General features: G+C 43.8%; 1 protein-coding gene across 1 annotated transcript; it reads left to right on the top strand.

The window, feature by feature from the left end:
* Positions 1-25,316: 25,316 nt before the first annotated feature.
* On the top strand, positions 25,317-104,684 carry KCNK9 (potassium two pore domain channel subfamily K member 9). The gene is made up of 2 exons (XM_032183054.1): positions 25,317-25,893; positions 103,790-104,684. Exons 1-2 carry the CDS (start codon positions 25,317-25,319, stop codon positions 104,629-104,631), a joined length of 1,419 nt encoding a protein of 472 aa, XP_032038945.1. The 3' UTR covers positions 104,632-104,684.
* The last annotated feature ends 39,495 nt before the right edge of the window (positions 104,685-144,179 follow it).

Genomic DNA, 144,179 nt, shown 5'->3' with positions numbered 1-144,179 from the left:
ATGTAAATAAAGTCACCTGTGCAATTCTGAGCAGACTCACTCATGCTATACAGAAGTATGTACGTACTTTATTTATTTTTGCAAGTAGAATTAAACCCCAGGCTTTGTGATACAGGGATTTTAGCTACGACTGCAGCTGAGACAGTGCAGCTGGTGAAGAGGGGTTTTCTACCAGGGAAATTCACAGGACTTGTGATGCCTGAGCCAATTTCAGACTGGTGGTTGGAACCTTTCCTTTTACATGGGTGCTGCATGGTGATCCAGGTCAGATGTTGATCTGAATGAAAGGTTACCAGATTTTTCAGCAGACCCACTGACTTCAGAAGATATTATTGTAGAGTGAAAAGAGCAGGAGTTAGCTCTTTCAGTAAGAATATAAAGATGAAAAGCAAGAATAAAAATGCACAAGCCCCAAACCACGAGCTTAAAACCCTGTGCTTGACATACACTAGAAACACTCATCTGTCAGTGTCTGCTTATTTCATAGAATCAGAGAATCACAGAATGGGTTGGGTTGGAAGGGACCTTAAAGATCACCTAATTCCAACCCCCTGCCGTGGGCAGGGACACCTCCCACCAGCCCAAGTTGCCCAAAGCCCCATCCAGCCTGGCCTTGAGCACCTCCAGGGCTGGGGCATCCACAGCTTCTCTGGGCAACCTGTGCCAGTGTCTCGCCACCCTCTGAGTGAAGAATTTCCTCCTTATATCTAATCCAAACCTAACTTGTTTTAGTTTAAAGCCATTCCCCCTTGCCCTACCACTCCACTCCCTGACAAAGAGTCCCTCCCCAGCTTTCCTGTAGGTACGGGAAGGCTGCTGTAAGGTCTCTCTGGAGCCTTCTCTTCTCCAGGCTGAACAACCCCAGCTCCCTCAGCCTGTCTTCATAGGAGAGGTGCTCCAGCCCTCTGAGCATCCTCGTGATTTGATATCAATGTTTTCCATGTTCTTGAAGTTCTACTGTGCTCATGGTCTCTGCTGCTGGAACCTGCATTGAAGCCCTCTGGGATCCAGATAAAGGTCCACTTTTCTTGACTCATGTAGGAAACAGAAGACCTGCTTTCTGATCTTCCTCCAAGGGCTGGTCACACACCGTACATTTAACAACCACAGAAACAGTGAGAGGAACCCAGGCCTCCCCTTTCCCTAGGAAGTGCTGCCAAGAGCAGACTGCGGCCTTCTTGTGCTTCTGCCCCGTGGGTCAGTGAAGGTTTTGCTCCTTTCTTCTTTTGACACAAGGAGACCACCTCCCCAACCCTCTACTGAAGCTTCTAGTTACAGCACCAGTTTTGGGAAGCAAGAGACATGGGCAAGATACCTCTTGTTTTGTGGAGGACACTGATCTGAGCACCTCTGCTAAATAAGAGAAACAACAAGTGCAAGTGCTACAGCATTGCTCTAAATTGGGAAGAAACTTTTGCTCATGTCTTTTGGAGGATGGATCTATGCTGTTTCTTCAGGGAAGGTGAAGGGGCTTCCATATTTTCAACTCTGAGAAAGAAGGGTGAAAGAAGGAATGGGTGAAGGAAGGATGAGAAAAGGATGCAGTCTCCCTAAGCATTGCTACAGGGAGTAAGCACCAAGTGCTGGGTCCTGGACCCGGGTGCCTGGCATCCTGCGTATCAGACAGATATTATGGTACCTACCTCTTCCCATGGAAGAAACTCAGGATCCACAGGTGAGCTCAGTGCAAAACAAACAGGGTAATCTAATCAGAGCGCTGTTGTTTTGTTAATTCAGCCTTGGAGAAACTTACCTCTAGGTAAACAATAGCTGCAATATCCTTTTCCATGTCAATGAGGTGTATATTCTACTACCTATTCACCTCTGTCAGCTCTTATTTCCAAACCTTGCTGGGGGACCAGAAAGTGCTTACTCTGTTAAACACAGGCAATTTAAGAAACTAACACACAATTGGAATTTGAGATGTTAATTAAAAGGTTCTTTTCATGATCTCCAGCTGCCTCTTTTTTTTTTTTTTTTTTTTTTTTCCTTCTGTTTGCATCAGGGTGGCCAGTAATTTCAGGAGGGTAAAGCTGAGGTTGGGTGAAGTGGAAAAAAGTAATGCAGAGGGAGATGGAAGCAGGACCTCTGTGCTGTTGGAAGCAAGCTAGGCACATTGCACAAAGGTGTGCATCCAACAGCTCCCTTTGCATAAACAGTCCATCTTAACAGGAATTTTCCAAGAGCTGTACCTGAGATGTGAAAATTGGGTGCAAACGCTTGATCCATGCCAAGCTTTCCATAGAGCCCTGGCCAAGGTACTTCTGGTTTCATATCGTTTTCTGTGAAAAATACACATGCACAAACATACAGCATGTAAGAGCACTTGCCCATCTCCAAGGGGCAGAATACCAATAGATGCATTAAAACTCTTTTCTTTCTGATAGTGTGACCTTGGAAGCCTTTAAAATGCTAGAGAGATCTTACGACATTTAATTCCTCTTTTTAAGAGGTGTGCTCTTTTCCATTTTGTTTGTGGGGAGACATTGGACTCAGCTGAAAATGACTTGCAGATTCAATGTGTTGTGAAAAAATAATTTTTCTTTGTGATGAGTTGCCGAGTTTCTGGAGCAGTACTGAAGTAATGCTGCTTCATTTATTATTCTTATTTTCTCTCAAAGCTGGGGTTACTGTCTGTGTCTAATAAAGCTGCTAACAAGCATCTGTGGCAATTTGTTTCCTTCTGATACCTTGTTCGCAAAGCCCTTGAAGAGTGTGGCATCACATTGGCTTTTCAACATACTAAGGAAATATTTTTGCTGCGCTTTGATCTGCTATAGGTTCCAAATACCTTTACTTGGATATTAAATGGATGTCAGTGTTCAGTTACATAATTATCAAGTACTCATTTAACCTTTTTGACACACAAAAATGTCAAATGTTTCCAAGCTGCTTTCCTATTTTCAATAAAATCTATGAAACTTGCCTTAAATTCTGAAATGTCTTTACAACTCTAGGATGCTGTTGTTTTAAATGTTATATATGACTATGAAATAAAACGACACCCTACTTATTACTAATGATATTAAGCAGGTCCTAAAGCGTACCAGCTGTATAAAATGAGATCACCTCAACAGCCTTTGATTAATATAGTCGGAAATTTCTGACTGTAGCCAACCATGGAGAGAAAAAACTGCTGTAGAAGCTTTCTGGTAAACAGCTAGAATCCCATCTTGAAAATTTACCCTCTTGTGAAGCTCAAGAAGCAGGTCCTAGATTGGGATATGAACAGATTATGGACTCTGGGTTGCTATGGGCATGGGAGATAACCTTTCCTGGTGAACAAATGGAGCAATTATGCATGTAGTTTCTGTTAACTATCTATTATTTTCTCCATCAGTGAACCTCTTTTGCAGTGCTGCACATGACATTCCCCTTTTTTAGAGGAGAGGTCCCAACACACACATAAATTTCAGTGCATAATGATATTCATTTAGTCATGTTCAGGACCATATCCCACCAGCCCAGACCTTGGATTAAGGTCACTTTGAGAAAAAAAAAATCCACATTTGAAAGACACAGTAAGATTCATCCTAAAAATGTTCTAAGTCTCAGTGGGATGCTTTCTAGTGTAGAGAGAGCAGAAGAGACTTGAACACACAGGGATGCACAAGACAGTAGATGACAATCTAGGCTTGAAGGAAAGTGTATAAAATATTATGTCAGTGTAATATGTGTGTGTGTGCATGTATAAAATTTGTTTCCACGGTACTTGGTATTTTAAACACCTGAACATACAATATATAGTACAAGGGGCCTTTGGGCCATTGATACCTGTTATGTATGAAGGTGTATAGTACTGTGATAACTGTGATACAGTGAAAAAGAACCTGGACAAGAAGAATCAGTAAGAAATCTGAATTTCCCTACAAGCTTTGTTGACATAAGTTGACCTATGGAAACATCTTTGGCAAAATCAGTGCAAATCTGTGTGCCTTAATTTTGCAGTCAATAAAATGGAGACATTGTGGAGTGCTCTGTGAATATAATGAAAGCCACAGTGACCAAAACCTTGATGACAGCATTAGGAAGCTCAGTATGGATTTGTGGCGCATGGCATGATGAATCAAGGACACGCTATGCTCTCAAAGAGTAGTAGAACCTTCTTGTGCCTCTTACTGCTCCAGCAGGACATTGTTATTGGTGAAGCCTCTGATTAAGAAGCAGTACTTGAGAGATAACAAATTTTTAGTGATTACCATGGGAACCACAAATGATCTCATAAGGGTGGAGAAATTATAAAAAGTTCTAATTGAGAGAGGATGAGGCTTGAAACAGTTTCTATGGAAACCAGAGGTAGTATCAAAAAAAAGTGGGTTTACTAATCTGATAGTCTGACTGGCAGGTAACTGGTTTGGAGTTAGAGCGGTGAAAGCCTTGGGATGTGAGATAAAGTGTCCATCACACAAATATACAAAACAGTCTTCTAAGAGGAGGTAGAGCCTCGAACTCTTTCCTTCCAACAGAGTACACTCATCACTCATCACTCAAGTGGTAATTCATTTTCATTCTTGTCTCTTTGGTGAGTGAATCTTGTTCCTTTTTTTTTTTTTTTTTTTTTTTTTTTCTCCCCCCCCTTTTTTTTTGCACTGCAAAGTGGAACAGAGGCGATGGATGGAGCTGCTCCCTCACCTTGCCTGAAGCTTGGAAGCCAAAAAGGTGCTTTTATAGATAGCAGACTTGGGCTCTAGTGCCCTTCTTAGATGCAAAAGAGAAATGAATGCAGACTTCCGGCCTTCAGTAAGCACTCTGAACAGCTGGATGAGATATTTGCTTGGACTTTCCAGGACTTCAATTTCTTCTGACTCATTGGATAGTATCCAGCTAAACTTAGTTCACAGAATCCAGAATTTCTAAAATACTTTTACTTGGAAGATCACACTGGGAATCCCAAAGACACACTGTCCAGTATGATCTGTGAAGGAGCCTTAGAGGTGCAAAATAAACCAGCTAAGTTAGTATTTATATCCACCAGAACTATTTGATTTTAAGGCAAGTGGAAGACTCTTGTCAAGATTTTTGGGGAAGACATGAGGAGCAAATCAAGTTTTTACTCTCTTTCATGGGTCCACAGTCCAAGTATATTATGATATCTTTCAGCCTGATGCCTGAAGAAAGAAAATAGCACAACACTGTTGTCAGTAAATTAGATAAATAACAGGCCTTTGGCAGCTGCAAGTTGCTGAAGTCCTCAGCAAAATCTTTGACAGCTCAGTTGTTTGTCAGACACCTACTTTCCCCCAGTATCCTCTGAACTCACCAAGTTAATTTATCCATTCAGCAGATGTAGACAGAAATGCCTAGTATTTTGAAAAAAAAAAAGTATGGATCTGAGGCGTTCTGGAAGAAGATGAGCCTCCCTGTTGAAAGGACTAGGAGGCTGCTCTGCAACCTCTCCGACACCACTTGACAGTCCTCCCATTGATATCGATAATCACGATCTAAAGAAAGTATTGCAAAAATATCTGGAGTAAAATCATCCCTTAATTTAGCAAATGTACATTTGGAGAGTTGGCTTTGCCTGTTTTCTGATCAGTGCCAGCATAAATCATCTCAGCCTAGGCTGTAGCCATCTGCAGAATGGCCACACTTGTCATGGTCTGTGGCCAACCTTTTTAGGCTAAATTGTATCCAGAATGGCTGCTATATCATGAGCTCTGTATGCTCCACCATAAACTGGATTTGAAGAATGGGACATAAAGGTGTTCCAGAAGATCAGAAAGATTTCTTGCTTCACTTCTGGTCTGTCCATTTTAGATTAATCTTGGGTCAAGCTTCACTCTGTTTTATGTATAGGACTCAGGGTAGATGAGTCTTATATGTACCACAGCTTTGGAAAACATTGAGAAGTCTGCATGGATATAAGCCTAAGCTGAAAGCTTTCAGGGGTTCTGTCCTTATAATATGATATAAATATTGTTTTCCATAGACTTCAGGGCTCACAGAAGCTGTGAAGGAGGTGGTGGCACCCATCTAAAGAAGACTACTAGAATAATGCCACATTAACAATCATCATGCAGCTGGAGAGGCTCTCAGGTGGTCACCCTGCCTTGTGGTTCAGTGAATCCATCACTGCTTATACCACACACTCTTTTTAACAGCATTTCACAAAAACAGCACAGTGAACTGAACAGAGCAGCTGAAGAAAATGACAGGAGATGTAGCTCAGTGCAAGCATACCCAGGGCTCCATCCTGCTCACTCAGTCTGCATGGTCTTATGGTTGGGTCGAGGTCACATTCTTCTCCCAAAAAGCATCCACTTTTGTATTTTCATCTATATTCTTATTCTCACTGACACCAGTGGGCGAGAACATCATCCGAGAAGCAAACTTGACCCAGACGTGCTTCTGGCTGGGTGCTTAACTTGCACATCTGCTACTTTCCTGACAAATTCGCTGATGGTGCTGGCCTGTGCTTTGTCTATTATGAACCATGCATATTTTTCCAGAGCCTGAATCACTAATCCACATTTCATTTCATTTCAGATCTTGCAATTGCACTTCTCAGAAGTGCATGTCTGTGTGTGGGAAGGTGTGTAATAACCTTATTTATATACATGTTCAATAGAAAGCAATTGTGAAAGTTTCTGCTTTACACAGGTGAACTCTTTGGTGTGGGTTTTGCAGGTGGTGCTTCATCCTTTCCAGTACAGCATGCCAGTAGGATTAAGCCCCTCTGAAGACTCTCAGATCTTTTCTATGCAAACAAAATGTTCCATTAGCTACAGAAGTATCAAATAAAGTACCAGATTTTGTAGGATCAACATGCAAGAATAACCACTGGGTCAAGATTAGTTGAGCTAAATTAAGGAACTTTTCATTCCTGAACCTTTCTGGGGCTTAGACAGGAGATGCTTAGCCTGTGGAGATTGAGATGTTTGAGCACGGGCAGAACAGTTGTTTATTATCACTTAGAAGCAAGGTTTTGAGGCTAGAATAAATGCTTCACGTTAAAATATAACTACAGTAGGGGTCAAAAATACAAATCAGATGTTGGAAAAGATGTTGACAGCGCAAGAGAGAACTTCATCATACTTGTGTAATTCCACACTGTGCCCTCATCCTGGTGAACGTAAGGAGTTGTGTCCTGTCTGTGTCTGAAAGGCGCAGCAGAACTGAAAAAGGCACAAACAGGGTGACACAACGGGGGATAACTGTGTGAGGGATGATTAAAAGACTGAGACTCTTCTCCCGCAAAAGGGAACAGCAGAGGAGGAATTTTAAAGAGGTCTTTAAAACCTGAGTGGTGTGGAGAAAGGGAAGGAGGAGAGTTTTCTTCTTGTCCTCTTTCAATGCAAGGTCAAGGGGATGACAGTAAAACTAGCAGGTGGCAGGTCACAGGTCCAGAGCAAATAGGAAGGTACAGTCCCTTGTATAGGGTATAATTTAGCTATTAAATTTCCTCCCGTGGGATGCTGTAGACGCTAAAAGTTTACATGGGTTCAGGAGGTGACTAGGCAGATTCAGAGAAGAAAATATCTGCTAAGAACTGTTAAATACAAAGACACAACACCTGGGTCAGAAATTCCTAGATGATAGTTTGCAGACACTGGGGAAATGCCAGCACATGCTGACCCCATTCTTTCTCTTTTCTAGGAATCCACCTCGAGCCAATGCCAGGGATGGCAAAATGAGCTATAGGAAACTTTCCCCACCTGGAAAAGCTGTTGCCATGTGAAAAGAAGTGGACTTGTGCAGGGATCGGGCTGTGAGAAAGAGAATCTGAACGTGGAACAGAAGAAACTAACAGAGGGTGGTGATGGTCCACTGGTAAGAAATGCAGTTCAGGAGGACCAGGTAGGGTCTCAGAGTATTATTTATTTCTGTTTGAGTTCAAAATCATAACCCCAACTGCACTGGGAGCCCTTCTGGATTCTTTTTAATGTTGTTAATACTCAGGTCAATAGATTATGCTTTACTACAATTTTTGGAGCTCAGTTTGAGACATCTTCAAGTAGACCAGTTTAGATGGTGGCTAGTCCTACCACTGTTCAATACTGTACTCAAGCCCATAAACAAATGGGATCCTGTGAGTAAATCCAATTTAAACAATTTCACAAGTAGATGTTTGTCTGGACAGTTTATTCAATGAAAAAAAGTCTCGAGTTTCGTTTTTTGTTTTCAGATCTTATATCACAGTGCGCCCTGTGTGTCCCTAAGTACAACTTCATACCCTTTGGCACTCTAAAATAAGTTTTTGGGAGGACTGAGTAATAGCATTTTTAGCACTTAAAGTCCTCATGCAATCACGACACAACTGGAATAGAAAAACAAACTTGTTTATAGTTTTGCTCTGAACTTACTTATTCTACGGGCCTTAATGTTGTAACAACACCTTTGAAGAGACTTGTTCAGATTTCAGCTAAATTAAAAGAACTTAACGTATTTAAAAAAATAAGGAACAAAAGTGATGCAAAATCAAACTTCTAAGTTTGTAAGTGCAGATATGCCAAGGGTTACATGAGAGTGAAGTCAATGTGCATGTTCCTCAAGCTTGCTTACAATGATCAGCTTGCAGAGTTTGCAAATACAGTGATTTGCTCATTTGCTGAGTGACAGTTAATATAGTTGCCTGGCTGATATATTAGCCTTCCTTCCTTCATGCTGTGAGGTAAGGTAACATTAACGGAGTACAGGGAACAGGCAGTCAGAGCTGGGAGAGTAATTTGCCATCAATAATTCCTCTGATAAATGTTGCTTTTATTTATTTATTTATTTTTACTTCTGTTCACAAACTGTTCATGAGTAGGCTATGCTTGGAATTATGTGCTGAACAATTTCTGCCACTGTGTCTCCATCTATCGTGAACTTTTTTCTCTGAATGTGTGATTGACAAAGGTCAAGAGGCTTTGGCTACACATATGTTACATGGACCATTTCTTTTCCTTTATTGGATGGCAGCAAATCTCAGAGTAAAGCCTTCTGGAAAAACAGCTGTAAAAACAAATCCTGAGTCTGCTTGCTGATTGATTCAGTTATATTTTGCTGTTCTTTTAAGCTTTTTGAAGTGCATTACATTTTCCCTTCCAAAGACTGTCATTCACCAAGAAACTGATAGCTCTTCAACTCAAAAGCTGAAGAAACTTGTGAGCTTAAGACTAGAAGCCTCCAGGTCCAACTTTCTGTCTGTGTAAAATGAAGAGCATTGCTCTTTGCCTCAGGACACCGGACAATAAAATTGTCTTACAAATATATTTGAGAATCAAAGATTACTATAGATTGGAAAGGCCCTCTGGAGGTCTCTAGTTCCACCTTCTGCTCAAAGGGCTCAGTTCAAAGGTGTGTCAGGTTGCTTGAGGTCTTGTCCAGATGATTTCAGTATCTCTAAGGGTGGAGATTCCACAGCCCCTCTGGGTAACCTGTCCCACTGCTTAGTCATCCCCAAGGTGAAAAATGTTTTCCTGCAAATAACTGAAATTTGCTTCACTGCAACCTGAGTCCATCGATTCTTGTCTTTTCACTGTGCTTCTCCAAAAAGAACCTGGCACCATCACATCTATAAGTACTTTTTAGACACTTAATGAAGTCTTCAGCTTTAGTAAGGGCAAATCTGGATCACTGGAGACAATACTTGTCTGCAGAAGGTTGTGTCCAAAGGTGAGCTACTCATAAAGCAAATAATTGTGATATTACCCTTGCTTCTAATGGCAAGATTCATGAGCACAGATGTCACTGAGATAGAACACAGGAAAACATAAAAGTAAAGAAATTAAATAGAAACATATTTAATGAATTTGTTTCTCATTACAGCAGGGCTCTGCTTGTCTCTTCCAAAACACCCAGACCTCGCCCTGACTGCCTCTTTTGTGTGTGTTTGTGTGCAGTGCTCACATAACCTGTCACAAACTGGTGTGTCTCTCTGCAATTTTCCAGTACTTTCATGGCATTAAAAGAGTCCCACATAGAACATGGCAGGAAAGGAAGAAATCCTACCACGACCCATTGGAGCTGCAGTGTATTTGTTCTGTGGGAGGTAAATCTGCTCCTCAGGTACATGCAGTGTCACGGCCGGGTGGATTCACAGTGGTTTGCACTAGTCACTGAAATGGCTGTAATTGCCAAGGAGGACTTTTCAGATCAGATCAGCATAGACATTGGGGATATACAGCTTCAGTATCGTGGCCTTTAATATTACCAGTGGCACAGAGCACCTGACTCCGTGCTTCTGATGCTGGAGCCCCGAGGTACAAGGTTTGCTAATGTGGCTTAATGTGGGTTAGGGCATACACGTGGTGGATTTCCATGCCCTGAAGGCTGTGTCAACACCATGTTTGGATTTCTAGGGGATTTCTCAGCTCTCTGTCCCAACAACCCTTTACAACAGTGGAACAACAAGACCCCAGTATGGTCATCAATATTCGGATTTGTCTGTGTAAACCTAGCTTTACTTGTTATGGGGCACACTTAGATATAAAAGGATATCAAATCCCTCAGAAAACAAGCTTTAGTTACTGATATCAGAACTGAGTGGTTCGTTTCTGAAAAGGCGAAGAATATATCGGTATCAAGCGGTTCGTTTTTGAGAAGGCAAAGAAAAACACAACAGTTAAATACCAAAACCCTTATTCTCCTGTGTGTGCTAACCCAGCCATTCAAGGAAATTTTCAGCATGTGTGTCGCTAGCCAGACCCATTCTCATTATAGCACAGCTGTTTTTAGTGCCTGTCCATAACCCTCATGTATCTCTCTGAGGCATTGAGTCAATACAGTAATTTTATACGAACTGGGCTATCCAGCTGTCCTATTAGAGGCCAGCGATAGGTCTCATGGACAAGAAGGTCAGTGCTGCTTGCTGGCTATTCGTGGCCAGCAGGATGGCTATTGATAATCTCAAGACTCTTCTAACTAACACCATGAGCAGAAGGATGAAGGGCCATTGCTAGGACCAGGAGGGTACAAAGGTAGGTTAAAGCAATCTCAATTCATAGCAGATGGCTGTTGTGCTGAATGCAGGTGTCTGGAACAGAAACAACAACAAGTTGTGTGATATTGTTGAGTGGAGGCACTAGAATACTTGCTCCAAGGTACTTAAATTACAGCAATTGGTGCAAAACTTAATTTCAGAGCTCAATTGTATCAACTCATTTCAGTTAGGTTGAGAGCTAACCAGTTTCTTTCCCAAATGATGTTGGCATAAGTTAAGTGCTGGACACCTTCATTGTATTGTATGCTGATGTTAAATTATTCTAAAGGGGGGTTCTGTTAGCAGTATGTCCATTGACTTTAATGAAATAGCTAATTTGATCATTTTAATTATAAGCTGAGGCAAAACAAGAGCATAAATGTTAAAATATCATTTTGTGCCATTAGAGAGAAAATTTGACATTTACTTAAACCAAGGACTAGATTGCTGAGAATGAAGGAGAGAGATAATGAGCAAGTGAAAAGGAAAATAGGAATGAAAAGGTGAGACAATCTGAAAGCTGACAAGACACTAGAAGGACATGACCTGGAGCCAGAGAAGGCTGGAAAAGCCTTCAGGCAGGGACAAGATGAGAAGTTTTGTGAAAAGGTTTCATGTGTTTCTTTAGTTAGGGAGGAAGAGGCTCAGTGCTGGAAAATGGAGCCTCTGTTTCCTGCAGCTCTGAATCAAAGCTTTGGATATCACACACACAATAATGTCTCTGGATTCTCTTCTGAGTGGAATTATTTCTGCATTTGTAAAGCCAAATTTGATCAGATTCCCATAGGAAGAAAAACAGGCACACAGACTCTTCCCCACTCCCCCACCCCCCCTGAAAATAAAACCATACTTTTATTGCAAGAGACTAACAGCTACAACAGGCTAACAGCGATGTTAACAGAAAACAGGTTTCTAAGACAGAAAGAAAAATGGGATTACACAATTACTTCAATACCAGAAGCAGAGCAGAATTACCGAAGCGCTGCAATTTGCAAACCATTCCAGCACCAAAGCACCTCCTGCTGCAGAGGCTGTCTTCTGCTTTTGCTTTAGCCATTGACTGGGTGTGTGGACTATGAATCATGTAACGTCCCTATGTGAACTTGTGCCATTGCTGGAATCGATGAGGATTTTATCACTGGGGGCCAAAATCCTGGTGTATAGTTTTGAGAAGGGAATGTGAGAATATTTACTGACTTGGCAGGGACTTGAGTCACCAATTGGTGCTCGTTTTGCACTTGGGTGGGCATGGTGCTATGGGAAGGCTGGCTACCTTTGAAGGTTGATCGACTCCTGCTTTATGGACATTATGCTGGAGCTAGGTTTTCCAAGCTTTTTTTGGAAATCCTTTTTGTCTTTATCAAGGAGAAAATCTATGACCTGAATAATTGCAGTTTGCTATGTCAACACCTTCGCCCAAAAGCTGGGAGATCAAAATCACCTTTGGGTCTGGTGATTTTCCCTACTGTCTTTCCCCAGCCAGACTTTACATGGGTCTGGGAAAGCTGCTGTTAAATACATCAGGAGAACCTGAACGGTAACTGATGGGAATACAGAGCCACAGGGGAAGTTGCTTCGTAAGTAATTTCTCCTGAGAACAAGTTTCTTCACACAGGAAATTCCCCATTTCTAGTAACTTTAGCAGCAATACTGTAAAAAGAGAATCCTTGTCTCACATAATTTTTTTTTCTTACCAATTCAGTAGAGAGAATTTCCCTAAGATCTTATAGGCTAGAAGCCTTCTTTGATCTTACATTAAAGATATATAATATCTGACAATTTCAGTGGTTTATCGTCTGTGTAATTAGATGCAGCGAATGGATTAGGCCAAATTCTCAGCAGATGTAAATTGACATTGTTGGCAGCTTTGCAACTGTGCATTTCCTCCAGTTTCTGTCAGCTACAGATTTCAGCCCATGTGGCTTTGAGGTTAGCACGCTGTGGTTTGAAATCTCGTTTGTGTGTCCCAGGGAAATCTGGTCCCCACAGGTAGATAGGGAGGCAGATTTGGGTCCTATTTGTAGCCTTTGTGTCTGCATCGCTTCTGATTGACATTTCTGATCTGCACTGATTTCCTCCGTGCTCCCGGTCAATGCTGTAATTTCTCTAAGATGCAGTTCTCTGTGTGTAAGATATGGGTAGTAATACAGCATTGAATTTCTCCTCACTCAAGTCATGCAAGGAGAAATCCATTAATGCAAGTCATTTAGGTAATAGAGTAATGGTGGCTATGAGCATTGCAAATACCTAGGTCTAGTCCTACAGAGGGATGCACTCATATTTATATGGAGATAAGAGCCATGTTTTTCTAACTGCTACCAAACCATTTGATGTTCTGTGTTGAAAAAGCACAAGGCGGTGAAATAAATATTCTAATTGCAGTTCCAGAGAAGAATCATGTGAAAATAAAGGATAGAAAATTGAAAAGTGCTGTTTTAACTTCGCTTGTCATTTGCTCTGCTAGGATATGGGAAGATTTTGAAAAATAAAAGTGCTGTTTTGTGGCTGCTGCTCTCCCTCTGTAATCATCCCTTCTCCTTTGCTCTAAAGCATCATGACAGCATGGCAGTTAATAGTGATCTCGTGTAGGATTAAATCGTCCCTCTCTCCTCAGGCCCCTCAGACTCAGCTCCAGGTCAGCCTGGAGTTCCCCTCCCAATCCTTAAGGACACAAGTTTTTCTAGGGCTGATTTAATGATACTGTCCTAATAAATGCTTTGCACTAAATTCTAAATGTCTTTTCATTCAGCCTCAGTCTCTGCTCACACAAACTCCCAGTGAAACCAGCCATTTCCACCAAACCCAGGCTTTTGATTTACTAGATCTCAAAACACTCAGAGAAGCAAGCATCTCCCTTATGTGAGATTTGGGTATGGCATCAGCTTATAGGTTCTTATTTTCCACCCTGTGCAGAGCCAGGAACACAGACCTAGGGCGGCATCCTACGGAGGGTGCCAGGAGATTTAGGCATGTGTCATGGCAGAAGAGATTTTTAGGGAGGACTGGCATGAGCTGGTGGCACATGGGGGTCAGCAGGCGAACTGAAGTGAACGTGAGAGGCATGGAAACAGGTACGGAGCCAGGAGAGGAAGAACAAGACAAACAGAGCACGAGGGCCAGAGTAACTGTGAGGTGGGAGTAGAAGTTGGACGATGGCGGAGGATGTGATAACAGATGAGGCTGCTATAAGAAGCTTCGACTATTAGTAGTATATCAGTCTTCTGTTTTACTTAGCAGTGTGCTGGAAAGTGCCATAGATTCAATCTTGTGTAGCTTGTGGAAATGCAGCCCTGCGTGCATTTGAAATGCAGGAGATGCCACGGTCTGGAGCGGATCTCAGCCCCTGTTTTATCTTGTACACCTGACATTTGCAGTTGAAGGAAGCCTGCAGCAGGAAATGGAGTGCAGTTTATTTCACTATATTTATATGAAAAACATTCATTCATGTGCCCTGCTGTTTGTACAGTTACTAAGAGGATGAGATTGATAGTAAGTGGTCTTATGAAGCTATCAAGCAGTTTCATATTCAGGGCTCAGCTTCCTGACTGTTCAATCTGCCCCAAACCGGCCTTTTCAGGACTTTCTAATTTTCCCAACAGGGCTTTTCAATCTGCCAAAAATTATTATCCTTGCCCAGACATGATCTTCAGGGAAAATCAAAAAAGACCCAGTCTCCTCCTTCCCCATCTCTGTCGCTGATTCAGCAGGCCAGGAACACAGTTTGCCGTTTCCTCGTAGGCTTTTGTCCTGTAACTCGTGGCTGTTATTTCATGTGGCTTTAGTCCAGGTTCAGCGAGCAAGAGCTCAGCAGCCCCTGGAGCACACGCCAGCTCCAGCCTCGCTGCCCAGCCGGAGCTAACCACGAACTTTTGCTGGCCTGGTGACATTGCCCAGGGGTGTGAGGAGGTGTGAACCCTCACTGCCTAGCCATGCTGGCACACAGTCCTAAAAATGGCACGATTATAAAGCTGAGAGCTACAGCTTGCTTTGCTAACGGGGAAAAGCTGCTAAGCTTGTGCAAAGCTCTGCTTTGTAGGCAGGAGTCTGCGTATGTATGCAAAGATGCTTTGCCACTGTGGTTTAGCAGGAGGGAAATGCATCTACTGTAGACATAAATTTAATCATGGAGAAAGTCTATTTAAGCTGCAAATTTCCCTCCTGAACAATGTGTCCTGAGCTGCCTGCTCAGGAGAAAGGAGGGTAGGGTTGTTTTGGAGATGCATTAGGGCTAATGGCCCCCAGCTATCTCAGCGCACACAAGGATTCTCCAGCTGTGCTTAGGGAGGCTGGGATCAGAAAACCAAGGAGTTGCAAGAATCCTGGCTCTTTTTTTTTTCCCCCCTCTAACAATCAGCTTGACACAGAAGCACAAGGAAAAGTCTCTGCGGTGTGACATCCATGCAAGAAAAAAGCCTTAGCAAGATATGTGCTCAGAAATCTTCAAGACTTGATGCCTCTTGGAAACACAGTTCGTGTCTGAGAGCCCACTCTACCCTGCCAGTACAGTGCTAACTTCACTGAACATAATGTGCCTTTCCCAAGAATCCCCTAGATTTTGAACACCGCTTGACTATCTGGCCCTCCGGGAGAACTGAAATTTGGGTGCTAGCTGTTTCCTCCTTTGCTTTGTTGCCTTCAAGAAAAAATGCCAAGAGTATTCAGCCAGAGTCTCCAGACAGCTGGAAAAGCTGCAGACACAGCTGAAGTGGACATTGACAAACATTTTCTGCAGTTCTGACGGCAATTTTTTGCCTGTCCAGTGCCAAATAGCTCATTGCACCAACCACTTCCCTCCAGGCCCCTTTCCCTCAGCTTCAGTATGCAGTTGCACCATTTCTCCATCCTCTGCCTTCCTCACTCTCTCACACCTTTTTTTCCTTCTGTTTTTTCCCCATCTAGGTTAGATTCCCTGCTTGATAAACGCTACAGGTCACCAACACTATCACACTCTTCACTCACGCTGCACAGCCTGTCCCTACCACTACTTTTGTGCCTTGCACATGCAGATCGTGAGCCATCAGTCTTGGCTGGTCCTTCAAAACGGACTTACTGAGCCTGATGCCAGCATCTCCAAGCCTGCTCTATGCATCCTTTTATAACTCCCAGCTCAGCGAGCTGGCTGGGGCGTGGATTGCTAAGCAGATCCATTGGTCTCAGAGTGAGGAGATGTCACACCACCCAGCACCATGAGAATGCTAAGTCATTATTTTTGGTAGCCAAAAGAGGAGAAAATGCAGAAGTCTTCAGTTATTATTGCAGCCTTATTCATGCAGTCAGACTGGCCTGTGTTGAGCAACCACGAGGAAGAAATGCTGTCCCCAAAGCACTGCTGTATGATAGTTAGGATATGGCAACCCGAATTTGGTTCACGGTCTGCCTTTGTTAGGCTTGTAACCCTATAACCATGCCCTGCTTCAGAGCAACCGTCTGCACCCTGGCTGTAATACTGAATCACAGGGATGTTGTGAGGCTTCATCAATCAACTGTGGTTTTAAAAGGAATCTCAGCTCCTGGCCCAAAAGTGTAAATCTTCGTAATTTATGTCCTTGTTAGGATTTTTTTATACAAGCCTTTATCCTTTTTTTTTTTTTTTTTTTTTTTTTTTTTTTTTTTTTCTTAAAACAAATGTACTCTGGGTCAATTCTCAGTGGGTTACTCCTGATTTAAATGTGTGTAACAGAGATGAGAATCCAACCCCTTGTCTTCAGCCAGAGGAAGGCTCTTAATACTGTAGCTACTTACACACCCTGTAAAAAGAAAGCTATTTAAAAGCCGCATTTGACTTCAACAGCAGGAAAATGTGCCCCTCACTTTTCCCCAGCATCAATCCTTTTTTAAAGCATATCGTGTATTTACAAGCTGTCTTGAGCACTGAAATTGATTTTAGAGCTGGGCAGTTATTAAAGGTTCATTTTCCCTCCCTCCTCCAGTTTCTAAATAAGTGCTAATATGAGGTGGTGGGAAATTCTCTCCATGAGACGGTGCTGCCTTTGCCCTGACTCTCTGAGTTTCTCGGGGAAGGTTTTCACTATACTGTATATCCCGCTTGATCTCTACAAGTAAAACTATAATCTTCCTTTCAAAGAAGCCGTTTAGCCTTGTGTGTATATACAGGTTGGAATTTATTTAGGAAAATAGCTGTAAGAGACTCTGGCACAGCTAAATGTAATTGAATTAGCAGAGGTTTAGGCTACTGCTATGCTCTTAGTTCCATTTCAGCACTTTCAGATATAATAATAACGATGTTTAGCATCAAATTCTTAATTATTAGTTGGTCCAGCTAGTGCCTGAGTTTGGTGCGATAAAGCTGACACTTCCAACATGTGAACGGAGAAGAGGAAAGATGCTGTTTTTCCATGTGTTCAGTGGAAAATTGGCTTGCTTGGCCCTGGTCTGTCCTAGGTGGACTCTGAAATTGCATCCACAGTCAGAATATTCAGGGATTACACAGGAATATTCAAGCCTTGGACCACTGAGACAGGTCTGCAAGAGATGCAATAGTGGAGGATGCCCATCTTCTTTTGTGAAGGATCTAGGCTGACACTTAGGCTGGACACCTTACCTGCCACAGGCTTTCTCTTTTAGTAAATCTGTCTGTTCCCTACCTAAAAAAAATGGGATATGCAGGAGGAAAATGTTGGGTGGAAAACATTTTTTTTGTTTACTAGGAGGTGGTCAGGTCCTAAATGATGGGAATAGAGGCTGGAAATAAATACCAGTAAAAAATGCACTCTAAAAAGTATGGAGGTATCTGAAGTGTGAGTGCATTCATGTATCTTCAAAATAGGAACAAAAAAAAAAATAGAACGATGTGTGGAAGAGCCCACTCAATCTCTTCTAAATAAAAAGGATGTATATACATCTACCATTTACTCAAAGGAGATAAGAGTTAGATCCTGCAGTTCGAGCAGTCAACACAGAGCAGCCAGTAAGGTAAATCAGAATTTTATTCACCCTTATTTTAAACATTTTAGGCAGTATTGGGTATTTTCTTCTGGAGAAGACTACTCCACAAAAACTATTTCTGATAATGAGTCCCAATTTTCCTTTTGCAGTGGTACAGTAATAGTTGCAGCTTATTTCACCAGCCAGGAAGCCCCCAAAGCAATTTACATCTCCTTCAGCTGTGACTTTAACGCAGTGCTCACTTCCACAAGTTCATTCAGAAGTTGCTGCATCAAATTATAGTAGCCATTGCCACGGGAAGGCTGCTGTCTCTCCTAGCACTCCAGCTCTTTGCAGGTCAGGTGTCACTGGTGGTGATGGACAAGCCCATACCAGTACAGGGATCTTTTTTTTTTTTTTCCTAGTTTTCCAGGGCTGTCCTCAAAGAGTCGTTCTTGTTCAGCAGCAGTTTCAGTATGCAAGGCAGTCATCTAAAGTATGCATCAAATACTATATTGAGGCGTCAGCTGCAGCAAATGCAAAAGTGCCAGTCACACTGCGAGCGTTCAGGAAGCTACAAATAGCTCGGGAAGTCACATTGGCTCAGGAAACGGAGTCAATTCTGCAACAAATGATCAATAATCAACACCTTTGCCGTATTAATTTCTCCGAGGCAGCCTGTTTCTCTTGCAGTGTGCCTACAAGACTGGCATACATTACTGTCAGTGAGTGATGCTGTCCCCTTAGCTGCTCATGTTTAATGAAAGCTTTGTGCCTATATATAAATTCTGTGTTTGTTTGAGTGAAACATCTTCCAAATCCTTCACAGCAGTTCTGGAAGAGACCTTTGGCTTGTGTACTGAGAAGCGAACTCACCCTTTCCGCCATGCACGAGCTCTGCAGAATAAAAATGATACATGAATATAAAAATAGAACAGAAGAGACTATTTAGGTTGGACCAGATGCTCACACTCCTGCCACCTAGGTTGATTTAGCATTAGTGAATTCACTGTAAAAAGAAGTAAGTGTGGGAAAAATACGAAGCGTAGGTCTGATCCTGTTCTTTTTTTTTCTCCCACGTGTGAACTTGCTTCACACGAGCACCCTCTCCCTAAGTCAATGAAACTCTTGGTGCATGTTTTCTGTCACCGCTGATTACTTTCAAGAGGGTTGTCATGTTGCAGACACAGAGGGATGAAGAGGAGAATTAAAGCACCAGTCCCCTGTTTTGTCTCCTTCTGCATAAACACTGCTCGGGGAAGGGAACACTGCTGAATGATCCGAGACCTGCCTGAGTGTATCCGATAGAGGCTGCGCTCCTTTTGAACATCAATGGGAAAAGGCACAAAGAATAAAAGGAGAGCTGCACAGGGAAGGTTCCCTCCTCCATCATTTTCCTGAACTGCTGCTCTAAGGACACGGGTGCGTTCACCTAGTAACCCAAGCTCGGCTTCCTCCTGCAGTCAGCCAAACAAGTCCATGGTCCACGAACACTTCAGTGGCTGTGCAAACGCACGCAGCTGGTGGGAGCACCGAACCAGAGGAGAGCTTGTGAGAGTAAAAGGAAGTGTGGCTCTTACAATCTAGCCTCTAATATTTGCCGCGATGATCCTCGCATTCCTGATAAAAGCCCGATCCAAAGGCCGCCAGATAGAAAGATTCTGCCTATGATAGGCTTTGAGTCAAGCATTGCGTTTTTAAACCGAGCCACTTCCCAGTTCTTAAAATCGCAATGTTTACCTCGGTGCTGCAGCTGCACTGTGAAGGACAGCCGCTCTCACGGTTGGAGCATTTCCTGAACTAGTTTCTTAAACTTGCAGGGAAGAATTTTTATGGGGGACCTCTGGTGAGCTATTCTTCACCGCTGAAATTGCAGAGTTTTCCTTATGCTTCCCCGCCCTCAGTGGGTGTTGAATTTGCTGCAGATCTGAAGCCCTCCTCTCAGGTAAAATGTGTGACAACAACCCCTCCTTGCATGTGCCCACCTTCCACAAATAATTGCCTACCGCCACTCAGAAGAACATTCACAGCAAATTTCAGCACCCATCAGGTGTTGATGTGTATCTCCTGCCTGATTATCTAAGCTTCCTTAGGGCATGCAGAGCTGTAGAGGACAATGCCTCCTCCAGTACCAGCACTGCAGTAATTTAAAGAAATCCCCCGAAGGGCAAGAGACACTTTCTGGGGTGAAACAGGGCTACATCTCTGCCTTGCTTGCTTGTAGGCAAAGAATAAGGCACAGAACATCTCCTTGCCATGGCAGACAGGTGGAGAAGTTACAAAGAGCTGTCATGTTACACCCTTGCATGGGGATGGTGGCTAAAATTGGGGCTACCTCACTTGAACTTCAAAATCTCTACCAAGCTGTAAGTGTCATGGAGAAAATTTATAGTAGACTCTCTCGCAGCACAGGGGCTGGGGACCACTGAAGGAAGTCTGGTTTGAACAAACAAAAGCAAGTGCTCTTCCCAGTCTGAACGACAGATCTGTCAAACACTTTCTCAGGGGATGCTGAGGATGCAAAAATTTTAGCTGGATTCAGGAAAAAGAAAGAACAAGTGCTTGGAAGAAAGATCCATTATGGGTCACTAAACAGAGCAGCTAAGTGAGGCTCAGAAAAATCTCCTGAATCAAAATAGTCTTGAGGTTGGGAGAGTACTGAAGGTGAAAAAGAATCACACATACTTGTTCTGTTTTCATTTCTCCCTACGTGTCACTGTGGGAGAGAAATTTCTGGGCTAAATGAGCCCTGGCCCTGAACAAGAACCACTGTTCTCACCATCTTCGTGCCGCCGTTTCAAGAGAAAGAAAATAACTTCCTGACAACCTGTGGAGAAAAATAAATAGCCTAGCTCTTTCCTTCATTTTGATCATGTTTTTCAGTTATTTTTCTAGTTTGGAGCTTTTTTTCCCCCTCATATCTGGTTTGTTGTGACTCCAGTGGTTTAACTGGAAGATGGCTCGTGTATTGGCAACTCTCAGCCCGTTCTTGCAGAGAGAGCCACTAGATCTCTCCCTGCTGCAGCATCTCTCTTTGGTCAACAGTAGAAACTGGAGAGGTCCACAAAAGCAACTCGATGCCAGTTCCCTTGCAACTTGCTCCTGCCTTCGCTGTAAACTCAAGGTGAAAGAGGAAAGCAGCTCTAATGCCACAGCACCCACATTTTACCTGGAAGGTGGGATTCTTCTCATACCCGCTAGCTTCTTCTCGAGGGAGTAAGTGAGGGAGCAGTTAGCAGATCTCACAGCAGCCAGTGCAACCATTTCGTAGCTTAGGGCTGTCTTCCAACCTGTTTGCTCTCTCGCAAATCAGACTAGTCTGAGAGGAGTTAAGATATATGTTGACACTTTGAGTTAGACATCCTTTTGGTGAATAACCAGGGCTTGCTCCTCCAGTAGCTGTGTTACAAGTGTCCACGTCCCCAGCCAGGCAGTTTTCCACAAATATTTTTTTTCCTTACAAAGAAAAATTTTGGCTCGGATTTTTCAGCCACCTCCATTTATATTAAAGAGAAAAAAGCTGTTCGCTCATCCCTCATCCCTCTAATCCTTTCCATGCCAGCTTTGCCAAGAGATATTTTCTAGATTCTTCATCTTTACAGCTTCCTTTTCTTTCAGCCATGCTGCACACCCCTGGGTCCCAACCCAGCACTCAGGCTGACAGTGAACTTTCTGTTCCAGGGTGTATGTGTCTGCCTCGCACTCGGGCGATGCCAGCTCCGCTTGGCACTCCAGCAGAGCCCGCGAGCTGAGCCATCGATCATCCTGTCCAACGTCACTCCTTCTCCCCGAAGTTTGCCTGACTGCTCCGCTGCAGACGGAATGCTTGAGGGACACTTTGGATGGTATTTGCACCGTCGTTCAAATGCAGAGTTTTGCTGGGGAGGCCGGATGAACAGTGCCACGGGGCTGGTCCTCAGAGAGGCTGGATGTTTTCTCGGCAACAAGGTCAGAAAACAAGGAGAAAATCCTGAATTGTTGCAGATGTAAATAGATGTGACTGTGACTTCTCTCTAAGCAATGCTGAAATGTTTGCAAGCACACAGAGCTACAAATATTTCCTGCTCCACAACCCCACCAAAATGCTAATACTCGGATATTTCTCCACTATGCACTACGCCAATCTGCAGCTTGACCCTGAAGCCCGAGAGGAGGAAGGCTGCAACCCCGTGGCTATGCCTGTACCCTCCATGACTGTCACGCTGCTCTATGACCCAAAACCTCACGGAGACCTTGGCCCTTCCCAGCTGCCCACAGGCTCCACCTCAACCCCCCGTTAGTCACCATTTCCCAGCTAAAGGTTAATTACTCTGGGGGACATTTCCACCCAAGCTGTTGCCCGCAGGTTGCAATCCCTTCGTGAGTGCTATTTTTAGACCAGCTCCTTCGTTGCTATTGATCCCAGTCACCCTCCGTTAATTAGATACACACAACACACACAGCATTTGCAACTCATTTATCAATTCCATTCAGCACCTCCATCCCCTGAGATGTAATTTGGAGCCCTCCTTGAATCATGCTATTGATCTTTCCCAGCGACTTTGCTATAGGATTCTCTGTGTTGCAAACTATTTATAGATCCTACTTCTTCTCCTGCTCTCCCTTGGGGAATCAGAAATGGGCAACGGTAATCAGGCTTCTATTTTTAAGAAGGAGTTGATCGAAACCAGATATTTCCTCTTTTCTCCTTCCCCCTGTTGCCGTTAGCACAAGCGTCTTTCAGCAGGTGAGACCTTCCCGCTCTGCGTGGCGCTTGTAATGATTTTGGTAATGCTCAGGTGACACGATCCAGGCCTTGCCCTGGAGGATGAAAATTTCATTTGCTGAATTAACAAAATGAATCCCTCACTCCTCACTGTGTCCAACGGTTTCACGAAGGGCTCTGTGACCTGTTTTGGCTGCTCAGCCTGAGGTGCTCCTTTCAGAGGGCTTCTGTCTCAGAGACTGACTTCTCAGCATGCAGATTTGATCCATTTTCAAGGCACCGGGTTCCTGTTGCACGCTAAAGGAAGGGTACCCAAAGCCCTTAAACAAGCTGTAGTCAGGACTGGGACATATAGAGATGCTTTAAGGGAGGCAGGACAAGTAAGAAGCCCAGGTGTCCCAGGATTTCAGAAAGAACTAAAATGGGACTCCAAAGAAGTCAGGAGCAACTCAGCCTTTGTTGGCTACGACTGCAAATCCCAGCTGTAGGGCAGGAGTTACCATCTAGGGGCCTGCAGTTACCACGAGCAAGGTGACACCATAAGGACAGCCTTGTCTTGAAGCTTACACAAAAATGGCCCTGGGCTTCCCCTGGTGGCACCTACTGCTGGAAAGCTGATGGTGACATGGGGGAGAGGAGCTGGGCAGGCTGCCAGGCGGTGCTGTGGCTGGAGGCCAGCTGGGGTGTTTGGGGCTAGGGTGTAGCTGTGATGTGTGGGGTTGTGGTATTTGGGGCTGTGTGTGAAGCTGGGGTGTCTGGGGCTGAGCTGTGTGGGGCTGTGTGTCTGCAGCTCGGATATTTGGGGCCATAGAGTTTAGGAGTGTGCATGTGCAGCTGTGATGTTTGGGGCTGTGGTGCCTGGGGTTGTGTGTATATTGCTGTGGTATTTGGGGCTCTGGTGTTTGGGGCTGTGGTGTTTGGGGTTGTGTGAGTGTAGCTGTGGTGCCTGGGGCTGTCTGTGTGTAGCTGTGGTGTTTGGGGATATGCATATGTAGCTGTGGTATTTGGGGCTGTGGTATTTGGGACTATGTAGCTGCATTATTCGGGGCTGTGGTGTTTGGGGCTTTGTGTGTGTAGCTGTGGTATTTGGGGCGGTGATGTTTGAGGTTGTGGTATTTGGGGCTGTGCGTGTTATTGCCGTGGTGCCTGAGGCTGTGTTATTTGGGACTGTGGTATTCAGGGCTGCATGTGTGTAGCTGTGGTGCCTGGGGCTGTGGTATTCGGGGCTGTGCGTATTGCTGTGGTGTCTGGCACTGTGTCACTGTGGTGTTTGGGGCCGTGTGTCTTCGGGGCTGTGCATTACTGCGGAGCCTGAGGCTGTGCGTGTGCAGCTGAGCTATTTGGGGCTGTAGCGTCTGGGGCTGCGGTTCTGGGGGCTGCAGCGTGCCTGTGGGGCTGCGTTCCCCACAGCTGCAGCGCCCACGGCCATGAGGCGCGGAGCTCGGCCGGCGGTGTGGGGCGGCTCCGCCCGTCCCGGCCGCCACCTCCCCACCACCACCACCACCACCACGGCCACCACCGCCCGTCCCCGCTTGTGGCGGCCGAGGCGTGGCCATGCCGGGGGGAAGGCGGGCAGCGAACGGCGGCGGGGGAGCCCCGCGGCCTCTCCCTGACAGGGCGGCGCCGACGGGGTTAAGCCGCTCCCCGCGGCGGGCCGGGGCGAGCTCCCGCCTCCCGAGCCGGCTGCGGGGCGGCCACGGACACACAGCCGGGCACACTCACACACACACACACACACACGGGCACGCTCACGCACACACACCCCTCACACTCGCTTTCACACACACACACACGCCGAGCACACACTCACACACGCGCGGGCGATGGCAGAGGGGCGCGGGCTTCATTTTCCCCGAGATGATGTCAAGAGCCTGGGAGAAGGAGGAGGAGGAGGAGGAGGACGCTTGCTCTTTTCCTTAACGGCTTTGTTCTAAAAAAACCATCCGAAATAAACCAGCCCAGGGGGAGCAGCCGCGAAAGTAGCCTTTTTTTTTTTTTTTTCTTTTTCTTCCAAATCTTTATTTATTTATTTTTGTTTGTCTGTGTGTATCTTCTGCTCCCGGGGGGTGGGAGCAAGGCTCCGCGTCCCAACCCCGGGCAGGTGCTCCAGCGGCGGCCGCCTCCCCGCCGCCCTCCCGGCCTCTTTCTCTCTCTCTCTCTCTCTCTCTCTCTTTCTCTTTTTCTCTTTCTCCCCGCCCGCCCGGGGCGGCTCCGGGGCCGCTCCTCCCGCTCGGCTCGGCTCGGCTCGGCTCGGCTCCTGCGGGGCGCTGGCTCCCCGCCGCCCCCGCCTCCTGCCGGGGATGCTGCCCCCAACTCCCCGCCCGTCGCCTGATACCACCACCACCGCTACCACCACCACCACCACCGCTACCACCACCACCGCCGCTTCTTTCTTCGCCTCCCCGGACTCCGCACCGCGGACACCTGCAGCAAGCCGGCTCCCCGCCGCCCGCCTCGCACGGCGGCCGAAGGAATAAAAGCGCCCCCAGCCCGTCCCGAGCCTCTCGGACGGAGATTTTTTCCCCCAAAATCTTCTCCCCCCCCCCTCCCCGCCTTCCTCCTCAAGCAGCCCCCGGAGCCCAGCCGCTCCTCGGCCCCTCCATCCCCGAAGAAACTTGGGACGGGGCCGGCTCCAGCCTCCCCGCCGAGCCCTGCCCGGGCTGCGGGGGGCGAATTGGCGGAGGGGGGGGCCCCTCAAAGCACCGCAGGACCCCGTCCCGGCTCCTTCCTTCCTTCCCACGCCGGGGACCCCCCCCCTCTGTAACCCCTGGCCTCGGTGCTGGGGAGGAGCGGGGTGTGTGTGTGTGGGGGGGGTTGCCCTGGATGGCCCTGCGCACTGGGACGGCTTGGTTTGGGCAGGTCCTGCGCAGAGTTTCCCGGCTCCAAGGCACCTGGTCCCGGCGCTCCAGCAGCCTCCTGTGCCTCTCGTCTGGCCAGGAGCCCGAGCACAAGCTGCCCCCCAGCAGCGGTGGCGGTGGGCGCCGCCGCCGCCTCCCCCGGCAGCTGTCCCCCTGCTGCTGCTGCTGCTGCTGCTGCTGCTGCGGCTGCCGCGGCCTGTCGGATCCCCGGGTGGCCAGGGGGGGACATGGTCCCCTCACTCGCCCCTTGCTGGCGGCCATGAAGAGGCAGAACGTGCGGACCCTGTCCCTCATCATCTGCACGTTCACCTACCTGCTGGTCGGGGCCGCCGTCTTCGACGCGCTCGAGTCCGACAACGAGATGCGGGAGGAGGAGAAACTCAAAGCCGAGGAGATCCGGCTCAAAGGAAAGTACAACATCACCAGCGAGGACTACCGGCAGCTGGAGTTGGTGATCATGCAGTCTGAGCCGCACCGGGCCGGCGTCCAGTGGAAATTCGCCGGCTCCTTCTACTTTGCCATCACGGTCATCACGACCATCGGTGAGTGGCTTCGTTTTGGGGAGGACCTTTGGGGTCGGGACAAAAGCCTTCTCCCTCCCCTCTCCCAGCTTGGAAGAAAGGGAGAGGGGCAAGGGGGCTGTGGCGTGCAAAGTGTTAAGTGCCGGATGAGTTTTTTGGCTTCCCTCCCGTGTTATGTAATTTGTGGCTCTCCACGGGCAACTTGTTGGACTCGGAGGTGTCCCGCATCTCTTTCCCCTGGAGATGGAGCCTGTTGTCCCCTGGGTGGGACTGGAGAGGAGCAGGGCTGTGCTGGTGGGGGACTGGTGGCTACCAAGTTGCTACCACTGTCCTGCGGCTTGGGTGGCGAGGAGGAGGTGGGGAAGGGGCGGGATGGCACCGCTTGGGGGGTTCCCCGCGGGAGGAGCGAGGCCCTGCCGCCACGCTTCTCCTGGGAACCCTGTGTGCACCTGCACTTCGGAGACATGGGGAAAACTTGGGCAAAAGGCAGCTGGATGAGGACAAAATGAGGCGGGCGTGTGAACAGGCTCAGCCTGGAACCCCCTCTTTGCAGCCGTGGCTGAGGGCAGCCCGGCTCTCCCAAACTTTGTCTTGGCATCGGCAAAAGGCTGTGGTGGGGTTCCCACAGCTGCGGTCTCCCGCCGTGTTCCTGAAGTTTTCTTTGCAGCTGGAGCGTCTGATGTGTCAACAGGTCACAGAGTGCATCTCCTCTCTGTGGCCGTACAGTCCAGCCGGCAGAACGATGCCCGCTGTCGTGCCGGTGTTGCCTAGCTCCCCGGGCATGCCATTCCCCAGGACAGCAGAGGGACCGCCAGCGGACGCAGCCACAGGCTGTCATTTTGTACTTCTCTGCTTCGCTCAGCTCAGACAGAGCATTTCGCATAAAGTTTGCTTCCCTGCCGTAAAAAATAAATGCCACGGTAACTAGAGGCTGCAGTGTGCACGCCAGGCTGCTGCAGCTCGGGCTTTGGCTTGGTTAGCAGGTGTGTTCTTCCTTGTTTTGCTTTCAGTAGGGTGGATTTGCTGAGGCTGTTCGACTCGTCCTTCTCTCAGCACTTCTAGATGCTCCCCTCTAATATCTGGGGAGATCTGAAAATACCCCTCTAGCTCGAAGGCTGCTTGACAGTGCCTTGTATTGAACACGAGAGAACTAGCTCTCATGCTAATACAGGAAGACTCGGTCTTTTTTTTTACCAGTTAGGGCTTGTTACGACCAATTACCACGTTGCCACCTGAAGATAGTGGCAGTTTTCAGCAGAGTACGCCGTCCGCTGTCCTTTGAGCTGTGTTTACTTACATTTGTATTTGACTATGTTATAGCTGGTGCATTAACATGTTCATTCGAAAGACTATTTGACAGCATGAAGCCTATTTGCCCTTTCAAAGATTAGATTTTAAGTGGCAATCTCCTTTTCTGTTACTATATACATACATAAATAAACATATGTAAGTAGTCTATAGAATATAAAGTAGAATGTAACTTTAGCAGATGACTTAGATTTGCTTCTCTTCATTACGGTGTCCGAACTCTCCTCCTTTGCTGACAGATTCTCTCTTCCTCGATCTGTGTCTTGTCATTTATTTGGGCGAAGTGAATACTGGACTACCGTGCCCTCCTGGTTTACAACAGGGCTTCCATGCACATGCCTGTATACTCACGGTGCCCTATACTCCTGCATGAGCTGCAATACTTTCTGTGTTCTTAAGCTCGGTTGGTGACAGGTAGAAAGGGCTGTTTTTACAGTATTTTGCTGTTTTGACCATATTTTACCTGGAAACAAGTACAACTTGTCCGGGAGGCTGTAGCATTTTCTCATGCAAAGAGCTGAGATTCATGTAGGAAGCTCGGAGCCCATCAGCGTGCAGAGGATAGTAGTGTACATTTCTGTAGGCTGAGGTGCTTTGGGATGTCAGAAATGTGTAGGTTTAAAGCATGTATAGCAACGGGGAACCACAGGAAGGGAAGGGGATAATAAAGAATGGTGCTGAAGGATGTTCTTTGACAATTGTTCATTGGGGAAGCTCTGCTCTAGGAGGATATGCGATCCCTCTTGCAAAAGTTTATTAATAGTTACTATCAGTATCTTGCCAAACTTATTTCTGTTTTGCATGTTTCTTCAGTACTAAAGTAGCTTCAGGATGTTATCAGATCTACTGGTGGTCTGTAAAAGTGAGCATGGGCGGTATTTCTTTATTTTTCATTTATCCTAAAAAAAAAAAAAAAAAAAAGGTTCACAAGAGAAAAGTATGAGTTTCTGTATTAAAGTTCTCAGGAAAATAAGAATAGATTTCTTCTCTGTTTCTTGACCTGGACAGCGATCTTGAATGTTCATCTTTTTTTGGTGGTTCTTATTTTTAATCTAACTGTGTGTGCTCTCACATACATTTCCTTCTCCCTCTGAAGCTTTCCAGACACACTTCAAGAAGCACATGCCGTGTATGCATTAGTGAGCGTGCTGTAGGCAGTAAGTGCTCTTGTAAAAGTGCCTCTAAATAACCATCTCAGGCTGTTTTTTAAAACAGAGTGAATAAAACCCTCTGTCGCCTATTCCAGAGTGGTAAATCTGTCTCCACGAACTTCTCCTCAGAGGAGTGCAAGAGATATCAGTGGACCACAAAGTCTAGCGATATGCATATGATAGCAGGCTAATTTATGTCTAACCTAATTGCTCTCCTTGATATTGCAACGTGCCTGCAGCGATTCCCTCCTCGCCGTGCTGCGTGAAACTCCGGAAGCCTTAATTTAATGCGGGAAGGTTCTCATGGGCCGTGGACCGTGGTCTAGATGTGGTCGATCTCTTCTTCCTCCGGGCTCTTCATCCTGCGAGCTCTTCATCCTCCGGGCTCTTCACCCTCCCGGCGGGACGTGGTGCTGAAGGGACAGCTCCGGCAGCCTCCACGCCTCCTCCCCGGCCTCTCCAGGGCAGCCTCCGCAGAGAGGGGCTTCGTTTGGGTGGGATTTGGGCGCTGAAGGCCAGGTTGGGTTGGCTACTGAAAGCTGAAAGCCTCCTGTGCGAGGTGAAGCGCTGAGTGTTGGCCAACTCTCACGTTTCCTCGAACCTTCAGCGTTTCGCCTGGGGTAGAGGGCGGGAGGTTGTTGCTCACTTGTCAGTCCGACTGCTAAACAATGAAACCAGGGCTGATTGAATAAATGGAAACATTTTTATTTATCTATCTATCTATTGATCTATCTATCTATCTATTTATTTATTTTCCACCTGTGGCAATATTTTTTTTTTCCTACTCCCCAGGTGCAATGATGTTTTTGTTTGTTTGTTTGTTTGTTGTCTATCTTTTGAAACAACTGCAGGTGCTACACATTTTTATGGCTCCGCTCTTAAAATTCACCAGCAGAAGGGAAATAACCACCTCTTCATGAAGTTTGGGTCCTGCTTGAATCCTGTGAAAGTTTTTAGGTGATCAGAACGAACTAATAGGCTGTTCTTGGCTGTTGCCAGTTGCTGAGTTTATTTCGGGATTGCTCTCACTTCAGAGTTAGCTAGTATAATTTCCTATCCATTTACAGTTACAGAGCCAAAACGATGACAGAGAGTGATTTAATCCAGTTCTCCATCCAGCTATTTGTCTTTTCTGAGAAACACTGCAGAATATGCCACTGAGTATCAAGAGGCTGGCTACGATGAATGAAAACACCAACTTTTGAAAATAAAAAGTAGCTCCTAGGATTCCCACTAAGTTTCGGTGCCCTTTTCCACAGGTTTATAGGAGTGGCTAAACTGCTTCTGTGTTAGCAGGTGTCGACACTGTCAAAATGTGTTGTTGGTATGGCTATCGCTCTACCATTTAGGCCTTAAAGGGTGATAGTCATACTTGATTTAACACCACTGAGCTCTAGTAAACACTGAATATTTCTGGAGGCTTGTGTAGAATGTAAAGAACTGAAAGCTGTTTGTGTCACCCTAAAATGAACTGAAACAACAAACAGATTGAGGATTTTTATTTATTTATTTTTTTTCCCCGGGAAGTGACTGTAAGGAGAACAAAATTGAAACAGTGTGTGTGCTGTGAATTGCTAGTCTCTTTTTCTAGCTTTTAGGCCTTTGTTTTCAGTCTCAAACCTACTGTAAGCAGTGAATGAAGTATCCTGGTGAACAGAGACAAAATATTTTTGGAGAATGTGGTGCAACGTCTGTAATGATGAATGGAGAAACCACCTACTGACAGCTGTTTGGCTACTGATACCTAAAGATTCAGGAGCTGTTTACATCCAGAGGAGGGGATGGCTTACTTCTGGTGGCCTCGCAGCGAATTTGAACCTGCATTAATGAACTAAGCAATCACATGCTTAAACCCAGATCAGGATAGCTGTTTTGTGCCCTCATCCTTTCTCTGCATCTCTTTACCCTTCTGTAAAATGGGTATAAAATACTCACCGTGCTGATAGTGTTGCGATGTTTCTAATTTGGGTTAGAAAAAGATATGTTTTAACGTGTGAATTGTTTTGCCAGCGGTGCTCCTCCTTTAAGGCCGGCCTCTGGTGGTTTGAGTCTGCTTTTGGTTTTTGATAGATGGCAATAGCTAAAAGCAGTCCACTGAAGAGCTGTGAGTAGGGAATCGTGTCAGATGGACAACTTGCAGTGGAAAGAAAGGAAGACAACAAGACATAGAAGGAGAAAGACCAATATTTTGTTCAGTTAACTGCTGTGCTTGTGAATTGCTGGGACCATGAAGGTCATACCTCATTGAAAAGAAAGAAAAACAACAACAACAACAAAAACACACACACACACAAACCAAACCAGAAAACAACCATGACAGAGTAGATGAAAGCCACTTTATTATTAATAAGCTCAGGTGAAAGTAGAGAGAAAGATTTTCTGGTGTTTGTAGATCCACAGAAGTAATGGATCTGTTCTGATTCACACCACATGAAGTTTCAGTGGAGATTACTGGATGATCAGAAGTTGTATTATCTGCTTGTGGCATCTCCTGGACAAAGAGGAGATCAGCTTCTGTGAACCACATGAAGATGAGTTTATGTAGAGTTTGCTCCCCTGCATAATTAAAATATTCTGCAATATCTTTTCATGCTATATCATTTGTCTCATGGAGAATTAACCAAACGATACAAAACAAAACAGAATATCCAAATAATGCTGTGCTACGGCAGAGAGGACTTGGTATGGCTTCTTTGCTCACACGCTCACAGAAACAGTTCCTGAGTTCTTGAAAACTGGTTTTGCAATGATACCTTGCATTCCTGCCAAAGGCACATTAAAAAAAGCTTTTTAAAAATCACTGATAAGCAAGGCAAAAATACAGCTCAGACTGATGCTGAACTGCAACTTCCAGCTGTATGGCTTACTTGCAGGGCGAATGCAGCACCTAGTTATAGTCTGAAAACTATTGGGGAAGCATCGAGAAACCTCTAGCCACTCTGACAGGAGATGGAGTCAGCAGATATCCTTAGCATAATCTGGGTTGAGAAATTGGATTTTTTTTTTTTTTTTTTTAATATTTGGTGCCCTTTCTTCTCTTTCTAAATATTATTCTTCATTTCTTTCTTGAACTGAAGCAAGTGAGGTTTAGATGAGGCACTAGCAAACTCTTCCCAGCTGTCAGGGTAGGTGTGTGCTGGAAGAGATTGCCTAAGGAGGCTGTGGCATCTCCATCATTGGAGGGTTTTAAAAAGAGTTTAGACAAACATCTGTCAGGAATGGTTAACTTAGAGCTGCTTTTGCCTTTGGGGTGGAAGATGGACTGGCTGACCTCTTGAAGTCTTTATCAGCCGTATGTTGTACAGTTTTCTTTTTCCACATCTCAAACCCTCGTAGTTCCTACACTGGTTGGTTTTTCTGGAAAAGGAAAAACGGAGATCTTTTACATTTCATTTTCTCCACTACATAGCCTTTGCTTATTGATGATTTTTCTATGCGGTAAAATCATTTATATGCTTTTGCAGGTGTCAGCATAGAAACATCTTTGTTTGCACCCTGACAAGGTGGTAGGTTAGAGATGTCATTGAGTCTTAAGGGGAAGAAAACGATCCCCCTGATTCAGGACGGCAAGCAGAAATTTTCCAGGCAGAACTGTGAGGGAGAGGAGGTGTAGATGAAGAGTAAAGGAAGAAGTTTATCTGTTAGCTTTGGGCTTGTGCCTGCTTCCACTAGAATGAAGTGGAATCCTGGATGCTGCTTTCTTTGGCAGTAGCATCAGAACTGTGAGGTTTGATCTATGGGACAATGGATTGATGGATGCACAACGTGTGATTTGGGGCAGACCCTGTCGGTCTGGCTCAAAGCAAGGACCAGAATGCTGTCGCCTTCTCTTGAAGGCAGCCTGAACTGAGGTGCTTAGTTCCTTTGGTGCTGGAGCACATTCCTTCATGAATGCTGAAAATGATGCTCATGGCTTCGAGCTGGAGTTACACAGCACTTTATATTCAGAATGCTGTTCTGACATTAGGTGATTCATCTTCACAACACCTCTGTGTAAAAATTATCCTCAATTTAGAGACAAGAAGATAAAATGACTTTCTGAAGATTCAGGTTGAGAACTATTTCTAATTGCCTAGCAGCTCACTTCTCCCTTTCAGACCACATGGCATTACTTTATAGCCAGATTAAACAGTGAAGATGAACCAAAGGCACAGCTCCATAATGAATTCCAGGTGATATTAGCAAACTCCTGCAGCTCAGGTCTTCTGATGTGCAATAAAAGCAGAACCTGGAGCTTTACTATGTAAAGGAGCATTTACTGTTCTGGGTAATTATTTGCATTTTAGAGTTTTTAGGTACCTGGTTCCTGTGCATTTTTCCTGACAATCCTTGACAGGATTCGGGCAACGGCTGCATGAAATATCCCCCTCCCCTGTAACAGATGCTGGCAAGGACACTTGCTGATGATGCAGAACTAATCAGTAAGAGACCTTGCTGCTTCTGAGCTGAACTACAGCTTACTGCGGGCTTGCAACAGATGTTTGCTGCATGTGGCAGGCATGGTCATCTCCTCTTGGTTTGGGGATGTTTTTGAATAAAGCCATGGGCTACTTCAGAGATTTTGTATATGTAGATTCATACGTGCAGAAGTGGTGTAGTGCAAATTAGTTTTAAACCATTGCCTTCTCTGAATGCATCCATGGGATCCACTGACTCCAAGATAAATGTATGGACAGCTGCCTTGCCAGAGGTTACCTATATCCTACCAGGTGTTTGCAGCTTGACTCCTTCCAGCTAATGTTGATGTTGACAATGCACCTGTGGCTGTTTCTTTGGTTAAAGTCAGATTAGGGAATCTACGGATTAGGGAATGTAGGAAAAACAAACAAACAAAAATCAACACGGAAATTAAGGCCTGTTCAAAGTCTGCTGTAAATAATGGAGAGACTGTCTGGACTCAGAGTAGATTTGAATCAAGCCATTACATGACATCAATTCTCCAGTGCAAGGAGCTATATTCTGTAGCAAACCATTTCCTCCCAAATAGCTGTAATAACAATTTTCAGATTTTTCTTTTAATAATGAAGCAAACAGATTTTGTGGAGTGCTGAATTTGACATTTCTACTGATTTTTAGTTTATTTAATTGAAAGTGGAAAGCTCAAGCATACAGCTCCTGAATACCTTTACCTTAGCTTTCAAAAAAGAGAAATCTTGAGGAAGAATTTTGATGGATTTTATTCTTTTTATTTGTTTTGATGGTGTCGTTTTTTCTTTTTCTTTTTTTTTTTTTTAATTTTTAAATTTTGTTTTCTTTCATTGCTGCCTGACATTAACAACCTCTTCTGATCCACTGAGACTTTTTGGTTTTGTTTCTTCTTGGAAGTGTAATGCATACTTCTTTACTGTTTCAGGGGGAAAATCTTTCAAAATTTCTTAGTTTTTATTTTTTTTTTTAGGAGTTAACTGACCTTTTTTTAATGCCTGGCCAATTGCTACAAGAGGCTCATGCAGTAGTCAGTTGAGTCAGTTGGTTAAGGGGTTCGGTATCCTTTTTAACTGCTTTCATTACAGAAATGATTCAGGCATGTCAGTGGAAGACATATCTGTATTAAGGACTCGTGTATTTGTTACTTGTTAGGACGCTTAGGAGGGAATAGACTGTCTTGTCCTTTCAGTTCCCTGCACCATCAAGAAAGAAGAGCTTCAGAGAAAAGCAGACAAATAGTGGGGTTAAAAGGTATCTGATGGGAAGCTGATTGTCTCCTGGCTCTGCTGTCACAGAAGGGGATCGCTCCCCTTGCTAACTATGAGCTATCTCCAACAGGAAAATTTCAGAGAGCTTTAGGAACTGATGAATGAGACCCACAGCAGCTCTCTAATTGTACAGTGCAGGAGATTAGCTGCAAGCAAACATTCGTAGTCTCCCAATTTAGGGATATGCTTGGTGTGCTGAAGGAAAGGTGGGAAGAAAAGGGATTTGCTCCCAAGGCAATCGGCACTGTCAGCAGTTTCCAATGTATGTTACTATTAACTCATTACAGAGATATTTGGGTGCAGATGGAATATTTTATTTCTTCCATCACCTTTTCTTTTGATGTCCTGTAGAGAGGATGTCCTCTTCCTATGTTTAAACCACCATGGGCCATTGCTATGGGAACTATATCACACATTAACTGTTGTAACACACCTGTGACCACCTGGAGGTTTGAGTTTTCCCTTTCCTACATCTCACACCCATCTGGATCTTTTCAGGACCAGGCACAGTAGGAGAAGGTGTCAAATGCTCTTGTTTCAGAGGTCTAGCCCTCTATTACTCTAACTAACGAGCAGTTGTTCTTAGCTGTTAATAGTGTGGAGTATATGGTAAAACAGGTCTGGCTCCACTCAGTAAAAACAGAGTTATTGGCAGCAATAATTTTTAAAAATCTGGAATTTGGTACTTGCATTGACCCTGCTCTGGAAGTGAGGGGACCTGCAATAATATGAACTCAGCAGCAGGAAGCACACAGAGCCCTCACTATAATCTTCTGTGTCCCAGGTATATTGTTTAAGGCACTGCATTGGAAATATTTTAAAATTCTTGATGTAATAAAGGTGATTGATTATTATCTTGCACCTCATACCTGCAGAGGTGACCGAACGTCTCAGTGCTCTTCCACAGTTGTTCTGGTCTTTGCTATTTTTTGGGGGGTTTTCAGAGGTAGACCAGGAGTTGTAGAAGAGTAGCTTTCATGACACATCTGGTATTTTCTAGAAACAGCAGAGGGATGTCGTTTCAGTATTATTCAGAATTGTTACATGTACATGTATGAGGCTGTCAAAAAATCTGAATTGCCTTGGACTCCTAAAGAGAAAAACAGCAAAAATGGAAGTCTGGCAACCAATGTTTGGGGAATGAGAGGCTGTCTGAGCGTTTGAAGGCATTTACACACCATGACTCCCCTGTGTCCTCCATCAAAGTGCCTGATCTACTGCTGGTGTGCTGCTGGACACCAAATATGAGTTATCTTTGCAGTCTTTTCTGCAATATTACTTAGGTGTGTAAGAAATGAGATGAAACTGATTCTAGTCAACTGATAGACAATGAAATGACAATGGATCTCTGTCGCTGGAAGCACCTGGAAATCCCAGAGATTTGACTGAACTCTTCAGTTGACTTTCCTACTGATACATTAAGAATTCAGTGATCTTCTCAAGCTCTCTCCTTCAGAGTTTCTCCCCTCCTTTGCTGTTTCACATGGCAGTTAATATCCCAAGACAAGGATGTAGATCATGGAATCACAGAATGGGTTGGGTTGGAAGACCATCTAATTCCACCCCTCTTGCCATGGGCTGGGATATCTCCCACCAGACCAGGTTGCTCAATGCCCCACAGATGATAGCTGTTCAGTCTGTGCTGGTGCAGTTGGGTTTTGCATCATTTTTTGGTACTTTTGCTTGACAAACAAATAAACGAGCATCCAGTCTTTTGGCAGCAAAGGCTTAAGCTCATGATTTGCTCTTAAAACACATCCTGCCTAGTAGTAAAAGGCCTGTTATTTAAAGGGCACTTTTCAAAACAATTAGGGCTTTAGTAGCAATGTGTTTGCCTTAATGAGTGCACTCTGCCAGTCAGAGGAAACAACATAAGCTGATACCTACTCGTGTAGGCCAACAGAAGCAAATTAGCAGTGTTACAAGTCAGTCCATGAATGTACTGCACATCCAAGTGGTTTGTTTTAACACTTGAGAAGCACTTGATATGATTCAGCGCGGCTTTATTTTTGTTTTCTTCCCAAATATCCACCCCCAATTATGTTTTCATTTAGAAGCCTTTGTACCAGTCCTATCCTATTAAGCGATAACCTAATCTGTATGGGCTGCGTTCGGCTCTGCTTTAACTGTTGGACTGGCACCAGAGATAATTTTCCACAAAGCCTCGCAGTCTTCCTGCATCGCTTTTGCTGCATGAAGTTTGCTGTCAGTGCCCTTACAACGTAGGCAGGCCAGCTGCTGGCACTTTGGTATTTTGGTGATGATTTTTCAGTCGTGGGTTTGACGGTGGTTTACCTCCATATTGCTGCTTCCAGAGCTAGTAAGATGAATATGTTCTGGCTTATTTATTTATTGATATATTTTTATTTCAACTAATTTTTTCTTTCCTCAAGATGAACCACAGTAAAGGCTGGTGATACCACAGAGGTAGAAGCATGGCATGTGAGCTTGGCTCTGCGTATTTAGCAATAGGTATCACGAGGGAAGTTGCTGGCTCTCGAACATTTGTGGTCCTGATTTGGATGACTAGTTGAAACCTGGCTTGCAGGTCAGGAGCTAAGCAGTTAAAAAAAATTTCCATGATCTCTTTGGAAAGAATCCAGCCTGGGCTTTTCAGATCTGACCAAAGCCACAGCCTGTTCCTGAAGAGCTTGAGGTTGGTACAGGGAATAAGAAAAAACTATTAAACAGCATCGAGGATGACTTATATTAGCTACAGAGGGAAAATCTTTTTAGCAGTGATACTAGTGAAACACCGAAATACATTGCCTGGGGAGGGTGTGGGCTCTTTTTTGCTAGGTCCTGAGGAACAGGATAGACAAGCATCTGTCAAGAATGACCTATGCATGCTGTCCTACCTCGCGGCAAAGTATGGACTAGTCTCCTCCTGCCTGATTTTCTCTGGTTCTGTACACACACAGGCTGTTTGAAGTTTGTCTCAGATCTTGCTTGGGATCTATGTAAGTTTATCCTGTCCTTTTTTTTTTTTTGCTAAAGGTTCCTGCTTCCCTGAGGGATTATTGGTGCATCCTACAATTTCACCTCCAGCTGAATATCTGGATAAGAATCAACCTCTCTTCTCTTAGCAGCAACTGCTCACTGTCAGCTCTGTCACCAGTTTTTTTTATGGCTACTGTTTGAACAGTTCTACCGGTGGCTGTTGCAGGGAAAAGCAAACACACTGCCTATCTCTGAAAAAGGGACAGGAGACAACATGGGGAGTTAATGCTCAGTCAACCTAAATTTGATACTCAGAAAGATATTTGACCAAGCCGGTAAACAATCAGTGTGAAAGTACCTAGGGGATAACAAGGGACAAGCTGGAACCAGCACAGATTTTTCTTGAGTAACTCACGTCAAAGTTATCTGGGTTGGTTTTGTTTGTTTCCTTGTTTACTTGTTTTTCAGTAGAGTAGCTGGTCTAGTTGATAATAGGGGTGCGGTAGATCTTGACTTTTATTATATATATGTATAATAACATTATAATGGCATTGTGATAACATGGAGTTCTCATAAGTACAGTAGAAAAACATGGGCTGGATTGAATTACCACAGAGGGGTGCAAGGTCTGGAAGCACACGCACGGTGGACTAGAGGTTGCAGTGTGGCAGCACTTACCCTGTGTGAGACTCCGTGCAGGTGTGGGTAAATGGGGCAGAAAATACAAACCTGGTTGGCCTTTGCTAAATCTGCCACTGGATAATTTCACAACAGGGATAAAAGAAAAAATCTACAATAATTATTGATAGTTTTTTGTCAGATTGGATGGTCATAAAATCCACGGTCTTATGAGGGTCTGTCTTGTGGTTGGTACCATTCAGTTTTCCCATTAATGGCTTGGCTGATAGAACAGAGAGTACACATACTGTTAATTGTGAGAGGGGTGGCTAGCACTCGGGAGGGCAGGAGCAGAATACAAAATGATTTTGATGAATTGGAGAAATGGTCTGAAATCAATATGATGAAATTCAATAAAGACAAGTGCAAAGTATTGCACTGCAGAAGGAAGAATCAAAAGCACCCAGAGAAAAATGATGTGAACTGACTAGATGCATGTACCGCAACCAGAACATGGTGATAAAGTGGATTGTATTCTGAATATATGTCTTTGGTGTGAGATGCACAAAACAGGCATGTGTTGGATGTAAGTCGCAGAAGCAGCTATTCTGTTTTGTTAGAATTGGCGTGGCGTCAGCTTGAAAACTGGGTCCAGTTTTGGGTGCAGTGTTTTGAGAAAGGGACAGAAAAATCAGTGTCAGGAGGGGAAGCAACCAAAATGCTAAGAGAATGACCTATCTTGAGTGTGAAATGAGTAGAGGTTGTTTAGTCTGGAAGATGAAGGGAGGAACAGTAACAGCCTTCAAATATTTATGTGGTTGTTGTAAAGAGGACGGCAGTAAGTTTCTCCACATATCTACCCACACTGTTTGCGCTACAGCATGGCAGATGTAGGTTCACTGCCAGCAGTGAAAACAGCTGTCACATCATCTGCAGGGAGCCTCCCACGTGCCAGTGGTTGGATATTTATCTGAAGAGGTTAGTTGTCCAGCAGGCATGGGCTTGCTATGCTTCAGCCTTCCTCACTGCTGAATGAACTTGGTTACCCCTTGAAGTCCCTCCAAGCCATGCGTTCCTAGGAGTGGGGAGCTGATAAATGCTATACAGGAGCTAGTGATAATTTGAACAACCCCCAAGTGATGGACTGAGATTTAAACATCCTGGAAAAGGTCAAATAGTTGAAAGTTTCCTTCTAGTTCTGGCATCCGGGCTTGTGTACTCTATGGGTGTTGCTGAGTACCACGCTAAATGCACAGCAACATTTGCTGTCTGGCTGTGGGCTTCATTGCAGTCAAGGCTGAACTTGTCTTTAAGAGAATGGTTCTGCTAGAACATGCATCAAAATGCATCTTGCAGCTCCTGCTCATTTTGCGTTTTGGGTTACAAATTGTCACGTTGAAACAAAGAGGTTTCTCCTCTTTCCCTAGATCCCATGCATACAAACCAGCAATTTCCATAACACAGACAATCACCCAATCTGTTATCTTGGCAGACACCAATGCGTTTCTACTTCGGAGGAAAGAAACCTATCCCATAATACACCTGTGCAATATATGGCGATGGTGATTTCGTTGCTAACCCCCGCAGCAATCAGTTTATGCCCTCAAGCATGGGATTTGATTATCCTTGTCATTATCTTAGCTACAAATGTTATTAGCAGCCATAAAATTGTCCATTAAAGTGAGAGGAATTACTTGCCTGTACCAAGGGGAGAACAGATAATTTACTACACAGATTTTAAGCCCAAATGTACTATTTTTCCAGAAGAACCCTCTAAGCTTTTGTACAAGCCTCCATTCTTTTTTTTTAGTATTTCACAACTTGCTTCCCCTTCCATGAGCTTAAGTTTGGGTCTTTATAAAATAATAGGTAGATACATGTTGTTCTTGAAATAATCCCAGTCATGACCATATAGTTCCTCATGTTCCATGGCTTGGGTGAATTTGTCCCTAAATCTGGAAGAGCAGATGCCCAAATGTTGTTTGGGTTCCATAATTTCTAGGCTTCAGTTTTGGCTCAAGCTTCATTTCCACACAAACGATTCTGGAGGTCTGAGACTGGCTTGGCATGCATGGACTGACTGTAACATCACTGGTTGAGTGTAGAATCAATTGATTTGCTTCTGGAAGTGTCATTTTTGTAGGTTTTCTTGATACCGCCGTAGTATGTTTTTATGAGAGGAAGAGATGAGGTATCACAGGGACCAAGAAAAGGTGCTGTGGCTGAGTGGGTGAGATCCAGTGTCTGAAAATTTTCTTTGTCTTCACTGGGACTGGCTGATTCATTCCCTTCCCACCACCTTGTTAATTCCTGTTCATGTATCAGTTCACCATAAAGCTGCTTTCTTATTCCCATGTGGTATTGTGTTCCCACCCCCTTCCATCAACAGGGAGTGGGAGAGACCACCTACGTCTTTCCCAACAGACAAAAATGGTGGGTCCTGACAGACTGGGACAGATTCTGATCACCGTTGCTCTTTGTAAATCCTGTGGAACCAGGTTGTTTCAGTGGAGTTGTTGGCTTTAAACGGAGATGAACATGTTCAGAATCTGGTCTTGAGAGCCTGTATTTTGTAGGAAGTATCCCCTCCTACTCATCCAACAAATTCACACACACACACAATGCAGCGTCAATATTAGCTCCTGTAGCAAATGGAAAATGTTGCAGCAGCCTGAAAAAAAAAAAAAAAAAAGAAATGTTCTCAAACAGGGCTTAAGAAAGTAAATAAACATCATATAACCAACAAAATCGATATGGTTCCTTATTAGCCATTACAGATATCTCTGTCGTTGTCTCCATCACCCTGTACAGATTTCAGAGCTGTGGAAAATGTATAACCCAGGAGACCTCATTTCAGAACTTAGAGCTGCTATATTAAATGCAGGGTCTTGGGCAGGAGGCCTGAAAGAGATTGATGTTTGTAACAGGTTTTCCCCTTTCTCTCCTGAAAGAGCATTAACTGAACAAAACAAGTGTAAATATATCCAAAATGGATACATATTCATGGGTGTTTCAGTGTTATTAGAAACAGCTCCTCAAAAGCTTTCCTTTCCTGAGTCATCTCCATTGACTTAAAAAATGACTTTTCAAGAACAAATGTTAGTTTCAGGACGTCCAAGAGGGGAGAGCCTTTTAGCTTTCTGCATTCTGAAAGCTTTATATTCAGCTGTGCTTCTGCTTGGAGAGTGTCCTAGACAGAGGAATGCCCTTATGCTTTCCAGTCTACGTCTCATCACCTTCTTTTACTCTTCACATCTTCCAACACACCCGGTAATATTCAAGCTATTCTTGCAGGCTTTCCTATCAAATTTGTTTAAGCCAAGCTCCTCTTGGCTGCTGAAGGTGTTTCCTCTTCTCCTCTTTGAGAACTTGATGTCCCTTTTGATCTGGGGAGTAAGAGCAAGGTCTGTGGACTAAGCAGGTGGTTAATGATCTTCCCATTCAGAAGACCATGTCATTAACAGTTTCGGTAGAAGTGATGTTAAATTTGAAAGGAAGAAATCGTGCTCTTATGACCCAGGGCCATTCTTTGGTCGCCTGCCTAATATACATAATATTGGGGGAACATCCTGTGTCCTATGGTGACTTCTGCTTCCATTCACAGTGCAGAGCTCTTTGCCAAGGAGAAGCTGGCACGTTTTCCTGCACAGCACATTGGTAGAGCCTTTGAAGAAGAGGAGGAAGCTGAAAACGTCTGTTAGGACAAAATGGACCATTGCTTGGACCATTCATTCAGGTGATTTCCTGAAACAGAAATATCTGGCTTTGTTGGTCTGCAGTTTCCTAGTGTTTTAGTTCTGCTTATCAGATAAAGTGTGCATAGAATCACAGAATGGGTTGGGTTGGAAGGGACCTTAAAGATCATCTAATTCCAGCCCCCTGCCGTGGGCAGGGACACCTCCCACCAGGCCAGGTTGCCCAAAGCCCATCCAGCCTGGCCTTGAGCACCTCCAGGGATGGGGCATCCACAGCTTCTGTGTGCCAGTGCCTCATATGGAAGAATTCTTTCCTTATATCTTATCCAAACCTAACCTATTAGTTTAAAGCCATTGCTCCATGTTCAGTTTTTCATCCACCAGTACCCCCAGGTCCTTCTCCTCAGGGCTGCTCTCAATCCGTTCTCCATCCAGCCTGTGTTTGTGCTTGGGATCGTCCCAATATGTCTGCAGGGCCTTGCATGTGCCCTTGTTGTTCACCCGGGCCTACCTCTCAAGCCCGTCAAGGTCCCTCTGGATGGCATCCCTTCCCTCCAGCGTGCCAGTGGAAAACTAACCAGGACGCACTCAATCCTGCTGTCCGTGTTACTGACAAAGGTGTTAAATAGTGGAGTTAAATAGTACAGGGTCCTGGTACAGATCCCTGAGGGACACGACGTGTGTGTGAGCGTGCTGACTGAGACTGCTGGAGAGCCCACAGGAGCTGTGTTTCACTGTTTCTTTTTCTGTATAGAATGGTAGAATTACCTGAAATTTGAATACACATATACGGGTAGGTAGAAAGACAAATTTCTTTTATACTTAACCTTTTAATGTGACATGCTCCGAACCTCTTACAAGTGTCCGTAGGCCCTTTGGGACGTCCACAGCCTTTCATCTTCAAGGGGAGGCTGAAGGCTTTTGTGTCTCCTCTGGCTTCCCCTTCACCTCCCAACTGCAGTGCTTGATGTCGGCCTTGCTTCTTGGAGTGCCTGCAGCATGAGCAAGACCTGGGGACCAGGGTTTCCTGTCGCTTTTAATGGTGAGCCTGTGCTCAGAGTGAGACAGAAAGATCAAAGGCTGTGCGAGTGCACCGTGCTTGGTTTTGCTTACACCAATATGAATCGATTGACTTCACTGAGTTATGAGGGATTTACAGCTGGGGGAGAACGGTTTCTGACCTAATGGCTCCAAAAGAGGCTTTTCTTGGATGAGCAATGTAATTAGAGCACTGGAACAGACAGATTTCGTGACTCATCTGTGGGTCTGCAGTCTTTTCTTTGCTTCTACTAGGGTGTTCACTAATGTCACCACACTTTCATTTCATCCGTGGGCTGATCTAATGAAGGATCAACCATTGCTTGAACAGAGATCCCTATTCAGCTGCAAACCGTCCTCCAATCTTTGTGTCACTGTGCAAACTTTATTAACCTCAACGCACCCTAGGAAGAGACCCAGCAAGCTCAGAGCTAGGCACTCAGGTAGTTAGGAAAATTTCCATTTTCTTCCTTTGTTGGAGTTAAAAGAAATAAAAAAAAAAAATGAGGTGGGGAGCAGGGAGAATGAATTAATGACTCGGTTCACTTACTAATCCCAACTATCTGTCTTAGCAGGGGGCAAAGTGGTGGAACACATGTGCCAACATGGACTTGCTCTGTGAATACAGCTGAAACATGGATTTTGAGATTAGAAAAGCCTTTCCTTCAGAGCTGGTTGGAGGCCTGGGGATGAAATGTTTTTGTTAAAAGATACCAGTCCACTGGAACTGCAAAGCATCAGTTTGGGAACCTTCATTGAGGATGTTCCCCAGGTTTCTGGAGGAGGAGGTAGTGGTCAGTGTAAGAGGGACTGAGCTTGTGTTTGGAATGAGTAGGGGTGGGCATAGTCACAAGGCTCTGGCTTATCTCCTCCAAGTGTCTGGAAGCCATGCTGGGCACAAGCGCCTGATGTAGAGGTGGCAGCAAGGAGGTGGACTTGGTGCTGCTCTGGCTGACAGTTCTCCTTCGGTTCCAGTGCAGTAAAAATTGGAGTCAGGGGCCTGACGTTGTAGTTTTGCTGGTGACCATAACCATGAAAACACTAGCAGGTGTATGTACGAGCTGAGTAGGCAGCAGCTCCTAACCTGTTGCATGTATGGTCCAACGTTTTCCTCACCCATCTCTTGTTTGAGCAGAGCTTGAGCTCTGGTTCCTCTTCACCTCTTCACTGTGGCAAGCAGCAATGGCCTTGCTTTGGTCCACCAAAATAACAAGAGCCACTAGTTTCAGAAGACAGTAGGGGTACGCTGGTGCGATGGATTTGGGTCCAGCATAGGATGGGAGAAGTGAGACAGACACCACATCTGGCATCATTGAGGGTTCCTCCAAAAAGGCCGGAGTCTGTGGGTATAGGGAACCCGGACAGAGGTGCCCGTTTCTGTGTGCAACCCTAACTTTTGCGCCCGTGTGTTATCTTCTGAAACCTTTGAGATGCCAGGGTGCGTCCACTCCAAAATCACAACCTACTACAGCTATACCCCTGTTAGCTTTAGCCCTACTAATTGGGGAGCTGCTGGTGCGGTGCTCTGCACAGGTTGTAGGACCCACCGAGCAAGGAGGTGAGTTGCTGTGTGCCGTCACTTGGCAGCGACAACAGCACCGCTATATCTGCAGTTGGATTTGATGTTCGTTTTCTTCTAATTTGCCACTCGCTGAAACTTAGAGCTAGTCATGATGATTGGTCCTGTCCTTGGATTCAAGCCCTGCTGCACCGGGCTCTGTACCAGCGTGAAATTCAGGGTAATTTTGAAAAAGTGTCTAGAAGACCACAGAACTAAAGCTCCATTTTCAAAAGTAGCTTTTGCACTTAGGAGGCTCGTTTTCAAGCCAAGTAAGCTCTTACCTGCCAAATACGGGTTTGGAAAACAGGTTGGATGGGGTGCGAAGTCATTGAGGAACATGTGAAAAATACGCCTTTCAGGACAACTTAAAGAAAGGGTACAGGTGCTTGGTAACTCTGAGTCCTCTGGTGAATTGCCTCCTCAGCTACATGCACACAAACTTCCCATGGAGGATTTTGCTCTCTTGTTATTCCCGAGGGAGGAGTTCACCACCTGAAGTATTAATGAAAGCTGCAGTTGGTGCTGTTCTGCTTGTATATAGAAGTTAAGACTGATTTTTTTATACTTTTTGTTTTTTGCGTGCTGACTCATGAGGTGCAAACTGCTGTTGATATTCACAGGAGTGTGGTGAATACCTGCAAAATATGGGATTAAGTAATTGCCCTAAGGAAATTTTGTCGTTTTGAAACAAGACATGAATGACGGCAACAAGTAATAGGATGAAAGGAGAAGATACCACGATAGTAAGGACAATTGTGTGGTTTTCCAGGTGTCTTTACTACCAGATACTGGATTTCTTTTGTTCAAGAGGTCAATGTGTAAAGCTGAGTTCTCCTAATAGCTGTCAGTTGTCACCATCACTGCCTAGCTGAAGAGCTTATCCCAGGAAAAATATTGGCCTCATGCTTTAGTTTGGGGACAGCTTTTGTGTCCAAGAGGCTGTGAGGAACAATGCCTGGAGACATTTTTTTGGAGAAGCCAAAAAATGCTAGTCACAGCTGGCACAAATGGCATTGCAGATGGGGAAGTGGGTGATGAGGTGAGAAACAGGAGCTGGGAAAGATGGAGCAGGGCTGCGTGGTCATGAAAAGCTGGAAGATGCTGTGGGAAAAGAAAAAGCCAGCAGAGAGGGAAGGGTGAAGTTCTTGGGGTATTGAACTGCTTTGATTAACACTTGACATTGATTTCCTTTGATGGTTTTTTTTTGAGATAGGTGAGGATATCCCACCTGAATGCAGTGGCTCACATGCACAGAGCATCACAGCTTGTGTGAGTGTCAATTAAAACAACTACAACTTGATTGACCCGCCCTGGGGTGCCAGTGGGGATCGGACTTGGCTGAGGCTTTCTTTATGCTTTGCTTGGTCATGAGGACCTGGATGCAGGACGCATTTTCCATTCTGAAAGAGTCTGAAGCTATACATTTGATTTTTTAAGCCTCTAGAGATAAGCACTACCACAACCGTTCCCTGGCTATTTGCACCGCGCAGCTAACAGTGTAATATAGTCCAGGACAACATAAGAGGTTTATGCTGCTTAAAAAGCTGCAATATAAGCAGGGCTGAAGCATGCTAGCACAGCCTTTCCTGAACCTACGGGTTCTGTGTGCTCTCTGCCCTAGGTTTAACGTCAGCCTCGTTAGTAGCACAGCTCTTTTGAACGGCTACCAACACTTCTCAGCAAACTTTGGGTTTAAGGCACTGGTGAGAGGGTTAAACTGTTCCCACTGTTCTGATCTGTGGAGGTACTTGGCTGTGGAAAGTCCTACCTCAGCAGGATGAGACGACATCAGGGTAGAAATGCTAGACATAAAGTTCATGGCACCGAAGCCAGATCATCGATCAATAAATTGCAATCCTATCTCTCTGAGCCCAAATATTGCTTTATGACTTCAGCTGGGTTTGTGGACACCTTCCAGTCTGGGGTCTTGAAAATAGACCTCCAAGGAGGGAAGCTGCTGTTGCAAATGTGTGGCACATACTCTGATGCTTCTGTTTTCAGTCTGAAAAGTGGGGGCAGAGCCCTTCCAACCTCCCCAGAGCTCTTCTCTCGGTTTAACCACACTCAGGAAGTCCTAAACGTTTCTTTCTCTTATGCGTGTGATTGAGGAGAGCAAAATCACCTCGGGAGAAAAGGAACCTCCAAATCCCCTCTCCCAGCCACACCACAACGTCACACTGAAGAAGAATTTTGACTGTGAGCACAACTCCAGGCTGCCGTGATGCTCCTCTGCCGTCATTGCAATGCCGCGGCAGGCGTGCCGCTCCCACTCCCGATTGTGTATTTTGAGCACGTTTCAGTAGTGCTCTGAGTTAACATTTTTTTTTCTTCTCTTCCTCTACAGTGCCAGTCATCGCCTTTTCTTCATTTTAGTGATTAATTGCTCTAAATACTCCTGCTCCTGGACTGCGGGAGTACAATTTCTGAGCTGTATTTCATTTGAACTTGCTATACAAGTACAAGCGAACTTGGGGGAGTGCACACACCCACGTATTGCTAGGTAGAGATGGTTGCCAAAAGGACACCAAGTAAAAGAACAGTTAGTTCTTAAACAAGGGTATAATCTAATAAGCCAAAAGAGAGAAAATTACATATTGGGATCTTCAGTGCCTTCTCCCCTCCCCACCCCCCCAGTTTCCAAATTACAGCTAGTACAACCCCTGACTAGAGCAGTGATTTAAATATATATAGGCATCTGTGCTTCTAAGAAAAGGAAGTGTGTCTGTTTGGGGAGCTGTGCGGAATGAGTTGGTGGATCTCAGTCCAACTTCTGGCAGCCAGGTTTTCACATCACTCAAAGCCACCCCCTCGCCCAGCCCCCCCCCCCCCCCCATGCTGGGGCTTGTGCCAAGCTCTTCATCTCTTCCCCATACGACGCCACCTGCCTTAGCACCTTCCTCCCAGATGGTGTGTTTCTCGTTTTTGGTTGGGGTCCTTCTGGGCTGGCGCTGAGACACGCCGATGGCCTGTCAACCCGATGTGTGCAGCCAGAGGCTTGCAGAATTGCATCTCCTCTCGCTCTCCCCCCTGCACAGCCCGTCCTTCACAAGTGGGATGCCAACTGCCGTGGGCTCTCATCCCCCCCTATCCCCATGAATTAGACACATTTAGCCAACCCCATGACCAGTTTTGCCTGGCATGTGGTTTCTTTCCAGCACGCCAGCATGATGGCACGGTGCTCTGTTGTGTTAGGTACATCACCCACCATAGGGTGGATGTGCTGGTCCCATGTGCCAGATGTCTCAGGAACATGTGTATTTTCTGGGATGTGGAAGGACAACACTTTGCCTTTTCTATACCCTGGCTCTGTTTTGCTACAGGCAAAAAGCTTCAGGACTTGCAGCGAATTTAGCAGCACAGAATTAGAAGGTTATTTCGCGCTGCCTGGAGGTTACAATTTCCTCCTCGGTTCCTAGGTGGAAAATCCATGGCTTGCTGCTGCCCTCCTTCATCTGTTCTTAGGATGCCCATTGCCAGGCCCCTCAATCTGGTCTTGTTTATGTGCTGCCTTCCAAACCTCGCTGTGCGAGTTATTTCTTACAAATCTGTCTCTGTGCCTGGGTGTATTTAGTTGTTCAGTGATCCTTCTGTGCCTCTTGAAAAGCACAACAGCCCTTTCTGATGAAAGCGGCACTCTGCAGGCTGAGTGCTTTTACCTTGACTCGAAAACTTAAAAGGAAATGTTAATTGCTTTAGTGGTGTTATTGTTGAAAAACGCACGCTGGGCAGACTAGCTCAAGAAAGATGAGTCCTGGTGCTGATAAGGGAGAGAGCTATCTCTGCAAGTCTGTGAAAAGTCAGTAGTGCCCAGGGCAAATTCAGAAATGGAATGGAAATACCTCGGTGATTTGCTTTCTTGTTGCTTTTGTCTGGAGATGGCAGAACTGACTGGCGTCTCAGGGCTGTGTTAACTTCTGTGCTGCTTTGTCACAGGCTCTGGGCTTCTTCAGCTTGCTGCTTGTGCTGCTTTTTTCTTCTGTGGCGAGTGGCCAGCTGGAATGGAAATGCAAAAGGGAGAGAGAAAAAGAGACTCTTGTGGGAATTGATTAGTTACAGGAGTCATGAAGGACATGGGAAAGGTGCGTGCTTGGTCTTCTCTAGGTGCAGAGCTGCTGTGGCTGGATCAGGACCATCAAATCCAATGTGCATCCAAGCCTGGGGGATTGAATAGGTGAGGAAAAGGTAACAGCTCTGCAGGAGCTGTCACCAGAGCCAGGGCATACGACCCTAGAAATATGAGGGTGTCCCTGCTCGTTCCTTTTTCTGAGATCCCATTTGCTGTAAAACCAAATCAACACGGTCTTGTAGATGCTTGTGATTTGAGATATAGCTGATGTATCTTCATGTCTCAGGCTTGCTCTCTTTTGTGCTCAGGTGCTCTGTTCCCAGTACTGAAACCTCTGCTTTTCTGGTACCTCTGCTGTTGTCTTTTGTTCTGCTTTGTTTTTCTTTTATTTTTGAACTCTTCCAGTTAAACAGTTCCAGTTTTGCATGTGGGCAGAACCGCCCCTCTGTTAACATCTCAACACCTAACACACGTTTAGGCATGCTTCAGATCACAAATAGAGGTTACTGTGGAGCAAGAGGAGGTAGGGAATGATCACTTTCTTCTACTCATACTGTTAAAGCTGAGCCATTTGATAGAAAAGGATCCAGCAAGGGAGAGTACAAGGGATGGAGCATGCGATACTGCTGCATGCTGATCAGATGAGGAGGAAGTCTTTGACTTTGGTTTTGGTTCCCTGCACCGATTCTGGATTTTTTATTTGAATAAAACACCGTAAGAGTCATGACAGCCCCATTTTCCAAGCCCCTGAGACAAGGTTTTGAATTCTATTCTGCGAACTAGACACATACAACATAGGCATTGCTGCACCTCTGTTGTGGGTGCCCAGGGACCTTCCTGCTTCTACCCTTTAATCTTACTGTGTCTCAGTTCCCTACAAGTGCAATAGGTGTAACAAGTGTCTCCCTCTTCCCCTCCTTGTGCAGTCAATGCCGAAAAAGAATCCTTATCTTACTGTGTTTGCACAGTATATAATATAGGTGCTTGCTTGGGGTTTCAAAAGCACAGCTCAAATCCAATAAACTAATGCATTATTTACATTTCTGTATGCACCTGTTACTGTTCTCCAAATTCTTGTTTTTTATTATTATTATTTTTTTTTTTTTTCATGTACGAATCCATACTCATTCTCCCCAAAGAGGTTTTAATGGGCTGGCAGAATTAAGGCAGGCAGCCCGTAAAAATCCAGACACTTAGGAAAGAGCGGCAACCTTAATTATCACCTCAAGTTATCGCTGAGCTGTGTTACTTCTTATCCTGCAAGGTGCTCCGAACTGTGCTGCAGCAGCTGTAAAAATGTAGTTCGTAATAGTGGAGCTGTTTTGTATCAGGTAGAATCAGAAATGCCCCGTTGCATCTTAAGTGGTGATAGTGGTCTTCTGTGTGAGAGCGTGGTGGTAGCTCTCCTATATCAGGGAAATGCCTACTGTCTTATATATATTGTCTTGTATATATCTAAAACTATACCTCTTGTTTACTCCCTTTTTTGTTCCTTACCCCACGTTGTATCTAGTTCATGGGATTTTTGCCCAGGATCAGATGCCGAGGGGTTATACAGAAGGCACCTGTTGGCAGAACTCTGGCTTGTAGGTGAACAGTGATGGCTAAAATTAAAAAGTGCCAATTAATGCTTGTTTGAACTACTCAGTAGCCTACAAAACCGGTGACTAGCCTGAGACAGTCATAATATTCCCAGAAGGACCTGGGCTCTGGGTTTCACTGGGAACTAACAATATTTAATCCTTGCACAAGATGATGTTTTTTCTTGTCCTGTGGCTTTATTTGAGGAAAGATCACAGCAGTTTGGTAACAGTGCTGTGGCAGAACGTGGTTGCTTGGGTTCAGTGCCACAGCTTTGATGGTGGCATTTGGTTTGTGAGGGTTGCCCTAGGTTTTCAAATCAATCTCTTTTGTTGGGATGGTCTTTGTTGCGTTTCTTTGTGCTTGTCATTACTCCAGAGCAAGCATTCAGGAGGTGGGTGAACTAGTCTGGTAGTAAAGATAGTCCTTTGGAACCAGGTGAGACTTGTTTGGGACTTGTTATCACTCTACTAATGGCTCAGTAAGATAGGCAGAGAAGAACAGGTCCAAGGGAGAGGGGAGGAAATGGTGTTATTGGAAACCAGGTGGTGGGAGGCCAGGATTCGGATCCTTTGTGATCCTTTCAGATCCTCCCTGAGTCTAATGATGATGCTTTTCAGCCTGAAATTTCATCCTACTCCCAAGAAACATGTGCCAAAAGTGGCGTATTCCCAAGCAAAGGGCCAAGGGTTGAATTGACACTTTTAATAAAAAAAAAATCCAGAAAATTACTGTATATTCAGTATCTGTCCTAATTGCTACAAGGGAATCCAGCTGGCTTGTGGACATTACATCTCCTGTATGTCTCCCAGGAGATGCAGCAACCCTCTCTCCAGCACCAAACTTGAGCACAATCCCAGTACAGTCACTTCTGTTCCTGAGTAAAACTTAAGGAAGCAGAGAGAAGAGCGAACATCTTGTTCATCTCAAGTGCTGGGGACAGGTCTGTCCTTGCATCTTTGCTTGATTTTGGCATTGTAGTTCGGAGACTGGCTGCTGCCCATACTCTGGAAGAGTTGTTGCTGCTAGGCAGCCCCAGAGAGAAACCTTAATGTCTGTCACAGTATTACAGCTGCCCGAGGAGGTTTGCTGTCTTGGACACTTGTGATCCAGGCAACTGCAGGAGGAGCCTGAGGAAACCTTACAATGTTTTAAAAGCTATGGATGCAGTCACAGGATCCTGGACACTGAAGAAGGCAACTGATGAGTGCTCCCCCAGACCATCCCCTGTGCTGCCGATGTAGGAAATTTGTTATGAAAAAACTTCAGGGAGCCCAGCATCGTGCTTCAGCCAATTCGAAGCCATCTAATGCATTTTCCAATATCCTGTGAGCAGGAATAAGGCAACTGTAGTGCTTTTCCTTTTATCCCTGACATTCATCACAAAGACGAAAGCAGTGTTGCTGTGACTCAGCCAACCTGAACAAGCCTGACACCTCTTCTCTCTGATGGGCTGGGACTAGGTTACAATACAGAGTCATTTACTCTTAGTTGGCTTTCAAGCAATAAGGACTTCAGAAACGTCCCCGGTGAGGTAAGGATGAGGGCACTTAGCAAAAGCTGGTTCTTATCTAACTGACAACAAACTGTAAGAAGCTGCTTCTTTGTGGTAAAAACCTAAAATCAGCACACACAAAAATAAAGACGGGGTTGCAAAAATGCCTCATTCCAAAGTGTGTTTATCCATGGTGAAGTGCTTCAACAAAAGGCGTCTTGGGACTCCCTGTTTATCCCCCCTCAATGACTTCTTGACTGGGTTTGCTTGATTTTCAAGTCAACACTTCTTTTTTGCAACGACCAGACGTGTGAACCCAGCTGGGTTCTGGAAATCAAGCAGTGCTGCCTCCCTCCTGACTGCCACCTCCAGCAATACTCTGCAGTCAGCACACGGGAACCAGCTTTATTGGCGGTGTGTGAGCCCGTTTAGGAAGCAGTTCATTCCCCATCATAGTGAACCTATGGTGTTAAGAACATTAAAAACCTGTTCCTATAAGCAAAGTAGGAAGAGCTGACTTAGGGACGTGCCACCTTGGAAAAAAAGGGGCTGCTCCTTACACTGATAAGGTGGTGACTGCAGACTTTGTTAGTTCCCACACTCATATGTAAAGTCACTGGGGTGAAAAGTTGATGCACCTGTAGTGTAGTGGGGAGGAAGAAAAGCCCACGTATGCATGTCTTCTCCCTTTTTCTGGAGGGTCATGTGGATTTCCTACTTGTACATTACAGAACCTCTAGGTTGGGGTGTGCTCAGAGAGACCCCCAAAGGGGAGCATGTAAAGGGGGTATTAGACTTCCACTTACATCTTTGGGATTTTGGGTGGATGTCTGGGCTGGTTTAGGTCTTGAACAGCATTATGGAGAGGGGAAAAAGGAGAATTGATTTCTGGGAGCTGTTTCTGATGCAGCTCTAAATCTGTCTGGTGCTTCTGGAAGCTCTTGATCCCAATCCCGCTTCCAGTTTTGGTTCTCCTTCCATGAAACCACAGAGTGGCTGAGGTTGGAAGGGACCTCTGATGGTCTTCAGTCCACGTCTCCCATTAAAGCAGGCCCTGTGTTAGGTCAGAGCTTTGTCCCGTTGTGTTTTGATCATCTCCAAGGCAGCTGGCTGTTGCACCTCCTCTCTGCTCCTATTCCAGTGTTTGTTTTGAGGATTTTTTTCCTCATACCGAACTGGAATATCTCTCTCTGCAATTTGTGACCATTTCTTCTCCTTTCATGGTGCCCCTCCAGGTGTATGGCTCTCTGTGCCAAAAAGAGAGGAATAATCTCTCTTGACCTGCTCGTTAAGCTCTTACTCATGCAACCTGGTGTGGTTGTCCCCCATTGCTTCAGGGACACACCGCTGAGTCCTGCTCAACTTGTCCTCCACCAGGATGCCCATGGCTTTTTCTGCTAAGCTGCTTGCTAACCAGTCAGGATTTTCAGGCCCCTCGTGACTGTTTCCAGCATGTGCACTTCTAGAGGCAAAAGCAATGGGGCTGGGAATCCATCTGGATAAATAATAGAAAAAAAAAAAAAAGGATGGGAGATCTCCAGCCTGAGAGCTCTCACTGAGGGGCAGAGCAGAGTTGCTTCCTTTTGTAGCTGGAGCGATGTTTTTTCCCTCTCGTAGTGCAGAGCTGCTAAAAATTTGCTCAGTATCAGTTGTAACAGTGGTGTTACGATTTGCAAACATGCTATGTTAAGCAGTTAGTGCGAGGCTGCACGCTGGAGCCTGCAGTTCCTCGACTGATTTCTGCTGAATCCTCCTAGATGACAGACGATGCTGAGAGACTACGTCTGTATTAAATAAAATCTTTCCTTTTTTTTTTTTTTTCCAGGAAAGATCACTTTCCTCGAAAGACACTTCCACTGATGTACAGGCCCAGTATTTGGCATGAGCTACTGATTTTTAGCCTTCTTCATTTTGAGTTTCATAATTTCCTTCAACCCTTGCTAGTTTTACTGCCTCAGATAAAGTGTTTACATCCTTCCAGTGTTTACTGACTGCTGTGAAGTCCTCACCGTAGGTCACGTTTGGTCAAATTGTATGTTTATTTGACTGTTTCAATTCTTCATCAGTTCTTTCCAACACTGAAATAATTCCTTATGCCTTTCCTTATCTTGTACAATTAATTATCCTCACTTTCTGGGCCTGGGAGTACTGTAGAGAAGCAATCAGGGGTGAGCTTTTCCCCGCTTGTTTTTCTTTTTTTTTTTTTCATCAGAACATTCACTTCAATTATATTTCATCAGTGATTTTAGTTTTTAATTTTGCCTTCCCTGATGAAGGTGTGAATGCAAGCATCTGTAAGTACTGCATTGAAGCTGAGACTTCTGAAAACCACATCTATGGCTTGGGTTGAAAAGAAGGAGGAACATCCTAACGGGCTGCCTTAATATTTCTCTCTTCTGGGAAGGCTTCTGGGGAAATGCCATTTCCCAAGCTAAATGTAACTAACGTCAAGGACTGTCACAGCCCGAAGACAGACTTTTGAGAGGGATGAAGAGGGCAGGGTCACAGGTTCACTTTTCCCATGGAGAGATGGGATGCTTGACAGAGCCATTTGTAACATTAATGTTGGAGAAGACCTCCAAGATCATCTGGTCCAGCCATCCCCCAACCACCAATATCACCCACTAAACCGTGTCCCTACAACTGGTAGCATCCCAAAGAGACATCACATAGGGGGATGGTGGAGTCACCACCCCTGGGGGTGTTCAAGGCAAGGTTGGATGTGGTGCTTGGGGACACGGTTTAGTGGGTGACATTGGTGGTAGGGGGATGGTTGGACCAGATGGTCTCAGAGGTCTTTTCCAACCTCTATGATTCTATGATTACTGGGAGGAACGTTTCAGGGCACGATGCTCTTTTGCTCAGCCCCTGTCGTTCTGTTTGTTCTCAGCTAGCCAACAGGCTGCTGTAAAGCAGATACCTGCCTTTCCAGCCCGAACATCCAGGGGAAGAGGATGCTTATTTTTCAAACGAGAGATAAAGGGGAGAGACGGCTGCTTTCCCCCTCCTCTCCCGATTTATCAGCACAGAAAGCGAAATGGAAACAGCCCCGTGGGGGGGCGAACTGTGGTTCCCGAGCTCCCCCCAGAGGCGCGCCTGCTCCCCGCCAGGCTCGGCAGGCTTTCCAAGCCTTTTTTTCCTTATTTTTAACCTCTTTTCTTTTTCTTCTCCCCTCTTCCTCCCCACAAGCTGTAGATAAGTGAAGCATTTCTGATCTTCAGCAAAAATGACCCTCCTCCCCTTCCCCACCCTCCCCCTTTTCCCTTCTTTACGGATGGATTTTGTTTGTTGAATAAGGCTCCCATCACCATCTGCAATGCAAAAGATCCTCAGCCCCCAAGCCCTTGGGGGTACCCTCCCAAACTGATCAGCTCAGTCATTAAGCCGGTTATGGACTCCGAGATAACGTAAAACAAAATGAAAATAATAGAAAACCCAACCAATTTTTGTTTTAAACAATTGAACTGCTGTGTTTTTTTGGCTTTAGCTTTTCAGGAGATGCTTCAGGTTAGAAGAGCTGCACAGATGGATGAGAGCGTGCAAACATTTCTCATTTAGGCTGCCTAAGGGAGAGGATAGAGGCAGAAGGGATGCTTGCACTTAGTCCTTTGAGGGATGTGGTTGTACTTGGGTTTTACTTCTTTCAGCATTTGGGCATCCTCATATTGGATAATCCTATTGACTCTGGGTTCCTGGCCAAACTGAACTCCCACTTTTTGGGAGCTCAGTCTCTAGGTAACGCTCGTTCCTGGCTGAGTCCTTAGGACTTCTGCAGGTGTGGGGGATGTGCTTGATTAAGCTTGTGTTTTTCATTCCATTTTGCTGGGGAATTTTGGATCCATTCCTCCTCCCATCCTACTCCTCTCCCCAAAATGATGGCTTACAGTTATAAAGAAAAATGAGCCACGGAGGATAGCAGCATCAGGTAGACTGCAGTGTGGGGACTGTGCGGCCAAGCACAGCGGAGAGGGAAGATATCAGCATTAAAATGATATTTTGTAGGGTGTCTTTAAATTACATGAGTTTCATGTAAGGGACTGTAGAAGGAGATGCTAATGCTTTGGCAGTACTTATCTCCCAAGCTTGTGTTACAGCGGTCGGTTAGCATTAAGGTGACATTTGGATGATCCCATTAGCCTTTCCGAGATGAAGGAGGAGAACGCAGGAGTCTTTGCATTGTCAGTGAGGCCTTGGCCAAGTCCCAGTGAATAAGTGAAATGAAGGTGAAGTGCATTTGGGGAGTTACGGGGATGTCAATCTGCTTGCAGTGAGTTCCCATGTCAGGTCGGTGGCTTTTTGATCATCCTTTCTCAGCTTGTATTTGCTTTGCCTGGCACTCCAGATACACATTCATTCACCCTTTGAAATTTATTACGTATTCAGCTGGGACATTCACAGACTCTATGGGATTTCTTTTTGGCACTTGGGCTAGATTTTTTTACAATGGGATCCTTGCTAAGGATCATTTTCTGGCATTTCCCTCTTCATTTTATGCTGTTTCACTGTATCTGTCGTGCTTGAGCATAGGCTTCAAATCAGCCAGCATGATTCAAGGCACTTAACTGCGTGTACTGGGCAGGGAGTAGAGTTTGAGGTGTTTTCTCCTTGTTCTGTGAGGAGTTTCTTCACTTGTTAGCAAATATTTTTACTCCACACTTGATGAAGAATGGAGGCAAATGGGAAATCTGAGCACAAACCCTCAGTAATCCTGCCGTTGAAAAACTCCTGAGGGTTCCCAATTTCATCTGGTACAGGGCAAGATGTTTTTTGGTAGAGACCACTCCATGCTGTAGGCATCACCCAAGGTAAACCTCTAAGCTGATGTCAGGAGGTTCTCTTTCTGCAAGAGAGAGGATTAGGTACAGTTTTAGGTGTTATGTTTTTCTAGTCAATGGGATTTATTTAGGATTTTCTTGGATGATGAAGACTGGAGCATGTTCTGCAGTGACTATGTTTGATGTCAGTACAGCTCCCTGAAGATTCTGTACCATAGGATCACTGCAGCCACTGGTTAACAGAATAAGAAGAGTGGACATCAGAGAGGCTTTGGCACCTGCTACAGTGAAATATCTGCCAGAACAGGCCAAACCTAACATTTGCTAGTCTGGCATTTCTTGCCAAGAAGCCTTCCCTTTTCTGTGTAACCATGAAACTCAGAGGGGACAGAGTTGGAAAGCCTTTGTTTGTCTTCTTTAAAGTATAATTTCAAAAGTTTTGGTAAATGATAATGAATTAACAAGTTTTAAGGCAGGAATGTGTAAACAAAAAATAAATATCTGGTGCCTAATATAATACCCTGAATGCTTCTGACCTCTGAATGCCATGAGCAATAATGGTGTGCTAGATTAAAGGGACATCAGTACCATGTAAAACCTTTTTGGCATGTGCAGGTGTCATTCATAATAAAATTTTGCTTTCCAAATGTGCTGTTTGTTAGCTGGTAACTTGTTAAATTTGACCTGCTTACTGACTATGAAACGCCTATAAAATTAAAAAAGCAAACCATTGAATGTGTTGGTCAGTAAATACAAATCATATCACAATCTGGTTAGTAGACATTTAATAAAACTCAGAAGCTAAGTAAATGCTTCTTTACTTTTCATTTAGAAGATTATGTGATTCTGTGATTATAAGAGAACACAAAACATTGTGGAAAATAGAGTTTTTTTTGGACATTCCGTGTTTTATCTCAAGAAGGTTTTAATATCAGAAGTCACTAGAAAATGTACACCGATGTATTTATTTTAAATATGTAGTCATATACAGGTTCAAGATGACCAAAGAATTCCACAGGAATGATGCAGAAATAGGTCTCTGTTGATATTTTGTTAAGGTAATGATTTTTCTTTTTTACTTTCCAGACAGTAAGATTTCAATAAAAGAAAGTGAAATTGGAGAACAACAATGACATCCACATTCTGATGGAATTGACTCAAATAATCAATTCTCTTGTCTGAATCATTCAACTTTTCATCAACAGATTCATTCCTCTTTTTTTTCCCCTTGATTTGACTATTCAGAAGTGCCACTACTTTATCATAGTCGTAAGAAACCATTTTTAGTATCAGCAAAATGATATTTGGTGGGAAGAGGAAACGAAATAGTGAATCCTAGCAAAGAAAAACAAAAAGATTTATTTTTTTTTCTACTCAAGGTGCTACTAAAGTATTAGGTGAAAATTATGAGATACTTAAAATTGAAGCAATACTTGCCATTTCTTTCAAATAGGAGCAGCAATGGCAGTCTAACTTCCACCCCACACTCTCAGCATTTCTCATCCCCGGCGCATCGTGGTTCTCCTCTAGAACTACCTCCAAGCTCTCACAACAGGATGAAGCTCTCCAACTAAAATCCACCTAACCTGCATTTAGTCCTCATTTGTTGTTCTTTCAGACTTCCATCTGCTGTAATATCTGTTGAATACCGTCTGTTGACAGTTACCCAGCGAGGAGGAGGGTGGATTTGTGTTTATGATGTTCTTAGAAGGATTTGGGTTCCTGCAGCACCTGAGAGTGTAGGACTCACTTCTGAACATGAGGAAGAAATAAATCCCTGAACCCAAATGTGCTATGAGCCAGTTACACACATGGGACCAGTAGTCCTAGAAGTACTTTGTGTTGACATCATGGCTTGAAATACAGAAATGTGAATAATTTGTTGCTGATTTATCATCTTTATTTCTTGGCATCATGTGCCTAGGTCAAGTAGTGTCCCAGGCCTTATGATTGCATCCCATTGAGTCCTCTCTCGGGACTATAGGAGCAGTGAAGGGGCACAGGGGCTTACTAAAGCTGCTCTGTGATTCAGGAAATGTTTTCCGGCATACAACGAGAGCAGCCTGTACCCACAGCCAAATTAAACTAGTGCTGAAATCGAGAAGGACAAGGTTCCTCCTGGAAGGCTCGTGAGAAATCAGAGCCACTGATGTTGCCGTACTGGTGTTGTCCTGGCTTTATCTTTCTCTCAAGAAACATTGAGACGGACAGACAGACCTCCTTGGGAATCCTTTTCTGCCCCATGGGTGGAGATGACCTTTTGAGAAGAGGGAAAAAAGCCTTCCCAAACAAGTGCATATCTATCTTTGAAAGCCTGATATAATGGGTAAATCTGGGGTAGAGACTTTGTTTTCTCCTTCTCTCCATTGTTTTATTGGGTCATTCTGAACAAGTGGCTTAAATTTGCTTCCTCTGTTTCCTCCTCTAGCTGTGACAGTTCCTACCCATTGCCTTCCTTCCTCAATCCTTGGTGAGGACTATTTACTTAACATTGGTGCAGATCTGTGGGAGGGAAGAAATACCTCTGAAACCGCTGATTGTTAACCCAAGTGATGAAACGCTGTTGTGCGCAATAATTCATTTTCTGCTGGATGAATTGGCTAGTGGCAAATTAGCTAATGTTCAAAACAATTCACTCCGGGGTCCCGCTTAGCTGGGTTTATCAACCCTTGAATTATTAGCCTAGCATATTGTTACGTATTACACGATGAAGCTATCGAATATGCATCGGCAAAGTCTCTATTAGCAAGACAGGATGGGTGTAATACTGTAAGTTGCAGCCAAGCCCAATTACCACACGAGAACGCCTCTCATGTTTGGTCGCTGCCAACCATTTCAATTGTATATTAATGGTGTTTACTCATTTTAAGTGGTTTTGCCATCCTGTCCCCACCTCCTTTTTCTCAGCCAGTGCCGCATGGCTCTAAGCAGTGGTGGGCATGTTCAGAGGTTGTTTCGGCTTTGAGGGGGGATTAATTGCTCTTTGAAGATGCTGATCTCCCTCCACTGACTCCACAGGGAACCTGTCGAAGTGCATCATTGCTGAGTCTCTACCATCAAGGTGAAAGGGGGAAATAAGAATGACAATTTGCAGTGAATGATTGACTCTGGGCAAATTAGACAGTGGCTTTGGCAGCAAAGTGGTCTTGTCATCTGTTTCCCAAGGCCTGGTGAGCCCAGGCTGCTGTCCTGCCAAGGGGTGACTTGGGTTCCTCTGGAGAATGGCTGAGGCTGGGGCTTGGCCACGGTTGGCAGCACCCTACCACCTCCGTTCTTTGGGTAAGGTTGGAGTAGCAATCCTACTCTACTCATCTCCCCAACCTTTTCTTCCACCCCAGCTCCTGCTGGGCTTCCAAGCAGAAAAATCCACACAGTCAGGTTTGTTCGTATCAGCTATTTCAGACTAGTATTAGATGACCTGTATGATGAGTCTTCCTCTGTCTTAGCCCTCTGGCTGCTGGTACAAAAGACAGATTAGGAGCACATATGATCCTCCAAGGTATTCTGGAAAGATTTTAAGGATGTTGTCACAGATACACTCACAGGCAAACAGAGCACTTTGGCTGCTGCAGGCTGTGAAGGCTTAATTGAGCTCTGAGAGAAGGCTTGAGGCTGAATTCAGTCTTTTTTTATGGTGGAAAGCAAGGTATCCTCTAAAGAAATTCTCTTGATGCTTGCTTTCCCCACGTGTTGGCTGTACAAACCCAGCTATGACCCTATCCCGAATGGAGTTTGTGCTGAGAAAGGGGCCATTTGCCCTGCTGGAGTTATCTTCCACAAGTAAATAAACTATTTCAGGCTCTTTTCAGCTCCAAAAGCACTTGGAGTAATTGAACTCCCATTTTTTAATAGCTGTTACTCTATAGCTAGAGATTGTGTTCCTTAGTAGTATAAAGATGACATACTAATTTCAGAGCAGACTGTGGAGATCTGTCATAGTAAAACCTTGTGGGTTTTACTTCTGAATTTTACTCCTGGATAAAAAAAACACTCAAACTCTACCGTGTTTTGACTCCCAGGCCAATTTCTCGGCCTCCTTACAAGCAAAGGTACCTAATTTGTCCATCCCTGTAAGGATTGTATTTGGAGATCCTAAGGGACAGATCTTATGTTGGTTACTTGGAATTAATTACTCTGGATATCTGCATGGTTAACACCTCTTAAAGTGACTTTGAAAAATACTTTCAGCCCCGTGTTCTTGTTGTTAGACTTGGCTAAAATATCCTTGGCAGCCAAGAGTCCATGGCTAGAAGATGAGTATTGGGGATCGTCTGGAGATGGACAAAGACTTTACCCCTAAGGCTCAGAGATCCTGTGAGATCTTCAGGGAAATGTCAAAAAATGCTTCCATGGAAGGGGATCTTCATGCTGAGTGTCTTTGGCTGACTTTGTTTTGCCTGTGCTTTGTGAGCAAGAGGATTTGGTTTGTTTTACAAATCATGGAATCACGGAGTCATGAAATATCTGGAGATGGAAGGGATCCACAAGAACCATCGAGTCCAACTCCTGGCTCCACACAGGATCACCCAAAAACCAGACCCTGTGTCTGAGAGCATTGTCCAAACACTTCTTGAACTCCAGGATATTGGTGCGATTGAAACTTTGGGGGATTTGTAAAGTATTGCTTTCTTGTTGCTTGCTGCAGGCAGATGGTTGCTCAGAAGATATTTTTTTTTTTTTGCAATCATAAGGTGTTTTTGCATGGATTTAACAGGAATTCAGAGAGGTCTTGTGGTATCAGATCGTTAGCATAACCCCACACTGCTAGTCTTTTAAAAAGCTTTCTCTCTGTCTTTCCCAGAGATCCTCACTATTAACATGTCTGAGAACGTTTTCATTCAGATGTAGCTGACCTGAGACCATCACTAAGGTGCCAGAAGTGTTTAAACTAGAAAAGAGTTATTACAGAATCCAACCTTGAACTACCGGGGGTTACAGGAAAGCAGAACTAGGTATGAATTATGGGGAAGTAGATGCGAGGTGAGAGATAGGTAATATTCTTGGAGGCTTTGTGATTCCAGGAAAGAGGGAAATGTGAAATGGAAGGTGAGCCAAAATTAGAGACCCTCTAGCAACCCTAATAAATCTGAGGGGTGCTGATTAGCACAAGGTTTGAGAGCAGCTTCCCATCTTTTGTGCAATCGAGGGAGAACTCTTTCTAAATCAGCGCACGCTAACCTGCTTCTCATCCTGTACCATCATTTACACACGCACAGAAGGTGATGTAAATCACAGAGGAAATCTGTTTGGGCAGCGTTTTACCAGCCCTCTGGTCGGCTGAAAGTGAAAGCAAAAGTCACGGCAGCTTTATGGAATTCTGTCCTGTGCCTGTAGGATTTCATCACACAGCTCTGGGTCTGAATTCTTTTGCATTGCTCTGACATGACAAAATGAAAGGACTCTAAAACAGCCATAGCCTCATCCATAGGAAAACTTGCACCAAATTGAGTGCAGAAATGAAAAGACTGGCCTGTGACCGAAGCTTGCAGATGCCTCACCCCCTCTTATATTAAAATGGCACTGGGAAGGGATTACCTCTCCAGTAGGAGATCAAGGGTCCCACTGGGCTGTAATTCTTCCTGAGGATTTGGACACTGCACTGAGCAGGCTCTCTGTGACCTTGGTGAGGTTAATCCTCATGTGCAAGCGTGAAAACAGAATCCAGTCCATATGTTCAGCCTTGCATGTGGCTCCAGAAGTGGCATGGAGAGGTTCAATATTAGAGTTGTATCACTGCCTCCTTGGGTAGATGGAAGCTTGCCAGGACTGGAGGGAAAAATGTTAGCTGATATTCATGAAAGCAAGGACATTTGTGATTTTTCCTTCTCCCACCTAGGTTAGACACCTGGAGAACCTGAGGAATTCTCTCTTCAGTTTTGTTTTGCTTAACGAGGAAAGAGATGGAAAGACTGATTGTGATTTAAATGTCAGGTGACAGAATTATAGCCTTGCCAATGCCTTGGGTGCCCTTTTATATAAAACATGCACCTGTGAAAGAATCGGTACCTTCAACAAAGCCAAGGTTTCAGACAGTAAAATGAAAGTGACTGTAACCAACCAGTAAACACAAAGCAGAAGCATGCCTGAGTCTGCCTCGGAAACTTCAACTTCTCTCCAAACTGAAGGACAGGGGTGACAGATTTTCCTAGTCCTCTGACTTAAATACCAAGTTGTTCTGCAAAGCCTGTAAGCCACAGGATGAATTGGTGTACCTGGGAAATGAGGAGATTCAGGAATGATTTACATTGGTAAATGATGGTGGTTTCTCAAGGGTTGGTTACTCATTTGGTTCTGCTGGGTAATCTCTTGGGGCTGGTCAGTGTCTGTTTCTGGGCTCCTGAGTACAAGATAGATGTGGAGATGCTGGAGAGAGTCCAGTGAAACCCATGAAGATGATGAAGGGACTGGAGCATCTCTGCTATGAGGAAAGGCTGAGAGACATGGGGCTTTTTTAGCCTGGAAAAGAGAACTCAGGGAGATCATATCAAGGTATATCAGCACCTGAAGAAAGGGTGAAAGGAGGACAGAGCCAAGCTCAACCATTTTGTGACCCTCTGATTCTTTTTTTTTTTTTTTTTTAAACTAAGGCTTCAATTTACTGAGAGCTGTGGCTCACCTGGGTTCATTTCTGAAATGTGAGTGGTGTCTTAAACCATTCAGCCTGCGTGCCTGTCCTGTCCTTTCTTGGGTTAGAGTTTTACTACATCAAAAAAAAGATACTGGCTATTCCAGAGTGGGAAGAAGAGCATATTTCACACCTGCCAGCCCTTGCAAGGATAGACATCACCAGCCACAGAGAAGGACATGCAACCTTGGCTTCCAACCATGGCTATACAACCACACCAATATGTTTTGTAAGACAAATATTTAGTAGAGGTTATCTGAGTTTCTGGAGGTCCCCTCGAAAATGTGAAGCCAGCCCAAATTATGTGACAAGGATTTGTGGGCTGGTGTGGGGGTAGTAGCCCTGGAAAGTGAAATTTCACTGTGCTTTTCTCCCATGTGTTGGCTTTGACAGAGGGAGTTTCTTGCAATGAGGGAACCTGGCAGCACCACAGGTTTGGGTACTGGCAGTGTCCTTAGCCAGGGGGTGAAGCAGCAAACTCTCAACCTCCATCCCAAGTGGGCTGGCTGGGAGCTTTGCAGCCTACCCAAAATAGCATCACCATTTCTGACTCACCTCATGTGCACTGAAACGCCACGCAACGTTGCGGGTGACCCAGCAGGGGTTAAATAATATCCACAAGCCCACTGATGTCACACGGAGAGCTCTGAACTTCTGGCACCATGTAGTGTGGCGGAATAATAGGAAATGAGTTTTGATGGGAGGAAGGGTAACAGTAAAGACAAAAATCCCGTCTAGATCAAGAGGTTAATACAGGTCAGACCAGTGAAGCGTTGCTGATAGAGGTGCAGATAGGCCATGAAAAATTCACAGGCTAACATCTCGAGCCCGTGTCAGGCTGCAAAACGTTGACCTCAATCCCCTGAGCCCCTGATGTCATTGCCAGGCAGTAGATGCTGAGCCTGCTTTCCCCGCAGCGTTGCTCTAAGACCTGCTGCTCGCCGCGTCTCGTTCGGTGTCACCCTGAATATGGCAGCATGTCTGATCTGTTTGCCTTGAAAATGCAGAGCCAAAGCTTCACTGGAGGGTAAGCAGAGTGTAGTGGGCTAACTGGAATCTGTGCTGGACCCCACTGCACATGGACAGTTTGACCACCGCCACCCTTACTGGAAACAGCAAGACTACATCGAATCCTAAGAGTCCCGAATATCTCCCATTCCATGCCAAACAGGGGTCTCTTTGGCACAGCAGTGGCATTATAGCTTTATTGTTGCATCATTTCTTTTTTTTTCCACTAATATTTTTTTCTTTATAAATTTGCCACTCCTGCTTCTCTTGATCTAAAAGAAGGTAAGACTCAACAGCTCTGCTTGACCAGATGAATGCTAACCAACCTAAAGTGTTCAAAAGTTGTTCTGAGGATAGAGATCTAAAATCTTGTACCTCATTATAAGCTGTGGGTGACCTGGTCGATGAAAAAAATGGGAAATGCCCCACTATCTCAGTCCCACCATCTCAGCCTTCAAGTAGAGGCACTCTGCCTTCTGGGAGTTGGAGGACCAGGCTAAAAATTAGCTGTGTCCTCTGAGTTGTGATCCCGACTTGCCATGAAGGTTGTGTAAGCACTCACCTCCCTCTCTGGAGCCGATAGCTGTCTCACTGGTGTCGGAAGGTCTGATTGCCCCATGTTTATGCAATGTTGGAAATCCTCCAGTGAAGGGCTGAGTGCTATTGCACTTTTATAACAACCCACCCTCTCGCATGAGTGGTCACCCCAGCGACAATGGCATGTCACTCATTTTAAGCCTAATCTGATTTAAACTTACTTATAGAAAAGCAGAGAGAGAGATGAGGAGAATTGGCTTCATACAAGACTACTTATATCTCCCATTTAAAGATTTCCTAATTAAAAAAATGTCTCAGGAGGGTTTTCAGAGATTGGTCCCTAGGGACCTCTTTATTCTCCCCATAAATATTCTCCCCATATTCTCCCCAGACTACCTCTAGCTGATAATTTTAGTCCCTAGCTGGTACGCAAGGCACTAGCACTGGAGTTTTTGGCCATAATTCTTGGCAGAGGAGTAAATGGATGCAAAGGGTACAGCCCGAGCTAGCTGGGGTCTTCTTGACAGTCTCCAGCCCTGGTAGTGATCAGGCATCTGTTTGTCTTGTGAAAGCTGAAGTACCTCCTTGCAGAGTACACCAACCAGATAGATGTGAGAGATCCAGCTAAAAAAAGTCTCCTAACACATGCTGATTGGGTTTTGGCTAATAAAAACATAGATTGCATGGCTTCCATCAAACTGTGTGACTGCAGACCTAAAAGATTTTACCGCTTGAAGTCAGGGGAAAACTTGGGTACATAAAGCGGTAATAAATCAGAGCCTGAAGGATTTTTGGATTTAGCAGGGCAGTGGACAGCATGGAAACAAGCCCAAGCATTTCCCCTTCTCCCATATCACTTTTCTCCCCATCTCCTTTCAGCTTTTGTGCCTTGCCATCAGGAAGTACTGAGGGAAGCTCCACAACATCACTTTTCCTAAGATAAGGTCACCAACTGATTTTATTTTTTTTCCCATTCTGCACACATAAAACTTGCTAGCACTATAAACTGATGGTTGTAATATGCTCCCCAATTTATTGGTGAATTCCTGTATTAAAACGAATGTGAGGTACCGTATTCCTACTGCTGACTTGTAGCTTAGTAGCAAGGCTGCCAGCAACCATAGGTCTTTTTCCACTGAGGTGGGGACCCCTCCTTCTGGCCTCATCCATGCGGAGGTGATTGGGCTTCTCATAAAGCTTTGTGGGCTTCCAAGTGGTTTCAGATTCATTTCCTGCTTGGGTTAATAACCAGTTGATTCATATCCTTCTTCCTAGTTACAAGCTAGTTGCAGTGACTCTAAATGCTAGACTGTCAAGGTGAAAGTGAGGTGCTCTGTTCTTATGGAATAAGGTCCTTCAGCCCAGTATGCAAGCACGTGGCTGAAGCTTAAAGATAGGAAAGTCCCTATGGATATGATGCAGTAACCTTCTGGACCTGAGCTTCTTACTGGCTCTGCTGGAAACGTGCTCTGTTTGTGGACCATATGTACCTTTCCTGTTTGCTACCCTTGATAAAAACTCAGTTGGGGATCAGTTTAATTTTCACCATTCTGCCTAAAATTAAACCTGTAATGCCATAGGGGGTCAGGATGGGCAGGACATCTTGCTGTGTTGATTCTGCTGAACACATCCAGTTTGGTGAAGCCTGCTATGAAGGAGGTGGGCCAACACCTTTGCTCAGAAGCCCTAGTTGATGGATGCATTCATTCCTTCACACCCACTGGTGACAGCACTGGTATCAGCTTGGGAAACTGTTTGGTGCTGCCTGGGATCTGTGGCAGGACAGGTGGATGAGCTCTTTATAGAAAACCACAGAGAAAAAGGTCCCCTCCTGGTCCCCAAGGCTGGGTAGAGCCCCAGAAAGATGCTGGTGGCTTGTTTCTTGGCTGATCAAGGTGGGGGTGCTCTCCAGGATGAGTTCAGTCCCACTCTGGTGTCCAGTTGGAGGGAGAGAAATTTTTAGTTCCTCATTATCCTTCCCCTTTTGCTCCCATTTAAAACAAAATCCAGTTGGGTGTTTCACTGCGGCTCTTGTTGCCCTGGCAGGCTAGGACACAAGACCAACCTTGCTTGCTTGATCTCTCCTGCTGAGGGCACAAGCCTGCTGATCAGACACACGCTGACTGCTGTTCCTGGCTTTGCTAAAGCCTTTTTAAACAAAATTTTCCCCCTTTTAGTGCTTCAGTCTCCTTCCTCTTACTCATTTCAATGCTGTTGTGTTGAGGAACATCTAACGACTCTCACCAGAGGACCCTGCTCTCAACTGAAGCTCCTAATCCCTCCGGTGAATCAAGCATATAATTTATAGAAGGGTGTACTGCAGGGCACAGAGATAAGACACCAGTAATCCAACTGAGAGTGCTGGTAGGGAAATCACTAGACCTGCACTCATGTTATACTCTACAATGCACAGTGTGTGTGTGTGTAAAGGAAATGTTTATTTCTAACTCCATTTCACATTTCTTCTCTTGAGGAGTGCTGATGTCCTATCTTTATTCCTCACTTCTTATTTGTAAGGAGTTATCAAGTTTAAGTGCTCTGTTTTTTATAAGAAGAGCCTGTTGATTAAATACATCCCTTGCTTTTCCCTGTTCAGGCACAAATTTTCAGACTCAGGCTCTGAATGTAATTTCGATTCCCCCCACACCATGAGTGTGTTGCAGAACTTTACCAAATGTGCAGTAAAAACTTTTGCAAGGTGTTAACAGTGGGTACTTCAGTTTTGACCGCTTTAGCCTTTTGAATTGGTCTAGTTTGGTTTTGTTGGTGGGGTTTTCTTTTGTTAACGAGAGATTCTAACCCTTGGAGATCTGAAGAAAAAATGGGTTGAGGCAGGGTTGCATGGGGCAGCCTCTCTCTCCGGCAAGCCAAATGGCCTGAGGGGGGGGAGCCAGCCCCAGAAAAGGCCAAAAATCCCCAGCCCTCCTCCTCGTCCGTGTGAGGGCATCTCCCAGGCCTCTCCCAACGCAGCCACCTTTGGCCTAACACGGGCTGCTCCATCACAGAACCTTACCGAGGTCACAGTGGCCACCACCGGGCCTGGCTTTGCCCCGGGCCCTATCAAAGAGTCCCCCATGCCGCTGGCCTGCCATTTGCTCAACTACTTGGTCCTCTGAGAGCCTGTGAGGCAGGAAGAAGGCTAGAGAAGGAGCAAGGCTAGTGGCAGCCCTCCTCGGTGTGAGGACAGCGAAGCTGTCTGAGGAAGCACCGAGAAGGATGGTGCTCTTCAACTATTAAAACAATCAGGAGACATTTCTTCTCACAAAGAGCGGTCAGGCATTGGAATGGGTTGCCCCAGGGAAGTGGTGGAGTCACTGGGGTGTTCAAGGAAAGGTTGGACGTGGTGCTTGGGGACATGGTTTAGTGGGTGACATTGGTGGTAGGGGGATGGTTGGACCAGATGATCGTGAAGGTCTTTTCCAACCTTAATTTTTCTATGATTCTAATCGCGGACAATAAACTGATTGCAGAGAAGTTCGATTACTTGTTTGTGTCAATCTTCACTCCAAAGCTGTGTTCATGTTGAATTGGGAAGGGTTCGGGTGGCAGGGTGAGAAGAGATGTGTGGGAGGGAATCCCTTTCCTCTCCTGGGTTTAAATTTCTGAGTACCACCAAACTATTCCCACAAGCAAAGCTCTGTGCCTGTAAGCCATAGGATTTTTGACATAAAGTCTCCCTTTAAGGGCATCATATCAAAGCAACTAAAAGACAGTCCTGACTTTGGGGTCGCAGCTAATCCGGGGCCCCATTTTGTAGCATTTTTCTTTCTTTGCTCATGCTTTGCCCACAGAAGAAGTAGTGAGGAGAGGGCAATGCAAAGCAAAGTCAAGATGGTAGTGGAAAAAATTGAGATTGTCAGGCTCCGGTCATGTCAGGAGCATGTCATGGGCACATCTCTGTTGTACCCTGCTGAAGTTGGCTGGGCACAAGGTCTTCTTCCTAAGGAGCAGCTCCCAAAAGAGAGATCTTGATAAGGGTAGTGGGGAAAATCTAGATGTCTTGAAAGAACTTTATATTGGAGGTTCATAGCCACGCTGTTTATCACCAAAAGCATCTGAAGAAATGGAAGAGTTGTGCAATTAAAATGCAGTTTTGTTGTTTTGTGACTGAGCACTTGAGGTCATTTAACTTCAATTCACTTCATTCTCTTTGTAAGTATACTGAGAGCCCCAAAAGATGTGTGAAAGCATCTTCCAGTCTCCAAAGTGCAGTAATATTCAATGTTTTTTCAATGGTAAACCATTTTATCATTGATCAATGATTTTCCAGTGCAGTGTGTGACTTCTCTTATAGATGAGTTATAAAAGATCATGGACACAAAGTACCAACCAGGAACTGACCATTAAAAGTAAACAGTCAATGAAAATTGTTTGCAAATAACTTAAAATTTATTTGCCAAGTGCTTATAAACAATCAATACATTTAAAGAAAATCAGGATGGTTCCCAAACATTCTGCTAACCAAAATGGGGCTTTATTCATAATAAATACTATTTATGATGAATAATTTGACTAGGGAGGACTGGAGAGACGCCAATGTATCCATCTATTTAATAGGAACTATGGGTGATCCAAAGAATTATAGACTTCTCAGTCTTATTCCAGCTGCTGTAAGAATAACTGAGAAATTAATTTAAAAACAGGCAATAAAACACCAGGGTAAGTGTAAGTTAAAAGCAACAAAACTCCATGGGTTTTAAATGTAAAATTCTGCATGCTTTCGTTCGCATTTTCTAGAGTAGAGGAAACAATTCCTTTTCTGGCTTTTCTGTGTTGACTAAGATTGTGAACAAACAGGGGTGAGGACTTTCCCTTGGAGTAGACAGAGCTTAGCACGATGCCACCTGATCTTTGCTGGTGTCTTTGAACACTGCAGCACTTGAATATAGATAGTGAGTTATGTCTCTAACCACCCCTCAATTACTTTAGAAAGATTAACAGCACAGTGGAGGGCTGGTAAATACAGTTAATTTAGATTTTCAAGATGTTTTTGAAAAAGCGCCATGCAAGAAGCTATTAATGGGATTTGGTGAGTGTAGAGGGAGAAGAGAGGCAGGGGCATAGCTTCAGCTGTATTTAAGAGGAGAGACGGAACGAGGAGGGTTAAGAGTTCAATTCTCAGCATGGGAAGAGGTTAATAACAAGGTCCACCCCAAATCAGGTTAGTGAAGACTACTGAGGAATAAAAGCAACTCTGTAAAGGCCTTAATAAACCTCAAAAACTGCTAGCGTGAATTTCAATATAGCAAAGCACAAGGCGATGCTGCTCAAAAGGACTGATTTAAATGCCTTGTACACAGCGATGGTTTCTGTGCTCATTTTAACCCTCCAGACCTCGGAGCATCATTGTCAACAGCTGAAAGAAGGGATTTGCTCGGGACGCAGTGGGGACTGGCAGCGGTGAAAGGACCACTCAGCTGAGTGAAGAAACGGATGGAGGAAACCATGGCTAATAATAATGGTGTGGCTAATAATAATCTGATGAACCAGTGCTTCATCTTTCCCACCTGCTGTATTCAGTCCTGGTCGCCCTTTTGTTGAGAAGGGGAATGATAGCACAAATAGGGGGAAAAAAAAGAGTGATGAGCAGCGTGTGGTTCTTCTGTACGGTGGAGAAGGGAAAGCGATGGGGTTTAATCTGTATGGAAAGAAGATGAATGAGTTAGCATTGACGTATTTAACAGGGTTAATACTCCCAGGGAACAGCTCACCTGCCACTCCCCTGTTCTGCTTTTTGTCTTTTAATCCTTTTCATGAAGCAGTGAGTACAGAGAGGTACAAAGAAAGTTAAAGGCTGTTGGTTTTGGAGGGGAGAAGCATTCAGAGGCTGCATGGCAGCAGGTTTCAGTTTGTGGGCTTGGGTGGGGACAGCATTTCTTGGAGGCAGCTGTATATTTTTGTAATGTATGCTTATATATATAAGAATACATGGATGTGTAAGTATATATTTTAGGGAAGGATCTAGTATTGTTAAAGGAAAGAAAATTTCATGGGCTGTGAATACTCAAGATGTGAACAGATGTAGAACTGGGAAGGGGAAGGGATGTGACTCTGGAAATGTCACCCTGTTCATGAGAGCTGCTATATGCAAAATCCCTCGTGCCTGGCCTCCATCGCAGCATGGATTGCATCCTTCCAAAGGGCAAATGGCTCTTGATCCTGAGGGCTGTTTTGGGCTGTTTTGTTCAGGATCTCTAGAAGTTGTCTGGACCCAGTGTGTGGTATCTTGGACCAACCTGAAATGAATTGGGCAAGGGTTGGGGGAGTTTGCCTGTGTATGACTGCAGCTGGGAAAGACCCAGCAGCCTTGATTCAGGTTCAGGCTCAGTTTTTGAGTTCGTCTGAACCCCAGGAATGAGACATGGGCAGCTCGGTTCAACCCAGCACTTGGGCACCAAAGCACCAGCTCAATTTTCCTGAAGAGGTGCGAAGTGAAACCCATCCAAAACCGAAGAGTGCTTTGAGAAACTGCCAGTGACCTGATGCTCCTGTGTGTGCTGGCTTTTCCTGGCACAGGCTGGGACACTGCCACTGTGCACACACACACTGGCATGGGAGGGACACCAGTCTATAGGCAGGATGCTTGCTGATGGGGAGCACTGATCCTGTGAGCGAGCCATCAGCCCCCTGTACAAGGGATAGGGATGGGTTGCTTGGGGAAATGAGCATGCCGGGTCTTTACTCTTCTTTTTTCTCAAGCCACTTGACATGCATGTTAAGATGTGACCACCAGAGGTATCTGACATGTCTGTTTTGCCTGTGGCTGTTTGCTGCTTCAGCATTAGCTAACTGGGCTTCTGCAGCTGCTGCTCAGAGGTCATCTGCTCTCCTCCTGCCTCACCTCCATTCCCTGCAGTGCTGCTGCTGTTGCTGTTAGCTGAAAAGATAGCAAACAGGGCAAGGAAGGAGGAAAGGCCCCCTGTGCAAAGGATGCTGTAGTCTGTTGCTGAACAAACACTTAGGACACTGATGAAATGTGACACAGGGATCACGTCTTCCCTTTGCTCATGAAGGCAGGCAAGTGCCGCATCCTTCAGTTGTCACCAGAGAGCTGAGGCATAGAAAATGCCCTGGCCAGGAAGAAATTTAATGCCAGCAACTGATTCTGGCGTCCCTGTATCCCAGCCCTGGGTGTAAAGCTTGACCTTCCATTCATCGAGGCTGCCTTCTCCCCTCCTGCCTGTCTGTTGCCGTTCATTGCATCATGTTCAGCATCAGCACCCATGTGTGCTATGGGCAGGGCAGGTCTTTCAGGGGTGAGCTGTGGGGAATAAGCCTTGCTTCAGGGCTGCTGTGCCAGTTGATAACAACAGTGATCCAGAAACAGTAATCCTTAATCATGAGTAATTTCTAAAATGAATCAAGCATAATATTTTCTTTCCAACAAATAATTTTGTTAGTGCTGAACTTTAGTAATAATAATAACTTTCTAATGTCCCTACAATACATTTTTAGAAGGCATCGGTTTCTCCTTTTAATAAATCCCCTTTGGATATGTTCTGCTTGACTTGAAAACCTTAGAAAGAAAGAAAGGTCTGGGTCAAAAACAGTCGCTGCTGTTCAACCTTAATCACATCAAGATTGTTTTCATCTGCAGACTTAATGCACGTGTGTGGATGGGTGGCTCAGACCCTTCCTTAGGTATGCACTGACTTCATAGTCCTTAATGGACATGTCAGAGATCCACAGATAGCAGGTCAGCAGGAGATGGGGCATTTTGATCCTGCACCTTTCAGTCCATGTTGCTTTGCCTTCAGGGGGTTTCTGGGGCAGCCACAGGAGCTAGCCAAGAAGCAGTGATGTTATACCCATCAGAGAGCATCCTCAGGAACACCTTGGGCGGTGACTTTCATCATACCCCTGGCCTTTGAACAGGCCTGAAAAGCGTCTCAAAACTGCAGGATGTTAAACAAAATTAGAAAGTCAGAGAAGGTACTGAACCACACTGCCCTGCAATTACATTTGTTTGCTAATTGGGAATAAAGCTGCCCTGTGCTGGGGTGGAGGGACACAGGCAGGCACACTCGTGCAACACGTGCAAATGCCCTCACTGACGGGGATGCAATGCTTTTGGCTAGTACTATCCATCCTTACTGCCCTATTCTTTCATCCTGCCAGTCCAGCTGAAAAAAGCACAGATTGTTTCCTTAGAGCCGCAACAAGGAAGGACTAAGAGAGGAGAGTTTAATGGATGCCATCAGGGCTGGAAGTGCAGAAGGGCTGTCAAGGAAAACCACAGATGCTTGTGGTCCTGGAGATGATGTGGTAACTGCATGTTCAAAAAGCCTGTGCACACCAACGTGCCAGCTGCCCTGCTGCATGGGGCATCATTTCATGATGTTCCCCACTGATGTGCCCTCAGGACAAGGTTGTGAACCATCAGTCCCAGCTCAGACAGACTTCAGGAAAGCAGGATTACACTCAGCAGTTCCTGGCACTTTTATTCATACTTCTACCATAGGATCTCCTGACCACCTGGTGCAGTAGTTGGTACACCGACTTATTTTTGATAAACCAGAAGTAATAAGGCATGGAATTAACAACAGAAAAACTCTGTTCCATTCAAAAATGTATTTCACTAGGAATGGAGAGATGCCACAAGTGGCTTATCTTGGTTTTATCTTGTTTTCAAGGTAGGTTGTCTCACAGACAGCAGTGAGATCTCGACATGGGGATGCGGCATTAGATCTGAATTCTTGCTCTGTGTCACTATACAGTTCATTCTTGCATGAAAATTATATAGATAGGGAGGATATTGCCTCCTTACAGACCCAGAAATAAGAGTTTGAGCTTCCCTTTACATCCCTGCTGAAAGTTAAGCATGTTTCAGTGTGGTGTGAAGAAAAAGTGCCTCATGTGAAGGGCTGATGACCCAGACCTTCAAAGGCAAGGTGAGCAAGGAAAGCAAACATCTAAACTAAGAGCCAAATGGGGAAACTTCTGCCCTTTCTGTCCACTGTTAGTAGAATTTGGGTTCTAGTGCTTGCATGGATCAGGTGGTCTTTGATTAATACAATGTGGGAAACTGGTAAAAAATGCTTAAAAAAAAAAGCTTATCCCTATGTTTAAAGGGATTCATGTGGGTTCTCCACCATGGTCTGCTGTTTTCCTGCTCTCACCCTGCCTATGAGGAAGACTGTGAGGAGGACTTCTAACTGTGCAAATTTAATGGGATAATTTGACTGGAAATAATAATTCACCTGAGTGTCATGCAAGACCCAAAAAGGCCCACTAGGATGGAAGAGACAGTTACCCTGTTTGTGGGGGTCGTGGCCTAAGTAAGATATGGGAGCCTAGAACTGCATGAAGCAAACATATACTGACAAATTATTCCCATCCAGTCCTCTAATGTCTGTTCTGTACATGCTGTCTTACAGAGAAACTCTTCTGCAAACATTATAGAGAGCTGTAATGTATTAAATTTAGGTTTAGATTAGCATCCTCCCACCTGGAATCCAGGTGCTTTACTTATCATAAGTTGAGCTCTCTGGAGCTTGGAGACAACCATAAAGCTTCTGTGAACAACCTTAAGTAGCTGCTCTGCACATATAAATGCTGCTCCTTTGAAATCAACTACCTAATTTGGGAGCAAGTGATACGTGCTGCTGTGCATAACTTTCCTTCCCTGGGTATGAATTGCCCTATTCTTCTGCTGCAGAGCACGGGCCAGGGCACAGAGTGGCAGTTTTGTATTACATACTTCTGTCTGGTTGAATTTTCCTTCTCCTTTTTAGAGAAGGTGCTGGTGGGCAAGGGACAAGGCATGCCATTTTGGAGAAAAAAAAAAAAAAGAAGGAAATGGTGCATGGAAGATCTTTAAACAAAAATTAGTGGTAATCGTTTGGAGGTGTCCAAATAAGATGTTTGAGGGGTAAAATCATAACGTTCCTGTAATCATCAGTGGTATCCTAACGACTTCCCAGCTCATCACAGGGAAATCATTCTCCCCAGGTGTGGAATAGATCAGTTATTTTTAAGGGCACCCTGAAATCTTCTAAACCATATCTTCAGCTGGCATGGGGTGGCATACCTGCATGAATTCTGCACAACTTATCCAGCTGAAGTTCTGGTTTATTGTCTGGTTGCAATAAAATGCTCCACACATTGGTTCAAGGTGGCAAGTACAGAATCCAGCATTCAAGGAGTATTTTAGGGGAAGCAGAAATAATACCAAACTCACTCACCACTGCTTGAATTCTTCCAGGATTCTGTGTTTAAGCCTGCTGCATGTATTGGAAGGCTCCTTGTAGAAAGTTCCCAGCTTGGGGGAAGTAATAGGAAAACAAATTGAAAACAGGCCTTTGACCTGCAGAATGCTCACTTGGCCTGGGCGATGAAGAGGTGGAATTATCTATTTTCAGGAAATAATCTGTTCAGTGGAATTGGATGGACGTGTCTAAAAAGGGATGAGGATTAAAGGCCTGGTTCTGCCTGTTGCACCCCTGACCAAACCTGGGTTTAGGAGCAATGTAAAGTAGTTCAAGGAGCAGAGGCATCAGTTTGAGTTCTACAAGGAGATGATGGGCATAATTAACCAAAAGAAAAAGGAGACTGCATAAAAGCTAACTGAAAAGATCTGTTGGATATTGTACAGGAGGGAATAAGCTTCAGTTGGCAATAAATTGAGGACAGCCAGGTTCTCTTGGGAGTCTTGAATCCTCCTGGTTGTCTGTGCACATATCAGCCATCTGCATGGGGCATCCTATAACTAAGGTAGAAAACCAGTCTGTGACACACCAAGAGTGTTGCTTTGGATATGTGCACCTGAACAAAGCCTGGTTACTCTGGTGACTATGGAAAGTGCTCATACGTATTCCTGGATTTCTTGCCAATTTGTAATCCAGCAGGGAGAGAGAGTGGTCTGAGGTGGGGGCTTTGCCAGACAGCCTCTAGTGCACATCTATATCGGGAATGGGGTGTCTTCCCTGGAGACCCAAGGGGAACGTCTTTTGTTGATAAATTGATTTTTTTTTTCTTTAAGAAAAATAAAATGAACACTAAACACAAGGGACCCTGCAGTTAGAGTGTTTTGTGGGACATAGCTAGACATCATCTCACAAGCTTACAGGCACATGTTGCAGTGGTTTGGAGATTGTCTAGTCCATCCCCCATGCTGGTCCTGCATCTGGGTCAGGGCAATCCCAAGCACAAATACAGGCTGGGTGGAGAATGGATTGAGAGCAGCTCTAAGGAGGAGGACCTGGGGGTGTTGGTGGATGAGAAGCTCAACATGAGCCAGCAATGTGTGCAGAAAAGCCAACCGTATCCTGGGTTGCATCAAAAGCAGCGTGGCCAGCAGGGCAAGAGAGGGGATTGTCCCCCTCTGCTCTGCAGAGTACTGTGTTCAGCTCTGGGACCCTCAATATAAGACTCAGACCTGTAGGAGCAGGTTCAGAGGAAGGCCATGACCAGAGGGCTGGAGCACCTCTCCTATGAAAACAGGCTGAGGGAGTTGGGGTTGTTCAGCCTGGGGAAGGGAAGGCTCCGGGGAGACTTTACAGTGGCCTGCCAATACCTAAAGGGGGATACAGGAAAGCTGGGGAGGGACTCTTTGTCAGGGAGTGCAGTGATGGGACAAGAAGTAATGGCTTTAAACTAAAAAAATAGTAGATTTAGATTAGATATTCAGAATAAATTCTTTTTAAAGAGAAGCTGTGGGTGCCCCATCCCTGGAAGTGTTCAAGGCCAGGTTGGGCTTTGGGCAACCTGGTCTGGTGGGAGGTGTCCCTGCCCATGGCAGGGGGCTGGAACTGGATGAGCTTTAAGGTCCTTTACAACCCAAACCATTCTTTCATTCTAAGCTCAAGCAGGTCCAGCTCTCTTAGCCTCTCCTCCTATGAAGGATTATGCCCTCTCTTAATGATTTTCATGGCCCTTTGCTGGACTCACTCTTTCTTGTACCGGGGAGCCCAGCACTGAGCCCCTTGGCCACAAACGCTGTCCTTCAGTGAGTCTTCACGTTGTTGGTCCAAAAATGAGCAAGGGGGGCAGGAACTATACCCAAATGTCCCCACTCCTTACTTTGACAGCGAGACGTTTTCTAGCCAGGCTGAGAGATGGTTCCCGTCCCTGGCTTCTCTTCCTCGCTGTAATGAAATCCTGGTTGGGCTGATTATCAGAAGTGGAGAATTTGATGAGTCACTGTCTTGTAGAGCAGTGCAATTTTGTGTGGAGCTGCACCAATCTGCCTACCTATCTCGGGCAAAGATTTATTTATGGCACTCTCTGAAGTGATACTGTAATATCCTTTTCTAGCCCACATTCCCTCTGGTGCCTGCTCACTACAAGATTTCTTTTCTTTTTTTTTCTTCATTGTGTTAAATAAGATTATAGCGTATTGAGGTTGAAGGGAGCAGGATATTGTTAGGATTTTTATCATCAAATTACTACTTTAAGCAAGCTGGAAGTCTCTGATCAATCATTTGGAGCACAATGTACTGGTCCTGGCCCTGACGTCCTCTCTCCTCTCAAAGCCCCGGCAAGATTCAACAAGAATCCAGAGGTTACGCGAGGTAAGGGTGGAAAACATATTGGTGTGAACAGCTGCTACTGGAGCTGGCTCTTTCACTCTTAGGGAGTGTTCGGAGGCAATAGATCTGTCTTGGTGAAACATTTCTCCTGCTTGGTACGTTGTGCTTTGCTAAAGTGCTCCTTTACGGGGTGCTTATTTCCAGTTTGTGCCCGTTCTGACAACAAGTGAAGGATCACCTCCCCCCAGACTTGTTGCTTTGTCCTGTAAAGTCTCGAGGGGCATCTGATGTTTGTAGGGAAATGTGAGCACTAGGAGCACATGCAGGAATTGTTCTCCAACCCGCGTCCATCCAGCTAGTAAGTGTGAGCACACATCCCAAGGTTTGCCTAATGCCTCACTGCGGTCCTGGTCAGAGCTGTCCACAGAATCACAGAATGGTTTGGGTTGGAAGGGACCTTAAAAATCATCTAGTTCCAGCCCCCTGCCATGGGCAGGGACACCTCGCACTAGATTAGGTTGCTTAAACCCATCGTTAATGCAGCATGAGAATAGGGATCCACTGAAGGTGCTGCTACATGTCCATGGCTAAGTGCAAGTTTAAATAAAGTGGTACTTACTTCTGAAGCACGGAAATCCAGCATCTCCCCTTTTACAGTGAATGCATGATGGTGACATTCCTCTCAACTCCTGAAACCCCAAGTTAGACTTATTTTGACACAAGGGTACACAGAAGCTAATGAGTCTAGTACCCTGACAGTTAACCCAGTGGAGGCAGCAGTGCAGTGGTTAACAAGAAGGCACCACAGAGAGACAAATGAGATGAAATGGGATTATCCAGGAGAAGTCGCTTCAGTTTTCTGCAGAGGGGCAAGTCACTGGTGATGGTGGCTGATGCATGTGTGTCTTTTAAATAGACGTATGTCTTTTCTGAGTGAGATTTAAATCAAAAATACAGTTTAAAGGTGGACTGCTGTCAAATGATGCAATGGGGACAATAAAGTGCATATGTTACACCGAACAGCTCTGTAGCAGGCCACCTGTGAAAGGCTTGATGGGTTATTTATTGCAGATTATGTGACAGGGGAAGAAATTGGGCTCATCAGGGGCTAGGGAAATTAAATGTTATTCTCCTGTCACGATAGGTGTTGAAATCAGCCTGTTACCTCCTCTTACCTCTTCTGATGATCATGCAAAGCAGCTTGTTGCTCGAAGGGTGAGGCTGGCTTTTTAGAGTTGCAGCTGACTAATTCTGAGGGCGGTGACAACGTATCTGGTTATGAATTTCAGAGCAAGAAAAATGTTTTCTGCATAGATCAAGAAAGAAGACATCCTTGCCAGGTAAAACATTGATTACCCACTAAGAAAGTATTTTTACACGAAGAGAGCTCTTCCTTGAACCATCAGCCCTGTGGCTAGTGCTGGGCAATGAGGCTCATTACATTTGGCTTATAAGCATATTTATGACACATACAGGCACAGATTAAGGACCTGAGTCTGTTCCAATTGATAGCTGCAAGGTTACCAAGCAAAGTGTTCATCATTACAAAATGATTTGATAAATCTAAGTGAGATCAGTAATCCCTACTGAGGGCAGCCTTAAGAACACCAGAAATGAGGCAATGTGAATGCAAGCTGGATGGATGGGACACGTTGCTTTATGAAAGAAACAATCTTAGGGAGTCAGCACATGGACAAAAGGCAGGCTAACCAGCTTAGGAGACAATTATGCTGTGGCTGGGTGGAAGGCTAGGCATGATTTAGCTGTTGGCAGTGCTGTTGGGTCTGGGTTCTGCTCCTAACTCTGCCGCAGGCTCGCAGCTGCCTTCGTTTGCTACTGATGCTGTCCCCAGCACAGCCTGGTTTCTGCTTCAGAGCTACTGAAGTTTTTCCCACCAGTCCCCCTCCCACAGTCACACCAGAAAAGATCTGCTGAATAAGCTGAGTAAGCTGCTTCGCTGCAAAAGCCAGTGCAATAGGCAGCAGTTCTGGCAAAGACCAAGTTTTCAGGAAATCAATTACCTAAAATTCAGCCTCTGGCTGGGTAAGGTCCTGTAGATTCCAGTACAGTGTTTGCATCGCCTGATGGATTTCTCTTGGTGGGGATTGCTTTCTCCTTGTTTTAATTGTGGCCACTTTCAACAAGTGCAGCAAGGAACGCCCTGTGAAACCAAGCCTGGCAGCTCTTCCCCATGCACCTCTTAGATATGGTCAGAGAGGCCGCTGATCCTGCCACCTCGTTACATCTAGAGATCAGAAAATGAGACTCATGCTTAAGTGGATTATGTAGTTTTGCTCAGTGGCTTCACGTGGAGAGCAGAGAGTGGGAGCCAAGATTTCTCGTTCCCTGCATTGCCTGTTGGCACTGCCTGGGCTCCTGCAGTGTGTGACGTTGCCACCTGCTCTATTATTTGGTAGAAAGCTGGGGCTTCCTTCGAATGCACCTTTCTAGGGGGTTCCCACAGAGCTGGGATCCTTCCCTGTTTATTCCCTTCTCGTTTCCTTCAGATGCTTCAGTTTTTAAAGCTGCAGCATGCCAGCACAACTGGAAAGATGTTAAGCAGACAAGCTTGGAGATTGCAGCTGGTGTGTGAATCCCACTGGACCCCTGGCATGACCTCCAGATATGCTGTAGGTGCTAGGAGATAAGTAGATGGCTTCATGCCATGGTATAAAGTGTGCAACACTTCCTCCAAGCACAAGCATGAAGGGAAGAAGCAATCACCAGTACAGCCCCTGGGAAGGAAAAGGAAGAGGCTGAAGGTGGTGTATCCTGCTGAGAAGGGGGAGTCCCCTTTCTCCTACCTTCTGGAAGGGCAGATGTTCAGACTTTGTAAGCCTGAAACCAAAAAGATATGTGCTACCAGGAAATGCATGGAAAAGCAGTGGGAAGGCAGCGTGAAATACTAGTGGAGGGTTAAATCTGGAGAGCTTGTCCAAGGGATGAGTAAAAGGGCTTTTGCTACCTAGCTACAAAAATTTAATGGATGTAAAATCCAAAGAAAGAGGGGAATGATTTGGCTTAGTCAAAGGGCATAGCACTTAGCAGTAATGGGGAGAAATTACGGAAGGTTAAAATCCAGGTTGAGTACAGTACAGATTTGCAGTCAGATGTGTTAGTTTAGAGAATAACCTCCCGTGGAGATGTGTGGTAGTTGGCTGGCATTTTGTAACTAGGTGAACACACAAAAGGGGAAAGGCGAATGGGCATCTGGAGACAGGAGTGGTGTAGAAGCAGGTCTCTTGACATATAAACACTTGTGAAGCTCTTTTATGAGGTCTCATGTCTATTTTACTTGTAAATAACATGGACAAGGGAGCCTGGGAGGAGCCAGTGGGATGGCTTCCCAAGCAGTTATCCCAAGGATGACCCTTAAATGAAAAAAAATCACAGATCAGTGGGGTTTATTAGGAATATTTTTGTGCCCAGTGCTTGCTGTTCAGGAATCTCACAGCCTTTGTCGCTTACTGATGGACGGGCACCACTACTCCCAGTTTACAGAGGCAGTAAACAGCAAACTTGACAGGCTAAGACTTTGTAGTCACTTGGTTAGCAGCTGAGCTGAAAAATGTTCTTATTTCTTATCATTTAGTTTCTCCTCTGAAGCACACCGCATATATCCTTTTTTCCCCATTTCCAATCAGTACTGGAACCTGCTGTACCAAAGTTCAGCTGCTGTTTCTTGGAGGGGGGTAATCTCCAACTGAATCGTGAGAAAGATTGTACCTGTCAGATTTCAGCACAACTTCTGAGACATTTTTAAATGCCTTTTAAAAAATATTTGAATTTATAAATGGATCTCCAGACCCAAAAGGATTCTGTGACTCCTTGATGTCTGAGGTTCTTTCAGCAGTCATGCTGGTAACGTCATCCAGGGAACAGCAACTTTCTTGACTTCTTATTGTACCTGCTGTTATACCCAGTGTGAAGGAGCTGCTGTATTCTAAATGTACAGGAAGCCACAAAGTTCACGTGTTCTTTCATGTATTTTTCATCCATGCAGTGAGCAGGAAGCAGCCAACAGCTGTTGCACCAGGATCCAGGAAGGGAGGGAACAGCAACAAATTGGGGGCTACAAATAAATCCCTCATCCAGTTAGAAATGCAGCAAAATTTCCAGGTGAGCAAGTCAGAAACAGAGACAATCTGCAATTATCTGGGAGCCAGTCTGTAACTAAGAAGTTGGTTTAGTGAAGTGTCAGTCTCAAGCTCCAAAGAAATGTCCAAAAAATAGAACTCTTTTAGGACTTTTTAGCCACAGGATCCACTTGTTCTCATTCTTCATTCTGTATTTATGTAATATGTGCAAGGAGAAGTAGTCTGATGAAACATGGAACTGAGCTGAATGAGGCTCTCACAGGAAAAAATGGGTTTATTTTTCTTCTAAATGACAATTCAGATAAGTAGTCCATCACTCCTGCAGGACTTTGCATTGAGATCATGGAGATACAGGTGGCTCTCCTTCTATAGTTCCCCTCAAATCCTCTTCTTTGGTCTTAGACTCATAGAATCAGAGAATCACTCAGGTTGGAAAAGATCATCTGGTCCAACCTTTAACCTAGCACTGACAAGTCCACCACTAAACCATGCTACTGAGTTCTACATCTCTATGTTTCCTGAAGACTTCCAGGGATGGTGACTCAACCACTGCCCTGGGCAGCCTATTCCAATGCCACACAACCCTTTCAGTATAGAAATTTTTCCTAATATCCAACCTAAACCTCCCCGGCACAACTTGAGGCTGTTTCCCCTTGTCTTATTGCTTGGCACTGACAGTGTTATGCAGTGAGGTGCATTTGGGAGTTAGGACAGAGCAGCCAGGAAGGACTTGCTATTCAGAGATCCCCTTGATAATCAGACCCACAGACGACAGTAAAAAATTACTAAGCCTACATAGAGCTATAGATCCATGTCCTTCCTCTCAGCCTGCCTTTAGTGTTGACTGATGATGAGGAAGGAGATGGCATCTCTCTTCTGTAAGGCTCGTGTTTGAGCACAGTGGCCTCCAGATTAGGATCTGGGGAGGCAGTGCCACCAAGTCCACAAGTGTCCAAGGGCATTAGAGTGATGTTGGGGTGAGGATGGGGTTTGCCATGCATACAGTTGGCAGCCCAGGTACCTGCTGCAGTGTGACGGTTGATAGATGTTGCACTGGGGGCTTAACCAGCTAAATTTGGCTAAAGAAACCAGCTTAATTAGGCCAAAGAAAGGCTGTGCAATTGTAGGACTTCCAGGATTGGCCATGGGAGAAAATGTGTAACACACAATGGTACGTCCCCAGATCTGTATGTGACTATATCTTTAAGCACCCTTTGCTGCTTAACTTACAGACTTTGCAGGAGCAAATATCCTAGGCTGCAAACAGCAAGACCTCCTTCCTGTCTGAGATGGGATTTTTTTTTTTTTTTTCTAAATTGGTTAATGCCAATTGCCTGTGCTTCTTGATAAGCTAAATAACTGCAGTTCGGAGCATCTTCATGGAAATTTCCATATGCCCCTTGCCGAGAAGCCAATAACCAGCTGTCAAGCAAGGAACCTCAGCCCAAACACTCGACCAGGATGGCAGCTAAATGGGTGTGGAGGCAGTGATGGAACCTCAGCCCAACTGAGGATGGGGAGGATGTCTTCATCACTTGGTCCCCATCCCTTTTTCAGTACAGAAGTGGAACGAGATGCTGTGATCAGCAGTGCTGGGCCAGTGTACCTCTTTCTTGGTGCCCTGCAGTCTGCAAGGGTGGTCTTGCCTCCTGCAGAGCTCCCATGGGTGTCAGCAGGGTGAGCCTGGCTTTTGTCACTTGCAAACTGTGCCATTAAGACATTTATTGCAGCTTTGTTCTTTCTTTCCTTGAGATGTCTTCCATTGCCCTTCAGCTGCTCAAGGAGTAGCAGAGATGGTGTCTTTGGAGGATTTAGAGTAGAAGTTTACAGTTGTCTAATCTGCAGCTTGAGGGAACTAATATGTGTCAGTCAGGAGTATAGAGAGTTGTTTTGTTATTATTTTATTAAAAGTGCATTTTTTGGTAAAGGGGATTCTTAGCCAATAATCAAATAAGAGAAGCTGCAGATCATTAGGAAAACAATAAAGGATCAGACTAATGACTCTTAGGGCCTCATTTGCTCTCCAGTTAATTAAACAGACAACACAGATGCTGCTGCTGTTAATAATATCATTCAATTACTGTGCTGCTAAGTATTATGGTCCCTCGGAAACCATTACCCACTGCTGATTGAGAAGGGGAACTGTGAAGGGCTACTTAGGGGACAATAAACCATGTCTCTGTTGAAAAGGGGGCTGAAAGCAGTGTTTTCTGGTGACACTGGGTGCTCCAGCACAAGCAGGGGCAAGGTTGGTTGAAGTGATGGAGGAGCTGGAGGACTAATCCGAAAAGCTATGCTCCTGCCCAAGGTGTGCAAACAAAGGTCAGAGAGGGTGGTTGGGGGTCAGTGGGAGGCATTTTGTGCAGAAGTGGCTGGGGAGGAAGGCTCTTTGCGTGTGGAGAGATGGGAGCTTGTGTGGATGGCTGCTGAGAGCTGGCTGCTGAATAAAAGGGAATTGGAAATGGAAATGAAGGTATCTCAACACCCCAGTGTATAGTAAGCACCTCTCTTTGGGGGACAGGGAATATCAAAAAAGCCTCATTGAGCAGTGCAGGTAATGGATTCGCCTGCCTAATATTTCCACTCTCCTGGTTTCAGGGTGAGTGTAGAATCCAGGGCTGGCAGTATAGATCTCATCTTGGCCCCTGGGACTTCGGTAGACTCGGCTCTCTTGTTCAGGCACTGCAGCACGGGGACTGCTGAGCTGAAGGAGCATAGCACAGAACAGTCCCAGGAGGCTCCCCATCCCCTGGCTTCTCTCTGCACCCTCACGGCCCAAACCTGCTTCCCCCAGCATCCCAGAAGTGTGATGCACAAGCACGTAAGAAGGGAGATGAGAGCTTTTGAAAGGAAACCTGGACCTTCCCCAGAGTCCTGATGCAGCCTTTTCCTCTGTCCCAATCAATCCAGTATTCCTCCTTTTCCTTACAGTGACCAAAGGAAGCTCCTTTTATTTCTTTTCCTTTCTCATTTTCTCTGGTTTGCCTGTGCAAAAAGAGCTTTTGTAGTTTTTATCTGTGCTGCGGTAGCAGCAGGAGACCCTGACGGGGGATGCAGGGGGACTTGTAGTCTGTGATGCTCAAGCTGGCAGGTAACAACAGTCCGGGGTTAATGGTCTGTGTGCCTGGTACTTTCAGCTGTTCTTTGGTCCCCAGGAAATGCCTTGGGTCATGGTCATAATAGCTTAAGTAATATGAAGAAATGTGTCGGAAAATGCTTGGCAGTAGCTCTGTGGAAGAAAACTGCTCCTGCATGGCTGCACTGACATTTTGAGCACAATGCTGATGAGTTTGCCTCTCTAGGAGGCTGTGTCTTTGCGGATGCTGAGGCTAAGCGAGCAAATACAGAGGTTTTGGGGTGCTAATACTGCATCCATAAGGAGGTCTGGCTGTGTCAGGAGCTGTACCACCGTGTGGTGACACCAAGCTGCATCATAACTGGTTTTGTTAGATGCAGGAGGAGCTGTCACTGGCCTCTCCTGGAGACCTGGGACAAGATCAGAGTCTCAGTTTGTACGTTAAAGGTTTCACCTTTTTCAGAGATGTTTATGCATGGGTTTGCATGTTATACAAAATGCTTCAACCCCAAACCTGCAAAGAGGGAATCATATTTCTGAATGATACTCTGGGAAAAGCAGTCCATTTTCTTTAAAGGTCAATCAAAAAAAAAAAAAAAAAGAAAAAAGAGAGACAAAAAAAGTTACTCAAACTTGCTTGTATTCACTATTTTAATATGCTATCCCAAAATAATTTCAAATGCCTTGAATCTCACAGCTGTGCCGCCACTGGATTAATGTCTGAACACCTCAGATGCTGTTCTGGGCTCCCAGCCTTGGAGCTGGACTTGGCAATTAGCACCTCTGCTCTCTAGCTAATAATTCCCAGGCATAGACTTGGGAACACACTGGGATCTGAGACCTGGGCATGCACCAACATCCCGCCAGCCCCTGGGCTGGAAGGGGGCCATGAAGGACTGAGGCCAACCCAGATCTTGTGGTGCTGCCACAGGGTGGACCTGTGGCTTCATCCACAAGTAGCCTTGGGCTGGGACCATCCTGGTGGCTTCGGCAGCTCCAGCTCACCAGGGCTGTGTAGAAGCACCTCGTCCTGGAGAGTGGGAGAAGGTCTCAGCAGCTGCCCCAAAATGATGGCCAAGGAAAGTTCAGTGCAAGACTGAATCTCTCAGGATGTTTCTTAGTACCGTGACAAACACAGGCAGTGAGAAATTTAAACGGGAGGATGCAGTGGAGCAGCAACAGGAAATTTGGACCCAGTTCTGCAGTTAAGCATCGTAAATTGGGAATAACTTCAATCAGTGGAATTAAATGCGAGGGAGAATAGCCGAATAGCCTAGCCCCTCGCTATAGCCACTGTTACGAAAGGAGATTTATTGTGAATGAAATCATTCTCCGGGGTGCCTTGGTGTAAGCAAAGCATCTCCTCATTTCCATACAGTTTTTCTCTGCTGGCTGTGACCTGTTGAAAGGCAGCTCTGGATCACCTCTGTGACAGCAGGACAGGAGAGGGACACGCTGCAATGCCTCCTTGGTTGGGCAGTGTGAGAGCAGGAGAGGGGCTGTAGTGGTGTGGGTGAACGGGGCAGGTCCACACCCTGTGTTTGAGGAGATGCAAGCCTTTCTAGCATCTCGTTTTCCTCGCATTTCAGCTCTTCCCCAGTCTTCAGGCTGTGTTTGGCAGCAGGAAGGGCTTCAAGAGGAAAGATGCTTGCCTCTTGTGTTGTCTGGGGCTCTTGGTACAAACCTTCTCAGTGCTCCCACTGTGGATTTTGGTGGTATGGATGCAGATGTGTCTGTGACTTGGTAGCTGGCATGTCTCATATTTAGCATCCCGCTTCTGTACCAGCAATGAAAATACGCACAAAGAGGAGACCTACCTTGAGGAGCATCCATCCCCCAAGGCTTTGGCTTTGGAGTCTGCCAGTTGCCCAGCCAGCCCCGTTCCTGCAGCCTGCTGAGATCCGTGGATGGCTGCCCCTGCATCATCTGCTCCTGCCTCTGACGTTTGTTCACTTACCCGTTGTCATACTAAAGACTTGTCTTGCTCATAAGCTGACACACAGACATCTCTTTAGCCACTGTGACAAAAGATGGCCATTAACTCTTTCTGGGCCAGCTATCTGCCTCTCCACACAATGTGTTGGCACTTCTGTTTAATCCTTTAGCTTGCTCATTTGCACCAGGAATTCCCTATGTAGGGCATATTATCCCACTGGAGTGCAATAAGAAACAGACCTGTAATTAATTAAATATTTTATCTCCTTCCCTACTCTCTCTCCTTTTCTCTTCTCTCTCCTTCCCTCCTCTCTCTTCTTCCCTCCTCACCCTCCTTCCCTCCTCTCTTAAACCTTTATCTATTTGGTTACAGTAATTCTGATACAAGGATATTCAGTTCCTACATTGGAGGATGTGGGAAGTTATTGTTATCTGTCCTCTATCCCCATTCCTGATCTCTGTTGCCCGAGTATCAAGTAACCTCCTTTTTGCTGAAAACCAAAGCAATGATCTTCCTTTTTACCCTATCTTCCTTTTTTCCTCATACATTCCCCAACCCCTTTCCTGATTGCTTTAATGTTCATTAGGCAGTTCTCAACCCTCCACATGGCAACTTAGCAGACATGGATTTGTTGGCTTCTCCTTTTCCCGTTCCTCTTGAATGCTCCTGTCAAACCTTTCCTTGCACTGAGGATTAACGTAATCTTGCAATACGTGGTGAGATTGATTGCAATAAGCATTATTGTAATCTAATCCTGGTATTTGTGCACTTGTCATGGAGAAATTTCGAGCCTCTTTTTTATAATCCCTGTGCTCTTCATACCAAGTGACTCACTCCCTAATCCCTTTAATTTTTCACTGTTGCCTTTTGGAAATTAACGACTTGGCTACCTGCTGTTGCTTATACTTTGTGATTTAAACACTACCAGTCAACACTTGAGCAAACACTTTTCCATAGTGTCCTCACTGTTCGTCTCAACCAAGTCTAAAATTGCCTCTTGCTGGCTCTGATGTTATTTCAAGGGGGAAAAAATCTATTTCCTATTACAACAAGGAAGGGCACAGCACAAGTATTTCTGGTAACAGTAATCCTCCACTGCCATCTAGAAAATTGCAAAATGACACATTTCCCAGTATTATTTATCTTTCTAATAATTTCCCAGAGATCTCTCGTCTTGTCCGAACCCAACAGCAGAGTTCTGTAAAAACTTCCCAGAAAATAAGAAAATATTCAGATGGATCCTGCAATAACCATTGTTTATTTTTTTTTTAAATCCTTGCAAGGTATCGTGTAATTCACCTGCACTGCAGTTTTGCTGTTCCAGCTTTTATTTCTCTCTGATCGTATCCCCTGGTACTGTGCTCTAGCCAGAACGCTGATCGTATCATGCTCCTGTTATCACAGAAATAACCTGTTTCAAAGCTGGCACCAGCAGTTCCAGTCCTCCCAAACATTGTCTGTCTGTCATTTTCCACAAGCAAGTTTTTCCTCATCTTTTTCTTTACTTCTCACTTTCTCTTCTTCTCTCCTTCTGCTTTTTTTGTATCCTCCTATTTCCTTTACACCTCTTCTCTCTGCTTATTTCAACTGTTTTTCAGACCCTTCCCCATCTCATTTTGCTTTTTTTTCCCCCTCTTTCTCTCTCCTCTCTCACTGTGAAACATCTCCCATGTCCTTATAAATCCACTTGTGCTTGTCTCTCTGCTTCAGGTTAGCCTGCAAGAGAGTCGCAGGGAGCTGCACTTTAAAGGCATTTAAGATGTTCTTAGTCCATAAAATATGGAGTGCACTCAAATACAGTGAATCTGTCTTTGCTAATGTCCTGGTACGTCAGTGAGAGTTAAACAATCGAGGTCAGTGCAGTTCGGGGCTTGCGTGCACACAAGATTACTCAAAACCCCTGCACACGATGACACTTGTTATCTCTGTCAGCCCTCTTTGACTGTTTTACTTGTGTTCCCTAATCCCGCTGATTTTCACACCAAACTGCCCGCTGCTAAAAGTGGAGAAGGGAGGGATGTGTCCAGTCTGGAAAATAGGGGAGAGGGTGTCAGAGGGGGAAATGAGAAGAGGCTGGGAAGTGTTGTGTGGGGAGAGGAAAATTAGACGTGTTTCAGGGGAGCTGGTACGGCCAGAGGTGGGGTGAGAAGGGCCACTTGGGCACCATTCAGCTGCTGCTGGAGGTGGTACACTGGCCCAGATGAGCTCCAGATCTGTGCTGCATTGCATTTCTGGGTGGCAGGGGAGGGAAGAAAAGGCACACGACGCAAAGGGGAGCATGAATGTGAAGGGAAGGACCTGGGAAGGGACTGAGAGCTATAAAAAGTAGAGATTAGGAAGGGAGGGTGGAAGTGGGGCACTTCTGAACCCCTCACACTTTGTCTTCATAGCAGGAAGATGCTGTTCTCCTCCCCAGTCCCTTTTGGTCTGTGCGGGATGCTAGCACCACCCTGATGTTGTCTGCCTGCACCCTACAACCACTGCCTGAGCAAGGCTTCGGCACTCGCTCCCTGCACCAGCACCAGCACTGCTGGCAACAGCAGCAAAATAACAGGGTCAGCCACTGGCAAGCTGCTATAGGTAAAATCTGAAACAACAACAAAAAATTATATACATAAGAAAAGGAAAATGAAGCAATGATGGGTCGGGCAATTAAGCTAAAAGCATTTGGGAGTGTAATCCAGCTCTCGCTATCAATAATTCAGGAGTCCGAGATCTGTCTAATTGATTGAACACCTTCCACGGTAGTCAGCCACTAATAAGACAAATGAAATGTCCTTTTTATTGTCAGATCTCCATTCCACATTCAAGCAGGCAAAATCCTGCAGGGCTTTTCATTTGAGGAGCTTGGGTATTTTTTCTCTTGATGGAGATAAATAGAGGGCCAGCATCTGTTTTTAAACAGCAGTAAATTAAGCTGGTCTGCTCCTGGGCTTTGCTCCTTTGGCTGTGGGTGGGCAGAGAGCTGTGTTGAGCAGGATTCGTGCGTAAAACTTGTGAGGGTCATCAGAGGTTGAGCCCGGTTTGCAGAGAGCGTGTTATCACTCTGTAATGATTTGAATGCCTGGGACACTTGGCCTAGACAAACTCCAAGGGACTACATATATTACCCTAAAAAAAAAATCCTCTTTACCTATCTCATAACTCCTTTCATCTAAAGGACAACTGCAGTAGGATTCCTGGTTTCCTAGTGGAGTATCTGTGCTTATCTGGGGGGGCTGGACAAATGTTGAATTTTTCCTGTTTAGAGGAGAAAACCATGCCGCAGTTTGTGTGAAAACTGGTGGGTTGAACTGCTCTGTTCCATAAACTTCTTCTAAAATCATGTCAAACTCAGTGATTTATGGGACCTCTATGATGACAAAGTAGGGCATGCTCATCAAATTTGCTTTATTTTGTTTCCTTTGAATCATATAATGGGTGGCAGCGGGAGATCACCCCAGCAGGCTGGAGCTTGTGGACACCAGCTCCAGAGCACAGTCTATGAATAAAAAGCTGATTTGGAGAAAAGGTGCAGCTTGAGTTGCTATTGATGAATATACAAGTGCCTATTCAAACAGTGAAAACCTGTGAGCAAGGCTTCTTTAAGCCCAGATACTCACCAGTTATGCTAGCACTCTCTTGCATGCACAGAGGATCAGGGACTGTTTTTTTAGCCAATGTAAATCAAAATAGCTCCTCTGGGACACTCTGCTGACTTACATGAGCTGGGGGTCCAGCCCTGGGGTGAGGGAGCAGCTCTTGTTATGAGGTGTGCGAATGTGTTTAATTAGGAAAGACCGCAAACTGTGTGCATGCTCTGGAGTCCCCATGGAGTTAACCTTTCTGCTGGCGCAGTAGAAGTTGTCTTCTAGGCAAACCCAAAGTCTGAGTATCTGGTAGTGATTTTCCTCTGAGTTATTCGCTGTTATTACATACACTTCGCCACGGCTTGCTAGGGAGGGAGGAAAGTGCCCAAAAGCAGCTTCATTTTCCCTGTATTACCTCTGAAATGTTATATAATGTGTTCGAATGCTTGAGCTAACTGAGATGTGGTTGTTTTAACTTCCTAATCTAATAACTTCATGATGTCTGTCTCCTCTTAGCTTTGCTCTAGCTTGACTGTGCAAATGCCATTTAATTGTGTTCTTGTGAAAACTAAAGGGCAGTAGCTTTGCCAAGGATGGCTAATTTTATAATACATCATGCCAGAATTAATCCTGTCTGCAAAGATAAGGCTGATGGCTTATAGTTGGCCATTACGGTCGTAGAACAACTATTGTGCAGGGCGGTTATAGGCTATGAAGTTCTCCTAACTATTGAGCATTGCCTAAGCAGACAGGTGCTTGAAGTAGTCAAGAAACGGAGTAAATGGGAATGAAAGAGAGGAGTGTGGGCAAGAGAGAGGAGGGAAACAGGAGAAGGAAAAAGAAGGGGACAACAACAGGTGAAAACAAGTAGAGGAAAGGCAGGAGAATGGCTTAACTAAGAAGAGGAATGGATATAGCCAACAAGAAGGGAAAGGATGTGGAAAAGAAGTAGAAAGAAACTGATGGGAGAAATAGGGCAGTGAATACAGAAGTATCTGAGATGCAGTGCAGCCAAAGCAGATTTTTTTTTCTTTTGAAGGGTATTTTCAGCTTCTCTGTCCTTAGGCCATGTACCACCTATCCGCATAGCAAGAAAAGCAACTTCATTACCTATCAGATGTGCTGATACTTGCTGGAGTCTTCTCCCAGAGACAGGTTCTTTCAGGCTGGTCCTCTGCAAAGATAAATAAAACACTGCCAGGTTTATAATTCTGCTGCTGCAACACAGCCAGGAGTCAGGAGATCATCAGGACTCAGAAACAGCTTCAGCCTCAGTGCGCGCACTCGAGGCTGGTGACAACAGCTCCATCACACTGCTTAGGGTTTTGCAAAGCAAATGAGACCCAGCAACAAATGAGGTCCCAAGTCTGGAAGTGCAGTTGCTACTTCCAAGACTAAAAAGCAACCAAGCAAGCAAATAAAAAATAGATATTGATTATGTATATTGATTCCAGGAAATGTGCAGCTGGGGAAACTTGACTTCCACAAAACCGTGCTCAGATCCTTACTGAGAGCCCAAACTTGAGCATGTGTCTGTAACTCCACTCACAAACAGGAATGGGAGTTGGTACCACACTGGAAATGCAAGGCATGCATGGGATGGCTGGTGCAATGAGGAGTCATTATGTATTAGGAACTCCAGTGGACCCTCAGCTGGGCTGCTCCATATTTATGCAAGCTCCAAACTTGGGTCTAAAGCTGAAACAAAACTTAAATGCCTACAAGAGTGGTACTGGAGGATACTAACCAGGCTGTTGTCCAAAACATTTTTAAAATATCCTCCTAATGTTTTTTGTTTGTTTGTTTGTTTTGGTTTGGTTTTTCCACTTGCTGAACAGTTTAATAATCCTCATTACATGACCTTTTTTTGTGGGGGGTATCAAACTCTTGGTCTGATCTCTATTCTTCATGAGCAGGCCCTCTCCCTCTCTTGTATCCCCATATTGGAAGTGCAGAGAGTAGTTCCTAGTGTCAGAGGAGAATTGTGAAGGGTCAGGGGCCATATCATGTTATTCTGTGTCGTTTATAGCTCCTGCCACTCCAGGCTCTTGGACCACAATGGAGATTCCCGGAAATAAAAGCTATTCAAATGGTGGCTGTGACTGCTCAGAAATATCATGTGAAGTACTTTTTCAGTATAATTTCTCGAGCTACATTGCATGCAGGACTTCAGGGATGAAATAAAATTAAAAATAGTTATGATACTAGAATAATGTAGTAGGAAAACTGTTTTCAACCCAGCAAAAGAGAAGTGATGAGGGGTACAGATTTGAAAAAGTTTATGGAAGTGGCTTTGCATTTTTTGCCACTCGGTTTGACTATTCCTGTTGGCTGCGAGTAGAAAACTGAGGTGATGGATTGCTCCGATCATGCTTAGTCAGGTGCATTAAATGGTGTCTCAGTCTACTGCCTCCTGTAATCTTGCTGCTCGGTGTGCTTATCGGGGCTGACATGGAAAAGGTAGATGTCTGTAAACAATAAAGAAATGAAAGGGGAGGTGAAAGATCTCTGACTGAGCTCAGCAAAAAGGTTTGCTGGGAACTGGAAATGTGTTGAGAAGGTTAAACGGAGCCACTTTTAGAATAACTAATTGCTATATGCTTGTCAGCTTCAGGACTCCGTAGCGCACATGAACCCCATCCTGCTTTTCATGGGTCATTTGTTGGAGACTTACTTGCAGTATACGGAAAGTTTCTTCTTAGCATCCGTCTGCTTAACACGAACATGGAGCTTAGCTCAAATGCTTGTCTTTAGTTAAACAAAAAACTTGTGTACTTGAGTTACAGCACTGTGAGTTCATGGTCACCAAGAAAGATTAGTCTATTTTCATCATATTATTCATATTAGTTTGTGAGACAAAATAAGATCTCATGGATTTTTAGTATTGAGATCCAAAGACAGATAGGCTCAGGATTCAGCACTTTTCAATTTTCAAATTTCAGAGTTCATGTCCGTGCTATCTCCAAGACATATCTAAAATTGTATGAAATACTATTCAAAGTCTGCACAAATGGAGCACAGAATTTCTGTGTTTTGTACTGTAGGTGTGCAAGAAAAATTGAATTAAAGTTGAATAGACTCAAAATGCTATGAAGGTGAAACTGTCTAATGCAACACACTAGCAGAGGCTGGTTTACTCATTCTAGGGGGAAAAAAGTCTGTTGTGATATGTCTACTGTTAATCTATGGGAGTAGGGAATACAAACTAGGAGAGCTATTCAAGTTAATGGCTTTATTTTTACAAGAACAAACCACGAACAAATTTGGATTGGAAATAAAGACTTTTATCTGAAAGAGCAATGAGTTTAGGGACAGCCTTACAGCTTGATTAGTGGAGTCAACACGCCTAGCTGAAGTGGAGCTCCATCTGTTTAGGAAGGAGATTTTCACTGTATGTGAAAGAAAGTTCTGGGTTTAGTATCTCTTGGTCTCAAGTTTCCAAAACACCTGATTGCTCTTACTTTCTGCTGGCTGGGACAGAATCCCATGAGAAATGCCTCTGTTTTCATCTTGGTCCAGCAGTCTACACTCCTTGTATGTGCTTGCTTAGTTGAGTTAAATGTTGCTATTAGGAAAAAAAAGGAGAAGAAAAAAAAAAGAAAAAAAAAAAAAGAAAAAAAAAGATGAAGTGACTTCATATAAAAGTGCCAACCTAGGGAGTTAGGTTAGACCAGGATAGCTGCAGCAGTGTAATTACCCTGATATTGCAATGTAGAAGATCTTCATGTAGCCAAACCCAAACAATGCTGCAAAACTTTGACGTTCACATTTTAGCTCAACCCTTCTATCTTCAAAGTACAAGGATACATGAACCTCAAAGTTAGTACTGGGTCAATGGAAAACTGAATAGGATGGTAGAGTTGGGAAGTATATTTCCATTAACTTTTTTGGTATCATATTGCAAAAATGCTTTGTCAATAAGAATTGAACTTCTTCCTTCACAGAAGTGTTTTGGTTGAATTATTGCAGTTTCTCAAAGTTGATCAAAAGAACACACTTAAAATTTGTAGAAGAAAATTGAGACATCTCTTTTCACTTGTATTCTCAAACAGAAGTCTGTTTTGGGAATAAAAGAAAAAATCAAATAACCTTATATAGGTTACAATAAACTCAATCCAAAGCATTTGAACAAAATGTTTTTGTTTGTTTGTTTGTTTGTTTTTTTTTCTTTTTTTTCATTAAGAAAAATGCATGTATCCCTTTGATGAAATCTGTTTATATATCTTGTTGAATCACTGCTTGTTTTGTATGTGATGTAATGGGGGAAATTATGATGGACTTCACTTGCTTTGGCTGTCAGATCACTGAAGTCAACTTTCAGCTACTAAAGCTGCTGGAAAATGAGAGTGTCTGCAGGGAAAATAGCCTTGGCCAAAAGTGCGGCCAGCCAGAGTCAGAATACGTGTTTGAGAGATTTTTTTTTTTTTCCAGAGAAGGGTACAATAAATGCTGTAAGTGATGTAAAGAAGTCTGTCATTCCAAAGGTCTACAAGTAAGGAAGCTTGTGTCCATCTGGCTGGTTCCTTACCATGGCCAGGAACAAAGGAACAGAAAATAAAAAGCAAAAGAGGGAAGAAGGATTGGTGGTTCCACCAAGCTCAGCTGTTCTCTTGCCAAGACAGACACTACTCTGGAAGTATTTTTGTACATGTATAACTTTGTCCAGATCAGAGGTTATATCACATTATCCGTGTTAGTAGAAGTAGTGTCTTCTAACAGATTTGTTGGCTTGTTTTTCAAGGGGGGACAGTGGGGATCTCTAACCCTTCCTTTATCTGCCTTTTTGAATGGGTGAAGCCCTGATTTCCTTCACAGCAGAAAGGACAGTCTGCTCAAAATACCGTGTGCCTATTCATATTTTCTAAAAGTTTGAAAAATAGCCCATTATTCTCCCACGTGGGAACAACCTGCAGCAGCCATGGCACAAAATAAAAACAAAACCAAAAACCAATCAAACAAAAAATGACAAAAAAAAAAACCAACAAAACAACAACAACAACAACAACAACAAAAGAAAAAACAAACAAACAAACAAAAAACAGACAAAAAAAGGCAAACTTGTGGCAGGCTGCCTGTGCTCTTCTACGTCTCTTCATTGCACAGAGGAGGGGAGAGTCATAGAGACAAAATGCGATTGCTGCAGTGAAATCACAGCCAAACTGCTTCTCTAAGAGCCACCCCGTGTCTCTCGCAGGATGCGCTGTGTTTTACCAGACCAGCTCTGACAGCTACTGATGTCATGCTGATTTGCAAACAGCTCCGTGGGCTGCAGTGGATAATGACATCACAGGTACTGGGGAGGTGATTACTATGGCAGGAATGATTTGTGTCTGATGTTTTGAGCTATTCTGCTTCTTTTTGGCCTTGGAAAGCATTTATTTAGCAGTGTTTTTTTGCTGAGATCCAGCTTCTGAAGCCCTGGCGATGTCAGACCGGGAGAGGTCTCAGGCATTCAGCAGGTCTGAAAGGAGACTTCTTTTTTAACCCCATGAAAAGGCTCAAACTTGGTATGTTTTTAGTTTGAAAAGTACTAATCCTCTAAAGAAAGACAAATCAGAAATTTCTCATGACCCTTTTTTTTGTCACCAGAAAAAAATGAAGAAGAAATCTGTTTGTTTTTGGCCTGTTCTTAAGATGCAAGCCCCTGTGCTTCTTCCTGACATATTTTTCCGAACCCTGAGTGCTGTTTGGATTATCCTGCCAAACCTGCAGGTGGTGAGTCCTTTGTCCATCTCCCCTCATGGAGAGTTCGCAGACCATTGCCAACAAACTGGGAACAACCCAAATCACCATTACAGAAAACAATTAAAATTGCTCGATAAGGTCATTTATACAGGAGGCTGAAGAAAAATGATATGTATTGCACTCACATATGTTCAATAGAAGGAGGGTTTGGGATTAAAGAAATGACAGCAGCAGGAAAAGTTTGTAGTGTTGGGTGGTCATTATGTTACAGTGACAGTGGCCAGTCTTACAAACTCAGAGGACATTTGGCAGTCCAGGGAACTGATAAATGTGCTACTGTGGTCCTGTGTCTATCAGGACTGCACACAATGCTGGCATTGAGATCTTGAAAGTTTCTGGAGAACAGGAGGAATCACAAAGAAGTGTAAAATGGCCACATAAGGAGCTGCTTCTAAAGAGATGTTCAAAATCTGAACCCAGGTGTATGTTGTAAAACATCCATTGTCTTCCTTGCTGCAGGACACTGCCCCAGACAACTCTGTTTGTAGCTAATATTGGCTAAGGGATGAAGCTGTGACTGTCTCCAAGAAGCATAAAGGAGTGAATAACGACAGGAAGAAATGGGGTGTGTTGGAATGAGGGCGATAAAAGAATGCTGTGATAAAAGATGGCATAGAAAAATACAGGCCGTATATCAAAAAACCTTAATAGCTGGATCCGTTAGACAGGGGAATAATTTCCTAAGGGAGAGAGCAGAAACCTTGTTATTTCAATCATTTAAACAAAACTGGACAAAGCCCTGGAGAACATATTGTAGGGAACAATCATATGCTGGCCCTCGGGAATGGATAACATGACCTGATAAGTCTCTTCCTAGTCGTTGCTACGATTCTGTTCAGATTGAGATCTTGTTCTGGGCATGATTTGTCTTGGGACTAGATGTGATGTGAGCCTCGGGTCAATCCTCAGACTGTTTCAGAGAACAAAATGGAGAGAAGGATGTGGAGAAAAGGCATGCAGGGGTAGTCAGAAATAGAGAACATGAGCTGAGTGGGAAAATGTTGACTCAGAAATGCTACGGGGCTTTGTGCAGTCACGTATCTCAGCACCAAACAGATATAAAACACACTCTGGTCCAGATACAAAAGTTTTATGCTGAGCTGGTGGTGTGCAAGCTCCGGAGAGCCTGATCATTTGGTACTTACCACAAAGCTCCCAAGACATATGAACCCAAAGAGTCACTGTCAACCTTCCTGTCCTTGACTTTGGAAGTTTGTTTTTCTTGCTGTTATGAGAATCCAGCATGCTGGCTGTTAAGTCTGTCTGAGTCCCTGTGATGCACGAATGCTCTCCTCCTGGTCTCTCTGGCTGCCAAAATATACTGCTGTTGATCTCCCCAGAAAACTGGCCAGGTTCAGCTGCAGTGGGAAGAACCGTCCACTGTTAACCAGATGGAAATCCAGAACAGAGTTGCTGTTGGTTTTGGAAGGAGTTGGGAAATGGTGTACCAGAAGCATGGCCCAAATCACTGCCAAATCTGTCCCAGTCTATTCTGCTCTTGTCTGAGCAGTAAAAGTTGTCCAAGTTCAGCAAGAGGAGGTTTCAGATGAAGAGGTCTTTGTGTCTACAGCCTACAGATGAGCAGGAAGATTGTTGGTGGCTTCGTGTAGCTGGTTGAAAATACCCACTTTCATTCATTTACTGAACATTTTTTTTTAGTGAAACCCTTTAAAGTATAAATTTTATGCACACGTACAAAAGGAAAAGTTTTACATGCAAAAGAAAAAGAAGAACATCAAAACCAATCAAGTGCAGAATTCTCAAGTACTTCATTGTGGTTTGTTTCTTTTTTTTTTTTTTTTCAGCAACATTTTTCAAGTTTTACCTTTTTCTGAGCACCAGAACTAGTTAAGCCTGGTTTCTTGTGAACTCTAATATAATTCCCCGGTTTTCACAGAATCACAGAATTGTAGGGATTGGAGGGGACCTCAAGAGATCATCAGGTCCAACCCCCCCAAACTTAACCCCCCTTTTCTTGAACCCTTATCTATATCCTTATCATTGCAGGCAGATAGGTATCACATCACAAGGTATCTTATAAGATGATGGAGACATATAAGCTCCTTCTTCTTTCCTCTAACTGGCCAGACAGGGAGCTGATCACATTGCAGCAGAGTTTGCATGTGTGTGTTGGGTTTTTGTACCTTTTGTGTGTATTCACAGATTGGCCAGATGGCATGCCCAACAGAACAGATTACTATCAAGTTCACATTACAGCTTCTTGTAAGTGGTGGAAATTGATGAGCAGCTTCAAAGCTATTGGGAAGGAAAGACAGATGGGCAGAGAAGTAGATATAGGTAGCTCATCATTATCAAGCAATGTGGATTAAACCAGTGCTGTTTAGAAAAATAAAAGTTTCCTATGGCTTGGTTTAAACTTGTCGGCTTGTCTGTTCTCACAGTGGATATCTGTGAGGGACAAATGTGACCAAATCTGCTTCCCCAGCAGGCAGAAGCTCTGAAAAGGGTGGAGCTGTGTTCTGTAAGGGGTGCCTTACTGAGACTGGGACACGTTATTTGCCTTGACCCTCTAAGAATCCAAGAGAATGCCTTTCAACAAGGGTACCTTCTTACAGGGCATGCCTGACTGCAAAGCGTGTGATCCCCAGCTCAACCCTGCCAACCCTGAAGTCCCAAGTCCTGCCCTGAATCCAAAATGAGCATGGCAATACGTGGCTGTGTTTCACAAAACTAGGTTGCAGCTTTTTGACTACTATAATTTAAGATAGTCTGAGAAACATTTTGTCTCCTAAGCTACACCCACAGGAGGACTACCCAGAAAGCTGTCCCAGCTGATGGCCTTAGTTGTTGCTCCATCATTTCTGCAAGAGTTCAGGGATGTTGAGGCAGTCATCTGTCCCGACTTTTGATGCACATGGGTCAGGGCTGGCCTCCCACCCACGAAAAGAACAGTTTCAGCTGCCCCCTGACCTGCCAGGCACCAGAAAACACAGCAAAAACATTTCTCCTCCTCCTCATTCCCTTCCTGGACACTGTGTGTGTGTTGTGTGCCTGCCTATCCAGTCAGAGCTGCTTTTGAAGCTGTCTTCCCTGAACATTTTGAAAGTTTGCTTCCAAGATCAACAAGAAAGAACATCTGTGCTCGTGGTGGGGAGAATAAAACAAGAGAAGCCTACTGAGTCCTTGGATACCCAGAATAGATCTTCTGTAGGTCTCAATGCAATGTAAAGTAGTGTGTGTAACTTCCAAGGTGGCATGGCCTTAGCTCTGCAGCCAGGACATGGAAACAGTCATAACACAACAGAGGTGAGCCGAGGTGAAAGGCTGTGCCAGCCTTGCTGACGGATTTCAGATTTTAGGTTGCACCTGGGGTTAGCACATCCTATCTCCTCCCACACGACGTCCATATCTTTGCAGCACAGGATGATATCATCCCATACTGGCCTGTGTACCTGTAGGGAGCCATGCATTATGCTTTGACCTGACATCAGAGACTGTCTTTTGGGTAGGATGGAAAGGGAATGCTGTGCAGCAGTGAGATTGACTGAAAAGGGAGAGAAAGAGAAAGGGGATCCTGGAGATGTTCAGGGAGAAATGCAGCAGGATTCAGGGAGAGCCCAGATATGTGGGAGAAGGAAGAGGGAGCAGGCAGTGGTGCTTATGTTCCAGGAGGATGGTGCTTGTAACACAGCAGCTTTCATGCGGGTACAACGGAATCAGTGATTTGCTCTCCATTTCCTTGCAGGAGAATGTCTTTGTCCTAGAAAAAGAGTTACTAGTAAGTACCAGTTAGTTAGATGAAATATCTCCTCAGTTCCTACCATAGCATGAAGACAGTCTTGTTTCTTCTCCCCACTGAAAGCACAAGCACCAAATCCAGCAAAAAGCCAGACTCTTTTCCGTGGTAGTTTCCCTGACGTAGACAAACTTATGAAGTGAACGTGTGACATCAGGAAGATGTTTTCATCTGAATTGTGCTTGCCCATCTGAGGAACGGGTGCCATAATCCTTTTTTTTTTTTTTTTTTGTTATCTCACGCCCAGAGTTGCTGCCAGCATGAGTAAGAAAGGATTGAGTCATGGGGATGGAGTAGTTCATTTCTTTCTGGAGGCTGTTGACAAAGACAACCAGGCCCAAATGTCTGTCATGGGGATGAATGATGCGTAGATGAACAAATGGAAAAACCTACTCCAGAAAGAAATAAAATGTCCCTCATGAAGAACACAATGTTGCTTCAAGATTCAAGACATCTAAACCTTATGGCATGGAGAGTGCCAGGAAGAGCTGAACACCTCTACAGCTTCGGAGTGGTACTTGGCTGCAGTGGTCCCTGTGTAGAGTTAACCTCCATGGGTACACAAGGCATGGGCATTGCCTGGACAGTAATGGCTAGTCCAGGCTAAAGCCATGATGTTAAATCAGGCTAAAGCCTATTTAACATCATGGATAATCATGGGTTGGTGCTGGAAAACGTCCCTTTTTCCAGTGTAGGAATCACTTTGCAGTTTTAGACATGGTTACTGTGTAAATGCAACATACTGAAAATATTCAGGATTTTTCCTGCTAATGCGTTATCTTTGTTATGTATTCACTTATTCTGGGTGGCCTGCATCATTGCAATAGCATGGCATTGCAGACCCTTTTCACTCTAGAAGCAAAGTGTTATTGAAGAGAATTTGTGTTGGAGGACAAGACAGACTTTAGGGGCCTGTCTATACCCTGCAGCTGAGCGTGGTGCAAAGATCACTGATGTAGATCTTAGCAAGCTGGTCAGCCCACATGAGGCTGTACAGTGCCAGAGATATTTGCTTAGTGCCTGAGCACAAGCTAGCAAGGCATGGCGTTTGTGTTGAGAAGTTCCATAAAATCATGAGTGGCACAAAGAAGGTTAGGAGGGAATGACTGTTCCTGCTCTCTTCCATAGGGGAGATCAGGCTTCAAGGGATAGTAGTGGGAGAGAAGTTACAAAAATAACTACAGCTACATGAGAGAAATCAAGAAGTGATGGTGATTTTTAAAAAGATGATATGGTTTATCTATGGACTTTCTTGCTACAGGGTGCTGCAGGTGCTGAAAGTTTATATAGGTTCAAGGGGGAAAGCCCAAGCTCATGGGAGAGAAATACATTATGCATTACTAAAACCAGTGAAATCATATCATGCTCTTATCCTTTGACTCTCTTGCCCACACCTTCCTGCAGTTCTGTGTCTGTAGCACAGCTCTCCTATAACTGTGGTGGATTGGTGCTCTGTACTCCAGAATTGGAATAACACTCTGAGGCATGACATTTCTTCATGCCAAACGATTCGTCTTCATGCCAAACCAGATGAGTTCTGTCTTGAAAGTCAAAGCAACTGAGAGGGATTATAAAAGAGAAAGAGACTACTCATGACATCATTTCCGATCAAGGTGAAAGTTATTTAGACTGTCATTGACCATTCAAATGATATCTCATTGAATATAGGACAAATCTGCCTGCTGTGGTCATAATATTGTATCGTGGGACCTGAGCAAACTGGATAGAGCACTAGAGTAGTATAGGTAGTGTTTACCTAGGGGTGACTCAATTTAAAGCTCTACATATACACTTCTTCCTGTTATTTCAATCTCTTGGCTTGCTAGGGGATGCATTTGCTTTACCTACTTTTAAAGGACTTCTGTTTGGTCTTTCTTCTTAGTCACCAAAGAGTGAGAAATACCAATGTCATGTTTAACCTCTGTATTTCTCTTTATGTCTCCCACCTGTTACGGTTCATATGGAGCTGTCTTTTTATACTCAGGCAAAGGGCAGTGACATTCGTGCAGAGGAAGTTAGGTTGAAGTTTGGAGGCTGAAGTCTGCTAACAAAGCAGTTACTTTTGCTTCTGCCTTTCCTTGACACAAGTAAAACCCAACTACTTGGAGGCTGACCTTATGCACTGTGGAAGGCTATTTTCCAGGCTTAATGATTCTCTCTGCCCCTCTTCTTGTGGCAATTATTGACCTTCTCATTTTTCCCAGAGGTCCTTTCTGATGTTAAGAAGACAGGTTTTGTTTTAAATTTGAGATTTACTGAATTTCAGAGAGCATGCCCTGGTGGAGATTATTATATCCTTTTCATATATTGTTCTGTGTATTACTGGACAGATTTTGTATGGCTAAATTAAAGGAGAATTTACTCTGTCTTTGTGTATTTTGAAACCCTTCATTTTTGCTGAAGGCAATGAATAAGGTTCCATAAAGCTGCATTGCACTGGAGAGATATATTTCTCTGATTCCCTATACATGAATCTATTTGCAAGGCCTTATTCCAGCTTTATGAATAAAGTTCTTTCTATTCCCCAGCTTCATGGTCGAAATATGGTAAAAGGCATGTACCTGATATTATGGTAACTGAGTATGACACGGGGCAGAACAGATATTTGAATTTCTGGATTTTTTGTCTACTTAGTAGAGAAAAATTATAACCTGCCTGTGTCTCTGCTTTGCTATCTGTAAAACAGGGATGTGAGTATATTCCTATCTCATGAGAACTGAGTTTGAGTTAATTACAAAGTCTGTGACGAATCTTAGAAATTCAATTGTGAGATAGTGTCTAAGCATATAATATTAATGTTTTATAATCTCCCTAAACTGTCTCTGTCGATATCTTTAGTGAGAGGGATATAATGATATCAAAAGAAGTCTTTTTTCACCCCAGCCCTTTTCTTTAGAACCCAAAGTGAAAGCTGTTTCCACCAACTGCCATCTCTGTAACCATCTGGAAAATCACATTTTCTGAAACTTTCCTTCTCTTTATCAGCTGTAACTAAAGCTATAAAATGGGAAGATGTCCCTGGTTTAATTAACACCCCTGTAGTTCAAAAGCTGATCTTAGTAATGAGAGGCAATTATAGCCTTTATTGAGGGACAGTCAGGTGGAACAAATCCAGCATCAGTCTATGGAAGACACTTTCCCATGCAGGTAATTTGGAAACTGCCTTTTTTTTTTTTTTTTTTGTAATAAACAGGGTACCTTCCTCAATAGAACAGGTGAATCTATTTGTTTTGTAACCTGCAAATAACTTCCTTTTTTGATTTATGTATTTCCTTTTCAAACTAGTGCCTACATCCTATCCATTTGCCAACAGCTAACATCTGAGCTAAGGAAGTAAGTACGTTTTTTTGAAGGGCATTCTTGCTGGTTCATTCATCTTATTTTCTTTGTCTTGTTTTTGCTTTTCTTTTTGAAGGTTGTATAGTGTTCTAGCAAAACTGTAGACTTTGTGGTGTGCCCACGTCCTGAGGGTTTTGTGGAGTTCTGGTCTCTGCACCTCAACTTCAGACAGGCGAAAACTGAGGTCAGGGATACAGCTGGGGTTAGCTGAAGTTATCAGACTGTGGGACAATGGGGCACTAGCTGAAACAAGGAGATCTGCTTAAAATTAAAAAATACTTTCTTACACAGAAGAGAGTACACTTCTGGAGTCTGTTGCTGCAGGAGGTCGGGGAGGTAGGTAGTGTCAAGGGGTTCAAAAAAAGGATTTGGCAGCTTCAGATCAGCAGGTCCATAACTCGAGTCTAGCAGTGATGTACAGGGCTGGGGCAGCAGGAGGGGAATGGTCTTCACAGAGTGGTGCCCACATTTGGCTGTTTCCATGTAGTTGTCTACCTGTGCAGTAGATGTCTAAATTCTTCCGTAGTCAGCAGATATTCAGTCAGTCAATGGAGCAGCCAGTACTGTCATTTCAGCTCAGCATAAGGTAGACAGATGCTGGAATGGCAGTTAAATAACTCGCTGCTGCCTGTTTTCATTAAATCTTTGTGTACTATAAAGGGAGCTTGGACACCTAGCACACATGTAGATACGTAGATTTATGCATATTAATCTTGAACTGAGGTCAGTCCTGAGATTTCTGTTATAATCACTGCAGAGAAATGTGTGGCTCCTGAGAATAACTTAGTGACCTGTTTTAGATATCTAGGTGTAGATGGGATGTACTGCACTTGAGAAGTTCAGATTTCTATTCATTGACTTTAATGGGAACCTAGATAGTGCTACCCACATGGTGAATGTGTATCACGGCCAGACTACTTGCAGACATCCTATTTTGGAGACTTTGGTACTGTCACTTGCAATCTTAGCTGTAAGAAATGTAGATTTCTAAGGCAATGTGATGTGAAAAATTGAAATTAACATTTTGAAATAGAAACCTCTACATTTGCTATTTGATTTAGAGTGAAGGTTTAGCTGTGATTTTACTTTCTGTAAGCTATGCTGTGAAACATGCTACATCCTCTCTCCTGGATTAGTTTAGCATCATGGCAAAAGTGTCTTTCCTAGCCTGGCTGAAAAAGCTGTAAAACTGTAAGAGAAGCTGGTAAGTTCTTTACTCTTTGGTAATTAAAGTTGCAGCAGGTATTAAACCCCCTAAAATCCCATGGTGTTCCAGCAGTGAGTGGCTTTCAGAAGGGTGCCTATAGGAAAGGTTTGTTCTGTAAAGAAGACAATTTTAAAGACTTCCATTGATCAGTGTTTCTGTGGACGTCATTAACTCCTTGTTGCCAGCAGACACGGAATTTAGATGTCATCAGTGTACTCTGGTTTTGGGATAGGGCTATACCAACTTCTCTCAAAAATGTTCTGGAGGAGGCCACCTATTTGCAAAGTTTTCAATACCTCAAGTGATGCAGGATGGACATGACATTTCTTCAGCAAATGAAAGCAATGTTTAGGATTTTGCAGCTATTTGAAGTAAGATGGATTGCTTGTTCTTTTGTCTTTCTTAGTCCTGCGTATACAATTCAGTTTTTCTGTCATATTTGCTTCAAATACAGGATGTGAGCAAGGAGATAGGAAGATCCTGTGACCGCGATGTCCTTGTAGCCACTGGAGCCTTGGATCTGGCCACAGCTCTGGAGTCACTGCGATTCACGTGGCCTATGTGGGAAGGGAGCTGTGGTAACCACCTGCCTTGCTGATTCTCCTGTCTTTTCGTTCCCCCTCCCAGGTTATGGACATGCTGCCCCAGGAACGGACGCGGGGAAGGCCTTTTGCATGTTCTACGCCGTCCTGGGGATCCCACTGACACTCGTCATGTTCCAGAGCTTGGGCGAGCGCATGAACACCTTCGTCAAGTACCTCTTGAAACGCATCAAAAAGTGCTGTGGGATGAGGAGCACTGAGGTCTCCATGGAAAACATGGTCACTGTGGGTTTCTTCTCCTGCATGGGGACACTCTGCATTGGAGCAGCAGCCTTTTCCCAGTATGAGGAATGGAGCTTTTTCCATGCTTACTATTACTGCTTTATAACATTGACTACGATAGGTTTTGGAGACTATGTGGCCCTGCAGACCAAAGGGGCCCTTCAAAAGAAGCCTCTCTACGTGGCTTTTAGCTTTATGTACATTCTAGTGGGGTTGACAGTCATTGGGGCATTTCTAAATCTGGTTGTTCTCAGGTTCTTAACCATGAACAGCGAGGACGAGAGGCGGGATGCCGAGGAACGGGCGTCCCTGGCAGGGAACCGCAACAGCATGATTATCCACATCCAAGAGGACTCCCAGCATGGTCGGCCGCGGTACAAGGCCGAAGTAACAGACCTTCAGTCAGTTTGTTCCTGCATGTGTTACAGGTCCCACGAGTACACCAGCCGGGTGGTGTCCCACCAAAATTCGTTCAGCTCGAAGCTGAACCCCCAGTACTTTCACTCCATCTCTTACAAGATAGAGGAGATCTCGCCAAGCACATTAAAAAACAGCCTTTTCCCATCTCCTGTCAGCTCCATCTCACCTGGGTTGCACAGCTTTACAGATAACCACAGGCTGATGAGAAGGCGAAAGTCCATTTAAAGTGATTTGTCTTCTTTTGCTTTCCTTGTTTTCCCCAGTTCTTCTCTGTTGTTTTATTTTGTTATGTTTTTTTTTGTTTGTTTGTTTTGTTGTTTTCCTTGAGTGAGACGGAGCGAGGCCGAAGGGAGTAGAGAAAGCCAGTCCTCCTCTGAGACTCAGCTCTTGAGCATGAAGCATGGATTATTACTGTTCCAGCAAAGTATGCCTTACATTACCCCCTCGGTGGATGTCAGAGGATTCAAGGTGACGTGAAGTTGGTACCAAATCCAAAGTTGCACACACAGCTGGGAGCCTTCATGTGCCACTGGCACTCCTGACCTAATAAACTATTTTCCTCACGAGCAGGTTGCAGCGTGCGTGCTTGCGTGCGTGTTGGGTGCGTGTGGGTGGGTGTGTGCGCGTGCAATTCCACAACTAGTGCCATGTGACAAAATTAAAGCATCAGGTATTATTTTTTTTTCCCTTGAGGCAATTGTGTTCCAGCCTGCTTTTAACGTTTTAGATTGCTTCCAAAAAGAATGGGGAGATGGGGAGGGGAGCCAATTTGTTTCCTTTTTTGCCAAGACAAGCATGCGCCATAAGCAGTCAATATACCAGGTGTATCATGATAAATTTTTTTAATGCTAGATTTTAGATTGTATTAACATTACAAAAAGGCAGGAAACGATGGATCATTTTAGCTTGCCAGTTCAAAATTAAAAAAAAATAAAATAAAATAAAGCATGCACTTTGTAAAACTGGTATGCATAATAAAAACACAAGAAAAACTAGCAATGGAATTAATAATCAAAAGCAAGTAATCCTGTTGATTTAACTATATTTACTTTCATCATTTGAAACTGTTCCAACAATTTGCAAGTGGATTTTTTTTTAAGATCAATTGGGAGAATTGTCGGAACTACAGAGTGTATTTTGTTGTTTTTATTTTATTTATAAAAAATATTATTATTTTATTATTATTTTATTGTGCAGTAATTACCTGCATGAATAGGAATTATATATTTTTTTGAATGCTTGGATTAGGATGGGTATAAATAGGTGGATGTATATTTTTTCTTATATAATAGTGACAGGGCATTCCTTGTTTTAAATAAAAGAAAAAAGATGATTGTCTCTAAATGCTTTTGATTTGTAAATAATGGAAAGCCTTTGTTGGTCTCAGGAAGAATTCAAGGGACAGTATCTTGTGTTTGGCTCACTGGGAACTTGTGAGATTAGATGTGATATTGCTTTTTTGCTAGGCAGAAAGGCAAAATGCATTTAGCAGTAATGGGCAAAAGCAGTTTTACTCCAGTGTTTAGAGGGTAACATTGGGAGTGATTGCATTGGCAAGCTGTAGTAGACGATGTGGAGACCAAGTTGTAGAGTTGTTCCTTGGAAATTGTCCTTTGCTCGGTTGTTCATCTGGACCAAACAGACTTTACAGAACCAAATTAGAGGCCTAATCCAGCTCCCTTTTAAGACAATAGGAATTTGCAATGATTACATGAGATTTAGTGCTTTGGGAGATTTATCTTTAATTTGACGGCGGTAGGACTGGGAGTTTTATAAACCTGCACCATTGTCTCTGATTTAATCCTATCTTTTAAATTGCCTTCCATGTTAATTCGCCATACAAAACCCATCTTTTTTTGGCACTAATCACTTCCTGCTGATTCTACCATTTTGTGCTTTCATTGTAAAAGCAATAATCCTCCTTTTATATATATATATATTGAAGTAGATGGTCTGTTTTCACACAAACCCCAGCTCTAAGCTCTGTGTGCTGATGGATGCTGATACGCTATCAAAGAGGCATCTATAGAGAGCATTAATAGGGAGAAAGAAGGAATGTCCTTCCTTCTCTTTTCTCCCTGACTTTAAATGACTAGCTATATCAAATATCTTCATGTTCTCCCTGATTTTGATATTTGTATTTCAATGAGTAAATGAAATAAATTTGACTTCCCTATGCAACTTCTTTTGGGATTTTAAATTGCTCTGGCATGCAAAAATCCTTTAAAATTAATGAAAAATTAGCTTATAATTCTTAATGAGGGTAGATGAGATGGACTTTTTCAGCCTAATATGTGGGTATAACATCTTTCAGCATAGTAAGAGAGCAAGCTGGGTGCATTAATGGCGTGCTGCTGTTACCATGACCTAAGGCAAATGCTGATGGCAAAAGTGTTGGAGCAAGCATACCTAGAAAAGCAGTTTCAGAATGTATTAAACAACCCCTGTGAAAACTATATAGAATATGGTTTCTGGAGGGTGGCCCATAGGGTTCACCATGCTGTCAAAATTCACTTTCATAGTGCCATTGCTGGTGGCATCCCAGGACTGCAAATAATTGTAGGGTTTTTTTCTTGCTAAGGAGATTAGAAAAAATATGTACATATCTGTATCATGTACAAGTGCTGGGTTTGTTTGACATTGGGGTAAAGCAGGAAAAATCTGGGATTTTGCAGATTTCAGGAGGGTGAAATTCTATCTGCCTATTAAAGATGAACTTTTGTAACAGGACTTTGAGCCAAAACTTTGAACAGTTTTGTGAAAAACAAAGTTGTATTTTAAAAAGCATTGGTTAGCTTTTTTTTTTTTTTTTTTTTTAAGAAAAGAGGAAAATGCTATTTCTGCTGCATATAAAATAATTTTGAATGTTCTATAAACATTCTTCTTGTTGAACTCCAGATATTCAAAGCTGTTACATGTTCTAGCTGATTTGTTACTTAATTTCCCCTCTGGAACCATAAATTAAGTTAAATGAAGGGTAAATTTTAGCACAGGGGGTATTTTAACCAGGGGAGCAACTTACCTAGGGGGTCATAGGTTGTCTGCCACTTAATCTTTGCATTAAAATTGATTGTCTTTCTAAAAACTCTAGTTTAGCTTAGTCAAAGTTTATGGATTTGGTTGAAGAAATCTACATGTGTTGATATGATGGAGCCAGAGTAGATGTTTGTAGTGATACTTCTGAGTCTAAAGGATGCAGAGAGTTTGTATGTCGGAAAGCATTTTGGAAAATATATCTGCATTCATTAAGATTTTAAAATATTTAAAATTTATTTTTACCTTCTGCCTGAAGAACTCACAATTCTGTCCAGTCTATATTTTTGGTGCACATATGATTTTAAAGTGGCAAGGCATTTCCTTTGCAAGCCTCCATACATTCAGACACTTGTATGAGCTCCTGCAGGACTTTTCTTTGTGAGCATACACAAATACAAGAACTCCTGTGCGCACACGTCAGTAAACCAACCAAAATATGCTGAAAGTGCTTCTCTCTTGTTGTTTTTGTGGTTCTTGACTGATGCATGAATCTTGACTTGATCTGTTTGTAACTGGAACATGCAGTATCTTGGAAAGAGTAGCTTTTGTCCAAAGTTAACCCCAGCTTTTCACTAAAACATGCAAAATCAGTCCGTGAAAGTTGAGCTGATTTTTGTCTGCTCCACCTCTGGCTACTTACTGCCCTACCATCTTTCCCTCCAATGCCACTTTTCATGGCATATTTTCTTTGGTATGTTACTATTTTATTCTACTTAAGATACTAGTTCTTTAAGAACAGCTTTTCTTGCTTTCTACTCACTCTTTCGAAATACAGCTATTTTCTTGAAATTTGGAGATTGAAGCAGGTAGTAGTGGTGCCACTTATGACAATACATTCTAATATCCAAAATACCTAATCTATGTTTCCATAGCACAGAGACTTTTGCTATCGCTTTGTGATGCACTCTCATTCCCCAGAGTCTCATTTCCCCTATTATTAAGCATTCGAAATAATAATAATAAATCAGATTAATCTATTTATGTCACACTAATGTGCTGTTCATCAAAACAACACAAATTTAGCTCCCTGCTGTCGACTTTGATTATATAACAACCCCATTATCCTATCGTATTTCATATTATCATCAAAGGAAAAAATCAGTTTGATCAGTGAAGCACCAAAATAGCTTTGACTGAGCATGCTGTGATATGGAAACGAAAGAGGAAACAATAGAGCCACATAGGCACAACTCTTCTTGCTCTTCATTACTGCATAAGGAAGATCACAACTGGTCTAACTGGGCCTGCTTCTCCAGAACTTTGTACATATTTGTGCTTTACAAGAATGGAGGGGACATCTTTGGAAGGGGTGTCTGGATGTTACATGATGATGTCTGGATGAAGGATTCCAAATAGATTCTTGGTTGTTAATGAATAGAGAAGATGGACAGTGATCCTCAGCAATAGACCTCAGTTTGGATTCCTCTGTAATAGCTTATTAGAACAACATTAGCAACATTAAAAAAAAAATAAAAAAATAGGGAAGTGACTGAGTTAATCTCTTGTAATATCTACTGTAATGTAGGTGGTTTCAATAGCTTCCTATGCTTCGATCAAAGAAATTCCAGGGAAATAATCAAGATAATTGCAAATTCAATTTAAGCAAGGTAATTTCATGTTTTCTCTGACAAATTTGAAGGTTTTTGATGTGGAAAAATGACTCATTTGTTGCTAAAAGCTTTAAAAAGAGTGGTCAGTGGAACCAGAATGGAAAAGGGAAATGTTCCAGAATGATTTGGTGTGTGCAGACCAGAGAGCAGGGGCTTGGGTTGAAGTAGCTTTCTGTTGAAGTTTATGTCCTCATTTAGCTTTATGTAATATTCCTGTTAATATTAGGATCCAATTAAGACAGTCATTTAAAATCTTTATGAGGAAGCCAGACCAGAGAGACGTGTTGGAGTGTGTCCATTACAGTAATGTTATGGACTTTTTAATGCATATTTCAACAAGACACTATTATTGACTGGAATATTGCACAAATTACAATGAAAATCACACCACAACTACTTTCATCAACCAGAAGTGCATAATGCTCACAGAATTGAAAAAGAAATATTGCCTTTCTAACCGGCCTGCCTGTCATCTAACTTTAATATCAAACTTTATTTTGGGAACTTCAGCAAGATAAACCATATGAAAAGGATTAGACATCATAATGATGCACCAAACTCAAAATAAATAGAATAATGACATTGGACACAGAGAAATTGATTACAGATGGAAGGCACTCTGGGACTCTTACGCTAGTTAATCTGAGCTCAGAGACTGAATTATAGCCATGAAAACTGACGGGAGCCTTTGCCAAAATGCAGTTTGCAATTATTTAAGATGTAGATAATGAACATGGCAGCAGAACTTTCACCCAAATAAGTAGTAGCAAGGCAAAAAAAAAAAAATGTTCTCAACAGGAAGAGTACTTAATGTTATTTCCAGTCGAAACCACAGTGAGGTGATACTGAAGACGGTTGGGCTTTTATCTGGGTAGAATTAGTCTGGGAGATGCTCTCTTCTCAGATATGGTTTATACTTAGCTTTATTAGCCTAAGCATTATCAACAATTGATAACTGATGATAACTGTCAACAATTACCTTGTTGACACCTCACCACACCCATTTCCCAACCCATATCTAAGCATGTCAGGAACTGGAGAGCTGATGTGCTGCTTTGGGTGATCACAGAGAAGTGTTCAGGACAATGAAATTGGGCTCCATGGAGGTGTCTTCACTCCTGCAGACCTCCTGGAGATGTGTTTGATTTAAAGTGTTGTGCAGTCCAGCACTGACAGTATTTCAATGGTTACTGCTGATGAGATTCATGGTGATCCTGATTCTCTGGTTAGGTTTTTGCTGCTTTGTTGAAATCAAGACATTATTCAGCCAGCCCATCCTGAAAAGTGGAGGGATCCCTGTGATATATTTTGCTAGTGATGATGTTTTCTTATACTAGTGCTCCTAAGTGCAAGAAGGGCTCAGTGGGATGTAAGCAAACTCTTAGCTACTCTGTAGAGTCTGTAGTGGCAGGACGTTCTCTGAAGCCAGCAGAAGCTGTACTAAAGCTAAACTTATTCAGACTGTCCCTAAGTCTTTCATTTCTTTGGAAAATTTTCAGTGATCTCATTTTCGGCTTTTCCCTTAAGGGGCTTCTGCAACCCATCTGACTGATTCTCAGTCAAACAGTATTGTTCTTTGCACAAATTTCCAAGTCATGTACATGTACACAGCAGTATTCCTTTGGGGGAAAGTCCAACACAAAGCTTTAAATTAAGGAGCTTTCAGCATTTGCATCTTCTTTACACTGGAAGCTCCACAAAGTTACTCCTTGTGCATGCTGGAGAATGCAGACATGGTAAATGCGTGATGGTTGGGTTTGCTTATGTCCTTGGTGGATATTGCAGCTGCTGAGCTGACCCTTGCTGGACTGTTCTCTGAACTTGCTGGCTTTATATTGCTGTGAATTGGTAAGCTACAGAGAAATGAAAGTGCTGAGGGCTAATGTTTTCTCATGCACTTTTCCAATATGGTAACCTAACTGATTTGGGTGCAATACAATGAGTCCAGATTTACACACCACTGAAATTAGAATGAGAGCCTCTATTTAACTCTTAGATATGATATCTGTATCTTCAACTAGTGTTTGCCGTGAACAAATTTTCCTAAACTTAATGGTGAGAGTAAAAAGACCTGAAGACAGCAGTCAACATGTATAACTTATGTGACTGTATTTTTCTTGTTGGAATCCAGGCAACCAAAGCTTTCTGCTAATTTTAGTCTGTAAATATTATCTCTGGGGTCTTCAGCCTTCAATTTTCTCTCCTTTTGTGAATATTGTAATTAAGAAATATCCCAGAGCCTTCCCTCACCTTCCTTTCTGACCATGTAAGGATTGCTGCCATATTTTAATACAACAGATGAGAAGGAAAGAAAAAAAAAAAAAAGAGAAAAGAGAGATTAATGCTGCAATTTTATTGGTAATTAATATTCACAGTTCCAAGCTCTGTCATGTTTTAGTTCACTTTGAGAAATGCAGAGCAAACAGCAGCATGATAACATTTATCATAGCTGGCTAATTCACAAGTGAAGCTAGCAAATATAATAATTGAAACTATGCTCTATAATGCATCTTCCTCATGCATGAGTTCTGATACCGCTAGCCTGGCTTTGATTCATCGTTTATCTGGTCTGTGGAACAGCTTGCAGTAATTGCTCTATCCAGAGCACTACACTTGAGGCTAGAAGGAAGATCCATTGCACAGACAGTGGCCCTCCGGCTTTCTCCATACGCCCTCCCCATTCTCTACCCAGACATTAACTCATTAGCTTGCCATTTCGTAAACGTATGCTCAAACCCAAGATCACCACATTCTGTACTTTCCCCTATCATGTATTAATGAAAAGCATTATGCTACAGAACTGCACCCTGGGGAAGGAAATGTTCCACTCTAATTACTACTGACAAAAGAAATCTACAGATTGATTAAAAACAATATGCGGGGAATCAAATAGGAAACGCAAAGTGCACAAACCTGCATGGGTGAAATCCACTTGTATCCTAGCTGGGATGCAACATATTGGCCTGGGAGGAGAATTTGGGGGTGTTTGTCTGGGGGAAGGCCTGAGCACTAGCAGAAAGCACAGATCTGAGCATGCAGAGATGCAGTGGTTTACTTGTTGACTGTAGATCATTGGTAAGGTCTGTGGTATTGTTTCAAATTAAGGACAAGCCATGGGTCTTCTGGGTGTAGCCTGTTTGCTGTCCATCTGCCATCATCCTCCCAGGCAAGAGTCACAGGAGATGTGGGAAGGATGAAGCATAACAGGGTCATGGTGGAGTGGATTGTCATTAGTGAGACCACAATACTGATGTTGATGTTAAACAGGGAGCAGCAAAAATTGTGTCTTCTAGAGCCTCTTCCCTCTTCTGTTTCTGGAAGAGATCAGTTGCACCATCCTCTCTATTGCCTGTGGCAAATCTGTACTGCTCAGAAAGGCTTGGACTGGGGTCTCCTTGCCCATCTGTGATATTATATCCCAGAGCTGTTTTGTAGAAATGTGTGGGAAATGCTAAGCTGCTCCAGCTGGGTTTGGGAGGTCGTGGTACAGCGAGGAAGCCTTTTTGTATTGACTGTGTTTGGACAGTTCCTTCGTGTCCAAACATAATCAAAATTGACCTTTTGAGAAATAATGGTAATTCCTTATTGCTCTCTCTCTCCCTACAGCACTGGTATGCAGCTCCTTAATCATAATTATTGTTAAGACGCTAATTAATTTGATAACACTATTTAATTAGATTAGCTGAAGTACAGCGTGTAAATGATTTTGGCCTCCCAGAGTCTGAAATCTGAAGTCTACAAAATGATTTCCAAAAGGCCTGCTTAGTAGTGGCACTGCAGACATGGAGGTCATGCCACGTTGTCCTACTGACAAGCATCATCTTGGCATGTTGACTGGAAGTGTCTGGGGAAAGGATTTTAGCTCAGATCTAATATATGGAATTAGGCCCTCAATTCCCACTGAACTAAATAGGTGCTTAAATGTCTTTGTGGTAGGCTTTGAGCCTGAGTTTTCTCTTACTTGTAGAGAAAAGAACCAGTTGTGTGTCTTAGAGAGATGGCATGACCCAGGTGGGCTGTAAGAGGCTGTATTTCAGGATGGAGCATGGTTCTGGTACCCATTTGGCCATTTGCAGCATGGCCAAAGGGTCTCAGCTGTGTTGTCTGGGAAGGATTGTGCTTTGAAGAGAGAGCCCCAAGTTGGCAGCAAGGCAGGGATGAGCACAGGGATGGGTTGCTGGATGTATGTGCAAACACATCTGGACCACCAGCGGAATGGGGAAGGTACAGCTGAGTTTCTCCATCACAAGCTGAGTTGATGAGGGAGCTGATGCTATGGCATATCCTTCTCCCAACCCCTGTCTGAGCAAGGTTACAGAACGCAGAGCAACAGAGCTGATTTCTGCCTGTCCTCTGGGTGAGGGTGAAGGAGGACAGGATTAATTTCTAGCTTACGCACTGGGCAAGAGCTCAGGGCAGCATTCTCCTTGGAAACCAAGACTAGGGCAATCTGCATCTCTTTTGTAAAATATGAATAATACTGCTTACTCCCTTCACAGGTGTTGCAAAGATTTTAATAAGCAAGGGTCTGTCTAGGACCATGAAACTAGTGCATGGTGGGTCTCATTGCTGTGTGTTCAACTTAGAAAAATGTGTTGCAACATTCTGTAAAAGGGGGGAAAAAACAACACACGCAATCTGTACTTTGAAAAATGAGGAGACAGATTAACGTTTATCTTTTCATCTTTTTTTTTTCCTTGTTTGAGCTTGGATTTCAATAAATGACTCAGGGCAGTCATTGGAATAGGTATAATGTGACTTCTCTTGCGGCACTACACCTGTTAGATGAAATTAAATCAAATCTTCTCAACGTCACTAAGAAGCCAGAGTTTCTGTTGTGTTGGTGGCAGAGCTTTGAGATAGCTCTATAGCCATTTCTTCTAGTGTTTCCTTTAGGGGATTTAGTACCCTTCTCTAATCTCTATGATTTGTTCTTCTGAGAGCCCCTTCTGAACAGTGACGTGGGCACATCTCATATCTTCTTTTTGCAAGTCATCCAAATGGGTCTGTTGGGCAGCTCACAGCTATTCATTGTGGTGAGGGCTACTGGAACATTCTTCTCCTTGCCCTGGTAAGCTACAGTTTTGCCAAAGGATTGGCTAAGGGAACACAGGATTGAAGAGATTTGTGAGATCCTTTTAAAAATGCCAAGTTAGTTGTGATTTCTTTTTTATTTTCACTGGACACTCCTTTCACATTCGTCAGCATCTCAGCCCCAGTTGTTCTTCAGTGACATCTCTTTCCATCTCTGTTCTTTGTAGAATTCCTGTCACACACGTTTTCTAGCAAAGATGGTTATCACATTGCTCCTTCTTAGCATATTTTTTCAATTCTATACTGCAGTCAGAGGCAGCAGTAGGAAATGTCTCTTCGTGGTTGATACTATACTGTTTCTATTCTCCTGTGAAGATCAGAGCTACAGAGTCTGGTGTGGTCACCACTTGCTGGTATGCTCAACACAACTCAGTGATCTCCTCTTGCCAGTTTACCTCCTTTTTGACTGTTCAGCTGCATTTATATTGTGTCATATAATTTCTGTATAAGTTGTCAGTGCAGGAATATTTTGTGGATACTGGAGGATATGCACGCTGACTGCATAACAAGATGGAGATCCAAATGTCCAGGTTACAAGAGGGTTGAGACTCCGCTGCTCTAGCAGTAGGCTTTATTAAGTCATTTCCTGGGTACCACTCTGGGAACCTCTCTTTTAGTCTTTAATATTAACAAATTTGGTTAGTCCACCCAAAATTAGTTTGGGTGTCAGTATTCTTGTGTTGAACCCATGGAAAAAGAACTGGTATATGTTCCAGAAAGAGTCCTGTCTACTACTAACTTTTTTAACAAGCTAATAAGCAGAAACAATGAGAGACTGTATCATTCTTTACAATGCAAACCTAATCTGTATTTCTTTTACAGAATGTAAATTTCTTATAATATGCTATACAACCAATAATACAGCTGTTGCTTTTCTGCAAGGTCAGGAGTGAACTGTGGAAGGAAAAAAAATGTTTTCTTTTTCCTCTTCCCTTGACTTGTTAAGATTTGTGTGTCTGTTTGTTGCCATTGAGGAGTATTGACTAAAACTTTTGATCCTAGTGATATGATGGCAAAGGAAATTATTTGGAGCTGGATAGGTCAATGGGGAATGGGAGGGGGGCTTAAAAATTGTTTCCAGTAGGCCAAAAGAATGTGGATACTGTCTCTTCAAGGTGCAATTTCTTCAACAAACTGTTCATCTATGAGAAACAGGGATAAAAGTGTTCAATTTGGGACCTGAGGAGTTTATATGGAAATTCTTGGATTTCTTCCAAACACACATACATGTTGAAATTAAATTGTGATTCCTACTTTGGAGACTGAGCCTTCCTGCTCAGACAGAAGCGTGTGTGTATGTGTGTGTTTGTGAGTGTGTGTTGATGCTATGTCTCTTTTGGATCTCTTGACACTTTTTGGTGCATTTTTGTACTTCTTTGAATGTGCATATGCGGACTTACCGATGGTATACTGACGGCATTCTAAAGGCCCTCAACAGCCTGAGATAGAGCAAAACTCTCTAAATTTCTGCCCTGGTTGATACATTTTCTGTGCAGCACACAGATCACTAGGAGCATGGTCTTCTAGAAAGAGGAGCACTTTGGCTGCTTGGCTGTGGACTGCACTGAGAATTTACCTCCTGAAGCAGTTTTCTCTGCTCATTTCAGACCTCTAACTTCAACATAGTTGTTGAGCTGGTCCTAGCAAAGGAGAAAGAGCAGGTCATAAGCATCAAGATGTGATTTGTTAAATCAGAGATAACTTGATTACAGAGAACCAAATTAAAGATGTTTTTGTGTTTTCATTTCTTTTTCTGGCCTTCTCCATAACAGGAGAGGATGCCTTCACACATGGCCTTAGAATGCCGTACTGGAGTTAGAATGCAACAACAGTCAAATGAAAATATGATGTATTGCAGCTTATATAAAGAATGAAAACTGTATCACACAAATGTTTACAAGTCCAAGTAGACAGCGAACCCCTGTACAATATGTAATTTATGCAAGGGATTGCATCTTTCTTTTGTAATGAATGCACTAAGCAACCCTGTATATATTTTACAATGTCTTTACAGAGAAAAAAAAAAGAATCATTTACTGTAGTGTTGTAAAATAATGCACTTTTCTAATTTTTTCATTAAAAATCCTATGGCACGTTTTCAAATGTATATTGTTTCTTTTATATTGAATGTGGAAATGTTAACTTCCTGTAAAATTGCACTACAGAAGTAAAATCCACTGATGGAACCTATTTTGTTAAAGAAAAGTCCCTTGACAACCAACAGATGTTTATGATTATACAATATGTATGTGTGTGCATATATGTGCATATAGTGTATATATAGTGTATATATATGTATATGCACACACACACATATCTAGTGCTATGTGTATATATATAAAATGATATAGGTCCAGATTTATATATGATTGTATTAATATAATATCTATAGATTGATAGATATATAGATATGTATATATATTCATACATACACACAAGAATCACAATGTACAAACCCAGAAAGGATTACTCATTAAATTTAAGGGGGTTGGGGGAAGAAAGATGTCATATACAGAAGATATTTTGCATTGCAATAAAAGCTTTTTTGACAAAAGTACGTGCAGAGTGAAGTATGAACCTTCATCGAATATCCAACCGTGCTGTGCCCAAAAGATTACAGTGCAGAACGAACAAAAGGAAAATGCTTAGGGAAGCACTTGTAAGATCAGTGTCAGTGTATGTTGGACTGGAACTAGCTGTTGAAAATCCTCTCACATCAACTTTGTGGAGCTTAGAGGCAAGATCCTGGGATATGAAAGTCAACAGTGTTGACTTTGGTATCTCCCTGACGTGGAGATACCAAAGTTGCACTCAAAGTTATTAATCTAATGCTTCCTAGCAAAGGATGAGAAGTGAGTCTCAGTGCTGATTTTAGCTGGCACCTGTTGCTGTGTGGCACTGCCATGATTTCTCATTTGGCATGGAGTTTTGGGCAACTTTTGCTGTTGTTCCCATCCAGGTAAGTCTCAAGTGATGTCAGGTACAGGACATCACTTTGTCCTTATGATGTGATTTCTGCCCACTGAAATTTAAGTTTTCAGAGCTAATATTTCACATTTAATAAAAATGGTGATGGTACACAGTTTTATAAAAATGCTGGCCTACATTAAAGCAACAATGAAAAAGATTCATAAAGACTTCATTTTGTGATGGTGAAGATGAGTTCCCATGGCACAGAAAGGAGAACAACCACTTTAACAATAGAGATAAATATAACTGAACAATCTCACATGCATTTTCTGTGCTGCATCAGATAACATCTCTGTTAGCAATTAGGATCAACAACTTCTTTATTTTTGGAGTGGTATTTGCCAGCATATTTTATCATCTCAACTTATCCAACATAAAATGACAAGCCAAAGAGTTGTTGAACCCCATCCACCCATTTTGCAAGGAAAAAAAAGAAAAAGCCTTTAAGAGTAATTAATTGAGCAATCAATAATATAGACTTGAAGACCACATTTTAAAAGGGACCCAGGTAGTACAGAGGCATGTACAGGAGAATTTGAAGAAGAGCTTGTGCACTGAGCTTTTCTTAACAACCAGAGGAAAGTTAGATATCTGGAAAAAAAATATCTGGGAAAAAAAAAAAAAAAAAAGTAAAAATAAAAACTTGCAGAAAAGTAAGCCTGATATTTCATTTATAGGCATATAAATATCTTTATAAATCTAAATCAAAGTCACAGATGCTTGATTGCTCAAGGTATTGCTGTTGCCATGTGCCTGGGTCCTGTCTCAGAGGAGGAAAGAAATTAAGCATCCTGCAGCAAAATGCAAGAGTCTGCTCAGTACACATCAACTGTTTGGTTGACAGCAAACAAAATATTTCAGTTGCTGGAAATGGGTTTGTGTCTGTAACCATGCTGTGACCAAATCACTGCATCTTTCTCACCTAAGGCAATGTCTTCAGTTCAGTTTGCTCATTGTAAAAGCAGTGACTTTTGAAAGGGGACAAATGAGGGAATTGTACTGGAAGTGTACAAAATAATGAGCAGTACAAAAAAGGTAAATGAGCTCTTCCCTGTTGTGCTTTCTCACTCTCCCAGGACAAAGTAATACCCAATTAAGCAGAAACTAAAACATTTAGACCTAAGAGGAGGAAATATTTTTAGTTCAGTTATATTTATTTATTTTTATTTTTATTTTTTTTAAGAAAAAAGAAAGCTACACTTCTAGGATCTTCAGAGACAGAAAACAAAACAAAACAAACAAACAAACAAACAAAAAACATGTTATTTGATTATACAAGGCAGAAAATAAAAGCTCTGGAAGACCTGCAGTCAGTGTTACAGCTGAAGTTCAGCCACTGAAGGAGGTATAAAAGATCAGTTGCTGCTTATATTTGGACAAACCTTGGATCCAGCATTTTACTGCTGAGAAATTTTGACTGTTGAAGGAAAGGAAGAAAATGTTCCCATAGATGAAATCAATGTACTATGCCACACAGTGACTATTAATGGAAACTCTTGGCTTTAACACTTGATACGGATTCAGACAAGCTGCCCTTTCTTAGCATTATGGTTATGTGTTCCAGCTCTGGCTAGGCTGGGAGCGTGTCATTTGGTTTCTAAGACGCTGACAATGCTAGGGATAGAAACTACTGACCTATACAACCTCAGACTATATGGACTCTACCTGGAAGTTAACGTTCTCCTTCTGTTTCCGATTTGAGGTTGAGAAGGAATAAAATTAAAATAAAATAAAATAAAATAAAATAAAATAAAATAAAATAAAATAAAATAAAATAAAATAAAATAAAATAAAATAAAGTAAAGAAAAAAAAAACAGCCCCGCAATAATCACATTGCTTCTACATCTCTCATACACTAATGCTCCTGTGTCACAACAGATTTTAGTTTCACACTAGAAGTTCAGGTCATGTGAATGAATTTGGTATTTCTGAAGGGAACAGTTATCCATGGCTGTGACATTAGATTTAGGCCTGAATAAAAGGAGGGCATATGATACATCTTGATCATAGGGAATTTTAGAGCTGGCCCGTAGTCTGTCCCCACTTTGCATTCTTCTGCTGTAGAGGACCTGTGAAAGGGGAGGTACAAGATTCCTGTGCCAGAGGGCAGGAACAGCATCTTCTCAAAGTGTGTCAATGGCATGGTCAGCTTAATCTAGTGTCCTTCTCTAGAAATAAAGCCATCATCTGACTTTTCAAGCAAGGAAGAACAGTCAACACTATCCATCCTCTGGTGCCCTGTGTAGCACAGTGCATAAGAAACAGCTTTTATCTTGCATTTCATTGTTGTAGTGTCTGATGAGTGTTACCAGCTGCATTTTGAATAGTAGGATGCAGACACAAACTTCAAGATGCTGACACATCTGTGGAGATATAGAACAGAGGTTTGCTGGGTTGTACACAGAACTGAGGGGAAAGAAGGCCAACTTGTAACATGAGTGATCTTGATCCCAGACTGTGAGTTATGCCTCTTGATGATGCTCACATTTACCCTATTGTTGTGCTTTCCTTTCAGAATTTCTGCATTATAAAACATAAGAAATTTCATGTATAAAAAGAGAAGATGCTAAAATATTCAGACACCCTGCTCCTCAAGGATTTCTTTGAGAATGCTGTCCTTTTCTCTTTCTTTGAAGACATAGGTTGAAGTATTTTTTCCAAGAGAGCAAGAATGCAACCTCCTTCCATTCTATACTTGGTTTGCCATTGTAAAATACAGACTGTGCAGTATGAATTCTGACTTTCATGGTCTGGACTCTCAGTTTAAGAGTAAATCTGAACTCAGTTCACTGAATTTATATTTCTGTAAGTGAGAACATTTGGACTGTTGGGTTAAATTAATCTGCATTTTGGTGCAAGAGCCTGTGGGATGATATGAAGCAAACTGCTAGGTGGTGCTATGAAAACTAACATCACTAAGATAGGACTCAGCTGAATGCAGGTGTGGTGAAAAAGGAAGAAGCCAGAGCAGCAATTAAGAGAAATTGAATTACTTATCTAGTAAGAAATAATAAAACAGAGTTTACCGCATTTTTAGCACTCTGCTGAGCAGTTTAATATAGGTTGGCTCATTTAAGCCAGCTCAGCAAACTGTGCAAATGATACCATCCTGCTAGTTCTATTTGTAGGGTGTTCCTGCTGGAGCTATTCGCACTGACCAGGTAAATCCTAGAACTGTTCACATCACCAAAGGTCTGATTCTGCTCTCCTGGGCTCTGATTTCATGCTTATGGTACACTTTTCTTCCTAATGCTAACACAATTTGCTTTTTTTTTCTTCCCAAGATTCCTCCAGAACTGACTTTTCCATTCATATTTTAAATTTGCCTGCCCAGAAGATGTGGTCACCAAGGAAGAGCCCTCCTGCAGCTGTAAAACATGTAGATGGTGGATGTGGATGCTAATAGCTTCTGGCTCATTAGCACAAGAGCAAGTATCTGTGGGAGGTAATTGCTGTAAGGGTAATAATGTAGGAAACATCCAAACCATCGATCTATGTGTGAAAGTGAATCCCCAGGTGTTAAATCACTTCAATTAATCACCCAGAGGTGTTACAGGCAATGATTAGTGTCTGCCCTCCTGAGGAAGAGGGATGGAAAGAGAAATCTAGAACAGAAATCACATTGTTTGTTGTCCTGTGGTTCTCCACCTCAGTCTCTTCTTGTAATAGCTTGTAGGCCAACATGGCTTTGCAAGATGTGGCTTTGTAAGGCTTCCCAAATGCAAGCAGGTCAATTGGGTCTGGCAGATCCACTAATGAGAGGCACAACCAGGCAACCAGATGCTGTTTCAGTAAAAGGGAGGGCCTGCCTCACAGAATCCTAAATGATCTGGGGAGCTGTTCCACTCAAGTGAAGTCTCTGTAGGAAACTGGTGTACTCCTATACCCAGTCTCAAATCATACTGGGGAACCAGCTCACACCTATTGTATTTTTCAAAGAGCAGGTTCAGAAGCACTCTTTTCATTTCAACTGCTACTACCTCTTAACACTACAGGTGTGTGTTAAGACAGCTAATGAACCCACCTGGGAACCAGCAGAATTGAGGTTGTTTCAAATACATGACACTTCAAGGCAGAGGAAAAAAGCAACAGGGAAAAATGCTCCCTACTCTTACTTCAGTCTTATGTTTGTAATTGCATGTTATTTTGACTGCAGTTGTGCTTAATGCCAAGTGAAAATGGTGCTATTCAGCCTGGCGTTGTACACGGACACCACTGAGGCAAATTGCTCCCTTGAAGTGTTTATAATCTAATATGTTAATATGTACCACTCTCCTGAGCATCTTACCATGAATTAATGGGGGGGGGGGGGGGGAAGTATATTCTGCTACTCTGGTACATCAAGTAGTCATAAGCAGGTTACTCTGCTGTTGCTTATGTGTATGAGAAGAAATGAACACAAACTAAGAGCTGTTTGTGGTTAAGATTGCTGTTCAAGATCTACTCTAAGAAGGGAAGGGATAGTGTAAGGAAGGCACCACAGGAATGAAAAGGGCAGGGAAGCAGTTGATCAGTGTAAGTGAAGAGTCAGTGCCTGTACTGTGTGTCCGTTCTCAGGTGTTGGCCAGGGGCTGCAGGGCCTCTCTAGTGGCTCCAACAGCCCCATGGCAGGGCCCAGCTGAGCCCAGCACCAAGCTGGCGGCACCTAAGGGAAACCAGATTTCCGAAAGGGCAGAGCGGGCACAGGCTGAGGAGGAGGCCCAGGGCGAGGGAGAAGCAGCAGAGGGCCCAGGCCCCAGGAGGAGGAGGGCAGGAGGGGCTCCAGGCCCACAGGCAGCAGGGATTCCTCGGCAGCCCTGCAGAGCCCCCGCTGGAGCAGATCTCCACCCTGCACCCCATAGCAGGGGGACATTTCCTGAGGGAGCTGCGGCCATGGGGAGCACCCACGGGAGCAGGGTGTTCCTGAAGGGCTGCAGCCCGGGGCAGGGCCATGGGTGAGGAGGAAGAAGCTGCTGAGAGGTGCTGGAGGGGATGAGTGCAGCCTCCACCCCATCCCATCCCATCCCATCCCATCCCATCCCATCCCATCCCATCCCATCCCATCCCATCCCATCCCATCCCATCCCATCCCATCCCCTGCACCGCTGGGGGAGAGGGGTCAGGACGAAGGGGGGATGCTGGGGGATGTTGATGAAAGAAGCAGGTGTTGGGGAAGGTGTTTCACTTTTTGTTTTCGCTTCCTACCAACCAAATCTATTTTAATTAACAATAAATTAATTTTCCTGAGGCCGAGTCTCTTTTGCCCATGGCGGTAACTGGTAAGTGATCTTCCTGTCCTCATCTTGACCCATGACCTTTTTTGATCTTATTTTCTTCCCCTGTCCCCTTGAGGAGGGGTAGTGAGAAAGTGCCTGGGTGGGAGTTTGTCCCTTGGCCAGGCTAACCCACCCCAGTGCCCAAGTGAAAAAAGCCCTAGACAACTCAGTCAGAATGTAGCAATGACCCAGCTTAGAGCAGGAGGTTTGCCAGGTGACCTCCTGAGGTCCCTCATAGGCTGAACGGAGCCGTGACTCTGGGTTTTTATCAGTGTAATACAAAGAGCCACCTGCAATCAAGACTTTTCCCATAGGTATAATAGCAGTGACACAATGGCTACTTAAATATAGTCTCTCATTATACGAGCATTTCTCCAGAGGCGATAGATCTGTCACTCCAAATGGAGCCAGTGGAAGATTTGACCTGATGCCCATGAATTAGGAGGAAATGAAGCATAATCTAAGCACCTTTAAAATGTCTCCCTCGTAGTACAGGCTCCTGTGGACCTTTTCAAAGTGCACCGGACTTCCCTAGTAATGATCACACATTCATGCCTATCTTTTACCGGGCCCAAAACATTGTACATGCAGCTTCACAGCCTCCCAGGGAGAGCTGTGTGAAGGCTCTGGTAGGTAGACATTAATCATTCAGGACGGCGAAGTGACGGATGGCTGAGCGAACAGGGCACAGTGTGCTTTCATTCTCAAAGAAGACTGTGATAAGCAGGAGCCAGGGTTGTAAGGACATGATTATTAGTGTAGCTGTCTGATTACCAGAGAAACAGCAACAGAAAACACAATCTATTTGCAACTGCTACCTGAGCACCTCTCCCCTCCAACAGCTCAGGGAAAGGCAAAGTTGTACAGGAGATGAATGGCCCTGCAACAGCTGCAGCCTCGCAGGCTGCCTGCAAAGCGGCATTGCATGCTGAGCACAGTGCAAAATCCAGGGAGATGGATTGTGCCCTCTGCTTCTAGGGGGAGAGGTGACTGTAGATAAGGACAGTTGTAAGGCAGTCTCTCCATGTCACCCTCACACCGGACTCCATATAAATTCGTAGAGCCACCTGCTGTTTGACCACTGGCTTGGGAAATGTGGGGCAAAGAACCAGCTGCAATCATCAGTGTTGCCACATGCTGTCAGTCCCCTGGGAAGCTGCTGGAGGCTCAGTGGTGGGTCTGAACTATCTCAATTTGGGTATTTCTTTGTGTACTATAACACTGCTGCTACTGCAGATAACAATGCTGTACCTTGTAGGACAGGTCACTGACTGGCAAGTGTCTGGGTCATAAAAAGTGTTCAAAATGATGTCAAAAGCTTCCTCTAGGAAATCTTGATATGATGAGAGAGATCAGGGATCTGAAAAGTAACAGGCTTCTTTATAGCAACCTCCTAAGGACTTAGGTCTCTGCTGTGGCATATGACTCCAAGGGAGATTGAGATCCCTTCTGCACCTCTGCAGGCAGTGGGAAGAAATGGTGCTGTACACAGATCATTTCCATCCTCCAGATAGCTGACTTAGACGTTATAACTACTTATCTCCATTGACGTCATCAAAAACCATGCTCTGGTATCCCTTATTAGAAGGCAATGTGAATAAATCACAGCCACATCAGCTGGGAGACTTGTGCTGCTGTCTCTGCAGAGGACTTGACTCTGGTTCAGCGGCGCTCGACTCTATTGATTCACAGAGAAAGTGACCACAGAAGAAAAAAAAATGATGCTGGTATGTTTGTGAAGACTGTCCTAAACAACCCTGTCATCTGAAAAAATGACCTTTCCTGAAATATAACAGGGAGGGGTGTGTGACTTATGCAGCCCAGATTCTCTTCCAGCAGCTGATTTCTTGGCTCTGCTCATCTCCAGTACATGTCTCCTTCCATTTTGGTTCAGTCTGTTCTTTATCTGTGCCATCCGTTGCTGAAGGACGACACTATTTCTCATCTACTTAACTTCTGGACAGGAAGCCACATGAACTCATGCACCACCTCTCAGGGTGCTTCTGAGGGTATATGCCATGGCTGTGATTGAGAGCTCTAGAAGACAGAAAAGAAACATTTGCATTCAATTTTCAATAAGCAGATGGTACACGGCTTGTTTTATATCGCTGTAAATTTTGAAGTCCCTACTGAAAAATAAGAAAAGCAAGCGTGTTTGCCTTTATTTCAAACTTTCCCTGTTTCCATGGCAATATCCCAGTGAGGTACCAAGAGTAGATGCTGGGATGTGAGGTATTAAATAGTTCTTTTTTGTCTGTGTCATGAAAGACAGTGCTGAGATCCATGTGTAAAGAAAAGCAAGTCAGGAAATGACGAAGGGACATTGAAGACTTATTACACTGAGGATTATTGCTGAGAAAATTCAACATCCTGTGAATCCACAGAAGGATGTGATAAATTCATCCCTTTGCTCTAGCACAGTCCAGCTCAATTGATTTTCAGTAGGGCTGTCTCAGCACTAAAAGGGTATGACAATTCCCATATTATATGTGTGGTTATGGAAAAGATGGAGCCTGACCGTTCTTGGAGCTGCACAGCAAAACGACGAGCAGCAAGACACAAGCTACAGACAGTGAAATTCCCATTAGGTAGCAGGGAAATATTAGACACAAAGAGAATGGACAAACACTGTAACAGGTTACCCCGATACTAAGCTTGAAGATAATCAAGATTTGACTGGAAAAGTTCTTTGGCAGTTTGATCATACTTTGAGTTTTGGCTTTATTCAAGGGTTAGATGATCAGTTCCCTTCAAACCTAAGTTATTCTGTTATTACAGCATTCCCTGACACAGGCTGTTCCAGAAGCTCCTTTTCTCCTACTGCATAATATATTTGCCTAGTCTGTATTTAAGGTAAAGGGAATACTGCTCCTTCTGTTGCCTCCTTTTGCTGATCATTCTGCAATCTCATAGAGTTGCTTGTAATGAATATATAAACCAAATTTCTCCACGGTTCCTTTCTCCTCAGTTTCAGTGTTGCCAGTAGCTGAGACACTACAGTACACCTAACTGAGCTCAATGTTTACTCTTTACTTCAGTAAATGGAGACCTTTAATACCACAAAAGCCAGACAATGAGACACCTCTTGAGATAAAATGTGTAGCCAGTGCATCATTAGCCAATTGCATCCATGTACCAGAATCATAATTCAGGTTGGAAGGAGACCACAGGAGACCGTCTAGTTGAAGGAGGGTGTGAGAGAAGCTGATTTGTACACCCTCAGAGATTCATGGAAGTATCTCAAAAGAGTCAGAGGACTTGAAATTTAACAGGCATTTGATTGCCTTCTCTAATAACAGTGAAAGCATCCATAGTAATTTGTTGTTGTCTTTAATATTATTATTATGCATTGAAGTCCTAACTCTAAACAAAATGGTATTTCCCCATGAAAATCTAGATGGGAAAGAAAGATAAAGTGGTGTCTGAATGTGATAAACCTGAAGCTTATTCTTTAAATGGGGTATACTCATCAATGTAAGTTTTTTCCCATTTAAAGTGTGGCCAAGATTTTAGTAACACTGTCTTAGTTTTTAATGTGGAGACAATTGAATGGATTAAAATGTCCATAACACTTTGTAAGGGCATCTATATCTCTCTGTATCACTGTACAGCCAGTGGATCAGGCCTTACTCAACCCCTACATGTTCGACTTTAATGACAGAATATCTTCTGTAATAACTCTGAGCTGGATATCAAAAGGAAGCATAGCTGAGTTTCTGACTGCTGTAACTCAAAGGGTGTACTGCTACGGGGCCTAAGAAGCCTGGTGTATTTCTATCCCTTTTGTACATGTTCTAATTTGACTTAATTTATTGCTTTAATGTTCTTCTTATTCCAGTCAGTCTTCTTTTATTAATATGTTTATTGCTGATTTTAAATGGGCTTCTCTAACACAGGCTGAATTTTTCTGTACATAATGAATGTACAGTGTGACACTACTCCAAACACAGCAGCTATCGGTGTGGGCTCAATGGATAAACTCTTTCCAACCAGTGCAGCACCACATCCCTCCTGGTTTCTCTCAGGATCATACTGTACTTCTCTTGCTCTTCCCCATCCTTTCTATCTGCCCTGCTGTGACTGCTTCTCTTAGCAAAGATGCTGTGGAGTGTTTCTCCCATCAGGTATATTAATTCTTTGTGAAACAGCCACTGGTTTGTGTCTCGAAAAGTAACTCTGATTACCGAGCTTGTCTGCTTCTTTAGTTAATCCTGGAAGAAAGCTGTCTGTGATGCTGACCACCTTTCTGTCTGTTTTAGGGAAAGTGTCTGAAGGTTGACACAAAGGGCTGTGGATGTTCTCTCTTGGTAGGAGATCCTGAAGTAGACAATGGCTTGATTACAGTGAATATTGTAAGTATAAATCAGAGGCTGCCTTCCCAGAGAGGGAGGCCCTACCTGGGCTCAGGTCCTACTAGCCTACTGACCCCATCACAAGAAGGACTGAAGGATCCCAGTGGGACCTCCCAATGCTCAAAGAGTGCAAACCAGATTCTTGGCCTGTAGAGCAACCAACCAGAAACTTTCTTGGCAGAGCCCCATCTCTTAATAGGGGAACAGTGGTGTCCTCTGTAGTGCAAGAGAAACCACAGCTTCTGAGGTGAGCAGGGTTTCATGACACCAGGCGTGCCTCAGTCATTTGGTCAAGACCATTTGAGTTGCTGAAAAGGAATTAAGAAAAAGCATGAATCTTGTTCAAATCCAGGAAAGGCATTTGGTAGATTCAGCTGACATCCACTGGGATGTTTTTACACAAAGCATGGTAGCAAATGTTTGGCCAGGCAGGTTGTCTGAACACTGACCACCCCAAACACCAGACAGCACCAACTGTTCAGTAACTATTTAGGAAAAAAAAATGTTTTCAACAAGCACTTTCTTCTGTAGCAACAGATGGCTTGAAGCTGCCGCGAGTAAGAATTCCTAATGAAGAGCTTCTAGTGGAGCTCCTGCAAGGGGCAGATGAGGGAGAGAAATATGCCCTAGATTCATGAAAGTGCTTGTCTGCACTCATGCTGTCCTTCTGTGCCTCAGCTGTAAGGGCAGGAGCAGAGTCTCACCGCCTCCTTGCAGGCAGCTCAGACAGCAAAGTCAAGACAAAAAGAAAAAAAATGAAACAAAGCAAATAATATTTCTCTTTTTTAAAAAAGACTTGAGCTGTAAGGTGGCTTGTTTTCAAGGTTCATTGTTAGCGAATCTCTGTGGCATGTGGAGAATTGGGATGGAGCTTTTGTATTTGCGAAAGCAATGACGTGTGAGTGGAGTGCTGTGCGGAGAGTGTGAGGCAGAGAGAGACCCCTTCACCATCCCTGCTGCAGCATCTCAGAAAATCAATACTAATAATATTAACACGCAGAGAGTCAAATCCAAAGTGTATGCACAAGGGCTGTGAGATTTTAATATGGTCTTTTCAGTGAGCAGTGAAGGGTAGCAAAATAAGATAGGGAGAGCAGTTCTCAGATCCAGAACAAATGAGGAACTTAGACCCCTGAAAATTACTTTCTGTGTGATCTGATTTTTACTGTTAGAGCTTTAAGTGTGGGACTGAGATGTCCCGTATGAGATTTCTGGATGTCCTGCATTGTGTACACAGTACAAAATTGTGAGGAGTGTTTGAGAGACCGGAGGATTGTGCTACCATTCAGAGGGGCCTCGACTGGAGGCTGGCAGAACCCCATGAAGTTCAACACAGGGAAATGTGAAGTCCTACCCTGGGGAAGGAATGACCCCAGGCACCAGGACAGGCTGAAATTCAACTTTGCAGAAAAAGATATGAAGGTCCTGGAGGACAACAAGTTGCCCATGAGCCAACAATGTGTTATTGCAATCAAAAAAAAAAAAAAAAAGGGTCACTAGCCTTCTGGGCTGCATCACATAGAGTGTTTCTAGCAGGTCAAGGGATGTGATCCTTTCCTTCAACCCAGCACTGCTGAGACCCATCAAGATTGCTGTGTCCAGCGCTGCTTCCCCACTACAAGAGAGATGTGGAAATACTGGACTGAGTCCAGTGAAGGGCCACAAAGATGGTTCAGGGATTGAAGTATGTGACATGAGGAGCCTGACTGTGACTTTTCAGCCTGGAGAAGAGACGGTTCAGGGTGATCTTACCCATGTGTATAATTATCTGATAGGAGGATGTAAAGAAGATGGAGCCAAATTTTCCTCAGTGGTGCCCAGAGACAGGACAAGAGGACATGACAAAAACTGAAGCACAGGAAATTCTGTGAAAACATAAGAGGCTGTTTTTACTGATGGCAGGGGTGAAAATAGGATGGGATGTCAGACTCTGGAATAGGTCAGAGAGTTTGCAGAGTCTCTGTCCTTGGAAATATTTAAAACCCAAATAGACACAGCCTTGGGCAACCTCCTATAGCTGATGCACAGCTGATGCATGATTCTTTTGATAAATTAAACAGCTTAGCTTATGAAAATGGGAAAAGACAGTGAAATCCAAGAATAAAGACTCTTTCAAAGGAGTGACATAGAGAAGGGTATCTATCAGCAAATCATGTGCCAAAGGACTAATTACCACAGAGCTGGTAATGGGCTGCTCAGTACTCATTGCTGAAAGACTGATCCTCTCTGTCTAGTTAGACTCCAGGGCTGAGTATCTGGTCAAATCCAAATTTTCTATTGGCATTCTCGTATTTTTCACAAAGAAACTCACCAGCTGGGGTGCAGTCTGGTTAGGGGTAGGGCAGCCCTAGCATGATTCTGTTGCTGTTTCTCTTAAAACCAGAATTTGTGGGTCATTTCATCCCAAATTCCTTAAGCAGTACAATATGGTCTTGATCAAAATCCAGCAGTAGGCCACACACCTCAGTATCATTTATTTAGCTGGATAAAATGGGATTGTCAATGTAGATGACTGTGTGGAATGTGAAGATGAATAATGAGGCTTCACTCTGGCATTTGACTATAGAAGTTGCAAGGAAGAATATTTTCTTTTACAGTGACTTCATAATTTATTTCCTGGCCACAGGAATATTCATTAATCCTAATGATATTCTTAATAATGTCCTTGTCGATAGCCCCTGACCACAGGGATATACATTAAATATCTTTATTGACCACCTGGGCAAACAGAACTTGCACCAGGCTATGTCCAAAAGACATCACTCTTCCGAATGCTAGCAGGGCCATGTCATGGTGTGGGGACAGGATGCTGCTGCAACACGTTTCTTGATTGGGTAGGAAACATTCAGATCTGAAGGAACTGCAAGGAATGACTTAAATTATAAAAGAGCGAAGGGCTCTGTGCACAGGTTGCCTTTTGTGAGGCAGCCAGATGGTGAATGGGTTGTGCGAGTCCTTGAATAGGAAGGCTGAGGAGCATCTCTCAGCTTATTAGCTGAATCACAGAGTGTGAAAGAAACTTCAAAACCTGCTAGACTAGAAAGTGGCATATTTATAGAAATGTCTCAGTAAACTGTATTTTCTATTCCTACACTGTGTGCTCAATCTGGTATTACTACTGTTTGCTCTTACCTTAGGCCAGCTTAAGATAAAGTGATTTAGAGATAATGGGCTAATACCAAGGCTTTCCATCCTTTTGGTGTGCAAGTCCTTAAAATGAAGTTACTGAGAAACTCCAACAGTGCTGAATTCCCAGGAAATCCCAAGGAAATTGGATTGGGATGTCAGGATGCCTGACAGCATGGTACTAGGGAGCAAGGAAAATCTGCTCATGGCCACTGTTAAAGTCAAAAGCTCTTTGATGTACAGCAGAGCCCCAGGACCTTTGTGCTGAGACCATTGATTTTTCAAGGGCTACATGTATATGGTAACATTGCAGAGATGTGGGCATGATTCAAAGATCGAAGTCGAAATTCCTTTAAGTGGTATATTCTTTATTGCAGCGCTGGATGCACGGGGGATCTCTCCACCTATCGTGCATACCCAAAGCAGAAAGCAGTCTTGAATTTATACAATCAATCTATCAATATTCTACAAGCGCCTATACATATTCATTACCTATCCCCGCCTTCCCTCGCTTCTCATGCTAATTAGCCTTTTGGCACCTTGCGCCTGCGTAGAGCCTTCCAAGAATTGTGGGCAGGGGTCTTTGGGACGTGGGCAGGGGTCTTTGGGAGGAAGACCCCGAGTCTTCCTCACAGTGTACTTTTCACCTTTGGTCAAGAATCTGCTGAATTGGCATGTTTCTTAATTGCGAGAGCTGGTTGTTGCCAATTCTTCCGTTTGTTGTATCTTTATAATGAATTCCAATGTCCAGTTTTGAGATTTATAGTCCTTACGTTTGTTTCTCTGTCCGTCTGCCGCTTCCTTATCATGAGTTTCAGTGTCTTGTTTCGAGATATACAGTCAATGTCTGGGGATTGTCCTTGCCTCCCCAATGCCTCCCCAATACCTCCTTAATCAGGCAACAGGCTGGCATGGCAGGAACACTGAGACCCTGTGTCCTGAGAAGATGGACTTCTACCTGGAAGAATTGCTTGGCCCAGAGCCCAGCTGCTTGGGTTTTGGAGGCTACAGTTCATTCATTTCAATTTGCCTGAGAATCAGCATCAATGAGTGCAGCACCCACCACAGAGCCCTGCTCTGCATAATGCAGCTTGGTAGTAGATACTGTCACCAGTAAAACAGAAATAGCTGGGTTTTTTGGGCCTGATTGTGGCTGGTGGGTTTTTGGTACTTGTCTTGATGCCAAGGTTAAGAAAGCCAGTGGCAGTAGCAGAAATAGTTGCATCCTTAATCAATCAAAGCCTATTCAGTAAGAAACAGATTGGTGTAGTGAAGAAGATTAGTCCTAGAAAAGATCTACACCTGCAGAATAGTAAAACCATCTCCCATGGTCCTCAGGGGATGTTCAGCTAACTATCCCCGTAGAGAGCTGGATCTCCTGGCAGAGAGATTAATTCACTTGAGCAATATCCCCTGGGGAAACAGAGCATGTGAGGTGCTGAGGACTGGATGAGACAACATCTCCATCTCTTATTATGCAAGGGGGTGGTGGATGAAACTTGGTGTGCAAAGCAATGAGTTAGGGAAAAAGGCAAAGGAGCGATGTTCAGGGCCCTAAGAGCATCCCCTTGCTGGGAGGTCTGGCTGCTGGGGTTGGGGTCATCCCAGTGCCAATGCAGCTTGAGGAGGCCAAATCAGCCTTGCTGTGCACTGCTAGGCTGGAGGCAGAGGGGGCAGAGGAGAGGAGCCCTTTGTGCATCCCATTGCGCAGCAGCACTAGTTCTGCACATGCAAACCTGAGCTGTTTCCTAAAGAGTAACTTCTAGTGAAGTCATCGTCACAAGACAAACACACAAAAATGCAGTTGGCAGCAGGAATTGTCTTCCAGGTGACAGCCCAATTACAAGGCTGAGGCACAGAGAGGTGTGCAGCATCGGACGGGGCAGTAGGAAGGCCAGAAGGAGGAATGGGAAGAGGCAGCAGGACAGCCAAGGGGAACTGGCATCAGACAGGGAGATGGGGGTGCCTTGTGAGGGACGAGACATTTATTGTTGTGAAGTCTTTATCTCAAACCTTTTTAATGTGTGGTAGCAATTAACACTTATCTGTGCCCTGCAGCAGGATGGTGCTTGCTCTTCTCCCCACTCCTAGCAGCCAGCTGCTTTCACAGTCACTGCTTTCCCCTAGCTGCTGGCGAGAGGAGGAAGGAAATCCATATATCACCTAGAAACTTTGTAGATGTTTTAATTCTGGTCTGTCTTGTGCCCACATAGGAGGGATTCTGGGGATGAGAGACTACAACAGAAATTATAATTCAGCCCTGTAGTAGGTTATAATGCCATGGTGTAATGAGTGATTACTTGGGATGGGGGTCAGTGCATTGCTGCTCTCTTCTGCCTGGCAGTCAGCACTCAGGGCCTCGGTGTGATGTTTATAAATAGGAATTAAGAACAACTATGAAACTAGGAGAGATATAATTATTGCAGAGAATTATTACTTTTTTTTTTTTTTTTTTTTTTTTGAGCTTTGTTCTCTTGAAACAATTCATGATGTTTCAAATCAAGACACAAGCTATTGCTTGTGGAAAAAGGGTAGAAAAAAAAAGTATTGAAAACTCAGAATAAATCTCTCCCTCACAGGCATTCCCTGAAGCTACTTGGGACCCTGGGCTTTTGGTCTTGAATTTCTGTGCTCTGCCAGGGGCAAAAGATGAAGACAGATCTCCAGGGGTCTGACCAATGCTTGTGTTCCTTCATATCTAACCCAGCTAAATAAAGGATCTCCATCCATACGGGCCTGTCTCCTACAGACCCAAGTGCCAGTGCAGGCAGAGTCTGGACATACTGTGTGTATCCAGAATTATTGATCTGGATAAGACCTGAGCTCCATCTCTGCCTCTTGGAATGAGTGTGTAGGAAGAGAGGAACAGTGCAATTCCTGGTTTATTTTATTCCTGGTAAAACATCTGCAGACACCTTAGGCTACACTACTAAATACTAGCTGTAAATTCAACAGAAGGTGTCATACCTCAATGGCAAGAAGCTTCTAAGTCACAAATTGTAGGTCTGACAAGATTTTTGTAGGTCATAGAATCACAGAATGGTTTGGGTTGGAAGGGACCTTAAAGACCAAATAATTCCAACCCCCTGCCATGGGCAGGGACACCCCCTAGCAGCCCAGGTTGCCCAAAGCCTCATCCAGCCTGGCCTTGAGCACCTACAGGGATGGGGCATCCACAGCTTCTCTGGGCAGCCTGTGCCAGTGCCTCACCACCCTCTGAGTAAACAATTTCCTCCTTACATCTAATCTATATCTACCCTCTTTTACTTTAAAGTCATTACTAATGGTCCTATCCCTGACAAAGAGCCCCTCCCCAGCTTTTTTGTAGGCCCTTTAGGTACTGGAAGGCCACTATAAAGTCTTTCCAGAGCCTTCTGTTCTCTAGAGTGAACAATGGACCTAATCCTTGTAGATTTCTGTATGGATTTACACCTTTTGACCAATCCCTTAGATTCTGTTCACGTGCACCCATGCAGAAGGCTCAGAAAATTGAACGCTTTGTTCCCTGGGGTCAGGCCTGACTCCAGACTTTTGAGTGTCAGTGTTGATGGTATTGGATACTACCCCTTCTCAATTTCCCAGCCTAGTTATAGGAAAGTGCTGAGAGGGGTTGGGAGAGGTGTTTGACCTTCACTGCTTGCCTTTCTGACCTAACAAAGCAGCTGAGCTTTAGCTGCATCAGAGAAGTGAAATGTAAAACAAAATCATTAAAGCAATTTAGTTTAATAATTCAAGCATTATGGTAAGTAAGGAGGAGCAAAAGTCAAGACCTCACATCCAAAGCCAGATTTCAGGTGTCTGGGGATGCAGAAGGCTGGACTAAGTTGGATTTTGCTCTCTCAGTCAGTGTTTTCTGGGCAGGGCTCAGCTTTCTGCCTCAAAACTGTTTTTGCACAGCCTAGCCATGGTCTAGTTACTTAAACACAGCACAGATTGTCCAAAGACTCATCGCTGCTGTGTCTCTCTCTGAGACCTGTGCATCTGCAACTTGTTTATCTCTCTTTTGCAGAACAGTTATTCAGCTTTTGCAATAGAAGGTGGCTAAATATCCCTGCAAGAGCCAAACACAGCTCTGGGAAATGGGCTTTGCTGCAACATCCCTGAGCAGGGTGAACAGGAGGGGAGAAGACACGTCTGACTGAGCAGGGTGTTTGAATTATTGGGAAATTTAATTATTTTTATTATTTTTCTTGAGGACTCCCTTCCCTTCTTTTGAAGTTATTTTTTCACCTGCACTGTCTGCTGTTTGAGCTGATGCATAAGCTGTTTGCAAAGTGCCTAACACAGATCACAGTACCTGAGCCTGCTGCAGGTAGTAATGGATAATTGGAGCAGTAACACAAGGGTTTGGTGAGCATCCTCCAGCATGTCATTCACTGATATCCTCACTTCTACAGAAACTCACAGATCACCAGCTGATCCCATGTCTGTTGGGAGGGGGATGAAAAAACCCACCCACACAGACAAATATAGCTTCTGCCTTGTTTAAGACTTCCTGAAGCTTATAGTGAGATTTGAATGAAAAACATTGTTTCTGAAAATAACTTCAATATTTAAAAAGAAATACAGGAAGGCAATGCAATCTACCTGCAGGTGCAGATAACCTTCTGAGGCTTACACCTGGGACAGAGAGGGTAAAGCATAACTTACAGACAATGGAGAAAGGAGGAAAAAAATCTCTGAAAAGCTTTCATCAAAGAAAATTGAATTTAGGGGATGAATTTGCCCCATAAATCTAGGAGTAAAAATAGCCAAGGCTGGCTGATAGTGGTCTGAAAAATGAGTTCAGTTAGAACGGTCACAGCTGTGATGGATGGAGGAGCTGCTTCTTATCAGGTCAGGCCAGTAATGGAAAGGCAATGGGATAATCATCAAATAATTCTTTTTACTACCTATCAGTTACACATAAGTGGTTGCCTTACAGAACTGGTTAACTGGTGACAGTAAATCTGAGCGGAGCCCGTATGCTCTAAATGAGGATCTCCTTGTGCTCCTCCCTTACTCATTCAGTTGTGTTTTGTTTTTTCCACCTCTGGTGCTGCCTGGGTTAGCTCTCACTAAATGCCACTGCTGTCTGACCGTGCCTTGGTACCATGGGGAAATGTGTTAGAGATGCCATACTAGTTTCAGGTGAGGCATGCATCATCAGCAAATACCGCTCCCATACTGATCTGGTTTCACCAGTGTGACTAAACTGAGGTGCTTTAGGAGATTTATTTCTCAGATAAGAGTAAAGTTGAACTCATGACTGTCTCCTAAGAATAATGCCCTTGTTACTCTCATTATTGCTACTACAACTAGTGCTCTTACTCACACACATGATATAGCATACCTAGTAGTGCTAAGGATAAAAACAACAAGGAATAACAATGAAGACATCTCCCTCTCACTCTTCCTGAGCACTAAAAATGCTCTGTCAAGAATAAAAAGGTTAGCCCTGACTCCCCAGCTCCATCTGACCTTGGAGAGCCGCAGTTTCCCCATGGGGTCCCTGGGGTGTCGCTTTGGAGCTGGTGTCCTTTAAGTGTGCTGACCCTGCAGACAGTTTTGGTGTGTGCTGCAGGAGTGCCTTTTAAAAGGAAAGCTATCTGAGCCTGTTTTTATCTGTTCATGCTCACATGCTTAAAGCTGGGGTGAAAAGGTTTGTGTGAAGATAAATAGGCTAGTGGGAAAGGCTGTGCTGGGGTATAAGTGATTACAAGCATGTTATTAAGATCCATAATGATAAAATAATGACCATGGCCTTGTTCACACAGATGGCCTCTGAACCTCATTGGGAATTTTACACAGCAGAAAAGATGCCCACATAGGCAGGTACCTGGTTTCTCCCTGTTGATATGTGCTCCTGTTTCATACAACTTTACCCTAATAGTATTGTGGTTCAATAATTGAACCAAGGCATGGTGTATATGTAGAATTACCCAGTCAAGAGCTTGCCTGGCCCCTCACAGTTACTCTTTCCAGTCTAAAAGAGATAACCCCAGAACTGGGCAGAAAGGGGGCTGCTGGTTTGGCACAGTCCCTGTTGTTTCTGTTACTTAGGATGGAATTGTGGAAAATGCAATGGAAACATGCCACTGTGCCCTGTCTTCCCTGCTCCCTTCAGCTGCACAGTAGAAGACATGGAGCAAGGGTCTTACTCTACTGTTTGATATCTTCTTCAGTGGAGTCCTAGTTTTATTAGGATTTGGCTGCTGCTGTGCTGTTGATATGATAATTCTTTGTAAATAGGAAATGTTCACTTCTTTCTTTGTGCATCTCCCTCTCCTTTTACACATACACACACAAATCTGAATAAAAAATCAACATTTGATTATTGGTGATGTTGTCTTTGTAGTTTTCATCATTCAGCCTTGACTACAGAGCTTCAGATATTCAAGAAGCTTTGCAGTTTCTTTCCAAAGCACTATTTGGTGAAACTTCAGCCAACTCATGAGTTTAATTAGTTATGTGACATAGAGGAAAACATGGCTGCAGTTTCCTTGATGCCATGTCACACCACACATCTGTCAAAGAGGCTGTGGGAGTCTTCCAAGAAGTACATGCCCTGCTATTCAGAAAGCCAAGGCCTTTTGTTCCCTTCAGTGGCAGCCTGACTTAATAATTATTACTTAGCACTATGTAAACATGAGTTAATGAATCCTCACACTGCCCTAAGGCTATGGTTTAGTGCTCCCCTTATGTGAGAGAAGGCTGGGCTAGAGCAATCCCTGTTGTGTCTTCTTCTGCAGTTATGATGGCCTGGGAAACTACAGGACTTCAATGCCCTCATAGGGGTTAAGTCTGAGAAACCAAACTGAAAGAGGCAGGTTTGTTGTTCAGAGACAACAGGAAGAAAGAAACTACGAGTACCATGGATCCTCTTCTTGTTGAAGCAAGTGATTGGAAAAGTGATAAAATGATAAAGGAAACAACTCAGTCAAATGATGATACCATGAAAATTTCCTTTTAGGAATACAAGAGCCAACCCAAAGTCTCTTGCTGCATAAAATAACCATGTAAAGTTTAGAAAGATACAGATTATGTTCCTCCACTCTGCCCTTTCCAGGTACCACAATCCCCTAAATGCTCACTAGTGTTCCCATAAATGACAATGTTCACCAGTGTTCCTGTACCATAAGACTTTCACAGTGCAAGTGCCATACCCAGAATTCAGACCTCCTGTTAAGATAGACAGGACAAATCTGGTCTGAGACACCCGCTCCATAGAGCTGCTCTCTGCTGGCTTTTCAAATACTGCAATTGCTTTTTTTTTTTTTTTTTTTTCTTCTTTATGTTTTTGAGCATGCCTTTTGCAAAAATTTATATTTCCTAGGCATCTAGGTTAGATGAGGCCTGATCAGTGTTTTCCTCTATGTTGATGGTGCCTAAGCAATGCCTTGAAATGCCTAGATGAATAGGAGAAAAACCAGGTGTCCAAGGTTTACCCAATTCACTCAAGCTTGTAGCAGACCCAAGAACTGGATCCAAACCTTCCCATATCCTCCCATCTGCACACCAACCTGGACATCAAGCTGAACCACAGCTATGTATCTGAGCACTTTCAGCCCTTGTTTTAATGGCCTGAAGGGCTGAAACACCATAGCCAAAACTCTTCTTACCAAGCTGTGGGTGGCATTAACCTCCTGCACGTCAATGCAATGTTTGGCAGTGAACAGACACAAGGGGAAGGAAGGTGAGGTCTCTTCCTCAAAGCAGCTTAATCCTAGTAGGGAATTGAAACTGAGCCCACTGCTGAGTGTCATCCTTCCCTGCCTGCCTCAGCACTCCGGCGAGGAGTAACTCGATGGCTTAAGTTTCTCCTTGTGACTCGGGCTTCTCCCTTATGACTGCAGCGATGACGCAGCAGCAGCAGCTCATCCCTGACTCACTCCATCGACGTCTCTGAGAGGAGCAGGGGCAGGAGGGAGACCTGCGCTTCCTTCATTTAAAATCTGGATTTTCTGTGAAGTTGGCAAAGCGTGCCTGAGACCGCCTGCGTGCCGTGCTAGAGAAACTTTATGATCCCTTCCCTTGGGGAGCTGCTTGTGGCATCCAGCACCCCTCTGAGTCAGAGCTGGTGGCTCTGTGGGATGTTTGTTGCACTGGACAGAGACAAATGCAGCATGGGGAAAAAGGTGAAATGAAAATACCTTCAAAGGATGGTCACTGGCGCAGCGGTGAATGCCGTAGCTTTTCTCACAACAGAAGGGAAAACAAGACTTAGCAAAAGCAGCATTAATAATGTATTTGTGTGCCAAAGCACCACCATGAGCAACCAGAAACAGCTGCATGTTTCACAGTCTTTCCCAGCTCCCTGTGGCAATTGCCTTGGGACGTTTGATAAATCACCTTTGTCTCAAGCTGAATTAAAAAAGGCCTTTTTCTGTCAGTGCATGTGTTACTACAATGTTCCCAATACCTCAGTTCCTCATCTACAAAGCCAGCATGCAGCGGAGCCTCCTGGAATCCTTATCTCAGAGCCTGACAAGGTTTTGCCCTGAACATGTTGTGCCTTTGCAAATTATAATCCGATTTGAAAGTGATACTTATCTAAAGTGGGCTAAATGACTTACATTTTATAATTCTGCACTTTGATAAAAGTCTAAGCATCAGACACAATATCTCCCCGTCCAGGAGGTAGTGTTAATATCTGTCAAGGGCCCTTATTTGGGAGAAGGGATTGAATTCCTTGTGTGTGGTACAGACATCCTCGCTTGCATGATCCCCTAGCTTTCAAGTCATTACACCACTGACTGCTCCGTTTCTCAAGCGGCTTCCACAGCTTCAGTTTCTGTGCCTGATCCCAGGAGTTTTATTTCGCTGGTTCACAAAGCATCACAGCAGCAGCTTTCGTCATCAAACCATCGGTGACATTTATGTCTCGGAGTTCAGACCCATATCCAGCTTAGGTGTGTCTCTGCAAATAAACTTCAGCCAAGGTGTTTCTAAATAGGAATTATATTGTCACATTCATCAAAACAGGAGGCTTGAGGCTTCTATTTTTTTTTTTTTTTAATTATTATTTTTTTAATCCAGGAATGTGAGTCATGCAGACCTTCATACACATATCATTGTCAGTACAATCACTGCCATTTGGAGGAAGACCTCCATGTGCTGGCATCCTAACGCTCTGCACCAGCTCTCACTGTCACCAGGTAGATGATACAGTCCCTGGGAGGGGAAAGTGTTGCTGGTGGGATGTTGCTGGTTGCTGGCCCTTGCTGGTGCTAAAGCTCCTGTGATAATCACAGTGACCCTGGGAAGAGTCTCAAAGGGCAACAGGCAAACTGTGGCAAAGTCTCTCTGGATAGTAGTGCCCTAGTACTGCACAGATTGCAGTTTATGCAAGAATTTGGTCCAGGACAAGGAGATGCAAAAACTGTATTGTGAATAGAAAGCAATATTTAGCATTGAATAGCAACACCAATTTTGTTTGGCTACAAATATCCTGCAAATATAAAGTAGAAGAGTAATATGAGGCAGGAGAAGGCAGATGAAGAATGGCTGAGGTGGATCTGAAGATTGAAGGTGAAACTGCTCCTTGCTGTGTCCAGGGAGCCTCATACAGAGCAGGGACCTCCTTGGCAAGCAAGGGAAACCTCACAATGTGGGTCCCACCACATTAATTGGTGTAGTCACCTGCAGAGACTCCTAGTTCCTAGCCTAAGGGAAGACTCTAGCTTAGCTTCTGAGTACAATGCAATATTTCACTATGCTGTAATACCCTTTTCTAAATCTGGACAACCTTGAATAACCTTTAGCAAGCAGCTCTTTTAAGTTTTTTCTTTTGTAATCTGAAAGGGAGACAAGCGTTTCTAGTTCTAGGCTGACACTGTCCAGGCACATAATGAAAACACCGTGCTTTGTTTCTGCTCTTCTGGTTGTGGTGCACAAGATGTATTGAAACAGGTCTCCAAAAAGCTGCATGGAGGAGGATAGGAACAAAATGATTTTATTTTGCCTCAAGTGGCTCTTGAAATGAATTTGTCTTCCTTTACTTTGGGCACTGGCCCCATGGCATTAACAGGGTATATACTCTACTGCCTTAGGACACATGGATGATCTATTCTGCTTGTGAGACCCATTTTATCCATATTTTCCACCACTGTATGAATTCCTGCAGGGATAGTTTCCTCACTTCCTGCAAGTCTCACCTCTATTTGCTAGTGTTACAGCCACACAAGACATCAGACTTCACACCAGATGTTGGGGTAAGACTTGTCCAATAACAAGGTAAGAGTGGGATGAGATCCCAGATTTGAGGGATTTCATTTTTATGGCAAGAAGATTTTATTCTTTCAAGGACACTTGCTTGATATGGTTAAATTAGGGTTTTGGAAATAACCTACCTGGATATTAAGTAGTGCTTTGAAGGCAAAAAGAGGTGCCATTTCCAAAAACATGATAAAGGCAGTCTCTAGAGATGGAAGATGGCAGGCCTGTATCGGGAGGGAGATTTGGAAAATCTATTTAACCCATTAAAGGTTTCATAATGAAGTTCCAGGACAGCTGTATTATTCATGAGTAGCTCTTATATTCCTGTTTTGTTTATGCCACAGATTCTTACAGGAATATTATGACTTAGAGAGTTATAAAACACTTTATGGTCTGCACATCCCACTATAAATCCAGGTTGCCTTAGTTACCATCTGGCTTGCACAGGTGAGGAGAGAGACTGAGAGGAAAAGAGGGAGATTAGTACTAATACATTTTTAAAATCTCCAAAGATCTCGTGAATTGTAATGTTGTGGTACGATAGAAAGCTTTCAAGACCTGAAAAATGAAAGAGGACTATCAAAGCAAAGGTTCAGAATAATAGCTCTTTGAAGGGATAGTGAACAACGTAAATCCATAAGGTTAAATCATCTTCCCTCCCCTGTGTAATGGGACTGCTCTAGTTGATGCTACACCTTGCCTGTAATGGTTAGGCTGCACTGGCCCAGGAACCAAGCACAGGCATGGACCAAAACCGTACCATGAGCTTTGCTGGAAACTAAGCAGTAAAGACCAGCTGCAGGATAGCACTTGAACTCTTGCTCTGGTCTGATTTAGTGTAAATGGAGGCAGAGGAAGAAAATAAAGTGTCTTCTGAATACCCTCCAAAATGGCACAGACACTTGAACAATGTAGTCTGGGAGGGTGGCACTGGTATTGTGAAGTTTTGTGACACAATTGTGAGTCACATAATGGTTGATGTTTTTCTTATATCAAGTCTCAGCTGCCAGAATCAACAGCAAAGACTTGATAATCTCAGCCTTCATTTGAAAAGACAAAGGAGAAGATGAAATCAAATAATCCCAGTACACGCAGCCGTGAACGAAAGTTTGCATGAATGGAAGTTCCCCTGTGGGCAGAGTCCAGTGTTCCATAAAAGCTGTTATTTTAAGCCAAGCTTATGAATTTCTGAGAACAGACTCAGTTCTTTGTGAGAAGAGCATCACCACTAGCAGGTTCGATTCTTCTGCCTCCTAATATTTTCTGTATCCAATGCCCTGTGCACCCATGGTAAACCAAATTTACTTTTTTATTTTTGTGAGGCAAAATGAACCTAAACTGGAAAAAAGTTCGGAAATAAAAATAGAAATGTCTGTCCCAAGTCTGCTCTTTCCACACAATCTGGTACAGTATTCATTGGCTCATTAGGTCCATGGCTTTTGGTTAACTGCTACTAAATATCATATATGTTGGGAGCTGTGCATTGACTTACATGGGAGTCTGAGTCTCTGGGGAAGTTGAATACAGATGTTTGCAGTCACTTTTCTCTAAATGATACCCTGGGGATAACTGATATTAGTCATGATAGCTCTTAACTGTGTCCTGACAGAATTAGTTTCTCTAAATTAGTATGAGGAAAATGGGTAGAAATCACAGTACATTTCTTCCATTTTTTGATTGATTTCCTACTGAATTAAAGGGCTATGTGGACATGCTGTCTGTTTGTCAGTCAGTATCGCCATAATCCATTATAAATTTTAACTTGAAGGCAAGTTTCAACCAAATCTAAAAGAAGGTTTGAGATCTTAGAGATACCAATTTTCTATGCTTTTAGGATAACAGATGTTAGTAAAGCTTTCTCTAAAAGGAAGGCAGTAAACATCATAGCTTCTACTAGGTGTAAGAGAATTCTCACAGGAACACAACTGTAGGACATTGGCTTCTCTCCTAAGGACCTACTAGCTTCTAAATGAGGTAGCAGAGGGTGTGATCCCAGACACAAACACATATTTTAGGAATTAGTAGAAAAAATAGTTTGAAAGATTTATTTAGTTTTGGTAGGAGTGAGCTGGGATATTTCAAATGATGTGTATCTTGTTACCATAACATTCACAGGAGTAGGCTATACTGTTTCAAGTCAGAGTTATGAAGTATTAGGCCACTTAGATCAGGTTCTAGCTCTCGTGTTGCATCTCACTGAGGTTTGGGTTACTTTTGACTTGTCATGCCCTACCAATATTCCGCAAACTTTCTTGACTCACACCTGTGGCTTAACCCTGGCAGGCAGCTCAGCACCACACAACTGCTTGCTGACTCATATATTATGTCTTTTAATCAAAAAATGCCCTGGATAGTTTTCTTCGCTGTTAGTCATAGTAATGAACAGTAATAGGTCAGAAAATCAAGAGCGCTAAGTTTATGTGTTTCTTGGAAGGAAACACATTCCCCCATTTAGGTGAAGGTGAGAGCTAGACCCACATAGGCACTTGCTCCTCCTACAGTAACTCAATCTGGTAGTTACTGAAGAAAGCCAGAAATAGCTTTCCCCATAATGTGATGACCCTCTCTCATGAAATCTGCTCCTTTGGATAATAAGGCCCAAACAGACCTCTTGGCAACAATGCAGGGTGAAGGCAGAGTCATTAAATTCATTCACAGAAGACTTGGACACCAATCCATAGTCTCTTCTTTTACCCTTCTGCATCATGAATGCAATCACAATTTACCTGTCTTACCTATTGAGATTTTCTTAAACAGTTTATAACCTAAAAGTTACTTTCAAAGCATAACTATTAGAAATATAAATTCTCATTGGTCACTGAACTAGGTGGGACCAAATATTAGATTGGAATACCAAACTGAGTATCAAATAATCCCCAGAATTTACTCCACAGCCCTCATTTTCCTTTGCTGACTTGGTGCCTGAAATATACAGGACAGATATTTTTTTTCTAGCAGTCTTAAACATAGATGAGTAATTCTTATGGTCTTTAAAAATAGTTCAGGCAAAGAACTACCCATCTGCACAACTCATGCACTTATAACCACCACATCTTGAAATTGCCTTGCTTCCTTTAAGGGCTCATTGTTCCAGCAATTGAAGCTTACTGAAACAATAAATATGGCAATGCTGTCATTTCTGATGGGGTGAGGAGCTCAGAACTGGTTAGTGTTAATTTACTCCTTGAGGTGGTTTGAATCTTGACAAAAATATAGTGTTTTGCTGTTGCTGTTTCAGTTTGCTGCCTGAGCATTTTTTTTAAATGCTTACTGCCTCTGCTCAGCAATATAAAGCAAGATTGCTTTTTATTGCCATTTTCTCCCAGCACAGGATTGTGTCTGGGTCTCTTACAGACTTAGCTAAGCTTGTCAATCTGAGAACTTCATTTGTAGTTTGCCTGGAGCCCTCAGGCCATATTTCTTGCTGTAGTCCTCTGTTTCACCGAAGAGGGGCTAGATTCATCCTTACAAGCATGGGATGGCAGATGAACAGCATGCACCCCCCTGTATGTGTTCTGTGGGGGTTTCTGAATCTATGGTAGGTAGGCTACATGTTTCCCCCTGTGTCTCATTTGCAATGGGACTAAAATAGCGAGATGTAAGGTCTTGGGACAGAGGTACAGCTCAGAGAATTACACTTGCTGTTCTGCAGACTGTGGTTCTGCCTCAGCCTTGTCCACAGCTCATCCCAGCCCGGCTCCCTTCCCCTACTTATGGCTCACCATTTCTCAGGCTCCTCATCACATTTCCAGCCAGGTTCTTGCCCCTTCTACTCCCCTCAGCTGCTGGTGTGTCTGACTTCTTGCTTTCATTCCCATTACAGTCCCTAACATTCAAAAGAAGAAAATGGAGGGAAAAAATTATCCTATCTTTCCAAAATCTGTCATGGAGCATGTTTACTAGATCTAGAGTTTTAGAAGGACCCAGAGGCTCTGTGCAACTTGTCCACCTGTAGCTGCGGCTTCCCAAGCACAGGGAAAGAACACAAGACACTGCTGATAAGTGTGGAGGTGAGCATGAAGGTGCCAGAGCATCCTCATAAAAACTGTGAAAGAATAACTTCCCTATATTTTCTTTAAATTACCTTAAATCTGTTTCTATCCTTTGTCTCATTTTTTCAAACAGCAAAAGG

The sequence above is a fragment of the Aythya fuligula genome, chromosome 2 (assembly GCF_009819795.1).
Source record: "Aythya fuligula isolate bAytFul2 chromosome 2, bAytFul2.pri, whole genome shotgun sequence".
Classification (NCBI taxonomy): Eukaryota; Metazoa; Chordata; class Aves; order Anseriformes; family Anatidae; genus Aythya; species Aythya fuligula.
This window is presented reverse-complemented; position numbering and strand designations above follow the sequence as displayed.

What these genes read in the sequence shown, in the direction of transcription:
- KCNK9 (XM_032183054.1), top strand. Translation starts at nt 25,317, where the DNA reads ATGGCCCTGCGCACTGGGACGGCTTGGTTTGGGCAGGTCCTGCGCAGA. An exon ending in CACGGTCATCACGACCATCG is followed by an intron (nt 25,894 to 103,789) that starts GTGAGTGGCTTC and finishes TCCCCCTCCCAG; the next exon opens with GTTATGGACATGCTGCCCCA.